The sequence below is a fragment of the Tursiops truncatus genome, chromosome 14 (assembly GCF_011762595.2).
Source record: "Tursiops truncatus isolate mTurTru1 chromosome 14, mTurTru1.mat.Y, whole genome shotgun sequence".
NCBI lineage: Eukaryota > Metazoa > Chordata > Mammalia > Artiodactyla > Delphinidae > Tursiops > Tursiops truncatus.
Window position 1 is genome coordinate 59006519 of NC_047047.1, and position 144179 is coordinate 59150697.

The following is a 144179-nucleotide window of genomic DNA, read 5'->3' on the forward strand; positions in this document are numbered from 1 at the left end:
ATGATACCAACAGATGGAGAGATATACCATGTTCTTGGGTTGAAGAATCAATATTGTGAAAATGACTACACTACCCAAAGCAATCTACAGATTCAATGCAACCCCTATCAAATTACCAGTGGCATTTTTTACAGAACTAGAACAAAAAAATCTTAAAATGTGTATGGAGACACAGAAGACTCCGAATAGCCAAAGCAGTCTTGAGGGAAAAAAACAGAGCTGGAGGAATCAGACTCCCTGACTTCAGACTATACTACAAAGCTACAGTAATCAAGACAATATGGTACTGGCACATAAACAGAAATATAGACCAATGGAACTGGATAGAAGGCCCAGAGATAAACCCACGCACCTATGGTCAACTAATCTATGATAAAGGAGGCAAGGATATACAATGGAGAAAAGACAGCCTCCTCAATAAGTGGTGCTGGGAAAACTGGACAGCTACATGTAAAAGAATGAAATTAGAACACTCCCTAACACCATACACAAAAATAAACTCAAAATGGATTAGAGACCTAAATGTAAGACCCAACACTATAAAACTCTTAGAGGAAAACACAGGAAGAACACTCTTTGACATAAATCACAGTAAGATCTTTTTTGACCCATCTGCTACAGTAATGGAAATAAAAACAAAAATAAACAAATGGAACCTATGGAAACTTAAAAGCTTTTGCACAGCAAAGGAAACCATAAACAAGACGAAAAGATAACCCTCAGAATGGGAGAAAATATTTGCAAACGAATCATCGGACAGAGGATTAATCTCCAAAATATATAAATAGCTCATGCAGCTCAATAGTAAAGAAAACAAACAACCCAATCCAAAAATGGGCAGAAGATCTAAATAGACATTTCTCCAAAGAAGACATACATTTGGCCAAGAAGCACATGAAAAGCTGCTGAACATCACTAATTATTAGAGAAATGCAAATCAAAACTACAATGAGGTATCACCTCACACCAGTCAGAATGGCCATCATCAAAAAATCTACAAACAATAAATGCTGGAGAGGGTGTGGAGAAAAGGGAACCCTCTTGCACTGTTGGTGGGAATGTAAATTGATACAGCCACTATGGAGAACAGCATGGAGGTTCCTTAAAAAACTAAAAATAGAACTACCATATGACCCAGCAATCCCACTACTGGGCATATACCTTAAGAAAACAGTGCTGGGCATCCTCATTGAAGCTGGGCTGCCTGCTTCAAAGCCAAGCTCAGTTTTCTCATCACATAAGTGGAATGACATACATATGGCCAATAAGTACATGAAAAGATATTCAACATCATTCGTCATCAGGGAAATGCAAATCAAAACCACAAGTAGATATCACCTCATACCTGTTAGGATGGCTATTATCAAAAAGACAAGAGATAACAAATGCTGGCCAGAACATGGAGAAAAGGGAACCCTTGTACACTCTTGGTAGGAATGTAGACTTGTACAGCTACTATGGAAAACAGTATGGGGTTTCCTCAAGAAACTTAAAGTAGAACTACCACATGATTCAGCAATTCTATTTCTGGATATATATCCCAAGGGAAAAAAATAATTATCCCAAAGAGATATCTGTATTCCCATGTTCATTGCAGCATTATTCCCAATAGCCAAGGTATGGAAACAAACTAAATGTTGTCAAATGAAAAATGGATGAAGAAATGTGATATATATATATATATATATATATATATATATATATATATACACACATACATATGATAGAATATTATTCAGCCTTAAATGAGACGGAAATCCTGCCATTTGTGACAACATGGATGAACCTGGACGGCATTATAGGAAGTGAAATAAGCTAGACAGAGAAAGACAAATACTGTGTGGTGTTACCTGTATGCAGAATCTAAAATAAAAGTTGAACTCATCAAAACAGAGAGTAGAATGGTGGTTGCCAGGGGCTGGGTTTGGAGGAAATAGGGAGAGGTTGGTAAAGTGCACAAACTTTTAGTGACAAGATGCAATGTAAGGATCTAGTGTATAACATGGTGACTATAGTTGATAATACTATATTGTATACTTAAAATTTGCTAAGATAAATATATGAGGTGATGGATGTGTTAAATCATTGGTGAGAATCCTTTCACAAGGTATATGTATATTAAATCATTGCATTGTACACTTTAAATATTTTAACGTTTTATTTGTCAGTTATACCTCAGTAAAGCTGAATAAAATGAATCAAGAAGGATGTGGAGGGAGGGAGAAATTGCAAAGGGAGTGGAATGTTGTATATTTTGATGACAGTGTACGGTATCTTGACTGTGTTAGTGGTTTCACGAGTATATACATCTGTCAAGACTTATCAAATTGCATATTTTAAATAAGAACAGTATATGTATGTTTTACCTCAATCAACTTGTTAATTCAATTTCAAAAATTGAATGTGAAACAGAAAAATTAAAAAGTCAAACAGTCACAAATTCTGATTCAAAAGAAATGCAATCTTGAGGCAGACCTATAGTATGAGAGAAGAGAAATATGTCAACTAGACAGTTTGGTGATGTCAAAGGGATAAGATGTTATCCCTCCTCCTCTCTCTCTCTCTCTCTCTCTCTCTCTCTCTCTCTCTCTCTCTCTCTCTCTCTCCCCTCTCAGCCAGAATTATCATTTCCCATCATCTCAGGTTTCTCATTTCGTAATTTGCTCTTCACAGTCAAGGTAGAAAAAAGGAGCCAGAAGAGAATCTACCTCAACTTCCTCTCCTTGTCTGTGGGCATTGATTTCCTATCCATTTGCTCCTGCTGTCTATGGCTGTTTCGGTTGCTGACTTTTACGTGGACATTTGACTTCCTATTTTACACAGTTTCTACAACATCCCTTGGTAGATGTTTGCAAGGATTTTGCAAACCCAGTGTCTGGGTCCACTTCTCCCTGATTCTGATTCCATTATCACCCTAACTATATTTTCTCCATCCCAGTGTTCACATGTTCTTTGCTTTCTTAGCACCTTCTAATGCTGCAGTCTATGATGCAAGATGACAGGAACTTTCAGGATAGTTAGCACATGGGTCAACAATTCTCAGATTACAAAATAAATTTTAAAACCTGAGTAATTGCTTCAAGCATCTGTTAAAATTTCAAGGTTACATAGGAAAATAAGACTTTATTTCAAACATAAACTTTACAGCTTGAAAATAAAAACAGCTAAGCTATTTCCCAGAACAGGAAAGACTGTTTTTCAAAAGTTGAAAAGCCTACCAAAATTTCAAAGGACAGTGATAATGCACTTCCAGCATCAATGCCCTCAGTCCAGAGACAAGATTGCCCACCAGAGCAGTTTATCACTACTTTGCAATTATCAGAACCAACAAATTTCCCTCTTCTTTTATTGCCCCTGCTCTTTCCTATTGTTATTTTATTCTCTTGGGTTTTCTCTGCTATAGTTTCAAATTATCATATATCTCTTCCCAACTTCCTCCATTTTAACTGCTTATGACATAGAATTTACATCTAAATCATCTGTTTTATCTGGAATATAATTTTTTAATCCTGTCTTAGCTTTAAGATTATATATTGCAATTGAATCACAATATTTCCCTTCTAAGTATCTAACAAAATCAGACAGAAAAAAAAATTAAAGCTAGAGGAAAAATTATTAACAGCCACAAAGCAAGGAAAAAGGTTAGGTTAATGTTATAAACTTCAAAAACCGGCAAATGAGGAAAGACACAAATGATTGTGAAATGAAACAGAGAGGTAGCACAGTTTTCCTTTCACCCCTGCCCAAACCCCCAGAAATTATACTGCCAAGTTGATCAAATCAAACCTGGAAAGAAACCAACCCAGTCACTATCTTTTCCCTTTTCAAACTGAGTAATGGGGGTCGGGGGTCGGGTGGGGACAGAAAGACTGTTGGGGGAAAAGGGAGTAACACAGGGACTGGCTGTACCAAAAAAAAAAAAAAACTCCACAGTTATACAGTCCAGGGGTCAAGGTGACATTCCCACAGGAAAGGAGTATGTCCATTAAGCAGATCCTGACAAAGAACTATTAACAAAATCTCAAAATAACGAACAAGGCCTAGATTATCTAACAAAGACTGAAAATATCCAAGCTGGACTCTCTCCTTCTGTTGTCATTCTCTTGGGCTACAGAAAAGAGTGTAGAACACAAGGATACAGCCATCAACGTATAGCTCGGAAAAGCAAATTGGTTTTATATAATGTGAAAAAAAAAGCAAGAAGTAAACCTCATTTCATCAGAGCAGACAAAATGCCTGAATGGAACCACCTGAACATGAGCAAGATAAAAAGAAATGGCATGGAAATTAAATAAATACGGTAAGGAAGGAAGAAAGCAAAGGAAAGACAAAGGACTAAATAATAAGAAAACATGAAGGACCAGGAGAAAAATTGCTTTACACTATGGACTAACTTAAGTACATGGTCTGGACAAAACATAGATTCAAAGGCCTGATAACAACAATGAACCAAAATGGAAAAAGTGACTGAAGACTTAAGGAAACAGAGGCCCCAAACAACAGGATTAAGGAATTAATAAATAATTTAGAAACAATAAGAAACACAGTAGTTATTGCTATCAATCAAATTACTAGCATAGAAGAAAGATAAGCCAATCCTGATGAATAAAGTTAAAGAATAGAAATCGGAACATTTAGAGATGAACTAATAGATAGGTAAGGAAACAAATATGATCCAACATGAGGATAATCAGTGTCCTTGAGGTACCAAACCCAACAAACAAACAGAAAATGAAGCAAAACATATGATGCAAGAGAATTTCCCTGAAACTAAGGGGGGAAAATAACCTGAATCTGTAGCTTAAAAGGGTCCTTTCTTTTACAGAAAAGTTTGATACAGAATCCTCTACACTGAGCATAGCCCAGTTATATCATTAAAATAAAGGATAAAGAAATAAGCCTTTAAGAGAACAGCCTGAAAAGTAAATCATGTACATTGGGGAAAAAGCAGACAATGAAATAAAGTTCCAATGTGAAAAAGAAGGTGTGATCCAAGCACATAGTACCCAGCCAAGATGCTGTTCGACTACAAGGGTGATGGGTACCTCAAACATGACAGAATTCAGGAGATACAAAGCTCATAAGCACTTCTCAGGGGGGGAAATATTAAAATATGAATCAAAATAAAGAGCATAGAAATAAAAACATCCAGATTTTAAGACTCTGATAAGCATTAAATCCATTTAAATATTGAGATAAATACTGAACTATATGAACTAAGAGAATTATCATTACAGAAAAAGAATGTAAATGTTCGATTTCCAGACAATGTAAAAATACTAACAAAATTTGGGAAGCAATGGGAGAAAGTCTGAGAATGCTATCAAAGATGACATGTGTAACTTTAAAATTGTTCTAATTATTGGGTTTTTTTATTTCCTTTTTAAAAAAATTTTTATTGGAGTATAGTTGATTTACAATGTGTTAGTTTCAGGTGTACAGCAAAGTGAATCAGTTATATGTATACATATATCCACTCTTTTTTAGATTCTTTTCCCATAGAGACCATTATGGAGTACTGAGTAAAGTTCCCTGTGCTATACAGTAGGTCCTTATTAGTATACTGGTGTGTATACGTCAATTCCAATCTCCCAATTTATCCCTCCCCCATGCCTTCCCCCCGGTAACTATAAGTTTGTTTTCTACGTCTGTGACTCTATTTCTGTTTTGTAAATAAGTTTATTTGTACTATTTTTTTAGATTCTACGATATCATATATTTGTCTTTCTCTGTCTGACTTACTTCACTCAGTATGACAATCTCTAGGTCCATCCATGCTGCTGCAAATGGCATTATTTCATTCTTTTTAATGGCTGAGTAATATTCTGTTGTATATATGTACCACATCTTCTTTATCCATTCCTCTGTTGACAGACATTTAGGTGGCTTCCATGTCCTGGCCATTGTAAATAGTGCTACAATGAACATTAGGGTGCATGTATCTTTTTTTTAAATTAATTAATTAATTTATTTATTATTTATGGCTGCGTTGGGTCCTTGTTGCTGCACGCGGGCTTTCTCTAGTTGCAGTGAGTGGGGGTTACTCTTCATCGCAGTGCGCAGGCTTCTCATTGCGGTGGCTTCTCGTTGCGGAGCACAGGCTCTAGGCACACGGGCTTCAGTAGTTGTGGCACACAGGCTCAGTAGTTGTGGCTTGCGGGCTCTAGAGTGAAGGCTCAGTAGTTGTGGAGCACAGGCTTAGTTGCTCCACAGCATGTGGGATCTTCCCAGACCAGGGATCAAACCCGTGTCCCCTGCATTGGCAGGCGGATTCTTAACCACTGCGCCACCAGGGGAGCCCCTGCATGTATCTTTTTGAATTATGGTTTTCTCCAGATATATGCCCAGGAGTGGGATTGCTGGATCATATGATAGCTCTATTTATAGTTTTAAGGAACCTCCATACAGTTCTCCATAGTGGCTGTTATCAATTTACATTCCCGCCAATGGTGTAGGAGGGTTCCCTTTCTCCACACCCTCTCCAGAATTTATTATTTGTAGATTTTTTGATGGTGGCCATTCTGACCAGTGTGAGGTGATACCTCATTGTAGTTCTGATTTGCATTTCTCTAATAATTAGTGATGTTGAGCATCTTTTCATGTGTTAATTTCCTTTTTTTCTGAGAGGAGACTTGTAGGAAATAATGTATCTTGTCTATAGAAACATTTATTTGAAGTTCAACAATTCCTTCAGCTTTTCTTCTATTAAATTCAAGTAAACTTACACTTTTTTCATTAAAGTGTCTTCTATAATAAGATTTCATCTTAATAAAAATTTTTAATTGCTCTGTCTATATATATGCATAAAAAGATAGACTCTAAAATGATGTTTATCTAATGTTAATAATGGTTTGGGGGTGTGGTAGCATTTGAGGTTATTTCATCTTCATTTTTATATTTTCTCTATTTTTGAATTCTTTATAATGAGCCCCCTTTTTTTTTTACAAAAATAACTATTTTTTAAAGCATAAGAATATACCAAGATGATAAATATTTAACACTGGGAAGTGAAAATATGAATAATTGCTATTTTTGTACATTTTAATATTTTAAATTAAAAAATACATTGACAAACCACTTTCTAGTTTTCTTTTTTATTATTATTATTATTTTTAAGTTTGAGGTTTTATTTGATATTTCCCCTACAATTTTATGGTTCTTGATAGAAAAACTGTTGCCCATCCCTGGTTTAGGAGGAAAAAGAAGCAACATCTACAAATTGCTGATTAATAATCAGCCAAGTACACACTGCTTTGCTTATGTTAACAGAAAGAAAAAATGAGCCCTGGAAAGCTGATGTCTGGAAGAGCATTTTATTATAAACTACATTGTAATTGGGCACATAAACAGAAGGAAATTCTTCTAGTGAACAGGTACACTATGTAATAAGCATCTCCCAGATACTGTGACCCAATATAGGTCAATGGAATTCTACACCATAAATCCAGTCCCTTCCCCTAAAAGGAAAATGTTTACAGGCACCAAAAATTTGCCACATCTGTGTAAAGAGAAATACCAATCACAGATGAAGTTGAAGCATATGTTTCTAGTTGATATAACTTAAACTGCTCTTTCAAAGCATTGTAAAAAATGGGGGGCGGGGGCGCGGCGCAGAGGCTGATACAATTATCCAAGGCGGGTTAAGCTGATCCTCAGAATCTAGTAAAAACTCTCAATTTAAAGAGTTAAAAAAAATACTTGGTAGCAGCCACTGGCTCATGTAAGACTATGCAATTTCCAAAACCGACTCAGTGTTGTATCTCCAGTTTATAGATTCAAATTGTGAATTTACACACACAGTGTGTGTTATAAACTTGGTCAAACTGAAAGCACACATATGTACTTTATATCATCACCCTCTAACCCTCAGTATTTGCTTTTCCATCATCCTGTAATATTGTGTTTGTTGGGGTTTTTTATTTTGTCAGAGCAATTTTAGAAGGCAGAGAGGGGAGGAGTTGGTGGTTTAGTGGTTAGACCAGTCTACAACATTGTCAAAAAAATTGTTTTCGCACAAAGCATGTTTTGGTGCCAAATGGAGCAACCAAGATGTCAGAAGTATTTCACAATGTCGAAGCTTCTCCTCATGAATCTTTGGACCCTACAACTTGTTTATTACATCCTCAGAGGAGCTCAGGAATGCAGCTCGGAGTCCAGGCAGTCACTGGATTCTTCTCTGGAGGGTGGTACATCACGTTCCTCTGCGTAACAGAGTGTTTTAAGTTTTCTCTTTCACGTACAACCACAGCTATACCACACAGACAGGGGAGACAGAACAGGGGAGACTCTGATGCCAAACAACTACTGAGATTCTGCAGGAAGAAATTTAACTACCACAAAAATGTCCTCACAGAGCCAGGCTGACTCCTGAGGTATTCTCCTTTCATCTTCCTGGGCTCCCAGCTTCCTAAACTGGATTTCTAGCTTGCCTGTCTTTTCATCAGATGACCACTGTACTTCTTGGTCACTTTTTCCAACTCTCCTCTCTCCCTCCCTGTTTCTCCATCCCTCTGTCTCTCTGTCTCTCCCTCTCTCCTTTCTCTCTCCCTTCACTTCTAGCCATGTAACTGAATCTAATTTTAATGCCCCTTGGCCCCTCATTTTTCTTTTGTTTTATTTCTTTTTTTTAATTTTAATTTTGTTTTATTTCCATTTGTTGAGCCCCTCATTTTTAAAGTGGGAACTGCTTTGGCTTTTAGTTCCTTTCCATTAATTTCTTTTAAAAAATGCAATAAAAAGGAAGCTCCACACAGAAAATAAAAAAAATTATACACATCTGAACAAATTTCAGACTCATATTAATCTGAGAAAACCAGAAGGAACACTTCCTTTAGCAAGTAACCCAAGTAATGAGATAGTTTATAGGGGAACCCAGTAATTTTATTCTTAAATCCCCTGCATTATACAGGCTCAAATATGAAATATCTTTGTGGAAACCTCCACATAGATACTCATATGGTTGTTTGGAGATAAATAAGAAACAACTCTTTCCCTCTAGATCTGTGATGAAATATCAAATGTCTCTAAGGCTGAGACATCAAAGCAGAACCCAAGCCCAAAGCAGGGGTTGGGCAGTGAGGGGACAGAAGAAGTTTTACGTTTAGAGGTGGGCAAACTTTTTCTATTAAAGGCTGGAGGGTAAATATTTTAGGTTTTGTGGGCCAGTAGGTCTCTGTCATAGCTACTTGATTCTGCCATTGTAGCATAAACATGGCCATAGTACATAGCAAATGAGCATAGCTGAGTCTCAATAAAACTGCTCACGGATTCTGAAATTTGCATCTCATACAATTTCCACGTGTCATGACATATTCTTCTTCATTTGATTTTATCTAACCAATTAACAATTTTAAAATCATTCTTAATTTGGGGGTAATACAAAAACAGGAGATGGTCTGGATTTGGTCTGTGAGTCACAGTTTGCCAACCCCGGATAAGAGGAAACTGCATACCAGAAAGAAGTCTTCCCTCCCATCTTATGCAGGGATAGTGATTCCTGTTAGCAAAGTGCATTCTTGTACCCTGTCTCTGGCAATCCTCATCGCAATCCAGGAGATACATATTATTATTTTCACATAATGGATGAGTAAGCTGAGGGTCAGAGAAGATGAAAAGAATCACTAATTCATTTAACAAATATTTGAGTCCATAACCAGGTGCTGGGCTTGTGTTAGGCCCTAGGGATATGGCAATGACTAAGGCATAGTTTCTAATTGCTTAGAGACTAGTAGGACAGACCAGTACAATACAAGTAATTACAACACAGTGTATAGGCTAAAGAGACACATACAGAAAGCATTTAATTACATTTGGGGCCCAAGGAAAGCATTCTGGAAGAAATGACATCCAGTTCAGATGAGAAAGGCATAGATAGGCAAAAAAGAAGAGGGAAAACTGTACAGGTTATAAGGAGGGGCATGAGCAGAGATGTGGAGGTGAGACAGCACAGCTCATAAAAGAACTGCAAGTTAGTAAATTTGCATCACAGAGCATATGGAGAGTATACGCTGGGGGTGGGTGGGACAAGAGCAGAAGAAACGCTGCTCAGAAAGGATGAGCAGGGACCACTTCATATCATGTTACAGAAGGTGGGCTTTATTCTTGGAACAACGTGGAGCCAACAAACAGGTGGAAGCAAAGAAGTGATATGGATCAAATTCACTTTTGAGAAAGAACGCCTGGCTACAGACTGGAAAATGGATTGCAAGAAGCAAGTCAAACCTTCTTATTTCACAGTAAAAAATATTGACTCCCTCATAAATAATCTGACTTGCTCAGGTTCACTGAGCTGGTGAGTCACAAAACCAGTCCGCCAATGCCATGGCCAATGCCCTCTGTCTACTCGGTCACACTGACTTTACCACACACTCAGGGGTGGACAGCACATGTCAAAGTCACAAACACAGCGACGTGCTCATTTTGGTGGAGAATGGTATTTAGAAACCAAGATCTAGCCATGGGTTCCATTCATTACTACAGGGATGTCATTGCTTCTAGAGAATTTCAGTTGACAAAGCTAGAAAAATAACCACACCACCACCCTCCCTTTGCATCAAGCTAATATTACATGAACAATGATCTACTGACTTCTGGTTAAGTTGTGAAAATGCCAAATTCTCTGCTAAAGGAGATAAGAAAAAAGGAGGGTTGAAGTGAGACAGTAAAGTTACTGGTGATGCCAGTTAAAATTTGTAAACTGGGTAGAACTGTAATGGGTTTAATGATTTATAGCAGAGGGCTTTAGAAAAAAGGGTAAAGCATGTCATCCTATAAAGAGAGATGAGAAGTAGATTCTAGCAGATGATTATAATAATAGATAGAAGCTGCAATTCTGTTCTTTTTAAAGCTCAGCACACAACTGTCAAGGAAGTAAGTTTTTTATGAAACGCTTAATGATCACTTAATCCAATCTCTGTATTTTACAGATTAGGACCCTGAGGCTGTAAAGCTGCACACACACGGGGCTTGGAGCCCTGACTCTCGAGTCAGATATTCCTGCATTTGTGTCCCCTCCCTGCTCATCACTTGCTATATGGCTTCGAGCAGATGACTTAACCTCTCTATTCTGGTAACCTCACCTAAACTTCTAAGGCTTGTTGTATTTAAAGGAAATAATGCATTTTATGTAATTTCGCTCAGTGCTTGGCACATGGAGCATGCCCTATAAACGATCTTTATTAATTATAATAACAAGCATTTATAGAGCACTCACTACATTACTACCATTATTGCTATTATTGTTATTGTTATGTACTCAGGGTTACAAAGGCATAAAAGTAACTAGACTCAAACCAGAATCATCTTTGCTCTAGACCTCAACTCCTACTCAAAACTTCTTTCCACGTTATAGTGACCTTCAAACTATGTCCCATAGAGTCTCAAGGTTAGAGGACGTGCTTAAAGGAGAAGTTGGACAGACAGAGCTCTAGACCTTCTATTCTCTTTATTTTATATTTCTTTGGAAGCAAGAGCTCCACTCCTAAAAATAATTTTGAAAACCATTGCAAACCATTGATTTCCACCATGCTGTCATTAAAAATGAAATCAATAGCAAGCAAAGGACAGGACTATATACCCTGACCTTAAAGAAATGAAAACTTATAAGAAATCAAGCAGTGGACTTTGCTTAATAAATTAAGCAAATCTTATCTCTCCTTTCTTTCCTATTGATATGGTTTTCTCAGGAAGCTCAGTTTAGAGGGGCAGCAGGAAACCTAACATATAGAATATATTCTCTGCAAAGGTTTCCAACCTCAACCAATACCCACTTCCATCATCCCTTCTCCACTTAAGCTTGGCCATCTTTCTTGCATCAACTGCGTCATTTCCATTCCTTGGGTGCCTACATGTGCTATAGCCAGAGAGGTCAACTGTGGAATATTTCGGGAATTTGTATCTGGAAAAGTTGAAACTCTGGGAGAGGCCAATTGTTAATCTGAAGATAGAATGTCACGTCCCTTGAAGCCTGTGACTTGTCAGTCTCCAATTTATCTCTCACATGAAGATAATCTTATTATCTAGATCCAGAGACATGGAATATGAGAAGGAGCTGTGAACTTTTTGGTCAAAATAAATAAGCAGACGATCTGTGTGAAGGCTCAACTGAACCATAGTGGCCTAATGATTTTGAAAAGCTCCTTGCAAAGCTGCATTTACCTACAGAGTGGTGTTCAGAAACTACCTTTTGGCTTGTGGTTCATTTATGCTCCTGTCCTCCCCCATTGTAATATTTTGGATCAACTGCTTCTGTGTAATCAATTCTCACATTTAAAGTGTAAAACAAGAAGAGACTAACTCTTTTCCATTGTGAAAATTAATCCTTCACCTTAGAAAAAGATTTATGCTTTTGAGTCACAAAAAAGCCAAAATTCCCCAGCACTAAAAAGCAGAACCACAAAAACAAAAAAAGAATGAAAACATCAGTGAATCAATTTCCCTTTCCATACAGATCTGAGAGATGAGATAGTTCTCATTTCTGCCAAGAGGCTTCCGTCTCTGACAAGTTGAGTCAGCATGCTGCAAGTTGTGAGAGAGATTTTGGAACGCATGTGGTAGCTGGAAGAAACTGAACTGGGTCAAGCTAACTTTTGCAAGGTGTCTTAGAATTTTAGGAGATGAAGGAAAACTCTTAGCACTGTAACTCAAGTTTGTGGTTCTTGTTAATTGTCTATGGTGGCGAGGGGGGGCGGGATAGAAGCGTGGCCAGATATCCAAGATGAGATTCACCCATCTTTGCCTTTTTTGAGTTCTGATACTAATGTGATTCATGTATATGGCAGCCGTGGAGAGGTGTTGCTCAGATCTCCCTTTAAGAGAGATTCTTTAGTGAGAACTGTACTTATCTGTCAGTCTGCGGCTTCTGAAGCTTTGGGATCCACTGCAGCTCTCACACCAAGGCTACAGTTTTCCAGAGCACCTCCTAGCCAATGACTGAGTATGGGGTGGGGGGCAGACTAGAGCCAGGTATTCCTGCCCAATGGAGGAATTTCTCTAGTGGGAATTGTTGCTTTGGGGCTCCCCATCAACCTAGCCAAGACTTTCTCAGAGCTGCCCTGCAGTCTAAAGCTCTATCTACCCAATTCTTCTTCCTTCCTGCTCCCCTTTCATGGATATTGAACTTGGATCATGACCTGAGGCCCTCCCCACTGCCTCTTGCTCTCTCTCCCCTTTCTCTTTTACAAGCATTATCCCCCACAAAAGTCTTACATTTCTAATTCCATCCTGGTGTCTGCTTCCTGGAAGACCTAAACACAGGCAATGGGGAAGGAGCAGAACATTTTTCTTCTTACCCCATCTCTAAGCTCTCCCCTACATACTGCCTTGTCTTTCTAACCAGCCCACATTTTCCCCCTTTAAGCAGCAGCTGTGGCCTTCAGCAGTGTTTGCCCTTGACAGTCATGTGGTCTTTTGCCATTTACTTTCCCAATGGAAACACCAAGCCTTAGCAGACTGGAAACAGCAAAGTATCTTTAATGAATTGAAAGTAAACATGAAAAGCCAGGGGGGTGCTGAGATGTTAGGGTAAAATCTGGAGACTTGAGGGTGAGAGTGTGTGTGTGTGTGTGTGTGTGTGTTCATTCTCACTTGGAAGATGAGCAGGAGGCAGTAAATATCTTGAACTTAGAAATAATCTTCTTCTCTTAGTTCTAATGAGAGAGAACAAATTAATACAGATGCATTATTTTACCTCTTCAACTCTCTTGCTTATCCGAAAACTATCAGATCACTTGGCAATGCAGAATGGATTCACTTCTATTTTTTGTTTTCTTGTTTGTTTCCCTCTTTATTTTCATAGCTCAGTAAAATACTCAAAAGTTGGCAGGGGGAGGAAAGCCAGGGCAAATAAATATGAATAAGTTGAATACGCCACAAACTGTTCAATCAGTGTTTAATCAAGCAATTGTTACAATTTAGAATGATCATTATCTTATTTTAACTTTTCCAAGTAATCTATCCAACTTCATTTTAATTACTAAAATGAAAAAGGTATAGGAGAGCAAAGTAAAAATCACTTTTTACTTAATAAAAAGTAAATAGCTGGTTGTGACTGAGTTATCTACTTGGAGGTAACGAGAAAGATTAAAAGTCTCTGAAAATTCCTTCCAACAACAGATTCTAAGTTCAGGAAATTAATTTTTAAAAGTTAAAACACACACAAATCCTATTTAGTTGCAACTACTAAGTGTATGGATTCTGTTCACTTTGGCTTGAAATGTAAAAATGAGTTATCCCTGTCAAATCCTATTTGTCTACCCCATAGAGATTTTATTCTCAGGTAGCCAGAAACAGATTCCATTTCTTTCTCTCTTTCTCTCTCTCTCCTGCCACATTTCCAAAGCCTATAAGGATACTCTAAGTGCAGTAATTTGCTGGGTTAGGGGTTACACTATCAGAACTAACAAATACTTTAGGATTTCTCAACATCTTTGACCTTACCACTCCCTACTCTCCACAAACAATGAGGTGGGAAATCAATATTAAATTATCTAGACTCAGTATTATGACAAATGCACACACCCTGCCTTCCCTGCTTCATTCCATCTGTGTACAGCCTAAAACAGCTGACCAGGACAGTCTTTCATCTCTAATCTCATCAACCCACTTTCCCATGAGAAACAGCCAATGAAGCCCAAAACTAGGTACCAAACTCTTTCTAGACCCAGGCAACTCACCACATCTAACAATTCAAAAAAAAAATCAGTAAAAGTGGCAGCTATGAGTCACTAAGGACAAACAGCATTCCTGAAAGAAATGAACATCAATAGTGGAAACACATTGGTGCTTGCTTTGAAACTCTATAGGTCCCTATAGACCTGAATGGTATTAAGGCCTGAATTCTCTCCATCTCTAGGATGCCTACTATTTGCTGTTCAATTTTCTATAAATATAACTATCTCCTCTCCTTTTTTTTTTGACTGTAACAAACTAGCATCAGAAATATTTCTAATAGTTAACATGTTCCTTAACACTGTCCTTTCAATTGTTAGGAGCTTAAAGGGGTGACTAACTATAATTTGCTCTCAATGGCTTTCTGTTTGGTAGACCATGACCTACATATTACATCACAACTTGGTACACACTCACACAAAAGATGACAGTGGAAGAGCAACCTAAAGAGAGAAGACATGACAACTAAATGTCATATGGGATCCAGTATGACATATCCTGGAACAAAAAGGACATTAGGTTCCAACTCAGGAAATTCAAATAAAATTTGAAATTCAGCTAACAATAATAATAATATCACTATTGATTGGTTCATTAGGGTAAAAAATGTACCATAATAATGCAAGATGCTACAATAGGGGAAATTGGGTGTGGAGTATATAGGAACTCTCTGCACTATCTTTGTAACTATTCTAAAATAAAAAGCTTATTAAGACAACATCAACAACAGAAAAGGCAGTGGCTGACACGCAGCGGATACTGCAGTAATGCCAGGCTCTTCCTTCCTAAGCCCTAGTCCCATCACCACTCGTCGCCCCCGCCGCTGTAAAATGCTGCTGCTGCTGATTCAGAGTCCCTTTCCAATCATGTAGATGGGGTAAAAAGCAATAAGATGAAGATAAAGCGCTTGCGATGTGCACCGAAAGAGCAGCTGACTAATGAAAAGTGTGGTTATTAAGCTAAGCCTAGCATCTTATTGTTCTCTAACAGGGGCCCAGAGGGAGGCAATAAAGCTCTGTGAAATTTACTCTGAAATTTGAAATATGTCCAAATCACCAGTTGCCAACTAACCTGCCTAAAAATCTGACAGGAAATTCAAACCAGAATGTTTTCCTGTTTTAAGAGAGGTGCTGTTGTGCTTCTTTTCTATCTTCTTTTCCCCATCCTGTTAAGAAGAACTATGCGTTGGTAAGGCAACATTTGAATCAGATGGAAGAAATAAAAGTCGGGATAGGGCTTCCCTGGTGGCGCAGTGGTTGAGAGTCCGCCTGCCGATGCAGGGGACACAGGTTCATGCCCCGGTCTGGGAAGATCCCACGTGCCGCAGAGCAGCTGGGCCTGTGGGCCATGGCCACTGAGCCTGCGCGTCTGGAGCCTGTGCTCCGCAACGGGAGAGGCCACAACAGTGAGAGGCCTGCATACCGAAAATAAATAAATAAATAAATAAAAGTCAGGATAAAATGGCACAAAACCAAACAAATCCCTGGAGCTGAAGAAAATCCTGGCTGTGACAAGAATTCAAGCCTTTCCAATATAAGTCTGAATGAAGCAAACCTCAAAGCCAATGTATGGGTGTGAAACTTCATAAAATGCAAGCGTTCATGAATGCAAGCTGATTAACTTTCCAAAATTGCCTTCAAGCACAGTGTTTCAGATCAGCTGAAGCTCAAGCTGGTGCTGACACAGGGCTTAAAGCAAGAATAATATGGATATTATGAAAACTCTCTCTTTTGTCCAATAGGCCAGTCCTTTTTTCCATTTCTGACATGATCCTTTCTGGCTCCTGTATCCCAATGGAAGCGGGTTCTGATCCTTAAGTAGCCTGAGTCAAGGAAGCAGCCTGTCCAAACTCAGCACTTCTCAAACCTTTTTTTCAGAAGGGAAATTCTTGTATGAAAGAATCATATATGAAACCCCAATACATAATCAACTAAATTCAGAGCTGTTCTGAATGAGGACACAGAGCCACCTCATTTAGTGACCATATTACTTTATATATTTGAGTATATAAAAATTTCATCATTTATAGGAACATGTTTAAAAATTATCCCAACATTTTGTATTGTCAACTTTAATAATATAATAGCCAGTTATTTTACCAGCAAAAACCAGTTTATTCAGGAACAGCCAGAGGAACTGCAATTTGGGATATCTGAACTACGGCAGATCATAGGCAAATCCAGAGGACAAGAATAACTAGCTTTTATAGGGAAAAGGGGATTCTTGGAAGTGGCTGTAATAATCAGAGTCCACTGGAAGAAGCTAGGAGTCCAAAGTATAGAGGCTTCTCATTGGTTGGGCTGCTACAGTCTCTGATTGACTGGACTGTTGATGGAGAGAAGTTTTCTTCTTCCTGCTGGAGAGTAAAGTACTCCTACATCTCCCTGTAGGAGATGTAGGCATAAGTCTCTTCCTATTTGGAGTAACTGATGACATGCTCTGAGACTGACCGTCTGTCCCAGCTCCAATTTTAGCTGTGGTTTCTTTAATTAATTCCACAGTATTTAGTTGATACAAGTATATATATTTTTCATTATAAATTATATTAATTTCATTATAAATTATATTAATAGATTCCTTTTTAAATTTATTACTAGAAAAGTGTTCTGTTTCATGAGGAACTGGCATGCTTTATCCAAGCAGATAAGAATTATGTCACTTATTGAAGGAGGCAAGAATATACAATGGAGAAAAGACAGTCTCTTCAATAAGTGGTGCTGGGAAAACTGGAAAGCTACATGTAGAAGAATGAAATTAGGACATTTTCTCACACCATACACAAAAATAAACTCAAAATGGATTAAAGACCTAAATGCAAGACCAGAAACCATAAAATTCCTAGAAAAAAACATAGGCAGACACACTTTGACATAAATTGTAGCAATATTTTTTCCGATCTGTCTCCTAAGGCAGAGGAAACAAAAGCAAAAATAAACAAACAGGACCTAAATAAACTTAAATGCTTTTGCACAGCAAAGGAAACCATCAACAAAATGAAAAGACAACCTACTAAATGGGAGAAAGTATTTGCAAATGATATGACCGATAAGGTGTTAATATCCAAAATACATAAACGACTCATACAACTCAATATCAAAAAAGAAAAAAAAAACAAACAACCCAATTAAAAAATGGGCAGAAGACCTGAATAGACATTTCTCCAAAGAAGACATACAGATGGCCAAAAGGCCCATGAAAAGATGCTCAACATTACTAATCATCAGAGAAATGCAAATCGAAAGGACAATGAGATATCACCTCACACCTATCAGAATGGCTATCATCAAAAAGACCATCAATAACAAGTGTCAGTGAGGATGTAGAGAAAAGGGAACCATTGTACACTGTTGGTGGGAATATAAATTGATACAGCCACTGTGGAAAACAGCATGGGGATTCCTCAAAAAACTAAAAATACAACTACCATATGATTCAGTGATTCCACTCCTGGGTGTATATCTGAAGAAAGTGAAAACACTAATTTGAAAAGATACATGCACCCCAATGTTCATAGCAGCATTATTTAACAATTGCAAAGATATGGAAGCAATCTAAGTTTCCAGCAACAGAAGAATGGATAAAGAAGATATTTTTTATATATGTGGAGAGACAGAGAGAGAGAGAGAGAGAGAGACAGAGAGACAGAGAGACAGAGAGAGAGCGAGAGAGAGAGAGCGAGAGAGAGCGAGAGAGAGAGAGCGAGAGAGCGAGAGAGCGAGAGAGCGAGAGAGAGAGAGGAATATTACTCAGGCATAAAAAAGAATGGAATTTTGCCATTTGCAACAACATGGATGGACCTGGAGGGTATTATGCTTAGTGAAAGAAGTCAGACAGAGAAAGTCAAATACTGTATATTATTATCATTTATATGTGGAATCTACAAATTACAACAAACTAGTGAATATAACAAAAAAGAGGCAGACTCACAGATATAGAGAACAAACTAGTGGTTACTGGGGGGGAGAGGGTGTGCAGGGGCAAAATGGGATAGGGGATTAAGAGGAACAAGCTACTAGGTATAAAATAAAAAAGGTACTGTATTGTACAGTATAAAGAATGTAGCCAATATTTTATAATAATTATAGAGTATAATCTATAAAATTTTTGAATCACTATGTTATACACCTGAAACTAATATAATATTGTAAATAACTATACCTCAATTTTTTCAAAGAAGAATTATGCCACACATTAACATCATCCTTTTTGCTCTTGGTACCAGAAATCTTGGGTTAGAATTCATGTTTAATCACAATAATTGGTTTAGCCCTCTTGTTTAACATATTTGTTGCTGATTCCCTTATAAGCATTTGACTTCCTATGTATTTCTTAACAGTTTGTTGTTTTTTATTATTTGAACCACTTGATCAGTTTTGGAAACAAGTAAACAAGATTTGGTGTAAACAAGTAAATCTTTCCAGAGAAATGACACTACCAAGCAAAATGGAGCAAATGTCAGGAATTTTCTTTAAAGTAACATTTCACTTGTGTGATGTTAAGCGTTTCCCATCACTGTCCATTTAAGCAGATGTTGCATCACAATTAAATAGAGATTTCTACAACACGGTGATTTACAGAGCACCCACTCTGTAGTGGAGGAACTCAGGCATGACCTTTGTCTGTGCTCTCATCAATGGAAGACCAGTTGGCCATATTATAACCACTTCCTTACTTGCTCAGATGTATGAAAAGCATGAGTGGTAAATAAATTTCTATCTTACCAAAATTAGAATTAGATTTTTAAAATAGACTTTAATTCAAATAACTTTTTTTTCTGTCAAAGCCTAATTGTTAATTTGATGCCAAGACCAACAAGGCATCTCTTTGTGGCAATCACTGCTATCGTTTTATATTTTGTAAGGCTTTCTACTGGAATGTTACTATACCCTTTCTGGTCATCAAATTAATAAAAGCTATTTTGTAGCATGTTCTGCTTCCACTCGTAGAAGAGTGGTTTCCAATAAAACCTCAGCCCCACAAACATAAGAAGGGCAACAGAGACTGTGTATAAGCATGGCTGACCTACCTGGTATGGACTATTTCACATTATGAAAGGAATCATAAATATATACTCCCCAGTAGACATGTACTTCCCATCCTCCTTCCTCTAATGCCTAGGCAGAGTTCTATTTTTTTTTTTTTTTTTTTTTTTTGCGGTACGCGGGCCTCTCACTGTTGTGGCCTCTCCCGTTTTGGAACACAGGCTCCAGACGTGCAGGCTCAGCGGCCATGGCTCACGGGCCCAGCCACTCCGCGGCATGTGGGATCTTCCCGGGCCGGGGCACGAACCCGTGTCCCCTGCATCGGCAGGTGGACTCTCAACCACTGCGCCACCAGGGAAGCCCCAGAGTTCTATTTTTAAATGTCAAGCAGTGGTTATGATGTCCTCCACCTCAAGGAGCTGCATCTGAGTTCTTATCCTAGGAAGGAGTCAAGAACAGTAAGAGTAATCCTCTGAAACTATGGCGTGGGAGCAATGTGCTGCTGCAGCAGGGGGTCAGAGGCATCTCTTCACACTGCCCATTTCAGCAGCAATAATGGACCTCCTACCATGGTGGCGGCAACTGCTGCACAATGGCTCTTTCTGGAGTATCTGGTTCCCCAAACTGAGTCTTCTAGTCTCAGAGACATTTCTGGTTCCCACTCTGATAGCAGCACAAGGTGGGAGCACCTTGTAATTGGATTAAGTAAGTTCTTCCAGTTCTTATACAGGAGGAGGGACTTCTGTACTCAAAGACATTTGTGCAATAATGGAAAGGGAGAGTCATTTTTATTTGAATATATAAGGAGATGTGACCTTCTGTATTTCCCTCAAGATGGTAAAACACACATCAAGTGCAAATGTAAAAATATACCCTTATTCCAAAGGGGAATATTTACAAAGTTTATCAATATAATCCTTCATGCTAACCAACTAACAGAGTTTATATGAGATCAATTGGATCAACTTAACATTTACTTATTAGTAATGTAAGTGCCAGGTATTATGCTATTTGCCAGGTATATAAATAATATATGACCCCTATCCATGAAAAGGTGATGGTACCTGAACCACTATCTGACCACTGGGAATGTTTACCATTGGCATCACTTGAAGAAAATATTTTGCCCAAGGCCTGTCACCATCTTATGAGCCAAAACTCTGAATGACATTGGTTCTGACACAGGTTCAACAAGTACTGTCATAATAGCAATATGATGACAACAATGGTAAGGAAAAATGGCACCAACATCATGCAAGAGATAGTTCCTAAGAATAGAACTAGGGGTAAGGAGTGAGGGGAGAGATGCTATCCATAGGAGTTCTTCTGGTAACAGGGCTCACACAGAGTAGTCCAGGGGTATCAGGGCCTCACATGAGAAAAGCTGGGTGTTTCCTTGCAGAGGTACCTAAGGAGTCTGAATGCTAGTGCTGCCGTATGGGAACTCAACACAGATGCCCGAGCAGAACCACAGGTTATCACCTGCACCTCTGAGTGAAGGACAAAACCCCCAAGAGTACTAGACTTAAGTCCCAAGCCTCTCCCCAGTATTTCCAGACCAGGTTTCCTGTATGATCTGAAGTGAATAGCTAGGAAGAACGAGAAAGACGCTCCCACAAATAACTGAACTTGTATTTCTCAACCAACTGGTGGGTGGAAGGCTGAGCCAGAGAGGACTTGGAAAAATTAAGGAGGAGACATTTCTTATACTTCCAAGACCAGGGAGCAAAGGCAAGCCAATTACATACATATGTACATTTTCTTTTAGGAAAAGTGCCCAGAACTTTCATCAGACTCTTCAAGGGATCGAAGTGTTAGGAGACATGGAGGTGTTTTTAGGTTGGGCTTCCTGAGATGAGTATTTGAGACTGAGCAAGTGATTTATTAAGAAAGTGTTTTTTGTTTTTTGTTTTTGGCTGCACCACGCGGCTTCTGGGATCTTCGTTCCCCGACCAGGGATTGAACCCAAGCCCTCAGCAGTCAGAGTGCCGAGTCCTAACCACTGGGCCACCAGGGAATTCCCAAGAAAGTGCTTCTTGAGGAGACCAGCCAGAGAGTAGGGGAGGTAGAGGGGAGATGGGAGGAAGTGAAGCAAGGCTGCAGTCTTCAGGCAAAGCCCCCGCAGAGGCTGACTTCCTAGTGGCACCAACTGAGGCAGGAGTGCTGGACTTCCATAGCCCCTTACCTGTAGGCCATTGATCAAGGGCCGTGGGGCAGGGCTGTGGAGAATAAATTCCCAGGCACTTTGGGGTGACGGCTCCCTGCATGGGCTCTGGTAGAACTAAAAGCAGATTTCCAAAGAACTTCAAATGCTGTCAATTAGAATCAAAAGCACAAGAAAGGAGTGAGGGGGTGTGCACAAAAATGGTCAAGAAAAAAAAGAGATCTTAGGAGATCTGGGCAGGAGCACCAATATTGTCCACTGCTCCCCCTGAAAGGAGGTATTCTTAAAAAGGCAACTGTAACTGAGTCCCTGAGTGCCAGGGATTTGGTGGGACTTGGTGGCCCCAAGCAGAGCCATGGCAACTCTAAGGAAAGAAGAGATCTAGCAGAGAGCTGGGGCTGAGAAAAGGGAGACTGTGTGTTAACAGGAGAGCTTCCAAAACAAACGTCTGTCAGTCCTGTAGATCTGCAACCCAGACCTTCCAGAAAATGACTCCTTGTTGAACATTTGTTGTCTCTGTTCTAAGAATTGGTTAGCCTTTCCCATCACTCACAGCTTCCATTTCTCCATCTGAGTCCCAGACTCTGGCCATTCTGCTGGGCCTACTCTACCACCCTCCTCCTCTTGCCCACTGCCCCTCTTCCAGTATCTCTTTCTTCTTAGGTCACTTCTTTCTAGGTCAATATCTTTCCCTGATCTCCGTAAAACTTGCTCCTTCACTGCCTTTAGGTTCCTTCTCAAATATGACCTTATCTGATGGCCTTTCCTGAACACCTAATATATAAAACAGAACCATATTACCCCTATACACACACATTCCCGAAGCTCTGTGTTGTTTTCTTTTTCTCCATTTTTCTCCACTTCTTTCCTAGGTCAATATCTTTCTCTTTTATAATGTAGAGAAACAATTATTTTTGTTTCACAGTGAAGCTGTGCCCAGTGGGTCTCATTTTTGTAACCAAATGTACCCATATAAGGGGTGTTCTTAAGCAGAGGCAGCTTTTAGAGAGTCTGCAGTCAGCACCTGATGTGATTTTCCCTCCCTCCCTCCCTCTCTCTCTCTCTCTCTCTCTCTCTCACACACACACACACACACACACACACACACACACGTGCGCGCGCGCGCACACACGCGCGCACAGAAACTGAGGCCCAGAGAGATGACAACTTTCCCAAGGTCATTTAACTAATCAGTGATAGAACCAGGACAAAAACTCAGTCTTAACTCTCTCTTCAGTGTTCAATACCTCCGAACACACTGCCTCCTAAGCATTCAAGCATTTTACATCAACGATAATAAATGTAAAATAGTTTCTTGGAGGAGGCAATTCAAGTTAAGTGTCAAAGGCATTCCATAAATATATGGGGTTTTTTTTCTGAATCTAGGGGGCTGAGGCACATGGCATAAATGTGGGGAAACAGAAATTAGCATACAACCCCAAATAAAGGGGCCTTTTCAAATGGTACAGGGCTGAAAGGGACTGTTTAGAGGGAAGATTCACTTGAAAACCTTGCAATGTCAATAGAAATACTTTATTGGTAAATATTTTCTTACTAATTTCACCAAAATCAAGTTAAAAGATGTTTCAATTCGAGAGTCTGATTCACTTTCCTGCCTTCAAACCGTAGTCTTGAAGGCAGGAAAGTAGTCTTATCTCCATTTCCAGAGAAATTAGGTAAGCACCAGAAGCCATAGATTTAGTATTGACGCAAGAGCAATTTAGAATCCAGGTCTTCCACTGCCTCGTTCTCTGGAGGTCACACCTAACACGGTCCTTTACAGATAACAAAGCACCTTTCACACACCGTAATTTATGTCATCCTCATGGCAACTTTGTGTGACAGGTAAATTACTACCTCATTTTACAGAGAGGGAAACTGAAGCTTGGAGAGATTAAGTACTTTGCCTAAAAGCACCCCAAAGTCACAGTTAAAACCAAATCCAAATCCTCAACTCTAAATCCCATGCGTGTTCTTTACCAGTCTGTCCAATTACTCTTAGTACTGGAGGAAGTGGGACTGTTGGGTCACTGGTTTGGATGTTAGAGACAAAAAGAAAACACCGCTAAACTGTAAGTCGCTGCAGGTGGGATCTTACCTTTATATAACGGGAGGTCTTGGCTGGACAGGAGTTGGGTCCTAACTGCTCCAGGGAGGGGGTAATGGTTACTTCATGCCAGAATCTGTTCCAGGGAGAGGGCAGTGACCAAAATGGAAAAAGTCCCTGCCCCGTAAAATTTACATTCTAGTGGGGTGAGACATAATTGAAACAAATAACAAAATATAAAATATGCAAGGGATGGTAAGTGCTATGGAGAAAAATAAAACAGAACGCAGAGCCTCGGCAATGTGTGTATAGGGGTAATGTGGTTCTGTTTTATATATTAGGTGTTCAGGAAAGGCCATCAGATAAGGTCATATTTGAGAAGGAACCTAAAGGCAGTGAAGGAGCAAGTTTTACGGAGATCAGGGAAAAACAATTCCAGATAGAAAAAACCCACAAATATAAAGGCCCCAGGGCACAAGCTTGGTGAACCTGAGGAACAGGAAGAAGGCCAGTATAAGTAGGGAGAGTTTAACAGCCGTGAACTTGCCTTTACGGAGCAAAAAAATGCATTAAGAGAAAAAGAAGTTCATATCTTTGAGACATAAAGAATGATACAAGGTAAAATTGGGTAAGTGTTATAGAGAGGCATAAATCAAGTATTATGGGATTGCAGAGAAAGTAAGGGAGGCTTAGAATCACAGCATCAGAATGTGATTCTCTAGTCCAAGATACCGATGGTTTTTTGAACAATAAATATACTCTTTTCAAATTGTGGATTGCCAATAAGAAAACAAATGGAATCGAAACACTCTGGTTGAAGTGAAGGTAGGAAGGTTTAGCCTTTCTAACTTGGCCTTTTTCTCATCTCCAGGCACTCAGGCACCTTTACGGAACCCTAGGGCTTTAAGAAACAAAGTCGGCCAATGACTGATTTAGTCAAACTAGTTCATTTTACAGAGGGATCTGAGGCCCACAGAGGGAATCTTCTTCTGGTATACAGAGGAATGAAGTGCCCCCCCCGCCCCGGGTCTTCTGTGCTGGCCCCTGTGCCTGATGACCATGGATCCCGCTTCAGCCTCCAGTCTACAAACCCCCACCTCCTTGTGCTGACCCTGGGGTGACCTAGAACTCCACTGCTCTCTGTCTTTCCCTGTATGTGATGCCACACCAGAGCAGCTGCTTCTCTCTGTTCCTACTCAAGGCTGATGCAGTGCTCTGGGGAGCTTCTCTGTGGGGCTGGCCAACTCCACAGCAATAATTCCTCCTGTGGGACCAATGCAGTCACTGTTTCTGGGGGCAATCTGAGATAATCAGAACAAAATTCATTGCTCAGATTTGCATTTCAAATTAGATTTTTGAGTCCAAAGTAAGACAATAGTCTTGAAAATTGGATTTACTGAGAGAATATACCTCTTGACACACAGAGATAATGATAATGAAACTGCCCTACACTTATACCCTGAAAATGCCAAGCACTTCATGCCTTCATACCTGATATACTTCTTCACTAAAACCTTTTTTTTTTTTGTAAATTCTATTCCTCCTTCCAGGAAGCTAAATTCTCTTCCACTCTGATAGCTTCTCAGACGTCCCCAAGTAGAATCAATTGACCCTTACCTGTGTTCCTGTAGCACCTACTCCATACATTTATTATAGCTCTCATTTTACTTCACTGGAAAAACATGTTTAGATATTCTTCTATCCCACTGACTTTGAGCTTCTCTTGTGAATAAGAACTATATCTTATTTGTATTTGATGCCTCCACTGCCACTAACACAATGCTCTTGGTGCCTGATACATTTGTTGATTGACGTTGTAATTTAGCAATGACTGGGCTTATGAGAAATGAGGGTGCTTCTCTACCATGGACTGTTTGAGAAGTTGCCAACTAGTGATAAGCTACCAGCAATTATTTTCTCAGCCAGCTTGATAATTTCTTGAAAAGTAAAATGACTACGTGAATATCCTGTTGTTGGTCATTGTAAGTTTCTGATGGACGGCCCCAGCACTCACTTTTGGTCTTTTCTGTCCAAGCCTTCTGACACATTTTTCTATTTGTTTGTCCACGCTGGATTTGCTCCGAGGCAGACATGTTGCTATGGCCAACACAGCCAGCAATGACGCATTCCCCCTCATGCCTGGTCACAGCCCCTGGTAACTGTCAGCCTTTCAGATATGACTGACAAGAGTAAAAAGCAAAATCTGTGGGAAAAAATATGAAATCAGGTCCCAGCTCTCACTCTCTCATTATGTAAAGATGATCTCATGTTTTCTGAGTGTTGTGTGGTGAATCTCACATGATCCTGAGACAGAGGGAGCTTTATCAAGAGAGTAGGGATTTTTCTGACATATAGGCCTGGTTAATGGTACCTCTAGCTGGTCAGCACTGAAAGGCAAACTTAAGTTTCATTTCCTGAATTCAAATTGCACATCAAGGTTACAGAGAAAGGCCATTGCCTTTCAACAATGGCAACATAACCAAAGCCACTTCATTTGCAGGAGTTTATAAAAACTAGATTATCCCAGATCTATTTTCTTAAGCCAAGAACAAAACAACCTCAGTAAAAGAAAAGTCAGCTCTCACGTGCCTCTTGATCTCTGCTTTGTCATCCAAGAGTTTTCAGATTTGGGGCTGAAACACAACTCCTCTGCCCCAGCAACAGGTAGCCTGCCCAATCATTTCCAGTCCTAACTTTACAGTTAACAATTCAAAACACAATATTCTTGCTCTCATTTATAAGCATTTATTTAATCACATGGGATTTGCCATGTTTACTGTCAAACAATTGATCTTTTCTTCCTAGATCCCTCCAGGATTTCCACCTAGCTAATGTGGCTTTCATGTTTCTAACAGAAACAGTAAACAAAAACACAAGACAGAAATGTTTGTATTTTGCTGAAATGTGGAGTAATCAGGGTTATCACTAAAAAGCACTTGAGACATGACCATGGAGAAAAGAGAGTCTGAGAAACTGTCTGGGAAGACAAATGACATGAAGTGTGTTTATTTGAATTTCTAAAATTTCCCTTTCTCTTGCTTTATTTACATTTCATTAATATGAAGTTATCCAACCTGAGTAACATTTTGTCTTGCATAGTTTACTGTTTTGACTTTTGCAAGCAGCCAGACAGCAAGAATGATCCTAAACAAGCTCTTGGTTGGTGTGAGACTCCATATCTACTGAATTAGAGAACTTTAAATAAAAATTTCCCTCTAAATGTAATATTTCAAAAACACCAGACTCCATTTCCCCTAGGGAAACAGATAATGTGAGAAGCAGATCAGGTTTGCTACCTATAAACTACGAAGGTGGAGGACAGCTTTCAAGGGCAGGAGCTGAACTATCGGGTTTTAATTCCTAACCTGGACCAAGTTCAATGGGCATGAGTCTTGCTTCTTTCCAATTTGTGTTAACTAAGTTCTAATTAAGCAGTGTTAATTTTAATGAAGTCAGAAACCAAGTTTCTGGCTTGGTTTCTGGCTTCCTCCACCTAGACTTTCAATATTGCAGAGCTCTTTCTTAATTAAGGTGAAGAATTCCCTTTGGTTTCCGCAGCCAACATTTTCCATTTGTTCCACTTAGGATGCCAGTTGGCTTCCACCCCCTGCAACCATGTGCCTCTGGTACAGCTGGACAATATATTAACCTCCTTGGGATTAAAAAGGTGCTATATCCTTGAGAAATATTCCTAATAATCTGAATTCTTCTTTATTCTCACCAGCAATCAATCTTTTCTAAGTAAGAACAAGCAAATGAGCAGTGGAGGCAGGCAACAATCAGATTTCAGCAGCAACCTTTCCAGAGGGTCTTCCCCATCCCTAAGTCCTGAGCCTGAATTCTCCAAAGACTGATATGAGCAGGCTTTAGCCAAGTTCTGGCTCCTATTCTGGTGTCCAGCGGCAACTTGAAGATAGAGGAGGGAGGGGTCCTGGGCTGTCCTTATGGCTGCCTAAGCTGTGTGAAGGCACAAAGGGAACAGCATCCCTTGGAGATGAGCAAGGCACGAGGCTGAAATCAGAAGACTCAGCCCTAGTTCCTGCCACCCACCGACTAATTATGAGACTTTCAAAGCACTTCACTTCTCTGAGCCTTGGTTTTCTCATCTGTTAAGATAGAGAACACGACTAGACCAGTGCTTTACAAACTATCTATGGCAAAGGAGCAAGATTTTTCCTTCCTTCACCCCATCACCCCATCCCCTGATTTGTTGGGGATCTTTCGTGAAATACAACAAAAATGAATACCATAGTAATAATACTGTATTGTACATTTGAAAGTTACTAAGACAACAGATCTTTAAAATTCTCATCACACACACGCAAAAAAATTGTGAGAAAAAAACAGTGGTTACCAGTGGGGAGAGGAAAAGGGGAGGAGCAAGATAGGGGCACAGGATTAAGAAATATAAACTACTAAGTATAAAATAAATAAACAACAAGGATATATCGTACAGCACAGGAATATAGGGCCATTATTTTGTAATAACTTTAAATGGAGTATAATCTATAAAATATTGAATCACTGTGTTGTATACCTGAAACTAATATAATATTGTAAATCAACTATACTTCAACTAAAAATAAAATTTTAATTGCAACTATGCATGGTGATGGATGTTAACCAGACTTATTGTAGTGATCATTTCACTACATATATCAAATCATTATGCTGTATGCTTGAAACTAACATTATGTTATATGTCAATTGTATCTCAGTTTTAAAAACACACACATTAGAAAATTTTTGAAAGAAAAACCTTGATATGATATATTTGAAGTTGCTATTATATTTCAGATGGGACATTATGTAATTACTGCTCTAACTTTGTTTTTAGCAAACTAAGTCTCATCCAATACTAAACATGCAGTAGGCCCTTAATAAATCTTTGAATTAATCAGTGAAAAGAAAAAAAAAGAATTACCAGATAAATGATAATGTTTGGATGTTGTAGCAATGCTAGATTGCTATCAAAATTTCTAAATGCTTACCCTTACTTGCTGTATTTAACTCCTCATGAGCAGGTAACAGTGTATGGACCAGTGGCTGTGCAGAGACCACACTCAATATCTTATATCCCTCCCTTGCACCTCCACTCAGGTTGCCCAAGTGTCCAAATGCTGGGCTTGGTGGCCAGATCAAAATTATGCTTCTGGAGCAACAAAGACCAAAATAACCACTTGAGCATATAACAGTAATTCTGTCTCTATATCTGCCTCACCTTGTCAATCTCCCAGAACAATAATCTGGAACACTGGCTCCACCACCTAGTATCACGTGGCCCAGAGCAAGTTACTAAACCTCTCTGTGCCTCACTTTTCTCATCTCTAAAATGAGAATAATAAGATCTTCTTCATGGGGGTGTTTTTGATAAATGTTTACTTTGATATAATTTCAAACCTACAGACAAGTTGCTGAAATAGTACATAGAAATCCTATTACTCTTTATTCAGATGACCCCTTTGTAATATTTTTCCCCATCTGCTTTAACATTCTCTTTATCTTTCTTTCCCTATTATTTTTCTTTCTGAAGTGTTTAAGAGTAACTTTCAGCCACCATGCCCAATGGATTGTTTTGAGGATTAAAGGAATTAATATGTGTGAAATACTCAAAATAATGCCTGGTACACATAATAAGCTCTCATAAAATATTACCTCTTATGCTTGGTTTCCAAAGACCTTTCCAGATGTTCAACGGGTATCTCATATTCCAGTGATTTGGTGGCAACCCCATGTGGAATCTCCAACAGGCTGGGGGTCCATCCCTATGACTCTGCCCTTCTCAAAGGTTTACGCCAAATTCACTTATTTTCAAGTGTGTTGAATTTGACTGACCTAAAAAAAAATTTTCTATGCCATATGTATCTGGCCTTGAACACGGGTATTGAGTGTATCTGCTCTAAATTACTGTGTGTTATTAAATCTAAAGAACTCTGGTATTCTTTTTCCTTTCTTACAAAATGGCTGTATTACTCTTAACAGAATATTAAATTGATCAGTGGTGACTAGAAGACCAAACCCTCACTCTTCATGTTCTTTAAGGAGATGATATGAACAGTGATTTCTAGGAAATTCAAGTGTGACCCTTAAAACAAAACTTCCCTATGCAGCTCAGATGGCTCTTATTTCTGTTACCCAAAATGTCTATGCTTCTGAATCAGAAACAAAATTTTGATTAGCATAATACCTTGTCTACTCCTGGTGCTGGTTTAACTTTAAACTGAACCAGAACCTTCCTTTCTCACATTCACCCTGGTTCCTTTGCTTCTTGATTTCCTGCCTCATCCAGATCCTGCTGGGCTGAATTGAATTAAGTGTGGAAAACATACTGATTCAGCTTCATCTCTGTGTGCCCAGATTCAGCTACAGAAAAGACTGTTCAGTCCACAGCAATTTTTAAAAACATTCCACGTGAGTCATACGCCAGAAAGAAATCAAATCGCAGAGGCATCTGGTGTCCAGAAAGACCCACTGTTTTCTATGGCCAGAACCTAGAAGGTTGGATGACTTGCCCAGGTGACTCATTGCTCTTCATAGAACATCGGAACAAGGTCCATATGTCTTCCAGGCCCTTTTGTTCATGATTACCATGTGACCAAAACAAATCCTATCATTGCCCCAGCAGGGTTCATGAGTCTTTGACTTTTGTGCCAGACAATGCCTGGAGGAGGAAAGGCAGGCAAAGTGGATACATCTTCCATCCCAAGATGAATTATGTATGTACAACTAGAGCCAACTTAGCCTCACATCACTCTCCCTGGGGATTCTGTGAATGTGGGGCTTCCACATATATTCACAGCCCACGCTGAAGGCTCTGTTCCCTGGAAAACCTGTCATGTGTCCCACACAATTTAATACTTGGTCAAAAATTTTTGCTTGATATGCCTTATACCTTACGTTAAGCTGTGGAGAGCCAAGGCCATGTATATGTCCATCAGAGAAACCTCACAGTGGACTGGGTACACAGTAGATGGGAAGGTATTTCTCTAGATGGTCTGCTGTAGTACAAAATAGGGAAATCAGTCACCCCAGTTGTCAAGTCATTGGCTTCATCCCCACAGCAGAAGTGCCCGTCCTCAGCCACAGAATTTTGCTTCCCTTCTAAAGAAAAACCTCTGCTGCTGTAAGAGATTTGGACATCCTGAAGGGGCAGCTCCCACTAATATTATTCCTCCAAACACCTGGCCTACACATTTCTCTATTAGCACCGCCCTCTCCCCAAAGAATTCAGGGAGTTTTACAAAGATGAGGAGATATACTGATGCTCACCTGATTCATTTAAAAGTTTAAGGTATGGTTTCTCCAAAAGTTACACATAGAGTACCATACACACAGCAATTTCTCTCCTAGGTTTACACCCAAGAAAACTGAAAACATATGTCCACACAAAAATGTGTACATGGATAACCATAACAGTATTATCCATTAATAGCCAAAAAGGAGAAACCACCCAAATTTCCATAAACTGATAAATGACTGGTATATCCATACAATGGAATATTATTTGGTCATAAAAAGAGTGAAGTATTGATATATGCTAACATAAATGAACCTCAAAAATATTACATTGAGTGAAATCCAGACACAAAAGACCACATGTATTGTATGATTCCATTTATATGAAATGTCTAAAAATAGGCAGATCCATACAGATAAAGAGAAGCAGGGGTGGAGGAAATAAGGAGTGACCACTGAGGTTTCCTTTTGGGATGATGAAAATATTCTGGAACTAGATGGTAGTGATGATTGCACATATCTGAATATACTAAAAACCACTGAACTGTACATTTTTAATGGGTGAAGTTCATGATATGTGAATTTTAAAATTGATTAAAGGATAAAACAGGACATAAAAATTAAAAAAGAAAAAGTGTGAATCAAAGTGAATCCCAGGTCCCAGGCCGGCCTGCTGATTTGACAACTTCCACAACCAAACTTGCCTTCCTTTCTCTTCTTCTTTTGCTGAGATTGGTCACTGCCAACATAGGCATTTCTAAAACATGCTGTGTGCCCTGAAGCTCCACTCAATGTCCAGCCAGATCAGGACTGTCACCCAGGCTGCTGGGCCTCATCTCAAATGCGTTTTGATCTGGCCCCACATCTTAACACAGCGTGAGCTTCAGGGCTCTGGCTTCTCCATTTCCTCATTGCCAGTGATTGTTTCCGTCGAAAATAATCATCTGTCTTTCATTGCAGTACAGATGATACCCAAATGTTACTCTTGTCCATCAAACTGTCAAGCTAATTGTTTATAAAACATCCAGAACTGGTTGTCACAGAACATCAGCAAACTCAGCCCAAGTAAAACAGACCCCTGAGGCTGGATACAGCCCTGGGCAAGGGGAGAATCTCGCTGACATATCCTTCATGAACACCTTTCCTAATCCAACAATTGTCAGAAAACTAGGGGTGTTGCTGCCATCCTGGGACACCGAAACTGATCTCAAGGAACTTAGTTTTCCTGTTACTAGAATGTTTTTTGATAATTTGAAAACTGCTCCCCATCCTAAGAGACTCCAGGACTTGGGCTTTAAATTCTTTCCATGGTCCAGCGTTAAGATGGGTGGTGCAGGAATTCCCTGCCTCTGCCCTGCCACCCCATCAGGTAATTACTTACACTGAGTGGTGCTTGAAATTTGCTGAGCATTTTCACACAGATTTCCTTTTAGCCTCAATTTCCCTGTGATGGAGCCAGAGTGCAGACAGAGTTATTTCTAGTTTTCATCTAGGAAGAAGTACAGATATTTACTCAACATCACTGGAGTTGTCGATTGCAGAGCACAGACCTCTATGTTCTCAGCTCAGCCCTGTTTCCAGAGCACACAGAGGACACAGGCCTTAACTTGGGTCAGAAGACAAGTCTTCCAAAGCAGCCTTCCCTTGGGCTTCCCTGGTGGCGCAGTGGTTGAGAGTCCGCCTTCCGATGCAGGGGACACGGGTTCGTGCCCCAGTCCGGGAAGATCCCACATGCCACGGAGCGGCTGGGCCTGTGAGCCATGGCTGCTGAGCCTGCGCGTCCGGAGCCTGTGGCCACAACAGTGAGAGGTCCACGTACCGAAAAAAAAAAAAAAAAAAAGCAGTCTTCCCTTCCAGCACTTCTCTGTTCCTCTGCTCAGCCTCATGAAGCCTTCCTCAGCCAGTTTTTCTATCATTTTCCCATCTAAAACTTATTATCGTTCATTTCAAGCCTTCTCTTTCACCCAGTCACCTGGGCCATCATTCATTTAAAGAAGAATGGTTAAGCTTCTACTAAGTACCAAATGCCGTGCTAGGCAGATACAGAAGAATACACGTCTCCCATGCTTAAGAGGCTCAGAACCTAGCAGACTCCAGCCCTACTGACTTCTGACTCCAGACTGCAGGCCCTTTGCATCTCCAGATTTTGTAGACCTTTTAGGTCTGTCTTCTGCCATCTGTCTAACCCACAGATTGATCTCCCTTTGACCCACCTTCTCAGGGTTCTAAAGCCATGAGTCTCACCTGGTAGACCAAGGAAATTTGATCAAGTAGCGATAGCATATAGCACACATAAATATACATTACATATATGACATATATAACATGCATGTGTGTCCACTACAGTGAGGGAGGAACACTGGGCTCAGTCACTTAGAGTTACTACTAATAAGACCATAGAAGCTGGAGCTGAGCGGGATGCTGACAATAACTGCTGCTCTGATTGTAAAATCAATATCCATTTGTCAGTGTCCTTCCAACGCCAGTATTTTTCAATGAAAGTTTCCAACTTAAAGAGAGATGTCTGCTTTCATAACACAACAATCCACAGTCATGTCATAAGAATAAGATATAAGAGCTGAGTGTGCTCATGCTACCTTTCCACGCACAGAGCACCATCAATGCTTTGCTTCCCAATGCCTGTAACAGAAATAGCACCTGTTAAAATATAATTTTCAAAAGGTAGAATCAAGACTCTCAGGAAGACATTAGAACTGATCTAGAAAACATCTGAGAAGCTCGGTATCTATAAAAACTAGCTGATATCTCAAAAGGTGAAAAACCTTTTGGGTTATCTCTTCCACTAGACAGGAATATTTTTGCATCTCTTTTGGAAAAGATCCACCAGTTAACCCTTGTCTCCACAGAGGGTTAAAATAGGCAACCAATAGAAAGTCAAACCCAGCACTCCACTGAAAAACAATCAGGACTCTCTTTGGGCTACTTTGGGGCTACTTTGAAGTTACTAGTAACTTTCCTTATTTTTTTATTTCTTTATTTTCTTTCTTTATTTATTTGGCTATGTTGGGTCTTCGTTGCTGCGCGTGGTCTTTATTGGCGGCGAGTGGGAGCTACTATTCGTTGCGATGCGCAGGCTTCTCATTGCGGTGGCTTCTCTTGTTGCAGAGCACGGGCTCTAGGCACACGGGCTTCAGTGGCTGCAGCACGCAGGCTCAGTAGTTGTGGCTCGCGGGCTCTAGAGCGCAGGCTCAGTAGTTGTGGCACACGGGCTTAGTTGCTCTGCGGCATGTGGGATCTTCCTGGGCCAGGGCACGAACCTGTGTCCCCTGCATTGGCAGGCGGATTCTTAGCTACTGTGCCACAAGGGAAGCCCCACTAGTAACTTTCTGACAGGTCACTGATGCTGGAACTAGGGACTGACTCAGGGAGGCTATGGGAGCAAAGTCTTTATATTATCTAGTGTTTAAAAAATAACCAGGAAAAGGCAAAACTATAGAGACAGTAAATAGATCAGTAGTCGCCAGGGGGTGAGGGTAGGGGGATGAATAGGCAAAACATAGAGGATTTTTAGGGTAGCGAAAATACTCTGTATGATACTATAATGAGGGATACATATCATTATACATTTGTCCATACCCAAAGGATGTACGACATAAAGAGTGAACTCTAATGTACACCATGGACTTTGGTGATAATGGTGTGTCAATGTATGTTTATCAATTGTAACAAACGTACCACTCGGATGGGGGATGTTCAAAATGGGGGAGACTGTGCATATGGAGGGGACGGGGGGTATGTGGGAAATCTCTGTCCCTTCCTCTCAGTTTTGATTTTTTTTTTTTTTTTTGCGGTACGCGGGCCTCTCACCGCTGTGGCCTCTCCCGTTGCGGAGCACAGGCTCCGGACGCGCAGGCTCAGCGGCCATGGCCCACAGGCCCAGCCGCTCCGCGGCACGCGGGATCCTCCCGGACCGGGGCACGAACCCGTGTCCCCCACATCGGCAGGCGGACTCTCAACCACTGGGCCACCAGGGAAGCCCCCTTCCTCTCAGTTTTGCTGAGAACTTCAAACTGCTCTGAAAAATTGTCTTTTAAAAAAATAACCAGAAATGTTTATCAATAAGCAAGTGCCCACATCTATCCTAAAAGCCAAGAGGGATGACAGCCAGTTTCCCTGCTTCCACACAGCCTTCAGACATTCTAAGGTCAAATTTCTTCACACTAAATATAATCCAGCGTTGTTTAACGGGAAAAGGAAAGAGAAAAGCACATCTGGTAAGCAAGTAGGCCAGACAAATTCAAGTCAAGAATCCCTGTCCTACAGGCCTGTAGAACTAAAGTGCCCAGAGAGGCCTTCAATTATTTGGATGTCATGACTTTTTATTTTTAATAGACAAATGAAATTTTGAGTGTAGTTCTGGGGTTGAATGGTGTTGGAATCCAACAGGAATATTTATCATCAAATAAAGAAGGCACAGACTTTTTAAAGAGATATGGACAATCCAAATCATTTCCATTTCCCCTACCTCCATCCCCTGATCACCGGCTCAAATTCAAACCTTAAGAAAGCAAGCAAAACAACAACAAAGTCGAGCTTCTGAAATTGAATCATTTCTGATGGGTAAAATTAATGACAGAAGAGTTAGTTTTTTACAGGATCAGTGCACACTGTGTAAGACTCTGACTACTTTAAGCTATAATGAAATTATGTAATTATTAGAATTATTTGCTGCTCAGTCCTCGATTAGAAATGCAACATCCAACATCACTAATCATTAGAGAAATGCAAATCAAAACTACAATGAGGTATCACCTCACACCGGTCAGAATGGCCATCATCAAAAATCTACAAACAATAAATACTGGAGAGGGTGTGGAGAAAAGGGAACCCTCTTGCACTGTTGGTGGGAACGTAAATTGATACAGCCACTATGGAGAACAGTATGGAGGTTCCTTAAAAAACTAAAACTTGAACTACCATATGACCCAGCAATTCCACTACTGGGCATATACCCTGAGAAGACCATAATTCAAAAAGAGACATGTACCACAATGTTCATTGCAGCTCTATTTACAATAGCCAGGACATGGAAGCAACCTAAGTGTCCGTGGACAGGTGAATGGATAAAGAAGATGCGGCACATATATACAACGGAATATTACTCAGCCATAAAAAGAAATGAAATTGAGTTATTTGTAGTGAGGTGGATGGACCTAGAGTCTGTCATACAGAGTGAAGTAAGTCAGAAGGAGAAAAATACCGTATGCTAACACATACATATATGGAATCTAAAAAAAAAAAAAAAAGAAGGTTCAGAAGAACCTAGGCGCAGGACAGGAATAAAGATGCAGACATAGAGAATGGACTTGAGGACATGGGGAGGGGGAAGGTTAAGCTGGGATGAAGTGAGAGAGTGGCCTGGACATATATACATTACCAAATGTAAAATAGCTAGTGGGAAGCAGCCGCATAGCACAGGGAGATCAGCTCGATGCTTTGTGACCACCTAGAGGGGTGGGATAGGGAGGGTGGGAGGGAGACGCAAGAGGGAGGAGATATGGGGATATATGTCTATGTATAGCTGACTCATTCTGTTATACAGCAGAAACTAATACACCATTGTGGAGCAATTATACTCCAATAACGATGTGGAAAAAAAAAAGAAATGCAATGTCCAATTATAATATTCCTCATCTAATGTTTTTGTGGGACTGTATTTTTTATGCTTTAGGATTGAGTTTTTAGGAACTCGTTATGTGTATTTCAGTCAGGATGGGCTTAGTTATACGGTGGACAAACAAAAAACCAGAATGTTAGTGGCTTAAAACAACAGAACTCGTATTTATCCATTCATGCTACCTGATCGCCTTGGGTGGATGGGGGCTCTGCTCTCCCTGCCTGTCATTTAGGTGGTGGTGTAGGTGCCTATCAGGTACCTTGCTAGAGGTCCTAGCAGAAGAAAAGGAAGTGTGGCACATACACATAGAGCTTCTACCCAAGAGTGGCACATGCCCCTTTCCTTCACATTTCACTGGACAAAGCAAGCCATGTGGTCATGCCTAATCCCAAGGAGGCAGAAGATGCAACCCTGAAGAAGAGAGAGTACCGATGGCTAAGCCTAGTGACTACCAAACCTTCTCTTGGAAAATAAGGTCTCCTGTTTTAAAACGTGTTTTATTTTTTTAGCTATATTGACTTAGCTATCAACCAGCAACATCATTATGAAGTTAGAATAAGTATACATTTTGACTTATCAGTGTAAACCTTAGTTCATCTGACACTTTAACCAAATACAGATTTTTTTGTATCCCTCATGTCAGGCAAAATTCCATAGAAATGAATAAGACAAAATCCTGCCCACAGATCCCAGGTTGGGTAATTTGGTCTTGTGCCGAAGACACAGCTTTCATCTTGGAAAGTTCCCAGGTTTGGGATTGGCTATAGTTCCTTTTTCCATGACGTCTGAACCTGTCAACCTTCACAACACAGAGGATTCATCTGTCACCCCACCATTCACGTGAGGGTTGAATTAACACCAGTGTTTTGAGGAAATTTCACTTAAGCAAATTTGGGTTAGTAGGTGATCTTGCGGTTTCAACTTTATTTCCTTATTATTAATTTTCTACACCCAGTTTAGAGTTGCTGAATCCAGATTTCAAAGCACAAAATTCCCCTGACAAGGTTGGGTGCACACAGAACAAAGGGAGCCACTGCCAAAGATTCTTGGGAGGTCAGAGGCCAGATTCAAGGCTTTGGTATAACGTGTGTAGCAAAGTGTCAGCTCGACAGGAGGCCAGCAAAGAGAAAAGGGCTCAGAGTCCACTCTAGTGACCAAACCTGCAAACAAGCTTCTCTAATCACAAGGTGCTGAAAGAAGGTCAAATGGGTACTTACTGTTAAATCATACAAAAAGCAAAAGGATGCAAAACTAAGCCCCCCATCAAAAGCAAATTTAGTTAAAATTAAATTAGATTTAATTAAGTAGAATTAATTATATAATTCTAAGATGTGGACAGCTGTAGAAAACAAAAATCCAACTATGTAATGTAACTTTTTTTTCACTCAGCAATCTTAGAAATCTCTCCGTGTTAGTACATGTAGATCTACTTTCTGCCCCCCCACCCCGCTTTTTTTTTTTTGGCCAGGCAGCACAGCATGCAGGATCATAGTTCCCCAATCAGGGATCGAACCTGTGCCCCCTGCATTGGGAGAACAGAGTCTTAACCACTGGACCACCAGGGAAGTCCCAAAAAATCCAACTATGAACCAGATAAAGTTCAGATAATTTCACTGGAGTTTCTGGATCTTTCAGTCATATAACTGGCTTCTACCTGTGTCAGTCAGGATCCCAGCAGGAAATGAACAGAGCATTCCACTGGGATTTTGAAAAGATTTTTAGTGGTGGGATTCTTCACAGAGGTGTGGTCAGGTGTAAGGAATCCACCATGCGTGTTGGGGAATCCCATGACTACAAGGGCAGGAAGAGGCAGGGGGAGGAGCTATTGTTACCAGAACTTGGTGAGAGCTGCAGCTGTGAAAGGGAGCAACCCGATGGGAGCTGTGGCCATGAAAGAACGTGGCCACTGTCAGAACTGTGCCAAGGCAAAGGGCAGGTGGCAAGGAGAAACATTTCAACTGGTCCCTTCCTCCAAACTCCAGTCTCCTAACACTTCTCCACACTGCAAACCAGAGGGCAAGGACCCCTGGGTGATGGAGTCCACTGAGACCACTCTTTTGCAGGCACAGAACAGGGTAGAGATGGGAGAAAATGGATTTGGCTGGCTTACCATGTCACCTAATTAAAAGATGCTGTCTGGGGCTTCCCTGGTGGCGCAGTGGTTGAGAGTCCGCCTGCCGATGCAGGGCACACAGGTTCGTGCCCAGGTCCGGGAAGATCCCACATGCCGCGGAGCGGCTGAGCCCGTGAGCCATGGCCGCTGAGCCTGCGCGTCCGGAGCCTGTGCTCCGCAACGGGAGAGGCCACAACAGTGAGGGGCCCACGTACCGCAAAAAAAAAAAAAAAAAAAGATGCTGTCTGTAACTGTGAACAAATGTTTTCTCTTTTTTCTCTATTTGGCCAGACTAGTTATGTTCTGTTTACCTTTTGCTGAGTGCACACACACTCTCTCTCTCAAGTCACTTCAATTTTCTTTACTTTCACTGTTGAATCCAAAAGAGCTCATGATGGAAGCTAACTTACAAATTAAAGCAAGTGCTTCTCTCTGTTATCTGGGGATACTACAAGTTTATTACATGTTTAGTAACTCATCACATATATAGCCAGAAAGGGAGAAATTTTAATTTAATTTTAATTTTTAAAAATAGGCTTTATTTTGTAGAGCAGTTTTAGATTCATAGCAAAATTGAGAGGAAGGTTCCAAGACTTCCGTATAACCCCGTCCCCCAAGACACAGCTTCCCCCTCTATCAAAACCTCGTACCCAAGTGGTATATTTGCTACAATTAATGAACCTACATTGACACATCATTATCACCCAAAGTCCATAGTTTACATTAGGGTTCACTCTTGGTGTTGAACATTCTGTGGGTTTGTGCAAATGTATAAATGACATGTGTCTACTGTTACTGCATCATACAGAGTATTTTCACTGCCTTAAAAATCCTCTGTGCTCTGTCTATTCATCCATATTTTAATTTTTAAACACTATAATCAAAAGTCTCAAGAGATTATATCCTGAACTTTTAAAAACCAGGCATGTTCCTGGTACATGAGTAAACAAACAATAATAATACAGTAAATCATCACCTAAAATTATTGGCAAATGGAATAACATAGGAGTATTGCTATAGACATCATAACTAATTTATCAATTTTCAAAGACTTAAAATATATTTGTAACCAGCATGTCAAACAAACACAGTGATGTATCAAAACACAACTTTACCGTAAAAATGTACTTGGTATGGGTTACCTTCCCTAGGCCCTGACTTTTCTGGCCACATTAAGTCACAAAACACAAAGCTCAACTCACAAATTGAAATTGTCCAGCCCAAAATATTAATCAATGTCTGAACTCAAATTAGAGCAAAATCTTCTTCCCTTCCCCATCTGGAACCTGTTTTAAGCAGACCACTGGCAGAGCCATGAGGGTGTGGTTGCTGCTTCCTCACTTCCTGTGCTTTTTCTGCTAGCTTGGCAACAAGGCCTCTGGGGCTGGTATGAGGGATGGAGGAAGGAAAAGAGGTCCAAGGGAAGCGTCTTCCTTGCTGATGGCTTTGCTCTCTCTGGGCCCAGTGTCACAATCCATCATTTCTCTCACTGATGTTTCTAAGGGCTTACTGGAGGCTCCTCTGCAGGGCTTTCTTGACAACAGTGATGTTTTTTGTCCCTCTGTCTGCTGCTCTCCACTCTGTCCCTGGTTATCTGTGGTCCATGTGGTCCACTCTATACAGATTCTGACTGTTGAAGCCTCCTCCTTCCCTAGGTTATCCTTTCTGGCAGGAAATTGTATTCCCTATCTATTGCTGTGTAACCAATGACTCTAAAACTAAATGGCTTAAAACTACACACATGGGGCTTCCCTGGTGGTGCAGTGGTTGAGAATCCGCCTGCCAGTGCAGGGGACATGGGTTCGAGCCCCGGTCCAGGAAGATCCCACATGCCACGGAGCAACTAAGCTCGTGCGCCACAGCTACTGAGCCTGCGCTCTAGAGCCTGCGAGCCACAACTACTGAGCCCACATGCCACAACTACTGAAACTTGCATGCCTAGAGCCTGTACTCTGCAACAAGAGAAGCCACCACAATGAGAAGCCCGTGCAACGCAACGAACAGTAGCCCTGCTCGCCGCAACTAGAGAAAGCCCGCGCGCAGCAACGAAGACCCAACACAGCCAAAAATAAATTTATCAAAAAAACCCACAAAAACTAAGCACATTTGTTATCTCACTGTTTCTTTAGGTCGGGGATCCACACCTGGCCTAGCCGAGTCCTCTGCCCCAGGGACCCTCAGAGTTATCTCAAGGCTCTGCTGGGAAGGAGCTGCTTCCTCGGTCACTCACATAGTTGTTGCCAGGACTCAGTTTCTCATGAGCTGTTGGACAGAGGGCCTTGCTCCTCACTGGTTTTGACTGGAGTTTGCCCTCACTTCTTTGCTATGTGGGCCTCTCCAACATGGCAGCTTGCTTTGTCAAAGCCTGCAACCTAATACTACTCAGCCATAAAAGAGAACAAAATAATGTCATTTGCAGCAACACGGATGAACTAGAGACTGTCATACTAAGTGAAGTAAGTCAGACAGAGAAAGACAAATATATGATACTGCTTATATGTGGAATCTAAAAAAATGGTACAAATGAACTTATTTACAAGACAGAAATAGAGTCACAGATGTAGAAAACACACTCATGGTTACTGGAGGGAAAGTATGGGAGAGGGATAAATTAGGAGATTGGGACTGACATACACACACTATTATATATAAAATAGATAACTAATAAGGACCTACTGTATAGCACAAGGAACTCTACTCAGTACTCTGTAATGGCCTATAAAGAAAAGACTCTAAAAAAGAGTGGATATATGTATACGTATAACTGATTCAGTTTGTTGAACACCTGAAACTAATGCAATGTTGTAAATCAACTATACTCCCATAAAAATAGTTTTTTTAAAAAAGCCTGCAACCTGAGAAGGCAATAAACAGAGTCCCAAAGGATAGAAGTTCAGTCTTTTGCAAACCCAGTCATGAAAGAGACATCCCATCACTTTTGTCATATTCTATTTATTAGAAAGAAGTCACCAGGTCCAGCCCACATTCAGTGGGAGGAGATTACAGAAGGGCATTGATACCAGAAGGCAGGGATCACTGAGAGCCACTTTTGAAAGCTATCACAGACATAAAACAGTTTCAGCTCCTCTCCTTCTGCCTGACCCTCTTATGGAAACAATTATGTATCCCCCACCCTGACAAATGCTGGCACAGAGTGACCATGTCTATCCAGCTGCCACCGGCCTCCTTAGCTTTCCCAGGTCTGGGCCAGGGATTAGTCCATGACCCCTCTAACTGCAGTTCCCCTCAAGGAACATCCAGCAACCTCTCCAAGTGACCCTTTGAAACTCCCCTCTCCTGAGACCTGGGATTAGAAGCAGCCCTTCCATCCTCCCCTTTCCCTGTGAGGAAGAGAGATGGGAATGGTCAAAAAGCAACACTTCTTCCCCAGGAAAATCTGATAAAACCCTCCCTCTTCTATCTCCTCTCTTTCTACCCTTTTTTATTCTCAAGGTGAAATAGGGTGCTCAAGAGTTTTAGGAGATGTGGAAATGCTTCTTGGGCTTGCTTTTGTAATGTCTGCATATGACAGTCTCTTTCATACTCACTGTGGTGTCTAATGTCTATCATACTATTGCTTGAGTTGAAACTGAGGAAGGAAGAGACCCCTTGTAACATCCTCTACACATTTATAGTCTCTCTTTGATGATTCAGAAAGCTCACAGTAATTTTATAGTACTTACCATTATGATCACCCATTTTTACTATTCTGGGGAAAAATGCATAGGCACCCTCTTTATTAATACCATAAACCAGTTTTCACAGTATGATCATAGCTGTAAACTGATTACAAATAATCCAATAAAAATATACTAATATATCCTTTATGTTTAATGCATTAATATAATTCTTAAGCTTTATTCTGAGGTAACGACATCATCTTTTTTTCTGATTTTCTCATTAGACAGAATTTATAATAAAATATACTTGTAGAAAAACAAACGGATAGCTTAGAGTGGCATATACTCGCCATAGAGTGGGGTTTTATCTGCACTCATTTACAACATTGCCTGTAGTTCACCCCTAGAAAGCACCAGTTAGCTTTCTAACTGCCCTGGTTTGTTTCCCTGAACACCATTTCCACTAACTTAAAATGCTCTATTATCAGCAGACTTGGATGTTTACTTCTAGAGTTTTAAGTGCCAGATTCTCATTTTCTGTAACTGCAGGAAGACATTCCTAGCAGGATGTTATTCTGGTTCATAAAGTGGCAATCTATTTTATTATTCCCAAGCACTTTATCATCAACGTCATAAGGTTTGGCCAGGGGCAAGGAGGTTAAGATTCCCGTTTTTTGCTATGAGTAAGAAAACAGATTAAAAGATGTGAAATGTTCACTCTAAGAGTGTGAGTCAATGAGTTCCTGGGATAAACAGTCCAAGAAACAGGTAGAGAGAGGAGAGTGTCTAGCCCAGAACTTAACATCCTGCTAATAGAGGATTAGGACAAAATACAAAACTGAGAGTTTCTGACTGAGGGGTCAAAACAACTAACATGAAAATTCCAAGAGACATTTTCCTTGAAGGCCCAGTGAAATGAAGGACATTTATCCCTTAAGAGAAAGAGTGCTGCAGTGAGGAGAGACTATTCCTCTGGGTAAGTACATCACAGAGGCTACTCAAAGTAACAGGTACTTGAAACTGTGAAAAAGGACTCACAGAACTTTGTTCCTCTCTGAAGTCTTCACCACACCTGCTGACTTAGGCGTCCTCTCCTTCAGGACCTCAGCAGAACTTGTACTTAACTCCCTACAACACTCATCATAGTGAGTCAAAAGGCTTATTTATGAGTCTTCCAATCGTTACTTTAAATATTTTGAGGCCAGGGACATTGTCTTTCCATTTGCATATCTATTGCTTAATGCGTAATGAACTTTCAACAAATTTTTGTTGAATAAATGAGTGAATAAATAAATAAATAGAAATGAGATAGAGGATAATCCAAATAGGAAAGATCAAAGAGAAAATAGGTGAGCGGAGAAAGAAGCTTCAGGGAGGTGCCTTCAGGGAGAGAAAATTCATGGGTCCTTTGTGTCTACCTAACTATGGCTGCCAGCTTGCTTTAGCAATGCCAAAGCTTAACTTTCTCCCTGGCTCTTGAAACCTAGACTTCTTGAACGTTTGTCTTCCTTTTGCATATATTCAGTTGCCTAGCTCTTAATCTGAACTGTTTCCCCTCTATTTCCCCTCACCTCCTCTCTCTCTGATCAACATTCAAATACTCTTTTTTCTCCCTAAAAACACAATGTTTGAATCTTTCTCACCACCACCACTCTGACAATTAGAACTTTGCAACAGGCTTCTTTTCCTACCAATTTTTCTGATTCAAGAGTTCCCTCTGCCACTTCAAGCTCTGTGCTAGGACAAACAATCACCTAAAGAAGGTAAGAACAGTTCATCTTGGATGGGAAAGTCTGTGCTGGATACATCAGAGCAAATGTTTCCACCACCACCACCACCGCAAACAACAATAAAAACCCACAGGATGTGAGGAACATAGCTGAATTTTCTAATATCCCATTGGTCACAGAGTGTGAAAGGTCTGTGAAGAAGAAAGAGGAGAGGGGAGGGGTAGGAAGAGAAGAGAAACAGAGGAAAAGGGAAAAAAGATGGAGGAGTTCTGAAAGAGGAAGTGGAGGAGAAGGAAGAAAGAAGGGCAGAAGAGTTGCTTTGTTACGATAGGTAGCATGACACTCTTCTTGAGCAATGGCTCACGGAAAACAGCCTGATTACTCAATTTGTTGGCTACTTCTCTGTCAACAGCCTACTTGATCCCCCCTTCCTGAATTTCTCTTTCCTCTGCCCCTACGACATCTCTAGTCCTGACTTGTCTCATGATTCTCAGTCTTCTTTGTGGAGTCCATAGCCCTTAGGCTTGTTCCTCAAGGTTCTCTTCTACATTAACCCTTGGCTTCAGCCACCTGTGGGATGAGGTTGACAATTTCAAAGCCTACATCTTCAGCCTCGATCTCTGCTCATGTATCCGTGATTCATGTATCCATTAGCCTTTTGGACATCTTAACTCGTATGTCCCACAGGCACTTGGAAATCAGCAGACCTAGCACTGAACTCATCATTTACACCACCCTCAATCCTGTTCTTCTTGTGTAATTTATAACTGAGATTGGTATCACCAGCCACCCTGGATCAAATCAAATCCCCCCTCGTCTCATACATACACACTTACCTAAGCAACTCCTATTAATTTCACTCCATAAATTTCTCTTGAATTCTTTCAACTATTGTGTCTATTCCCTCCCCTAAGCTCCTGCACCACCTCATACTTGATATTGATGTACCCAGTCTGGGCCCCTCTAATCCATTTCCACAAGGCAGCTGTGATCTTTCTAAAATACAAATATCTGTTGTGTTCATGTCTTACTCAAAGCATGTCAGTGTTTCCCCATAATACATCGTACAATGTCTAACTTCTCTAATGCAGTCTAAAAGGACTCTATCATCTGGTCCTTGCTTATCTGCAGCCCTTTATGCTTTCTATTCTCCAACAACTGCTTTCCATTGCCCAAATGTACCATGCTTTTTTCATGTTCCAGCCCTTGCCATGCTTGTCCTGTGCCTGGAAAAGAGAGTTTCTGAAAAAAAACTGTGTTGAATGAACAAACGCTTGAATATGAAAGACATCTATAGTTGTTGGTGATTGTGATTGAAAAAAAAAAACTCTGTAGTTTAATTTTTTTTCCTTTTTCCTAGGAATGTATAAATTAATATTATACAAACAAAGATAAACAGTGCCTTCATAAATATGGCTTCTGTCATTTCAGCAGCAAGAGACTATCTTAATTCTTTTAGCAGAATTTAATTTTGCCTTTTTGAAAAACTGCATTTATTATACAGAAGGGTTTTATGGTCCCTTAAATGTATGCTTGTTGTTCTCTGTGCAAATTGTATTTTCTAAATGCCTGTTCTTCCTGGAACTATTTTCCTATTAGAAGCCAGTTATTATTTTTCCAGGAAGAGCAGCATAGACCTCGATTATTTGTTTGTAGTAGAGTGGTCCTGAAGAATTTGAATTCATTTATGTTTCCCCAGATCCCTGTTCCATTATAATGCAGCATTCTGATTTTGACCAAACCTCAGGACTTTTGCCTGTGGCCCAATAAATGGGTGTGCACACACTGCTTAAATCAGTAAAATATGCTAGTAGTGTCTAACCCTGGCCTCCTGGCTAGCCGGTGAACAGCAAAGTGCCTGAAGAAGCTCTCGGCTATCTTATCATAGGAGCTAGTTTTCTCTGCTTAAAATGTTGTTACTTTCCTTTCATACTTATATCAACTAACATGACCATAGCTTCTTTTTTTCTTATTTGTAGGTTTAGTTATGTAATTCATTGGGAAGGTAATCATATATGGCTGTATCAGGGCACTTCCAATGGAACTGGCTGCAGCTGATTTAAGCAGAACAACTTTTTTAAGGATACTGGGCAGCTTAAGAATTGTCAGGAAGGCTAGAGGACAAAGTAAACGTACACAATTTTCCCACAGGTGCAATATCCTTCTTGATTTACAATTTTTGCATGGAGGAGAAGTTCCAGAGGTTTCTACTGTAGTGGTTCTTACCATAGGTCAGGGAGCCGATGGGGGAATTCTGCCAGATGCTGACTACATCTATTCCAATTATACCCTAAGGAACTGGATGCTGCCCTGCCCTGCTCCTCTGGGCCTACTAGGGGGTGGACCTGGCTGAAAATTCAATTTATTACATAACCAAATAAACTCCTACCCCTTGACTAGGAGGTCACAGGGGCATTTTAGGTCCCCAGGAATCATCAGTTAGTTCAGAGCCAGAATCTTGGGGATCCTGATACCCCACTGAAAGCAAGGAGCCACTTCAAATGCAGTGTCTTTCATTGGCATCACTAGCCTCTAGAAAGCAACCATCAAGGGGACTAAGAAGGAATAGTCAGAAAACCAGGAGATAATTCTAGGACACTAGTGTCTTTTCACTGCCTTTAGCCCCAACCAGGCCCCAATAGCTATCTTTTATCCCCCACTGCTTTTCAAAGGTGCTGGGACTGCCCTTAGCACTTTGGTAAAGGGAGTGTCTTGCAGGCTACCTCAGGGGCCACAGCTGATGGGGGGTGGCAGAATAGGCTGCCATGATAAATATTCTGCAACATTTCTATCTCCCTAGTGTTTGGGTTCCTTCACCTACATTAAATAATATAATTTCTGTCATCTCAAATACAATTAGTTTGGGTTATCCACCATACCTGGGCAGGTAGAAAGCCAAACTTATTCTCAGAAACACTGCTGCCCACAGACAGTTCTCATGCCAATGTCTGGTCCAGTCAGTGTTCACTGTTACAAGTAACAGAAACTGACTCTCATGAACTAAAGAAGATTGAGAAGTTGTTAAGGGGTATTGAGCGGGTCACAGAATTTCCAAAGTAGCTAAAAGGTTGACTCAGGAGCTACACACCTCAGAGGACCCAGGCCATCAAATCAGGCCACAAAACTGATGCTGCTACCAATGTTCCACCCTAGGTGTTTGCCCAGGACACCCCCATCAGTGCCCCTGCCCCAGTCATGGCCACTGTGAGGACTCCATTTTATAACAGCCAGTGCCACCATCAGACTGGACACCTGCAGATACTTCCCTGAGGCACTGGGCTCCAATTTAAAGTATAGAGCAGTATGTCATATACGTGAGTCCCAGCTTCAGAGGAGACTGGGGAAAAAACTGTCATGTTTAGCTGCTATAGTGGAAAAGCAGCTCAATGTTCTATTAGATATCAGAGATAGGAAATTCCCCAAATGCAGGAATCAGATTTCAGATGCTGGGCAGGAAAAATAATGACAAATGCCTACCGCAAAGTGTTTCTGGATTAAATCTTCATGAAAATATTTTGAGATAGGCATGCCACCAACACTTGTGAATTGGTCTCGCTAATTTCTTTTAACTGGCTCACTGCTAAGATGTAAGTTGATGCTGTAGTGATACCATAATTCATCAGATCTAATATGCCATCAATCACGAGTCATCAACTGTGAATGCCATTATTTTATGTACCACTAAAGAAATGCTGCCAAATAACCTATGACTTATTAAAGGATAGTTTTCAAAAGTTTAAAGAACCATACTCATATGCAAATTTAAAATAAGTACATGTCAAAAATGTTATTTAACTCATTAGTTATTGAGGAAAACAGTAAGATGTTAAAACCACTCCAAAGAGAATTTGAGAAGCTAGGCATACAGAGGTGATTTAATAGGTTTCTGGGTTAGATTTTTTTTTTTTTTTTTTTTTTTTAGTTAATGTCAGACAAGGCTATAGCCATAATCAATGAGCTTATCTGTTCTTCTGTACAAAATTATTTGCATTTCTACTGGACATAAATCTACAAACCTCTGCCCCTACAGAGTTGTAAAATAGCCAAGTAAATAGGAAATCAAACCCAGCACTGCACTGAAAGAACATCTAGTAATCTCTTTTGTCTGTTTCCAAGTTTTGGATAATATTTTTGACAGTCTCAATGATTTCATATTAGAGCTCTTCCTGACTTATTTAGAATAGTGTTTTATATATCAGTCTGGTACATACACAAAAAGGAATATGTTACTTAAATAGAGAACTCTATGCATTCACATCTGAAGTCAAAATTTTATCATTTGTTTTTCAAATGAAAGTCATCAAAGTTTGTATTTTTCCACTCATGACTGTTCCCCATGTTCCTCAAGAGCACTGGCGGTGCAGCATTTCTTTTGAGCCTTCCACTCTTTTTTCTGAAATTTTCTTCCAAGAAGTGACATACCAGTTTGCAATTTTTTACTTTCTTTTTAAAAAATTTTTATTGTGGTAAGAACACTTAGCATGAGATCTATCTTAGTAGCATATTTTTAAGTATACAGTACAGTATTGCTATTCATACCATTCTGCAATCTTTGATGCTGAAGCATTCTTGATTTTTCCTGGTGTCAGTAGAAGACTATAAATCAAAATCAATACTCGTATTCCTTCCACACATATTCATAGTGCAAATGATATGACTGATAAGGGGCTAATATCCAAAATATATAGACAGCTCATACAGCTCAACATCAAAAAAACAACACAATTTTAAAAATGGGGTGAACACCTGAATAGACATTTTTCCAAAGAGGAAAAGCAGATGGCCAACAGGAACATGAAAAAATGCTCAACATCACTAATCATCAGGGAAATGCAAATCAAAACCACAATGAGATATCACCTCACACCTGTCAGAATGGCTATCAAAAAGAACACAACAAATGTTGACGAGGGTGTGGAGAAAAGGGAAGCCTCCTACACTGTTGGTAGGAATGTAATTTGGTACAACCACTGTGGAAACAGTATGGAGGTTTCTCAAAAAACTAAAAACTGAACTACCATATGCCCCAGCAATTCCACTCCTGGGTATATATTCAAAAAAACCCCAAGAACACTAATTTTGGTTTTAAATTTGCATGTGAGTATGGTTTACATTTTAAATTTGCATGTGAGTATGGTTCTTTAAACTTTTGAAAACTATCCTTTAACAAGTCATAGGTTATTTGGCAGCATTTCTTTAGTGGTACATAAAATAATGGCATTCACAGTTGATGACTCATGATTGATGGCATATTAGATCTGATGAATTATGGTATCACTATAGATCGAAAAGGTACATGCACCCCAATATTCATAGCAGCATTATTTATAATTGCCAAGATATGGAAGCAACCTAAGTGTCCATCAACAAATGAATGGATAAAGAAGATGTGGCATATATATACAATGGAATACTACTAAGCCATAAGAAAAGAATGACATTTTGCCATGTGCAACAACATGGATGGACTTGGAGGGTACTATGCTAAGTGAAATAAGTCAGATAAAGAAAGACAAATACTGTACACTGTCACTTATATGTGGAATCTAAAAAATAAAACAAACTAGTGAATATAACACAAAGGAAGCAGACTCATAGATATTCAGAACAAACTAGAGGTTACCAATAGGAGAGGGAAGGGGGGAGGGGCAGTATAGAGGTAGGAGTTTGAGAAGTACAAACCATTATACATAAAATAAGCTATAAGGATATATTGTTCAACACAAGGAATATAACCAATATTTTATAATAACTATAAATGGAGTATATAACCTTTTAAAATTGTGAATCACTGTGCTGTACATCTGTAACATATAATATTGTAATCAAATATATTTTAATTTAAAAAAATTTTTAAGGTTAAAAAAAAGAAGCTAACTTAGATTTCTATGTCAAATTGGACCCTAAAATAAATTTCAAATGGAGTTCTAATACTATAAAAGTATTAAAAGAATGATAATTATTTTAAGTGATTTCCTGATAAAGAAAAGCTTCTGTATCCCCAAATAAAGCCAAGAGACAAAAGATTGAAATATTTGATGATTCAGAAATTCAAAGTTTCTTTATGGCAAAATGTAACATGTGCAAGTTAAAAAAGAGGCATCAGCGTATCTACCTATATCTATAGCGATATCTTAGATTAAAAAATTTTATACATAGCATGAAGAAGAGTTCTGACAAATCAGTAAGAAATAGACAAGGGTATTTGTGAAGGAAGAAATACAAATGGTCAAAAAAGACATGAAAAGACTCTCAATCTCACTAGTAATGAGGGGAATGCCAATTAAAATAATAATGACATATTTTTGCTCATCAAATGGACAAAGTTGAAAAGTTGATATTATGATGTTGTCTAGGTCAGAGCTTCTCACCCACGGTTGTGCTGGAATGGGTTACAGGTGCTAAGATAGTTCTCCCTTAATTCTTGGGGTGAGGCCTGAGGCACACACAGCTCCCAACCAATTGCATCCCACAGAGTTCCCAACCAGTTGCATCCCAGAAGATGCAGAAGCATCTTCTCTTTACACCGGGGTGTGGAACAAATACTATCACAACATATGACTATTACCTTGTGATAAAATCCAGGTGGGACTGGTCTAGGCTTTGGGGAGACAAAACCCACTTGGTGCAGCGCTCTTGAAGGACAATTTAGTAGTCTCTTAAATTTTAAAGTAGTCATGGCCTTTGTATCAGAAGTTTCACTTTGGAGAATGTACACTGCAAAAATGTTTACATGTGTTTGGAAAAAAATATATATGTACAAAAATGCACGTTTATTATAGCATAGTTATTCATTGTGAAATATTAGAAACAACCTAAATGTCAACTAATAATGCAATGGTTAAATAAATTATGTTACATGAATATCAAGGAATACTATGTAAGAAACAAAGGAAAGAAACAGAAGGAAGAAAGGAAGATGTGCTGAATGAATGTATTTTTAAGATATATTATTATAATAAATTGTATAACTATATGTATAACAATTCCATTTACCTTAAGACAGATATATATGTGTATATATATACACACACGCACAATACGCTCACGTGTGTGTGTGCATAAATATATAGACAAAGATCTAGAAAGACGGACTCCAAAATCTTAAAAATGGTTATGTTAAATTTCTGGCCAAAATAACTCTGTAAGCTACCAACTCTGCACCCGCCCCCCAAAAATTCACAAAGCATTAATAAATATTTTTAATGCACTAAAAAGACATAGCTGTGCTCATAAACAGAAGAAGCATTCCTGTGGTCCAGAAAAGGAACAGAAGTACACAGCGGTGAGAAGGCTCAGACTTACTGGGCTTCCCAACAGGAAATTGCAGAAGCTATCAGGAATTCAAGTCAGGCAGGGTAATGGGACCTTGGAAAGAGAAAGGAGCCAGGGTCACTGTGTGAAATGGGAGGTGAGAAGGACTCCCCTGGTGGTGAAAAGAGAGCAGAATAGAGCTGCAACCCCTGCTCTGAACTCCCCCAGCACCCAGCTGCTGTCCAGGTGGCAGGAGGAAGCATGGGCAGTCAGAGGACCATGCACTGAGCTAGGATGCCCACTGGCTCACAATTAGAAGTTGCAGGAGATCCTGAAGTCACTAACGGGAGACCTTATTTACAACAGGGGACCCAGGTGGGTCACATAAAGGCTATCACATCACCCAACAGGGAGACATGAGATCTGGGAAACAGGACGGACACACACACACACACACACACACAAACACACACACAAATATACACACACACCTCCAACTCAAGAAGAGCTTGCACACTCAAATTTAGAATGCAATGTGGCCACAGATAGTAACTTTGAAAATGTGATCCAACAGTTTCACTTCAAGCCATACGCCCTAGAGAAAATTTTGCACACGCGCACGAGGAGATACAGATAAATATGCTCACTGTACCTTCGTTTATAAAAATAACAAGTGCAAATGACCTAAATATCCATCAATAGGGAATGACTAAACAAAATATGGTATATTAATACAATAGATTACCACATAGAAGTTAACATGATTAAATATTTTTCTATATTAACAGAGATCTCAAAAGCATAGTAAGTATATGAGTAAAAAGAAAAGTAGTTTTCATAACAATACATATAGCATATAATTTATGTACATAAATGATATATATAGTCTGCTGATTCATTAATGTATTGTTAAAAAAAACCATGAAAGATACACACCCATTTCATGACAAAAATTGCCATTGGGAAGAGGCGTTTGATGTGCTTGGAAGTGAACAAAGAGATTTCAACTGTATAATGTTCCATTACTTTTCTTTTAAAAATTGGGAGAAAATGTGAAAATATGCTACATTTGGCAATTTTGAGGAGCAGGTAGTTGGTACACAGGTGCTTTCTATATTTGTATTTTTTAGTTCTTTCAAAACTTTTCAGAAAAAATTAAGTGGAGGGGGTAACATTGGGAAGTGTGTGAGAAAGGAATTCCAGCTTTTCCTCTGTCATTTCTGTAACAGGATGTTGAATGAATGTAACTGCTACTTTAGAATCCATAGTTTATCTTTTTTTTTTTTTTTTTTTTTTTGCGGTACGCGGGCCTCTCACTCCTGTGGCCTCACCCCCTGCAGAGCACAGGCTCCAGACGCCCAGGCTCAGCGGCCATGGCTCACGGGACCAGCCCAGCCGCTCTGCGGCATGTGGGATCTTCCCGGGCCGGGGCACGAACCCGCGTCGCCCCGTACTGGCAGGCGGACTCTCAACCACTGCGCCACCAGGGAAGCCCAGAATCCATAGTTTAGGCCTCAAGCTGAGCACTGAGAGGAGCTAACCACTTTCTAAAGCGAACACTCAACTTTGAAGAGCAAGAGGACTCCTGTAGGACACACAGGAGAGGCAGAACCAGCCCCCCCTCAATCTGCTGCTCATCTCCACCCAGCGGATGAGCAGAGAAGCTTGGGGAAGTAACGGAAAGCCTAGAAGAAGTGCTATGGCTGTCCCTTCTCTTTTCCTTCAAACCTCCTCACCCAGGCAAATGGATGGTGGCTTCAAAGAGAATCACCTTAAAGACTGGGAGAATCTATATAAAGTGGCAACTAGCATCTAAATCCAGCCTTATCACTGAACGTGCTGATTGACACTGGGCCAATCTCAAGTGTGGCTCCCCAAGGCTCAGTCATACCTCCACGAAGCCTTCTTTACAGCAAAGTAGCATTTGTCTACAATGTAGTGTTTGGCTATGTGCAAATCACTAGACTAGGTGACACGTTTTTGTGAACAAAAGTCAATTTGGTCACAACTCTTAAGTTCTTTTTGGTAAGTCACAGAAGCCATCAAAGAAGTCTGGGGTGGAGAGGGCTAACTAGTTACCACCTCACTACTAGGCTGTAATGAAACCAAGGCTCAGACCCAGTTATGCCAGATGGAGAGGGATTGGACAAACATCCAGGAGCATAGCAGGCACAAACTAATCACAGGATCTACTCTGTAACTCAGGGAAGTCTCAGCATCCTTTAGGTTCCCATCTCCATGTGATATTCCCTGAGGCACACCACAGACCTTAAGCAGGATTTTATTTCCTCTCATCAGATTGATACAGCACAGTCAATGTAGTCAATAATATTATAATAACTTTGTATGGTATGTAATCTATAAAAATATCAAATCACTGTGGTGTACACCTGAAACTAATGTAATATTGTAAGTCAACTATACTTTGATCAAAAAAAAAAAAGAATCATGCCATCAGAAATCCTCCTAACCAAGTGGTTCTCATCTGGGGCGATTTTGCCCCCTAGGGGACATTGGCAGTGTCTGGAGGCAGTTTTCTTTGTTACAAGGAGGGGAGTGCACTACTGACACCTAGTACGCAGAGGCCAGAGATGATGTTAAGTATCCTACAATACACAGGACAGCCCACAAAACAAGGAATTATCCAGCCCAAAACATTAGTAATGCTGAGGTTGAGGAACCCTGTCCCAAGTCAATGGCTGGACACAGAAACAATTAGGGATGAAGCCTCTGGTACCATCTCAAAGGGGACAAGGTATGAACCTTGCCAGATTCTGAAACTCTATTCATGCAAGAATGGAGACAGTGTCTTTAAAGTATTTTAGCCAACCTACATATATAGAATACTTTTAATTTCACCAACAGCCTCCCTCTTCCAGCATTTATCATGCTAATTAACAAGTCATTAGTTTCACCAATTAATAAAATTTTGACATCCAGTATGCTAATTAGCTATGATTAAGCTATAGATAGCAGAAGGCACAGGATAGACTTAGGAAGCAGCAAATATTTCAATTTAGCCAAGATGGCAGGCCCTAGTAGGGAGTTCTCAGTATATAAGGCTGGCAAAGCAGGCTAGAACAAGAAAAGAGACCTTTAAATGTCCTCTGGGTCACTTTTATACAAATTCTCCACGGAGGTAATGAGTGTACAGTAAGCATTAAGCATGAAGCGCTGCTAACTCGCCCTTTGCTGCTCATATGGATGGATTAGAAATGCCAGCAGTCAACAGGCACATTCTGCCCCACGCTGTCCTCCTGACTGGAAGCTGGAGATACCTCACCTACTTTTATAGAGCTGAGTGATTCATTTCCTAAGTACTTATGAGATATTCTGCTCTTCACTTACCAAATTCTGCCCAAAGGATTTCAGGGAACAGTACATTTTCTAAATCACTAAAAATTCTATACATTCTCTTACAGAGCTTCTCTACTACTGCTCAAAAGTGGGGGGGGGGGGAACCTTACAAACTTCAGCAAACATTCAGTCTTACCTATCCCCCAAAGGAAAAAGAGACAAAATACATATTTATGCATTTAGACATGTGGGATTTGCATCATAGATATGTGTGTTAAATATAATACATTTCAGCTTCTTTTCCTAAGCTGATAAAAAGGGACCAAAGCTGGTTATGAAATAAGGTTATTTAATCAGAGTGGGAAACTCAAGATAGAAGCCATGGAAGTTTGGGATGGAGAAATTTACCTAAGTATACGGTTGTCGAAGTTGGAAAAGAAATAGGCTCCATGTAAAAGTTGAAAAAATTGATTTATATTTAGTAATCATAAGAATTATCAGAACTTTCTAGCACATAAATCTGCTAATCACTGTGTAGACAAGGGCTATTAATCATATTTAATAACTTGGTAGATGAGATTTGAATCATTTTGTCTTCATTCAAACATACATCAGTGGGGAAAAACAAAAAACCTTGTACTATATTATTATTCTCTGTAAGAATGAGAAATGCTATCAGTTCTTTGTTTTTGAAAAATATATCAAAACCCAGAACACATAGAGGTCATAAAAGCCTTTTCGAAAGTCATTATTCATAAACAGTATGAAAAGTTTAGTCAGCCACCATCAAAATGATTAAGCAATTCAAAGAGTTTACTAATGAATAATACACCAAATGATCAAATACATATTATGTGCTTTATAAATATTAATCGATGAGGTTACTTTATAGTATCCACCAATGAAGAAATAAATTCTGATCATTCAATTATGATAATCTCAATGACCGAACAAAATGGATGGCATCTAAAAAAAGGGGAGAGTTTCTTCAGAGAGCACAATTTTTTTTTAAAGAATATTTATTTAACATATAGGTAGCACTGACATCCTGGGACCTTCACAAATATTGACTCATCCAGTCTTCATAATAATTTGATGACATAAATCACCATTATGATTCCCTTTTTACAGATGAAGAGACCAGGTTTAAATAATTTGCCTCAGGTCACAGCAAAAAGCTGTCACAAATCTCCAAGAAGCGCTAAGTAGCTGAGATTTATAGAAAATGTTTAAGTCAACTGTGTTTACAGTAAGAACCCAATAGGTCTTGAATCTATTAGAGAAAATGGTTTACAGATTACACAGAAAAACTATTACTTCATTCCAGTGTGGCTTTACCTTTGCCACCTGAAAAGGATAGAACTAACATCAGTCATCAGTAGGGAATCAAAGACCTACACGTAAAGTAAGCTGGAAAGGAAGCACCTAATGCTAAATGAATTTAGGTCACTGCACACAAAGTAACTACACTTCAGCAGACTAAAGTAGCATGCAGTTATGATTATGATAAACTTTGAGCAATTACGAAGAGCAAGACATGAAGAATAAAACTGGACGTAAGTAGATTTCCCGGTTTTCAAAAATGAAGAAAAAGTTCTATTGCATGTAACCCTGGCAAAATGTTAGCAGGGATTAGTAAACAGAAGTTCGTGAGCACTTGGAAAGGCCACAGTGATTGCCAGAAGTCAGCATGAGTTTACTAAGGAAAAGACATGGCAAACTAACCTCATTCCTGTTAGGATCAGGGAAAAGGTAGCAGGTCTTCGGCATCCATGATTGCTATTCATGTCTCTTTGACAGAGACAGGAATGGCTCAACAAAGAAGAGTGATTAATTCAAGGGCATGTCTTGAGCGATCAACAAGGAAACTTACTTACCTGTATTCCTGACTGGAAGACCAAGATTTCTAAACTGGGTCGGATTGCTTGAAAATTTCCTCCCCCACATGCAAGCCTCCAAACAGCCAAACCTGACATTGTAGCCAACAAAAGAGAAAAAGAAAAAAAATTCAAGATTAGGTGGGTGAGGAGAGGGACAAAAGATAATATATGGTATAGTCAGCACAAGGAAAGCTATAGGCTCCAAACACAGCTCAAGAATCTGTGGACCAACTGAGAGGGTGATATTCTGTAAAACGAAAGCTAGTAAAATCAACTTAATAAGTGACAGCAGTCATCTACAAAAGAACTTCATCCAAATTTGTTTGCAAATGTGTTTCTCAAAACTCTAAAAAGATTCCCAAACCTAAGAGGCCAAAATGTCTCAAGCATAATCAAGATTACCTGCTGATATCACTAATGGAAAGAAAGAGGTAATCAAATTGACTTCATTGTCATCTGACTGAGGAAATTATGAGTTAATGGAAGGGTGGTAAACCACCTGGCATCGAGCGAAAGCAGAGCCAAAGAACAAGAATTTGGCTGGGTTTATCCAACATGGTCCAAAATACAGTGATGGCTCTGATGGCAATTTTGGTTAATATTTTGATGAGCCTCCCTCTAGTATTTTTGTAAAGCATGTTGAAGGAATTACATACATTTATCTTTTTGCCTAGCATAATAACATTTCCCCATATTATTAAACGCTGCTCATAAACAGAATCTTAACGGCATCACAATATTCCTTAATATGGAGATAATATAATTTACTTAACTACTGCCTTATTTCTTAGTTTAACGTTTTTTTTTCATGATTTTCAATATTTTGCAAAACTGAAAAATCTTCGTTCTGCTTTGAATTATTTTCTCAAGACAGATTCTGGAAATAGAATGACAGGGCCAAAGAATATTAACATTTAAAAGCTCTTGACACATATTCGTAAATTGCTTTCCTCTGCTCTCTCATCAATATTAGTCTTCAAAACAATTAAATCTTTAATAGTTTAGAAGGTGAAATTACACCTCATTTTAATTCACATTTCTTAATGAAGCTGAACATTTTCCCATATGTTTATTTGCCATTTGATTTCCCTCTTTTGTGAATTGTGTTCATGCCTTCTGTCCCATTAGTTTTAGTAATTTTTCTTATGATTTTGAAAGAGCTCTATTTGGTAAAGAAATTAAGCTTTTCTTTGTCATATATTGCCAATTTTTTTTACCAGTTTTTCCTTTTAATTTCCTTTTAATATTATTTCTTAATGTTTTACATCTCTGAATAATCAAAATATTTCTTTCGCTCTGGTATTTCTTCTATCACTTTTTAATTTAAAAGCCTTCTTCACACTTAGATTTAAAATATTCTATTTGAATCCAGATTTCATTATGGTTTTATTAATAACACTTAACTAACATAGGATATAGTTTGAAGCATGACCTGAAATATGGATGGATAATTAAGAGGGAACTAGAAACCTGGAGCTTCTGGCTGAAGTGCGAAGGGTTCATACCCCACATGGGACACCCAACTATGAAGACCTGCACCTGGAGACTAGACCCCAAAACCTCTAGCTTTGAAGACCAACATGGCCCACACCCACGAGACCCCGCGAGGCTGGGACAAAATGAGAAACGACTCTGAACAGGGCTGGCGCTTTGACTCACCCACTCACTCCAGGGCCTTCCGCTGACGCAGTCCCTTGAAAAGTGCCTAGACTTTCTGTGAAAGAAAGTCATTTGCTAATTTTAAAGCAGTGGTCTGAAGGGCAGCAGCCAGCTGGGCTGCTCTCCGGGACCGGAGGCTGGTGGGCGCCATCTTCCCGCCCTCCAGTAGCGAGGCTCCAGCCTGCAGGCACCATCCTTTTTTTTTTTCTTTTCTCAGAGGGTAACATCTTTGAGCTCTCCTCTTTTGCGCACAGTGTGCCAGTATCTCCCGGAAGGGAGCTTCTACACATGTCTTCTGGGTGGCCCAGTTCGTACATCTCCTGACCCCGTCTTTGCAACCGCTGCCCAGGAGACGCCCCTTGAACTCCGGGCTCTGGTGGGCAGGAGTCCTGCACTCCTGGCTCCCACAGAACTGGAAGCACGGGAGACGGATCTTGGCAGCCGCCCCTCGCCCTCAGGGCACAGCCAGACAGCAACTGAAACACATCCCCATTTTTCAGAGAAAGAGGCCTATTTGTTTGTCCTGGGGCCTCGGCCGGAAAGGCCACTGAGGTCTGGCGCCGGTGCGGAGGCTTCCCAGGAGCACGCTCTCAGGGTTCTAGGAGCCGCCATCTTTGATCTCGCGCTGCGCGCCCACAGCCCGCGATATTTCGCACGCGGGAGCCTTGATGCTCGTCTGAGGCCTGATTCTTACCCCTGTGCACAGGCGTCAGCTCCGGATGGCCTGGCTCTGGGGTCTTCTGCATGTTGTCGACTGAAAAAAAATGCACAACCTAAAAGTTGAGAATTTTGTTTCATTTGCGGACTTTCTGAAGACTTAAGCCTGGGAGGCAGCCTCGCAGGTTGCTCTCACCCACTGCTCTGAAGAGGTAAGGGAGGAGCTGGGATATATTGGGGTTTTTGCAACAAAGACCAGGTAGTCTGAACATCGAAAGATTACTGTTAATTAAAGAAAACCAGATATCTCAGATTAATGATTTTAGTGCTTTTTCTCTATGGGAAGATACAAGAGTATGGGAAGATACAAGATGGGAAGATGAAAGAGTGTGGGTTCATTGAAATCATTCCTTTGATGTGCACCTTAACTATCTAGGGCGAGTACCCTGGTCTTTCCCATCCTGAGTCCCTCAGGGTGCACTACTGGAGGCGACTGCAGTGGCTGAGGGCTTGGTGGCAGGCAGCCTGTTGGTCTCCATCCTGAGTCCCCTCAGGGCTCACCATCCGGTGGCTGCAGTGGCTCAGGGCTTAGTGGCCGCAGCATCCTTTGTTTGCTGACTTGGCAAGTGGCATTCTTTGTCCACAGTGGGTCTCACAGCACTGTGCATAGGTGCACTCTTTAAAAGCTCTTGCCTGAGGCTCAGGCTTTCTGTCAGCCCAAATCCAGGTGTGGACTGAAATCCTCCCCTTTGGGACACTGCCAGGTCTCGGCACAGCCTCAACACCTGGGAGCCATTAAAAATAAAATTGGCAGCTGGGACAGTCACAAAGGTTTGAGAGACACCCAAGAGCTACTAGGGCAGGACTGAATGGTAAGGTTCATCCACGTGATGAACCACCTCTCCTTTAAGACTGGGAGAGGTGGCTGTTTCATCTAATGCACAGAAACCGACACAGAGCGGCAAGCAAAATGAGGAAACAGAAGACTATGTTCCAAATGAAAGAGCAAAATAAAAACCTGGGGGGGGGGGGGGCAGGAAATGTTAATGAAACAGAGATAAGTAATTTACCTGATAAAAAGTTCTAAACTAATCTACATTCTCAGATGAGAAGACAGAGACTGAGTCAAATTAAAGTGAAGATTCACTGTCTTCCATAGCATTGATGGCTTTATTCAAAAGATCAAAGGTATGTTTTCAAAACTTAAAAAAAAATGGTTCTGAAGAACCTAGGGGCAGGACAGGAATAAAGACGCAGACGTAGAGAATGGACTTGAGGACACGGCTGGGGGTGGGGAGGGTAAGCTGGGATGAAGTGAGAGAGCAGCATGGACATATATACACTACCAAATGTAAAATAGATGGCTAGTGGGAAGCAGCCGCATGGCACAGGGAGATCAGCTCAGTGCTTTGTGACCACCTAGAGGGGTGGGATAGGGAGGGTGGGAGGGAGGCTCAAGAGGGAGGGGATATGGGGATATATGTATACATATAGCTGATTCACTTTGTTATAAAGCAGAAACTAACACAACATTTTAAAGCAATTATACTCCAATAAAGATGTTTAAAAAAAAAGGATCTGAATTCGTTTTTTCCACTTTCTTGTATTGCTAATTAGGTGTGTGGAACTAAAATTTACTGAATAAATCTTCCCTACTGTTAAGTCATATGGACCCTGCTCAGGCCCTACCCTGGCAGAGGCTCTGTGCCTCGGTGGCAGAGTGTTCTTTTTTCATTCGGGTTCAAGCAGGCAAATAAGGAAACTGAAGCTGAGATTGACACAGCACAAGCTTTATTCAGTGGCCAAAGAATGGAGAAGCGGGAACTAACTTCACAGATCAACTTCTCGCCCACCTGGCGTGAGGGATTTAATTTTAAAGAGTGAGGACAAAGTGGGGAGGAATGAGGCTAATGCTGGGGAGGCATACGCATTAGTCTACCGGGGAAGGGGCAGGGCTTTTTTCGAGGGAGTGGCGTGCGAGCCTCTTTTTATTCTTTTTGATCATTAACATCTGGTCATGGCTGCAGGTAGGTGTGTCCTTTAATACGCTAATGTAGTAAAAGCAACGTATAATGAGACTCGAGGTCTGCTGGAGGTCAGATTCCTCGCCATCTTGGTCCCAGATGATTCCATCTGGGTTTTTGTTTGTTTGTAGCTTCCTGTCTTAACTCTGGACCCCTTACCATAAAGATTTATGTTAACTCTTGCTAAAGGTGGAGGTTGGAGGGTTTTTAGCAAAGACCTGGAGCAGCTCTGACAACACTACCTTTCTTATTTATGATGCTTCCTTTAAAATATATTAAATTATTTTATACAACAAAGTCTATTTGGGGCTAGCTACTCTTTTCCATCAAGCTATCAACCTATTTAATACCAGTATTACAGTTTTAATTATTATAGCATTTTAATAAAATATAAGTATGGCTATAATCTCTCCACTTTCAAAAATTTTGTCTATTTTCTTCAGTTTGTTCCTTTAATTAACCTTTGAAATAACTTCTTCAGGTTCAAAAAAATCCCAATGAAATTTTAATCGTAATCTGTTTCATAAAGGGTCATCACTGAAACACCAATATTCCATGACTAATACATAGAAATATAGCAATAATACTCAGTGCTCTTCCTGAAACCATCAAATAACCGTGGTTTTGAGCTTTTGCTGGATAAAAACTTTTGATTATGAATTAGTTTCATAAATGCCTTGATGTTGGTAAAATGATGCCCTAAAAAGTAGATATAAGTGTTCTTTCTAAAAACGTATCTTGCCTATTAAAATAAACACATAAACATTCTAGCATCAAAATATTGTCTTTTTAGGGGCTTCCCTGGTGGCGCAGTGGTTGGGAGTCCGCCTGCCAGTGCGGGGGACGCGGGTTCGTGCCCGGTCCGGGAGGATCCCGCATGCCGCGGAGCGGCTGGGCCTGTGGACCATGGCCGCTGGGCCTAAGCATCCGTACCCTGTGCTCCGCAACGGGAGAGGCCCACGTACCGCAAAAAAAAAAAAAAAAAAAAAATTGTCATTTTACAAAGTAACAAAGAATTGCATATATTGTGTTTTTTAACTGAAAAGCTGAAAAGCTGAGAATCAGAACCTAGATCAGTGTTGATCCCACCAATATTCTGAATCCTCATAAGTATTGACTAAAGCGGTTACCTATACTGTGTCAGTTTCTTGAGTAGAAGAACCAAAAGATTGAAAGGAATATTGAATGTCAACTCATGGTTTACAACTATTGTTGAAACCCCTTGACAATATCCCTACCAAGTAGTATTCAAATTATGCTTAAATATTTTCAATAATAGGGAGCTCACTACCTCCTGAGGTAGTCAGTTTCACCTTTGGAAAGCTCTGATTTTTCAGGAGTTATTACATAGAATGACATTAATCTCCCTGTAACATCCCAGGGGCAGAAGTCTTAATCTCTATGCTACCTGAAAATCCATATATTTAAAGACAGTTATCATATAACCCTTGAATCTTTTCTTCTCCAGGCTAAGCATATTCAGTACTCCCCCAAATGTCTCATCAATAAAGATGCCTCTAATCTCCTTACCATCAATTTATCTGGCAATCCCAAATAGTTTCTCTAATTTGAATGTGGCAGGAGAATAGGGGGTGGGGGAGTCTTGATTTTCAGAATCGCCCTTAAAATGCAGTACCAGAACTGACCACAAGAAAGCAGTTAAATTAGAGAGGCCCTTCTACTTAACTCAAAGAAAAGATTCACTAAAATAAAACAGTGCAAAAAATGTTAAATTGGACTGTTTGTTGTTGTGGCTGTGGAGTTGGTGACTAGAACTCAGATTCAGAAACAAGAGGCTTCAAGTGTCCCACATTCTAGAGTTACCAAAAATAAGTGTCTGACACCAAGCCTGACTCAACCTTTGGGGAATACAACCAAATGGGCTGCGAAAGAGCGAAAAACTCAAGCAAGAGCTGGATCTCCCTCATGAAGAAATTGTGATTGCGGGGGCCATGGTCCTCTCTGAGGAAACAATACACGGTCCCCACCAAAAAAACAGCTTGTGGAACACCTTGCACTTATACCTGGCAAAACCAATAGGGAGGAGGTCCTATAACCAATGAAGAGGCATCCTTACTAGGCAGGAAAAAAGACATTTCCCCTTCTTTCTATTCTTCTCCCTTCACCTAATACCTGAGCTTTTGTAGCCTAGAAAAGGGATACAGAGGTCTCCCTCTGTCCCTAATACAGACCACGCTTCCTGTCACCCTCCCATCTGGTGCTGGAGCGTGAGGAGGAGTGAATGAGCAGACCACACCCCATTCCCACACCAGCCTTTGGAACCATAGGTGAAGCCTGCACTGGGGGGAGGTTAGGAAGGGGAGATTTAGACAGAACTGAGGTTGAAGATTTTAATTGCAAAAGAAGACTGGAAAGTTATAGAATCTGCCTAGGATATCATCAAGTGATGGGGAAAGAGGTTCGGTGGAGCATAGATGAGGTCAATGATAGAACAAAACAAAACCAACCTGTATTTATACCCTAAAAGGGACGGGGCGGGGGGGGGGGGAACAATTTCTCAATAAGCCAGTTATAAAGCCACATCTTCCTATTTTGCTTTGATATTCTGAGGTCAATATAGGAAAATACTAAGAATGATTAGGACTATTTCCAAATGGTTACAAGAAATTCATTTTCCCCTATACAGTCCTTGAAATTAACTAGATTTCTATTGTGTTCCAAGATACCATTTAACCAGGCCCCAACCAAACACCTGAAGTTTGAAATGGCATTTGTAAAGTTCCTTAAGCCAACTACGCAGAGTTGCTTTGCTGCCAAAAACACTCACTTTAATTAACAAGAAGCAGAGTAGAGCAAACTCTTTTTACATATCAAACAACTTTGGGTTCTCCCAGTAGCAGTTGTTAACATACTGATAAAAAGTTCTGATTGTTTAATCTGAATACTAAATATTCCATGATTCACCAGTGCTAACTTCCGTATACCATGCCATTTTACACCTTCAGGCCTTTGCCCCAACTGTTCCCTTTGCCTAAAAAGCCTTTGCCCTGGCCTTCCGTGAGGAGCTCTCCTAGTCTTCTTTCAAGACTACTTCAAGTGAGACCTCTCTGGTATCCCTGCCTCAATCTTTCATCCTGTTCGTTCCACAGGTCCTTTCCAATGACTCTTTGCTAGCACTTAACCCACTGTTGGATATCTCTCTCTGTTTACACAGTGAGTTCCACAAGAACAGAAGCTGTACTTTATCTCTTCTTTGTAACTCTATCATCTGGCACGATCAAAGCACAATAATTAGTACTCAATAATTTTTTTTCTAAATAAATGAAGATATCTTCCTATTTATGCATAAAACACCTAACAAACATGCGAAGGGAGAACAACTGAATGAAGTAGGATGAGTAATTATACTATGTGATTCTGTGAATTGCTAGATCTGACCAGCTATACTGGTGTGTACTTTTTGGTTACAAATTATAGAAACTCAACTCAAACTAGCTTAAGCTAAAAAAAAAAAAAAGTTATTAACTAATTAATTGATAAAAAGGAGGAATTATTGACTCACATACCTGGGAAGGACAGTGGTGAATCTGACTTCGGGAGAATCAGAATTCACAGACTCAAGCAATCATGTCAGGTCTCTCCATCTGCCTCTCAAATTGTTTTTCTCTGCTCGGCTTTGTTCTCTGCTCTGTAAACAGGTTTCAAGGGACATAGCAACCTGCAGATTGGAAATCCCATCCTTACAGTTTATGATCTGAGAAAAGGAGAATATTTTTCTCTCTCCCGGTGTCCTTTGTAAAATCCCAGGTCAGGACTCTGCTTGGCCTGTTTAAATCACAGGCCCATCTCTGGATCACTGGGATGGAAAGTGGTCATAGCAAACAGGAAGTTAGGCCCTATTCTTAGTCAGACCTGGGTCCAAATCAAGAAGAATCACAAAGGTATGGTTGTTTTTTCTGAAGAGTGAGGGATCTGAGCTCCACATCAGGCACAGAAACCCTTAGATACTGCACAGGAGAGACGAGCCCCCAAAACACCTGGCTTTGAAAACCACAGGGAATATGCCCAAGAAAATCACAGAACTGCAGGAAATGGAAAACCTGCTCTTAAAGGACCCACACACAAACTCAATTTATCCAAAAACCGGCACAGAAACACCAGATGGAAAAACACATGAACCATAGGTGAAGGAGAGCCACGTACTAATCTTAAAGCATCTGCCAGAGAGGCAGGAACCAGTTGGGGTGTTCCACAAGGACTGAGTCACTGAGGGGAGCCATTTTTGCAATCTCAGGCTACCTTGCTAATACAACACTGGCAGGTGCCATTTTGGAAATCTCCATCTAACCTGTTAGCACCAGTGGGCACACCCCGCCAACAGCCTTGCCCACCCCTGCACCTCAGCTGGGCCTCACAGCTGGTAGAGCGATAATCCCACCCACCAGTGCCCAGCAGCTGCCAGGGCTGGGCCCTACACGCATTCCAGGGGCCAGCCGCACCCACCAGCATACGACATCAGCAACCATGCCCTGCCAAAACAGGAGGGTGCACACAGCTCACAGAGGGGACACCCCTTGAGTGCATGGCTCTGGCGGCCAGATATGATTGCACCTCTGAGCTCCATAGGACGTCTCTTACATAAGACCACTCCTTCAAGACTGGGAGAGGTAGCTTATTTACCTAATACATAGAAACAAACACCGAGAATTAGGCAAAATGAGGAGACAGAGGGATATGTTCCAATTGAAAGAAAAAGACAAAATCTCTGAAAAAGAACTAAACAAAATGGTGATAAGCAATCTACCTGATAGAGTTCAAAGTACTGGTCATAAAAATGATCATCAAACTCAGAAGAAAAATGGACAAACGCAGTGAGAACTTCAATAAAGAGACAGAAAATATAAGCAAATATGAAACAGAAGTTATAACTGAACTGAAAGATACACCAGAGGGGTTCAACAGCAGATTGGATGAGGTAGAAGAATGAATAAGTGACCTGGAAGAGAAAGCAGTGGAACTCACCCAGAGTAACAAAATGGAAAATGACTTTTGAAAAGTGAAGATACTTTAAAGGACATTTGGGACAACATGAAGCAGAATAACATTCACATTATAAGGGTGCCAGAAGAAGAAAGGGAGAAAGGGACAGAAAAATTATTTGAAAAACTGTGGCTGAAAACTTCTCTAATCTGGGGAAGGAAACAGACATCCAGTTCCAGGAAGCCCAGAGAATTCCAAATAAGATAAAGCCAAAGACACACACCAAGACACATTAGAATAAAAATGGTACAAGTTAAGGAAACAACAGCTGAGAAGCTAAACAGTTTCTAATTTCCTGAACTACAGAAACTGTGTGAAATGATAAATATTTATCGCTTTTTAAAGCCACTAAGTTTAGGAATAATTTGTTTTGTATTAACAGATAACTAATACAACTGCTAGTCATGTGCTCAGATGTCCTGGCAATGCTCAATCACTATGAAAATTTTTACTTTTCCTCTCAGTGTCAGTACTTTTCTTTTCACGTACCTGTAACAGACAGTTCATGGACTAGCACAGATTCATAGATCATGCTTCGAGTAGCTGTGCCCTTGACATCTTGTCATTTCCTCAAACACAGATGTTCATTGCTTCCTGGGTACATCTTGCATTCATATTTCCCAAACAAATGGATTGATTGTCACCTTCTTCTAAACGATTGCATTTGATTTGGGCACCAGTCTCTGACCTAGGCAGTTATGACTGGAGTTATGAAATCACCTGACATAAAGTGTGACAAATCTATGTGGAAAGAATTTCCTCAAAGGAGGATGGATCACATGGCAGACACTTAAATTTTCATGGATTCTATGGCATTTTCTTCAAATGCCACTTAGGCTTTACTTCTTCCATGAAGTCTCCTAAATCAGTCTAACCTAAATCCATAAGCATGCGTACAGGTATAGTCAGCATTCTGCCAGGTGAGGCAAAGATAGAGTGAGCCCAAATCAGCCAGAGTCATCCTCCACAAATTTCTCCACTGGCATGTTTCACTAAATAGCAAACAAGTGTCAGAAAGTTAAGGTTGCTGTGATGTAATGTTAATACAACATGGCAGCTATAATATTGCCCATGAAGAAAAATAAAAACACATAGACAGTATATTCACAGGTGATTCTGTGCCACAGTTAGGGAAATATAAGTGCTCTGTTGAAATGAATGGCTGAGGCACTTCAACTTTGAGGATGCTGCATATTTACACGGCCATAACTTTAAGAAATAATAATGGCCACTTGTGTCCCGGTGCAGGTTGCACTCATCAGATTCTTGTAGGTCACCACTCTGGCATTATAGGTTTTAAAATGTGCTGTCATGTTGCTGTGCCACATCTGTAAGGAACTGAACACAAATTGCACTGAATTTATACTTCAAGGTAGTGGTTTCCAGCTGCACATCATTTGTTTTGTCTTGTTTAAAATAGCTCTAAATCGCGTGCCAGCTATTGTAGGCTCCAGATTCTATTAATTAGGGATGGAAAACTAAAGCAGCAGCTTGTCCTCTGGAAGCCTGTGCCAGGTTGCTTCCAAAACCCTGCCTCAGGTCTCTGCCATCCCATCAGAAGCTTTCAGGTGATCGGATGGTTTTCCTAGAACAATGTTTCTCAAGGTGTGGTCCAAGGACGCCTTGCTCAAAAATCACCCGGGGAGCTTATAGAAAACGCAGTTTTCTCCACCTCACCCTGGACTCACTGAATCTGAATCTCTGGGAATGGCCCCAGAGTCTGCATTTTAAGCGTATTCTTCAGCATGGTAAAGTTTGAGAACCACTGTCATCTGGATCCTACTCTAAGATCAATCATTTCCCCTGAAGCCAAGCAGGATTTTACTCAACCAGAAACCTCAGTCTGCCTTTCCTAATTTTCTCTCAACTTCTTTACTCAAAGTCGAGTCAACTCTCACCTGCTTTATTGTTCTCCCTATCAATTCTAGTAAAACGCAGGAAAAAGGATTTTACTGACTTTCACTAGTCAGTAAAATCCAGATATAAAATATCTCACCATTTTATGTATATGGCTCTATGGGAGTCAGACTGCATCCCGCTTCATTGTGAGACAGAATGCATCTCTCCTCATAAGATAAAAAGCTCCAAGAACAGGTGTGATGGGCAAATTAGTGTTACCATGGCACCATGCTCCTCTGTGGCTCCTCGTTACAGAATTAGTTGTAAACATCATTCTTGGCTAAGGTCCTCATTTGTGTGACTCTCTTGTATTGTACCAAGTGTGAATCTATGTGATCCCTCTTTGAGTAAATTTAATGTCTTGATGTCTGTCCTGACACTAGGATAAAGGAATAACCCCCCTCACACCAACAGTTCATCATCTTGGCTGGTAGGCCCTCAATAAATACATGTGGAATGAATGACCAAATGAATCCCACTGCTCTGTTATCTCACCACATATATCAAAAGGCTGTTGAGAATCCACTCAAAGACCCCACAGGCTCTACCATAACCCATAACTGATCCCTGTGATTTTGATGCCTTAATAAATTTCTCATCACATATATCTATATCTAGCTTTCCTTTGCAAAGTGTTTCCTTATCTTCCTCTCTAGCACATCTCTTTTTTGTATTCATATTTTGCTCATTTCCATGGCACTCTGAAATGCTTTTATCTCCCAAGAACTGGCAGCTACTCTTCTCAGTTTATAGATGCCCTAATATGTGTTCTTTCTGCCTCTAGATTATGGCTGAAAGTAAATCTTCTTTAAACAATTCTGCTGCACTAAAGACCTTCCTGATCGTGAAACCTACATCAGTAATTGTTTCTTTTGTATTGTGCCTACTGGTCAACTTCTACTTCATAGTCTTAAATGGCTTAAAGTGGAATGAATCTGGAGGTTAAACATTCTGGGAGCTGATATGTTGAGTGACTTAACTCATGTTTCAGCAAAACATTCCATCACAGAAGAAAACCTAGGACCACTTCTGTGTTTCCTGGTTTGCTTGTCACTCGTTAAATACTGGCGAGTGTCATTTCTCAAATGTGGTGCCTCTCTTTCAAAGCAAGCAGGCAAGTTTTCTCTGTGAATTAACAAGGTTGTGGCTCGGGTTTGCCTGAAACAGTTCCTATTTGCACTTACTGTCCCAGTTTAATTATTCATAGCACTCCCGAAGTGGGCAATATGGTCACTGAATGATATAGTCACCCTACTTATGACCTCAAGTTTTAGGTAGAATAAGAATACTACTCTCGGGCTTCCCTGGTGGCGCAGTGGTTGAGAGTCCGCCTGCCGATGCAGGGGACACGGGTTCGTGCCCCGGTCTGGGAAGATCCCACATGCCGCGGAGCAGCTGGGCCCGTGAGCCATGGCCGCTGAGCCTGCGCATCCGGAGCCTGTGCTCCGCAACGGGAGAGGCCACAACAGTGAGAGGCCCGCATACTGAAAAAAAAAAAAAAAAAGAATACTACTCTTGCTCACTTTTTGCCCCTTTCTTCTCATCGCATCCTATCCCACCAAACTATCCCATTTGAAACAACAGAAGAGCTAAGTAATTGCTACTTTCAAAGTAGCCCTATGCCTTGGCCTCTTATCAGTGAAGCTGGGATATGGCACAAGGTAGAACAATTTCACTTACCAGTGGGAGGGGACAATGGCAACTCAAATCAGAGCCACGTTCTTACAGATCTTCAGTCATCCCTTTCCTCAGTAGCCTCGTAAGGATCCATTCAAATGTACTCTTATAACTAATGCACTAATCACTACTTACTAATTACAACTCATTCATTCATTCATTCACAAATATTTATTGAGCACTACCATGTGCCAAGCTCTGTTCTCGCCACTGGAGGTGCAGAAGTTAACATAAAATTTCTGCTCTCACATAAATTACATTTCAGTGAAGGGAGAGAGACAATAAACAAGAGATAAAGATAGTGATAACTGTTATGAAGAAAATGAAATAGACAGCTATGGCAGAAAGTGTATTGTTTAGGGTACAGCTGGATTTCAGTACCAAAGAGATCAGAAATACAGATGCTCAAAGAAAATAAAAGTATGTATATATTTTATGCTCCCAGAGGTGACCTGTCCAGCTCCATCTACAAGGGCTTCCAAGAACTAAGTTTCCTTTGATCTCCCTGTCCAGGCCCTAGGGTAGGTATCTGCATGAACATGGTTGGGGCACCTCCCCAGCACCATGTTTGCATTTCAGCCTGTGGGAAAGAAACAGAACATCCAGGGCAAGCAGCTTGTCATTAAGAAAGTTACCCAGGGCTTCCCTTCCCTGGTGGCGCAGTGGTTGAGAGTCCGCCTGCTGATGCAGGGGACACGGGTTCGTGCCCCGGTCCAGGAAGATCCCACATGCCGCGGAGTGGCTGGGCCCGTGAGCCATGGCCACTGAGCCTGTGCTCCACAACGGGAGAGGCCACAACAGTGAGAGGCCCATGTACCGCAAAAAAAAAAAAAAAAGAAAGTTACCCACATGTGATATATTTTCATTCCTCTCACTTCCCATTAACCCAAACTTAGTCACATGGCCACAGTTAATTACAAGGCCAACCGGGAAATGCAGTATCTATTTACTGCCTATCTAAAACCCAGGGAGTTCCATTATTTTAATAATAAGGGAATAAAAGGCACAAGTTGTTGTCTCTTTCATAATTGTCCTTTTGTACCATGGACTAGACAAGACTGGTGAGGGCTTTTTTAGATGGGAGTGTTTTAGATAAAGTAGTCAGGGAATGATGAGCCCCAAAAGACAACAGGAAGGCAGTCATGTAATAAACAGGGAGTTAAAAAAATCAGCAACCATGAGCTAAGATGACAACAGACATATGCATGTTTTAAACTAAAGTTTTAATTCACTTTTTAAAAAATTGTTATAATATGTGATTATTTAGGATGATGTCACTAATAAAGCACATCTCTCCCCCTCTTCTCAATCCTGTTTACATTCCATACCAGGTTGCTTTTAAGACACCTGACACATAGTCACAGTGGAGAATTTATATAGATGATTGTATGGTAGAAACTAATTTCTGAAAGTTTGATATTTCCATCTGTTTTTCCAATCCTCTCCAATTTCCAAATAGCAATTACCATCTTCTCCACACCCTTTGCCATCCCTTCCATAACCTAAGCTGCTGGGGAGCTCCATGGAGAGGCTAAGAGATTATGGAATGGGGAAATCTTGCTCCAAAGTAAATTGAGAGGAACTTCTAAATTTTAGACTCACTCATTAATCAGACGGATTGAATACAAAGCAAGACGTGTTTTGACATTGATTAAGAGGAAAGAAAATGCTTGCTGGAAAGGCATCTCATCCTTGCCTGATTCTGGTCACTTGCCAAGCATTTGATAAATTCAGGTCTAATTAAAACTGTAAGCAACACCACCCAAGGCAGACCTATCATCCATCTGGCCGATTGTTCAGGCTCAGACAGAAGCATCCAAAGATTCTGGGTGAGGGGGTCCAGTGCCCAACCTGATTCAGCCACAACTAGGTAGGAACATTGCCCTAACAGCCCCAACTTCCCTCTACCGGAATGGGGGGCTGTGCATCAGGATGTGCCGTCATCTTCCAAGTCTCTTGCTCCCTGTCAGTGAAATTGTCAGCCTCCAAGTCTATGAGCGTCCATTAGTTAAGAAACAGACCTAACTCCTGACAGTGACTGCAGGAACATGTACTTCAGGATAATGAGGCTAAGATATTGGGGATAATAATGACCGTAAGTACCTTTTTCCCAGGTAACTTACAAACTTGGCAAACACTAGGCTTATGAAGACATGACTTTCCTTCTCCTTTAGTGAAATTATATCTATTATTGTTTCTGAATAGTTAATGCTTGTTTCTGAAGAGTAAAGTTTTTTATTGGATTGCACCTGGGTCACATGCCTTTCCTTCTTCAAGTTCCCCAGATCATTGGTTTCATTAAATATTATCTTCTCTGTGAAGTTCCCCTCACAACAGCTCCCATGCCTTGATTGAACCAAAAATCCTTTAGCCTGCACGCTGATCACAAGCTTTTCAGAGAAAACTTTTACTTAAATGCATGGTAAACATAGCATGAGTAGATGGTATATGAAAGCTGAAAAATCCTCATTGCTACCCAGAACTTCATCTTCCGACAGTCCTTCACCTCACCCACAGGTGGAGTGGGGAATGTTCTGGTTGACGCCTCCATGTGGACATTTTTACAAACCTCAGAGCTGTTTAACTTCCCCTGACATATTCTTAGCTATGAGTTCAACTCCTGAATTTTTTTGAAATCTGTAACTTACACATCCCTAGCCTTTCAAATCCTTGAATATAAAGTGCACAAAGGAGAAGGATGCTGACTGAAACCCTGGTGCTTGGAAGTTTCAAGTAGCACTTTGCACTCACTAACAAGAAAACAGAAAAGTACCCACAATACCCTAGCCCCAGCAAAAAAGGCACATGAGTGTCCTTTGATCTAATAAGACCTTCCCGGCTGGAAGATGCTTTTGGAAAATAACTGAATTGCATTTTAATTCCAACCCTTCTCCATTTGAAAAATGGGGACTCTGAGCCCCCGGGGGATTCAGGACTTGCCCCAGGTCACTAGATCAGTGAAAGACAAAGTAGTCATAAGACCAAGTATACAGGGCCCTTTTCTCGCCACCACAGAGTTGTTCGTTGTAAATAGTATATTTCTGTCTTGGCATTCTTGAGTCTATAGATCCCCAGCGTAAGTTTTTGGCATAATGTAGTACGGTGTTGCGATCTTCCTCCCAACTGTAACCCTTTTCCAGTACTAAAAACCATATAAGGAATTTGAATCTCTATCATAGTCTGCAATTAGCTTTGACAAAAATTGATGTCTTGCCAACCAGTATACTACATCACACCCACTGACTCCAACAAGAAGATGATTCTATTAAATACCTAGACTTAATATCTCAGCTAAAAATCACCATCTGTTCACACTTAATTACCATATTCCCCAAACATATTGATTTAACAATTTTAAAGAAAAACTCCGCTTGTAGAGAGGGCTGAGGATTTGAATTTTCCGCCTTTCTGCTGAAGAGCTGTCAATTAAATTTAATATTATCTCAAAGCTGGCTCAAGTCCTACTGGAAATAGAAGCACACTTTTTCTTTTTCAGATGGTTCCAAAAACACATTCTTGCATTTATTTCTGAAGGAAAATTTTAAGAACAAACGGTGAAAAATAAATAAATAAAAGAGGATGCATTTCTTGCTCTTTCTTTCTTTTGCATTTCTTTCTTTTTATCTTTCTTTCTTAAATATACCTTTCTTGAAAAAAGGAATGAGATAGAAAAAATTCAGCTGCCAGGTGTACCTTTTCATTAATTGCCTTAACATGCCAGCCAAGAAGCCAGCTAGCTACATTCACCTCCCGTCATTATGCCTGTATGCCTCTCAGAAGGACTCTTCTGGGTTCAGTCACTGTATATAAGCAGTCCTTTATTCTGTGTCACTCCTGTAGAGATCTGATTCAAGGTCATTCAAAATCTCTTCTGAATGGTTTAAATAACCAGAGTCTCAATAGCTCTCAACTTGGCAGATGAGGCTCTAGCTTTAATTGTATTACGTACCAGGTACTTTTGCAAAGTTAAACAGACACTAAACTTAAAGAAATTTACAGCAGAAAAAGGAATGCCCTGCTCACTCAGAATAAACTTATAAAAACTGATAGTCACAACATTCATAACCCAGACTTTTTTGGTTTAACTGTTAGTCACCTCACAAGACAAAATATCCCTATCCAAAAAAGTATTCTATTTTGGGAGCTATTTTCTGGAATGAAGAAGAATGAGTTGGACTGCCTCTGGCCATCTGTGTATATTTTATCACTTTCATAGCCTTTGCTGATTGGAATGTATTGTGCTATACTGGCCTCTCTTGGGGAAAAACAGGCAATTAAGAAGCTTTCCAGAGACCCACAGTTGTATAGGAATGACTTGCAAGCAGTATTTACTCACTTGTTTAAGAAATAAATACTACTGCTTACTACATACCAATTTCTATACTAATATCTGGGAATGCAACCATGGGCCAGGTAGACAACTTTGCTGTCGTCATGGAGCTTACGGTCGAGAGAGAGAGACCAAAAACACTAATTTAACTGATTGCACAAATAGAAGAAAAATTGTCTGTCAAAGAAGTCTGGCCTTTTTTTAAACAATTCTCAAAAAAATGATGAATACACTGTTTCAATGTTTATATATTGACCTATGAAAATAAAGAAATTAACATTTATTTAATTGCTACTGTAAGTCTAGGACTTTACATATATTGTTCATTTAATTTTGACAAAGATCTTTATAAGCAGATACAAAGGAAACGAGCTTAAAAGGTGGAAGTGTCCAGAACAAAAGCCAATAATCAGATCCACATTCATCGGATTCAAAACCTGTGCATTTACCCCCACACCTTCTGGCTCCCTCAACGAAGTCTTCATTGGCACCTTAGTGGGAAAGTTCACATTGCTTCAGACTTCTCTTTCATCAGTTAGAAGTAGACATACAAGTTTCTCTAGCTGATATCTTTACCTCTGATAAGAATACTTGTGTAAGAGTCAAAAAACAAAAAAAGTCTCAACCTTATGTAAAATCTCCAAAGAAGACAACCTCTCCCACTTCCAATGACAACACAATCTGAGGTTTCCTAATTCCACAAGCATACTAATACTCAATAAGCTTCCACTTGCTTAGCAAGTTCTCATTGCCAGATCAAGTTCCTGTGGTAATCTGGGATTGAGATCTTACAAGAATAAAGCCCAGAATTGAAAAGTTGAATAGTTTATATATTTCAACATCCATTATTCATAAAACAATGAACTAACAACAAAAAAATCTGGCTTCCTAAGCATGTTACAGTCTGATTGCATAAAGATTGTCCTGTTCACATCCTGCAAGATAAATACAGCAAAAATTCTATGTTACACTTTGTAAGGAGAGTTTATTCTTTACCAATATTTGAGGAGATTAGCTGGAAACCGTGGCCAATCAGCAGCCCACATTCACCTACAGAATCATTTGAAAATATTTTAATTTAGAAAAAGGACACATTTTGTTTCCACATGTTCCACATAGCATCATAAGCCTACTCCAGAGCATGCCTCCCACTGAGTAAACTAAATACTCTTGAAAAAAATTTAAATAACTACCAGAAGACTCTGAAAATATATAGATTTTTAAATTCTTAACAAAATATTGGCACATTGAGTCCAAAAATACATAAACAAATGTCAAAATACATCATGATCATGTATGGTTTATCACAGGAAAGCAATGTTAGTTTAACATTTGAAAACCAATCAAACATAATTCATCATATTAATAGAATAAAGAAGAAAATCTCTATGATCAATTCAATAGATGGAGAAAAAGCATTTGACAAAATTCAACACTCATTCATGATTTAAAAAAAAAAAAGAAAAAGAAAAACTCTCAGCAAGCTAGGAATATCAGAGAACTTTCCCAAACTGATAATGGAAATCCATGCACATCCTACAGCTAACATTATACTTAATGGGGAAAGACTGCATTGTTATCATCTGAAATTAGTAACAAAGCAAGAATACCCATTTTCATTGCTTCTATTCAACATTATACTGGGGAGGGGGAGGTCCTAAGCGATTCCAGTAATTTTTAAAAAGGTAGGCAGAGAAGGTAAAAGGAAAAAGAAATAAAAAGAATAAAGATCAGTAAGGAAGAAGTAAAATTATATTGCAGATGACAGAATTGTTTATGTAGAAAATCTCAGAGAATCTACAAAATATTAGAATAAATAAATTTAGCAAGATACATAACTTATTTTTAAATCATTGTATTCCAATACACGAGAAGCAAACAACTCAAAAATGAAATTTTTAAAAATTCTATTTACTGTAGTACCAAAAAGAAAATCTAGTCAAAGATGTCCACACTGAAAACTACAGAACATTGCTGAGAGAAAGTAAATAAAATCTAAATAAATGGGAAGACATACCATATTCATAGATTGAAAGACTTGATATCATTGAAATAATAATTTTCCCCAAATTGATCTGAGGTAGTTTTAGTTCAATACCAATCAAAATTCCCGGGGAATTCCTTGGTGGTTCAGCAGTTACTTTTCAGCACTTTCACTGCCATAGGCCCAGGTTCAGTCCCTGGTCAGAGAACTAAGATCCTGCAAGCCACATGGCATGACCAAAAAAAAATAAAAACAAAAAATAAAAATAAACTAAAAGCAAAATGCAAAAGGAAACAGATGAAATAAAAAAAAATTTCTAGCAGACTTTTGTAGAAATTGACAAACTGACCTTAAAATGTATATAGAAAAGCAAAGGACCTAGACTAACCAAAACCAAAGAACTTTTTTAAAAGAAAAACAAGGTTGGAAGACTTACCCTACCTGATTTCAAAAATTTCTATAAAGCTACAGTAATCAAAGTAGTTTGGTGCTGGTGAAAAATACACATATATGGACAAGAACAGAGAATCCAGAAGTAAACCCACACATGGTCAACTGATTTTTTACAAAGATACCAAGGCAATTCTTTGAAGAAAGACAAGTCTTTTTTAACAAATGATGCTGTATACACTATACAGAAAAAGAAAAAAAAAAAACATGGACCCTTACCTCATATCCTACATAAAAATTAACTCAAAATGAATCATAGACCCAAATTTGAAACACAAAACTCTAAAAATTTTCTACTAGAAGCATAGGAGAATTGCAGTCTTGGAGTAGGCAAACATTTATTGGATAAAACATAAAAAGCCTGAGCCACAAAGAAAAAATTATAAAGTAATCTTTGACAAAACTAAAATGTTTGCTATTTGAAAGGCACCACTAAGAAAACAAAACACCAAGCCACAGACCTGGAGAAAACATTTGCCAAATACATATCAGACAAGTACTTTTATCCAGAATATATAAAGGATTCTTATCGTTCAATTGTAAGAAGATAATCTAATTTTTAAAATAAGCAAACAATCTACATAGTCACTTTACCTAGAAAGATCTGTAGTTTTCCATAAGCATATGAAAAGATGCCCAAGTTATTAGTCAACAGGGAAATGCAAATTAAAATCACAATGAGATACCACTATACACCCAATAGAATGACTAATATATATTTTTGAAACCCACGATACAAAGTGTTGATGAGGATGAGAACTGCTGTTGAGAATATAAAATACTACAACAGCTTGTCAGTTTCTTAGGTTCAATATACACCTACCATACCACCTAGCTAGTCCACTCTTAGGTTTTTACCCAAAAGAAATGAGAACATGTCCACACTAAGACTTGTACACAAATGTTCACTGCAACTTTATTTGTAATAGCCAAAACCTGGGAACAGTTCAAATGTCCATCAACAGGTAAATGGATAAACAACTTGTGGTATGTCCTTACAATGCAAACCTACTCAGCAATAAGAAGAAATAAACAACTGGTGTGCTCAACAAATTGAAATTTCAGATGAGTCTCAAAATCACTATGCTGAGTGAAAGAAGCATGAAAAAAAGGAATATATACTGTATGGTTCTAAATATTTATATGAAATTCTAAAGAATTTGAACTAATCTATAGTGACAGAAAGCAGATCAGTGGTTGCCTGTGGATCTTGGCAGAGGGAGGAATGGATTACAAAGGAGCTGCAGGACAATTTAGGGACAGAGAAATAATTGTGAATTATGGTGATGGTTTCATGGGTGTATTATGTTTGTCAAAACAGATAAAACTGCACACTCTAAATATGTGCAGTTTATTGTACTTCCATTTTACCTCAATAAAGATGTAAAATAAATTAATGCACTTTGTCTAATTGCCCCAACTTCAAGTCAGTGCAGGGGATTGCTATCTTTGCTCCACGTTTAGATGTACTCACATAGTCCCTGCTCTTAAGCCCAATTTCCAAGATTGATCCCTTTAGATTGTAGAGTAATAAAAAGTCATTTTGAAATGTGGAAAGAATGGAAGCATTAGTTAACACACACAAACCATATACGGTGGTTAAGAATAAGGATCTCAGAGGGCTTCCCTTCCCTGGTGGCGCAGTGGTTGAGAGTCCGCCTGCCGATGCAGGGGACATGGGTTCGTGCCCCGGTCAGGGAGGATCTCACATGCTGCGGAGCGGCTGGGCCCGTGAGCCATGGCCGCTGAGCCTGCGCATCCGGAGCCTGTGCTCCGCAACGGGAAAAAAAAAAAGAGAGAATAAGGATCTCAGAGCTAGACCTACCCAATCTCAGTTCTATCTCTCACTTGCAACGAGACCTTACATGAGATTAAATTTCCTGTGTCTGTTTCCTCATTCCTGTAAAATGGAGATAATACTATTCACCTCATGAAATTGTTCTGGATATTCAATAGGCTAATTCAAATACAGCACATGCCTGGCTCAGATAGGTTTCTAATAAATGAAAACCCTGCTATAACACTCAAATGTTATCCCAAATTTTTCAGTTCTTTACAATACTCCATCATGTTACTGCAAGGTCATGAAATTACCCACGTGAGCCTGAATAGTTAGTTGATGGGGGTTCTAGGAACCAATCATCAATCATACCTTGTTCAAAATCCTTGATTGCTGGGTAAGTTTTCATGAGGATTTTATAGTGGAAAGAGTACAACCAAGGCTCCACATTTTCTCTCTTCCTGCCCACCTCCCCTTCTCGTTTTTATAGTTGTATCAAAGTCCTTTTATGACATTTCTGGTCTAAAATACTGGATGTAGATGTTTGCCCAGGAAATCTGTTAACTCTTTCTTTTTACAGATGGATTAAACTTTTCTATACCTTGTCCTACAACAATGTTAGTGATCTCTTCCAATCTGGAATTCCCTCCATCTGGTATATAGTTGGAACTCCATAAATGTTAATACCTTTATCTTCCTAGTTCAGGATTTAGTCTATCAATATAGTGCTAAAGTACACACAACACAGAAATCACATGGGACTATCGGGTTCAGAGGTAGATTCTATAGCAGACTCATCAGGCTTGCACGGAAATACAAGTGTAGCAGATGCATCATTTTAATATTATAGCTGCTTCTGAGCCTAACTTGCTAGTAGCACTCTATTTTTATCATTCCAAAGTAGACTACATGTTCACTTCATGGATTGTAAAGAGACAGGGGCCTAAATAAATGGCTGCCTACTTTTTTTCTTTTTTTTTGCGGTACGCGGGCCTCTCACTGTTGTGGCCTCTCCCGTTGCGGAGCACAGGATCCGGACGCGCAGGCTCAGCGGCCATGGCTCACGGGCCCAGCCACTTCGCGGCATGTGGGATCTTCCCGGACCTGAGCACGAACCCGTGTCCCCTGCATCGGCAGGCGGACTCTCAACCACTGCGCCACCAGGGAAGCCCGCTGCCTACTTTTATATGCCAGTCACTGTATTAGAAGCTTCCTTTATCATTTCTATAAATCCTCATAATAAACCACTTCTGTTTTACATATAAGATGCTCTCACAAATCCAGAGCATCCAGTGTAAAGGGCACCCAAGTTTTCATCAGAAATCATACAAAGTTAAAACAAAAGCAGCTTGAGATGCTCTGAGATTCACTAGATTTAGTTTTTTATCAAGAAATTAATCTATTTTCAGCCAAAAAAATCCTCTGAGAGCTAGATTCCATAATAGGAAAGCATGTTAGCTGAGGAATTTTCAATGAAATGAAGCAAAGCCTAATATTCCCAAAGAAGGCCTTCCAGCTCCTGGAGCAAACCCACATAGCTGTAAGTGTACCCAGACACAGACACAAACATAAAATGAGACTAAGAAGATAACCAAATGTTGCTTCCCAATACATTCACAGCACTGTGGCCATAATTACTTGGTCTTTGTGAGAACATCTGTCCCCCCAGTCTCATCCCCAGGCCCAGAGTTGTGTGCACAGTCTGTTCCTGTGTCAGTTCTCAGGGTACTGTCCCATAACAGAAGTGAAGCCTGAATGATTACAGACACTTTGCTGTGTTATACCTACACTTCCACCTACATTTCTTCTTGGCAATAAATTTATTGTTAAGTGTCTAATGAGTCTTTAGTGAAGCAAAATTCAGGCATTAAGGTTCAGTGACTAGATTGAATCTAAAAACCCAGATCTTATTCTGTGATGAAAAGATATAGCATCAAATTCACAAACGATGTAGTCCAGAGTCAAGACAAAAAGTCAAGGTCATGAACAAGGTCATGTTCACTTTCAAACTCTGAAATAAGAACAGTCCAGAGAGGGACTTCCCTGGTGGTCCAGTGGTTAAGACTCTGTGCTTCCACTGCAGAGGGCACAGGTTCGATCCCTGGTTGGGGAACTAAGATCTCGCATGCCCCAAGGCGTGTCCCTCCCGCCGCCAAAATAGAACAGTAGAACAGTCCAGAGAAGTAAAATCAGACAGAAGGCAAGAAGAGAGCGCTCATGACTTGGCCTTCTGAACCAGGTCCAGCAATAGGTTCCTACAGATCCTTTTTTTATTTTAACATCTTTATTGGAGTATAATTGCTTTACAATGGTGTGTTAGTTTCTGCTTTATAACATAGTGAATCAGCTATACATATACATATATCCCCATATCTCCTCCCTCTTGCGTCTCCCTCCACCCACCCTATCCCACCCCTCTAGGTGGTCACAAATCACCAAGCTGATCTCCCTCCTACAGCTCCTTTTGAAGAAAAACTGGAAATTGTAAATGTCTCCAGTGTAGAGATTCCATTCTTTATGTTCTCTGCCCTTTGACATAACATATCATTACTTCTACTGCTTACTTTTTCAACACTTTTTAGTGAAAGAAAAGGACAATAAACATCTGAGTAATCATGGTTTAGATTCCACAACTATTAACTTTTTACCCTATTTGTCCTATTATTTAAATTTCTGTTAAAATTTCCAAGTGAGTTGCAGACATCACGACACTTCACTACTAAATATGTTAGCTCATTTCTCTTGAGAATAAGCTCTCATACATAACCACAATATTACTAAAACACTGAAGAAAACTGGCAAAAATAATTCCCTAATATCACGTCCTTATTGAACTTTGCCCAATTGTCCCCAAAATGTCTCTGCTCCAACATTTTATTTTGACATCTGTCAAAGAGCGAAGTTGAAAGAATTTTACAATGTACCCATATACCCACCTCCCAGATGGTGCCATTAATTTTTTACTATACTTGTTTTGCTACATCTTTACATTTATCCATCAATCCATGTTATTTTTTGACATATTTCAAGGTAAAGTGCATCCGCAGTTTACCCCTAAATATTCTGTATGCAAATTATTAGGTGGAGCCTAATACTTGTTTATAATTTTTCCTTTTGATGGAAAATTTACATACAATGAAATGCACAAATATTAAATTATATTTGCTGAGTTTCAACAAATACATACATCTACGTAACCCACATCCATACCAAGAAATAGAACATTACCAGGAGTTTCTTTCATGATCCTTCCTAGTCACTCCCCTCCCCCACACTCCACTCTGAAAGGCAAGCACTGTTCTGATGTTTTTCACCATAGATTCTTTTTACCCATTCTAGAACTTCATATAAATAGAATTATACAGTTTGTACTCTTTGGTGTTAGCTTCTGCCACTCAGAATGATGCTTTTGAGAATCATCCATGTTGTTGCATGAATCAGCCATTCATTTCTTTTATTGCTGAGAAATATTCCACCTGGATTGTTTCTAGGCTTTGGCTATTACAGATATAACTTCTATGAAAATTCTTGTACAAATGCTTTTCGTGAACGTGTGTTTTCATTTCTCTTGTATAAATACCTAGAAGAGGAATTGCTGGGCCTACAGTAGGTATATGTTTAGTTTTATAAGAAACTTCCAGACTTTTTTTCCAGAGTGAATATACCATCTTACACTCCCACCAACAGTGTATAAGATTTCCAATTGCTGTGTTTTCCTTTCTTCATTTCTGCTGTTATCTTTTTAAATTCCTTCCTTCTACTTACTCTGGATTTACTTCATTCTTCTTTTTCTATACCTTTTAAAGTAGATTCTTAATTACTGATTTTGACCTTTCTATTCTAATATAACAATTTCAAACTATGAATTTCCTTATAAGCATTGCTTTAGCTGCTTTCTTCACATTTTGATAGGTTGTACTTCTGTTTGTTTTTAGTTTAAAATATTTTCTAATTTCTTTTGTGATTTATTTCACTCATAAATTATCTGGAAGTGTTTTAATTTCCATAATGTTGGGGACCTCCTAGATATCTTATTATTATTGATTTATAATTTAATGACATTATGACCAGAGAGCACAGTCTGCATAATTTCAGTCTTTTTTGAATTATTGAGGCTTATTTTATGGCTCAAAATATGGTCAGTGTATCTTGATGAGCGTACCGTGTACACCTGAATGTTTTTTCTTCAGTATTGGAGTATAATGTCTTATAAAAATCAATTAGGTCAAGATGGTTGATAGTCCTGTTTAGATTCCCTATATTTGCTGATATTTTTTTGCCTTATTTTCCTATTAATTGCTGAGAGATGAGTCTTTAGTCTCCAACTATGACTTTAGAATCATGTTTCCCCTTTCTTCTGTCAATTTTTATCTCATATATTTTCAAGCTCCAAAATGCATTTTACAACTTTTCTTTTCCAAAATGGATATAATCAAGTATCCTTACCAAAATGTTTAACCAGGGCTTCCCTGGTGGCACAGTGGTTGGGAGTCCGCCTGCCAATGCAGGGGACACGGGTTTGTGCCCCGGTCCCAGAGGATCCCACATGCCGCAGAGCGGCTGGGCCCGTGAGCCATGGTCACTGAGCCTGCGCATCCGGAGCCTGTGCTCCGCAACGGGAGAGGCCACAACAGTGAGAGGCCCGCATACCACACACACACACACACAAATGTTTAACCAGAATCTTATCAAGTCTTTAGGCCCATTTAATTTCCCGAAGAGGAAAAAGTTAAATAATATTATGAGGAAATAATCAGGCACATCCAGAATAAGGGACAGTCTACACAAGATAACTGGCAAGTTCTCTTCAAAATGTTAATGCTAATGTCATAAAAAGGGAGAGATTAGGAGTACTGTCCTAATAAGACTTAGGAGATATATCAAGTAAACGCAATGCTTTCTTTTAAACAGCTGATCATTTTTGCATAAACAACCAAGACTTGAGAGACATAGCGTTACAAATGTTCCAGTCGGAATATCAGAGAGGAAATATAGCCACTACTACTCATAGTAGTGAGTGCACAAAGATGACAAGGCTGATTGAAGGCAAGAAGATCAACCCAATCCCAGAAAGAATCCTTCAGCAGTTTTCCTGCTAAATCTACACCATCAGGGTGTAGTGGAACTTTGTGTGATGGTGATAGAGGTAAAGAAAAGGAATTCTCACTGTACCCATTCATGCCATAATTCTGTTTCTGTCGGAAACCACCAACCACCATATAGGAAAGCAAAGTTGTTCACATAAGGTGCTCCCAACTTGGTCTTTGTCGTATATACCATGCTGTGCCGCCCAGATCCCCACTTCAAGAATGAAGGATTGGGTTCCCCACTGCTGAGAAGATTGTCAGATGACAGCTCTCTGCAAAGAGCCCTCCCTGGGAATTGCCTCAACAGAAAAGAGCCATGTCACCCAAAGTCACTGCCCCTTCATAGGTCAGGCTGTATTCAGTGCCTGGTCAACCTAGACACAGTGTCTGCTCCCTCACTCCAACTTGGTACAACTCTAAAGGACCACACCAGCCTCAGAGCTTCCCATGGGGTTGGTTGAGCCCTATTAGTTGGAACCACAGCCAATCCCTCCCTAGTACCCCTCCTGTGTGTTGATCTCCTTTTCAGAGTCGGTTTCCTGGAGAATCCAACCTGCAGTAAGGTTACACAGCCAGTTACTGTTAAAGAGCTCACAACACGTTCATTGATATTTCTATAGAAACAGAATTTACTCAGAATTTTCAGAAGGAGAAGTCAAGGCACAAAATTTCCGTGATTTTCTTGAGATTATCAGAGGTGCCAATACTGTGTGGAGCCAGTGTGCCACGGCATGCTCAAAAGCCACATAAGAATGCTGCCAAGTTTTCTTCTCTGTATAAAATTTATTTTTGCTACAATAGAGTAAAACTCACCATTCTAGCTAGCTATGTGTGCCAGATGGAATGTTAAGATTCGTGGGTTTGCAGAGTGGGGTACAGAGCAGGGAGTAACAAGTTTAGAACAAGTGTTAAGAAGCAGAGTATTCAAAGAAAGATAGTGTGTTTATTGGAAATGTGATATACTCTCCTCAAGAGTATACACAAGAATATAGGCAGGACAGTAAATCTACTGAAACAGCAACATCACGCGGAAGGGTGACAGTGACTATTGCAATAACTGTGGGATAACTTTAGAGATGCTAGGAAAAATGGTTATACAGTAGGAGTAGTTACAGGGATGTTTCTGCTGTCCAGTTTAATATTTGGAGATTTGCCATCAAAATCTCCAGCTTTCAAACATCAGCACTGAATCCAAAAATGTTGAGAACGCCGAGCTGGGGATCAGAACCCAGGAAATAAGCATGCCTCTTCCCCGACCCGCACCGGCCCCACGAGTTCTGTCTGCACCCAGAAGTTAAAGTAGAAAAATAGACATAGTTTTTATTATCCCAAATTGAGAAGCTTGTGCTGTTTCCTAATAAAATTAAGCATACTGGCATTCAAAGCCTGTTACATAAGGACTGCTAATCAGAAGAGAATGTAAAGGATAGAGGAGGTATTTACTTAAGAAGCAAAACCAGCATTTTGATGTCCCTGGATCTGTTCAGCATAAAGATGTGGCCCCACAGAGTGAATACAAACATGGCACTTCATTTTGACAATGTCTAAACTGCCTTTTTCTATTTTCTTTTCTCGTAAAGTTTGTTGGCACATTTCCTCCAGCGGAGCCTATCAGCTCAGCACACAAAGCCTTCTTTGTACTCCTGAAACCGAGGTATTGATAAGCCCAAAGAAATCAGATGAGACAGGTTTCTGGTTCTTTCTGGCATCAGCGAGGTCCAGTTTTCAAAAGGTCTGTGGCTAAGGCTCCAGAGTCACATGTGAACTACTGTATTCTATGACTTATTGGCAAATCTGCAACTGTTTCACACAAACTAAAGCCAAAAGTCTGCTCTCCACCATCAAGACTGGTTGCGGTAATGACCGTAAATTCATCACGTTAACCACACAACTCTTTATTTCATACGAGCTAGTGAAAAGTCACAGGATTCACTTATGGGTCTTGCTATTTAAAACAAAAGAAATATTTTAACTATGAAGCCAAAAGTTGAGGAGAGTTTTAAATCTCGGCAACTTCTTATCTGCAATACCTCCTGATTATTCTTCTCCCGACAGGCTGGTCATTTTCGTTAATGTAGCTGGCAGCTCCGACTTCGCCTGGAGGGGAATGTAACCCAGAGCTGCCAACCAGAACTTGAAATTCTCTGGTTTTTGTCACTTGCAGTTAGCATCGCAGCCTTTTCTAAATTTAGGATAGTGAATCATACGAAACAGTGACCTGACTGCAAAGCTTCATCGACAACACGTTGTATTGTAAAGGGCAACAAGGTGAACATTACAGAGCCTCCTACTGGTTCAACACTAACAAAAGAAAATGACATGGTGAACTAGGCTTGCTTCACTGGACAGAATACAGATGTGCTCCCTTGCATTTTTTAGCTTCCTTTTCTAATGCTTCCAGTATAGTTTATGGATTCGTGGCATATGCATATGTCAGCTTGTGGCTCTAAAGGATTAATTTCACTTTATCCAATATGTTGCTAAACCTCTCAGGGAATTCGTGGTCTAGTGTGATGGGCTGACATAGCACAAATTTAACTCAGATTCTGTTTTTCATACTGTCACAATTTATGTGCAGCATTGTTTGTGGGAATTCAGATAAGGCTATTTAATGAAAGAAAAATGACAAGTAAGACATTCTTTAGCCATCCCTGGTTTTAGCCAATTCCTCACCGTTTACATCCAACAGATTATCAAGATCTAAAGACCCTAGTTCAGTCCAGCAGCCGGCATCTCCCCTCTCCCCGTTGCTGGTACCTGAGTTCAGATCTCTCTGGTTTTCCTCAGGGCCCTCACAGTGACCTCTTACCTGGTCTCCCTTTTGCCAGTCTCTGCTCTGAAACCAGGATTCATTCTGATCTGATCATGTCACTCCCTTCCTAGAATACAAAAAAAAAAAATGTGGCTTTATGGGAGTGCAAAGAAGTTCTGGCTTCATAACCTCGTTTGAATGAATGAATTCATCAAAGTCTGCAACCTTATCCTCATATCCATAAGCGCAGAAACTCGTGCAGTATCTCAGCGATGGACCCACATTAACTAATCCTGCAAGATTCATGTAAGAACCAAAATTATCAGTATATTAATTTTCATTGAAATGTAGCTGCTAGGCAAGCCCTAATCCTCATCTTGGCCTGAGCTGCATGGGCCTCCCCCAGAAGCAGAGTTACATGAAAAGCCATATTATAATAAGGTTATTATAATACGGAGTCCCTGGAGGCCGCTCGGGAGAGTGAGTGGTTTGGCCATATGGGACCTTAAGAGCATGACGGTTCTGGCTGTGACCACGTCACCGCAAGTACGTGCACCGCACACTGGGAGCTCTCTCCCATGACTCCGCTTTCCTGGGCTTCTATCTTCCACAATCCAGGCTGAGCAGCCATTTCCTGTCAGCACAAACAGAGGATTAAGTTTCCACATTTTGCATAGAATTCATGCACTTCCCGGAGATCGCTTCTGCCTTGGAATTCTAGGAGAGATTCTGGAAATCTTCAATAATAAACTCACGGATGGACCCAACTGATTAGTGCTTCACTCTCTCAATAACCAAACACATTCCATCTATGTCTTCTCAGCTTTACTTCCAGCTTCTTTGGGGTCTCTTCCTGTCACCCCTTAAAATCTGGCCCCAAACTGCCTCATCTCCAGCTACTCCCACATATCTGTTCTCTCCAGACACACCAAACTCTTCACTCTTCTCCTTTCATGCTGGAGCAGGAGGTTCCTTAGGCTGCAAGCCCCAGAAACTGTTTCTGGTTAACTTAAGGGGCAAAGGGATTTACTAGGGTATATGGGGTAGCTTAGAGCATCAAGAAAAACAGGTTTGCAGAAAGGATGGAGACCGGGGTAGAGCTGAGGACCTAGATGGCGAGAACAGCTCTCTTCAGGGAGACCCCATGAGAAAGAATCAGCTCCAGCCACTTCCTATCCTGCCCAAGTCTCAGAGGCCCACATTCCACACTTCAGCTTGGGGAGGGCAGGGCACCTTTACTGGCAGACCTCCAAGACAGTTTAGAAAGAGATGAATAATTCTCAAAGGAAAGGCGGGTCCCAGAACTAAATACCACAGTGAGCGATGTGGGGAGCAAGGTTAATTGAGAGTGGATAAACTGGGAGACCGAAGTGTGGAGCTGGACCTAAAGACTCAGAGAGCATAAATGCAGAGGCAATTTGAAAGTTAAAGGAGGAAATGTCCAGGGAGGCAACACACTGTATAGAAAGAAAAAGGGAGAAATGGGGAGAGAGGGAAAGGAAGGAGCATTTTAGTCTATGGAAATGGTTCATGGACATCTTACATGTGATAAGAAAAGTGTAAGAATGCATAATGTGTATATACTTAATAATTAAAAACTTGCAGATTGAGTGAATTTAAAAGAATAGACGTTTACGCAAATTCAAGGAATTAATTTTTGCAGCTGTATTTAAAGTCCCAGCTCTTCAAAAAGACCTTCACAATACAAAATTCTGGCCTGGATACTCCTCCCACTCTAGCTCTCCGTGCTTCGATACTGCTCATTTTTTATTCCTTCAAACGCCAGCTCCCTCCCATCTCAGAGCCTATGCGTATGCGGTTCCCTCTTCTAAGGTCTTCTTCATCTGCTGTGTTAGCCAGTGTTCTCCAGAGAACAGAATCAATAGGAGATATATCTCTATCTGTTTATCTACCTACCTATCTATCTATCTGGACAGATTTATTTTAAGGAATTGGCTTACTTGATTATGGGGGCTGGGAAGCTCAAAATTCTAGGGCAGCCAGCAGGCTGGAAACTCCAGCAAGAGCTGGTGTTGCAGTCTTTGTCCAAAGGCTGGAAACTCGGGCAGAATTTCTATGTTGCAGTCTGAAGGCAGAATTTCAATCCCTTTCTCTTTGGGAGACCTCAGTCTTTGTTTTTAAGACCTTCAATTGATTGGATGAGGCCCACCCATGTTATGGAAGGTAATCTGCTTGAATCAAAGTCTACTAATTTAAAAGTTAACCACATCTAGGGCTTCCCTGGTGGCGCAGTGGTTGAGAGTCCGCCTGCCGATGCAGGGGACACGGGTTCGTGCCCCAGTCCGGGGAGATCCCACATGCCGCGGAGCGGCTGGGCCCGTGAGCCATGGCCGCTGAGCCTGCGAGTCCGGAGCCTGTGCTCCGCAACGGCAGAGGCCACAACAGTGAGAGGCCCGTGTACCGCAAAAAAAAAAAAAAGTTAACCACATCTAAAAATAACCTTCATGGTACCGTCTAGACTGGCGTTTGACCAAATACCTGGGCACCATTAGCCTAGCCAAGCTAACACATAAATGTTAACTATCACATTTCCTCTTCCTGTCCCCCTATGCACCCACACCTCCACCAGCCTTGATTAACACCACCTCCTTCACGCCTCAGCTCAAGGCTCAGTTCCCCGAGGAAGACTTCCTCAACCCTGTCTTACATGGACACTCTTAGAGCACTCTGGACCTTTCCTTCTTAGCACCTCCCACAGCCAGGGGTTAATATGTGTGTGCTTGGTGGGGGTGGAGGGGTAGGTATAAAACTGTGTAACTGTTTACTACTATCTGTCTGTCCACTGAAATGTAAGCCCCATGAGGTTAGACTGTTTTTCTTATCACCCTTCCCCTAGCACCAGGCCCAGTGACTCCACATCATAGTCGCTCCATACATTTTTATTGAATGGATTAATGAAGGTATTCAGAAAAATGGTACTGAGTTTGTGATCACAGCACATTTGTTGACTTTCAAAGGTTAAAACAGCCATAGACATCAGCAGAAACCTTTGCTTGCTCCCTAACTTTATTCCAACTTCCTACAAGAAGCATCACATAAAATGTTTTTCTAGACGTTTAATACAAGGTGCCTCATGGGACTGTACCCAGCCTGACAAGTAAATCCGGTCTAGTTTTCTCTTTCTTTTTATTCCTAATCCCAAGAACAGTGGAGATAAGAAGGGCCATTTGGGGTACAAAGAGCCTTCTTCCTATAGTGAGCAGACCTCACTGGGGTCAGCAGGCAGAGACGCTGTGATGAATTGAAGTGCTCAAGAAAGCATCTTCAAACATACGGAATGAAGACTGATATTACCCTGGGAATCATCTAAATACGTACAGTTTTTCATGCATGATGGATTTGTTAAGCATCGTTGGAATATTCTCCATTCTTAAATAGCTATGAATAATTGCAGTGTTTGTAAATTACTATACATTAGCACGCTATGCAGGCACACTACAAATTAATTCATTAACCCTTTTCAGAACGCTGATCTTATAGGTTGAGACCCAGGAAAACTGAATTAATATAGCCATAAATGTAAATCAAAAAACTTAATAAGATGCCTTCCTAAACAAAATACCACCAGTTTTCTTTTTGTCACGATGATTTAGTTTGATGAGACAAAAGACACGATGAAAAAGAAATGAACAAGCAAATATGTACGTATCATATAGTTGGAAAACATTTTATCCCGTTTGGTATCTTCCACATACCCTGAAGCCCATCTTTAACTTTCTTAAAACAAGCTTTTACTGCCTTTCCATTTTCCCCTCTTGTTCTTTCCCAACTTTTCCTCCAGATTTTTAGATAATGAGAAGGCAAAATAATAAGCCTAGACACTATATTGTTTTTATACTTTATTTGAAAGAGTACCTCTGAAAACTTATTTTGGACAATGCCTTCAATAATAAAATTCTGAATATGCCCTATAGCTGTCATTTGAAAACAAAGATATTGTAAAGCAATTATACTCCAATAAAGATGCTAAAAAAAAAAGATACACCAGACACAGATGAGGCAATGAACAAAACATATGTACAGATATGGATGGTGGAGTCCTTTTTCAACATGACATGAGATGCCTAAGAAATAAAAGTCTATCTTTGTCCTTACAATCCAACTGGGATGGGCTAGAGCAGGGGTGGGGGACACCATTGATCACACTGGGTGTGTTAGAAATCCAAAGCAATGTATGAGAATACTCTTCACATGCCCACAGATTGATTTCTAAACTCAAGAATGTCTAGGTCAGTGGAACTGGACATGACAAACTTCTCAGGGAGTTGAGGGGAGGGGTGATGCACTAAGTTTAAGAGAATTTTTGGAGCTAGAAATGAGAGTGCAGAGTTGGAAGGAAGGAAGGAGAACATCAGACTAAGTATGAGATCACGAGTAAGGACAACGGGCATAAGACTGGTCCTTACACACCTGGTTGCAGAGGAAAAGAAATGGTACTTAGGAAGGTCAGAGAGGTACGGATCAAAAATTCAGACGTGGAGGGTCTTGACTGCCAAGGGCTAAGAGGAGGTCTAATGAGCAAGAGCAAATCAGCCCAGGGAATAATAGAAACTGCTGTTGGGGAAGTCAACAGTGGAATCAATAAAAGATTCTTTACTGCGTCTCTTATTAGTTTTTGACTCAGAAAAAAACAAAAACAAAAAGCAACTTTAGAAGTAGCCCCTGATTCAGGACCACAGTAAACCAGTAAAAACATGTGGGTTTTACCAGCACTGGTGGAGCTCAGACCACAGCCTGGGGAAGTGGGATGTGTTCTGGTTAAACAGATATTTACCAGTAAATTATCTGTGTTTATTTTCAGGGGCAATTACATAGTTTATGCATGCTTTCAAGGGATTTAGATCATCCTCATTTGATACATGATGGTGATGAACTGTATCTAAAGATTTACCCAAGTGATTTCTAAATGCAGACATGTCAACCGAACAGCCATTTGAAAGAAACTCACCCTGGAGTTTGCATGGCACCATGGGTTTGAACACTCCTTCAAGAGCCTTCAGAACAATAAACCATGATGGTCTAATGCAAACCAGAAATTCACAAGCTCAGGCTTTCTGCAGTTTACTGACACTCCAGTCTCAGCTGGAAAACTAGCACTTCAAAAGCCAGGGTGGATAGTTCTAGCTGAAAAAGCCTCAGTTCTGAACAGCAGAAGAAAAGGGGATGGGGGCAGCAAAATGACCTTGCAAAGACAATTAAAGGAATTGGACAAGGCAGCATGAATAAAGAACAATTGATATTTAAGTTCCTCTTGCCCAGATGTGAACATCAGATTTCTGTCATTAAATTTTGGATTAGAAAGATGAGTAATCAGCAAAGCACAGCCAGAGCTAAAATTTGATTTTAATTTTCTAGGTTTCACTCCCAAAGAGGTTGAAATATCTGAAAAGACGGGCATTATTTTTTTTCATAGAATCATCGACCTAGACAGATCACTTGATTTGTCAGGAGAAAAATCAAATTTTACTTCCCAAAAGGATGGTTGATACTGTTTCAATCATTAGTATGCTGGTAAGAACTATACTTCAGGTACTTTGAGTGTGTTTCCATGCAGAATATATGCATATTTAACTACAGTGGCTGGCACTGAATGTTCACTACATGGGATGCACATGCTTTCCCCATATATTCTAATCCTCCCAACTACCCAGTGAGGCTGGTACTCCTCTTATCTATATTTTACAAAAGAGACACTGAAGCAACTTTGTCAAGGGTAACCTCTGAATAGGACAAGCTGGGATTTGAACCCAGACAGTCTAATTCTCTTCTTAACCACTGTCATAGGTGTGTTTGAAAATGTTTCAAAATAGCTTCTCTACAATGCTAATTAAAGTATTATTTCAGGAACAGGAAGGAATTACCTACACCAACTGGCAAGTAGTGTGTCAAAAAAATATCTAACTACTTGTGCACCATGAATTCAGGGTAGTTACTCTAAAGAGTTCAAGTAAGTAGAAAGTGTCAAGAAGACTCAATATGACCAAGGATTAAAATTTTTTGTCTGATGAAATCATTGCCCGTATAGCCCAAAGTTTAGTTTTTGAATTATCCAATGATGCTTTAGGGCTGGCCTCATGTAGACCACTTAAGGAAAGGTGAGCACAACTTGGTCACAGCGATGGTTGATTAACCTCTCCACCTTCACTCCGATCTCCTCTACAGTCCTTTGGTTTAATCAGACAAAAAGCTTTTAACAGAAGGTAAGGCCAGTGGTTACTCTTTTTTTAATGACAAATATTCATCAATGTCAAAACCTGGGAAAAACAATTAGATATTTATTAGTGAGGATCCTGTTTATATTTTTTTTTACCAATTATTTAAAGGGGCTCTATCTTTTAAATGCACTAACATATATGAATTTTTAAGCTTGCTAGTAGATTCCTTCTCATAGTAGGTACCTAAACTCAGGTAACACCTTCAAGTATCAGCTCAAATAATCAAGTTACTGATTTTTCCTAAATCAGGAAATAGGAAAATTTTTCCTATTTTCACAACAAAACAATTAACAGTTCTAATGTGAAATTATCTGAGTTTATTAATTGCCCCTCTGCTTTTTGAAAATAGTTTCTGTTACAATGCAAAATGAAAGGCTGGGAGTAATCAACATTTTAAAAAGGAGAGAGGGTCCATATTAACTTGAATGTATCAGCTAATATTTCAGTAGTGCAATAGACAGGCATTCTGGCCAACCAACAGAAATCTCTCTTGCCTACAAAACTGCATCCAGTAAGAGAGAACTAGGCCCAGAATGGGAAAAAATTTCTTCCTTAGGAAATAAATTCTTAGTATTCTCCATGTGGGGAAAGAAGCCCATTTCTATGTTTAGAACTCAGTGAAAAAGCTGACAAGTGCAAAGCTTGTCAAATATATCAAAATGCCAAAATCCATCATTTTAGACACACAAAACTACACACATCTCTTTGAGCTTCTTGGCTTCACACTGCCCAGCAGGATCCAATTGATCTTGGTCCAGAAAATTAACAATGATGTAAATGTAAATAATCCTATAAATCAGAAGTAAATGGAATTATGTTTTCTCCCTACAGCCAGGACTCATCCATTTTTCCAAGGTTCTATGACAACCTTAGAACAGAACTGTGATTCATATTTAGATTTCCCCTCTCTAGCTAAATTTAAAATAATTATGTGTACCCTGCCTTAAGCAAAGCTAATGCATTGACAATTATTTACAAGAATAATTTACTTTCAGAATGATAGTTTATGGTACAAGATAAGTGTCTCTAGCATACTTTCATAAACTTGTACGTAGGTTATAACAAGTTTGCTTGATCTGAGCACGTATCTCCTCCTACTCTTAGAAAATTAGAAATTCTAAAGTATAACCAAGACTGTTTTGAAATTACTCAACAGCAGAGTGGTAAGAATGCAAGCTGAGGGTCTCATTGGCCCAGGGGATATCCTGACTGGGATGGAGTTTCAGTGTCCACACAGAAACATAAGGCATTTTTTTTTTTTTGATCCCATCATAGGCCAGAGGTTAGAACAGAGTCTCCTGCAAAACAAGGACTCCAGAAGGGCAGGCTCTAAACTTGCACTGCCTATGCAATAAAGAAATAGCAAACTGAGAAATTAATTTTTTAAAACAAGTCCTGGACCATTAAAACATTGGGACTCCCAGTAGAAACAAATATAAAATACCTTGTAGAGAAATGTCCACAACATGGACACAGGAAGCCTACGTAAAAACACCCCACTGAAGACAAGCTCACAATGAAAAACACAACCAAACACTTGGAAATTATTTGCACTGGGGGAAAAATCAACAGACGTGACCAACAGGTCAATTAGGAATCCTAGAACTAGACAACAGAAGAGAGAACAATCTGAAAGAGACATAAAATAACAGTATTTAAAAAATTATAAATGGAAATAAAATTAGAAAGAAGCAACTAAAAGGCAAAAATATGCATTTGGAAATTTAAAAACATGCATCTGAATCATTCATAATCAATAAAGACACCATGCTGGAAATTTTTAATACTTGGAACTGAATAACAATGAAACATAACATAAAATCTGTGAGAAGTAGCTAAATTATTCTTTAAAAGGAAGTGTATATACTTTTAAATGCATATGTCAGGAAACAGAAAAAGACAGAATAGTTACAAACCCAGCAACTCAAGAAGTGAAAAGAACAGAGTAAGCCTGAAGGAAATAGCAAACATAAAAGCCGAACTTAATAGAAGAGAAAACAAAGAAATATTAGTATTGATAAGTAAAACAAAAACTGATTTGGGGGGAAGAATACACACACACAAAGGAAATATAAATCTCCAGAAGACTGATCAAGGAAAAAAGGAAAAGATATTAGCAATAAATATTAGGGGGGGCTTCCCTGGTGGCGCAGTGGTTGAGCGTCCACCTGCCGCTGCAGGGGACACGAGTTCGTGCCCTGGTCCGGGAAGATCCCACATGCTGCGGAGTGGCTGGGCCCATGATCCATGGCCGCTGAGCCTGTGCGTCCGGAGCCTGTGCTCCTCAATGGGAGAGGCCACAACAGTGAGAGACCCGCGTACCGCAATAAATAAATAAATAAATAAATATTAGGAACAAAGAAGTGATATAACTATAGATAGAATGGAGATGTTTTAAAGTGTAAAACTTTATGCCAATAAATGTAAACTTGAATGAAAATTCTAGAAAAATATAAATTACCAATATTGACTAATGAAAAGATGGAAAACCAGCATAACCCTATATAAAATTTAAAAGTGATCAGTAAATATCCAACTACAAAAAAAAATGCCTCCAAAGTTTTACAAGCAACCTTTACCAAATCTTCAAATAGCAGATAATTCTTATTTCATACAAATGATTCAGAGTTTAGAAAAACAGATAAAAGTTCACTATTCATTTTATGAAACTGGTATAACCTTAATACTAAAGCTAGCTAAGAACAGTATGGGAAAAAAATCACTGCCTAATGTCACTAATTATATAGATATAAAAACCCTAAATAAAATACTAGCAAAATAAATCCAGTTGTGCTATGGTTACCAAGGGGGAAGGTTGCAGGGGAGGGATAGTTAGGGAGTTTGGGTTGACATGTACACACTGCTATATTTAAAATAGATAACCAACAAGGACCTACTGTATAGGCCGGGAAACACTGCTCAGTATTCTGTAATAACCTAAATGCGAAAAGAATTTGAAAAAGAATAGATACATGTATAACTGAATCACTTTGCTGTACACCTGAAACTAACACAACATTGTTAATCAACTATGTTCCAATATAAAAGAAAAAAAATTGTTTTTAAAAAGGGAAAACAGGGCTTCCCTGGTGCCGTGGTGGTTGAGAGTCCACCTGCCAATGCAGGGGACACGGGTTCGTGCCCCGGTACAGGAAGATCCCACATGCCACAGAGCGGCTGGGCCTGTGAGCCATGGCCGCTGAGCCTGCGCATCCAGAGCCTGTGCTCCGCAACGGGAGAGGCCACGACAGTGAGAGGCCCACGTACTGCAAAAAAAAAAATAAATAAATAATAAAATAAAAAGGGAAAACATTATGCCCTTCCCCCCCAAAAAATGTTTCTCAAGGGAAAAACAAACACGATAATAAATGTAAACAAAATTTTCTTTTTCTAATCAATGTTAACATACATTTTTTTAATCTGGTAATAAATAAATAAATGAAGTTGACCAAAGCAAGTGGAAATTTCTATAAATAAATAAATCCAATTGTGTGTGTGTGCACACATGTGTGTCAAATTATGACCAAGTGGGGTTTATCCCAGATATGCAAGGATGATTCATTTATTGGTAATCTATTAATATAACTTACCCCTTAAAGACAAAAAACTATAAAATCATTCCAATATATGCCCCCCCCAAAAGACATCCAATAAACTTTAACATTGGTTCATGGTTAAAAAGAAAAACATACTCTTAGGAAACTAGGAATAGAAGGTAAAAACTTTAATCTAATGCATGTTGCTGCATTACAGTGAACATCATACTTAATTGTGAAGTATTAGAAGCAATTTATTTAAGATTGGGAACAAGCTGAGGATGTCTATTATTACACTTTCTGCTCACTATAACATTGGTGGTCTAACCAGTGCAATAAGATAAAAAAAATAAGAAATTAATGATTAGAAAGAAAAAATATAATTCTCATTATATGCCAACAATTTAATTACACAGAGAAATATAAGAAAATACACAAATAACTAGAACTTAAGCAAGTTTAGCAAAGTTGCCTGATAAAAACTTACCACATAAATATTAATATTACTTACAGGACAACAACTGAAGAGAAAATTTTAATTTTTAAAAAAGGATCCATTTACAGAAGCAACAAAAAACATTAACAGAGAATACATGTAACATAAGATGTTCAACATTTCTGAAGAAAAATTTAACATATTGTCGTATGACCAAAAAAACTAAATAAATGGAGAAATATATAATGGTAAACAGTGGGAGACTCAATATCATTAAAATATTATTTCTTCCCATACTGATCTATAAATTTTAATGCAATTCCTATCAAATTGCCACAGGGTATTTTGCAGAATTTTACAAGTTGAAAGTCATATGGAGAAGAAAAGACTATTTGATGACTAAGGAGATATGCAAGTATGAAAACAAATGAAGTTATATTAACTTTAAGAAAACATGGTATCTGTCCAAAGGAAAAGAAAAAGACCAATGACTTAGAAGAGAAAGCTCGGGGGGGAAAAACACATGTATACAAGGTGTCATTACAAATCAATGGAAAAGTATGACTAGTAAAATGCATGTCACTGCAACTAAGGTTGTCCATATGCAAAAATAAAGGAACAACTTATTCCAACCCTACTTCATGGACAGATTAAAAACCCAAATGTCAGCATTAGAAATTTGAAAGAAAAAAATAGGGAGAGAATAGTTTTGTGAACATAGGGAAATAAACTGTTTCTTGAGAGAAATGTCATGGGAGCAAATCATAAAGGAAAAGGTTGATTTCCGTTTTTGATTATACTGAATTTGATTTTATTGAAAATTAAAATTTCCATGATACAAGATACAATAAACTAAGTTAAAATACAAACCACATACTTGGGAGAAGCTATTTGTCACACATAAATTTAAAAATAAGTATAATTCTTACAAATCAGTAAGAAAAATACAAATAATACAATAATAAAATAGTCAGTGGATATGAACAGGAAATTCACAGAAAAGAAAACTGAAACACCTAAAATTTCTCAGCCTCAGTAGTGATTAAGGAAATTCAAGTTGTTGTGAGATACCACTTCAGGAAAAGAAGATGTCTAATAGTTGAGAAGGATAAATTAGTACTAATTGTTGAGGAGGAAATGGAGAAACTGGAACTTTCCTAAGTGGCAGGTACAAATACTTTGATGGGTTATTTGGCAATATCTAGCAAAGCCGAAGAGGCACATTCCTATGGCTCAGAATTTCACTTCTAGATGCAAAACCCAGAACCATCCCACATGTGCCCAAGAAAGTCCATTGAAACTTTGAACAGCAAAAAATCAGAAGCAAGCTCAGTTAGTCACTGAGGGAAGAATAATTACATACAATGGGACACTGGACAGTAACTTAAAACTTGAAAAGCAATACTATGTATTATTTAGGGATATGTACATATATAATAAACACAAAAAATACAGATGGGGAAGATATACACCGATTTCAAGATAGTGCTTAACTCTAGGAAGGAAGGTAAAGGATAGAACAAGGAGCAATCAACTGCATTGCTAATATTTTGTTTCTGAAAAAAGGGGAAAATAAGGCAAATTTTACTAGTTTTAAAATCTAGTGGTTGGTACATGGGTATCTGTTATTCTCCGTATTTTTCATTTTTATAATTTAAAAAAATTAATAATTAAAATCAACAAATCACTTATATATCCATGATTTCATTTTGATAGACCCTCCTAAATAAGGTTGTTTGGTGTCCATTTTATAGATAAGAAGTAGGTTCCTTAAGGTTAAATTCATTACCAACCACCACAGAGCCAGAAAGGGGAAGAGCTGGGATTCCAACCTAAGTCACCTAACAAATACATTCCTCCTAAGCAAATAAATTCCTTATCTTGCAAAATGATTATCCATAGAATCCTGTAAAGATCAAGTTCTATTATTGCTTTGAATATTTATTTCAATTTACCAAAATTTGACTGGCAATCAACCTTCCAGGATAACACTGATTTTTTTTCCCCATAAATTAGTGCATACCTGAATTCATGGAGGTTTACTCCGTACAGCTGACAAAAAAGAGTCTATAATAACGTCACTGTCTGATTCCAGCTGGCATGTACATTGGAGGGTCTGGGATCCTGAGCGCTGTGGCTCTAAAAGCACCCCTTTCCCCTGTCCAATACCCTTCCAAAGGGATAGAAAAGAGCCACCAAGAAACTCTTATCTGCATGGCCTGGAGCTATCTTGAGATTGCTGAAGAAAATCTGTGACTTGGCATTCATAATGACTTACAAGCTCAGTTTAAAAATATATGTTCAACAGGCAAGCAGCTGTTATTTCTCCTTCCTTTGCCAACTGATTATGTACAGCAAGTTTTGTCATTTTTCCATTATTCACGACTCTTAGGTTATCAAGTCTTCTGAACAAACGATAACAGGCTTTAGTGGAAGATAGACTGTTTGAAGATGGAGTTGGAAAATAAGTGATTCAGGGCAACTCAGAAGGAGTTTTGTGCATCAGATGGTTGTAATTAAAGGAATGATATCAAATCTGCTTCTACTTACAGAAGCGAGACACCTCCCAGGGTCTGAGATTAAAGTCTTTGTTAGTCTTTTCCACCAAAACTCTACCTGGGTCTTCTGAAGTTTTGTTTTCCTGTTAAATGCCAGAGAATCTTTGGTATATAACCATGGAAGGGAATGGGGAAAATGCTAGTGCCAGTGGCTTTCCCCAAAAAAGAAAGAGAGGGAGGGAGAGTAAGAAACTGTTACTGCTGTCATTTTTTCCTGTTTGTTTCTGATTTGTTTGTTATGTTTATGCAAAATCCTTATCTTCTAGAGTTTCGTTAGCATAGAATATGGGCGTAAAGACCGTAATCTTCCTCCAGCAATGATGGTCTCTTTTTCCAACAGAGAGTACATTTCTCAATTTCTCCTCCTTCTACTATCAGGCAATTGCTCTGAGCACCCTGCAGTTTATGATCAAGACCATCTCAATGTTCGAGAAGGCTGTTTTAGAACTCCATGTCATTGTTATAAAGATTATGGGTCTCCCACATTCACAATTTTTATCTAAGGCCCTTGACTTCACCTGTTATGCAGTTCCATGTGAATTTGTGATGCGCGCTCTACCTCCCCTGTCAAATTGCAGGCTTTTACTAAGTTCCTTTAAAATAATATTTGAAAAACATATTTCAAGATAAAATAATTCTTGTTTTTGTTTTTTTTCTTGTTTTCCAGTACGCGGGCCTGTCACTCCTGTGGCCTCTCCCGTTGCGGAGCACAGGCTCCGGACGCGCAGGCTCAGCGGCCATGGCTCACTGGCCCAGCGGCTCCGCGGCATGTGGGATCTTCCCAGACCGGGCATGAACCTGTGTCCCCTGCATCGGCAGGCGGACTCTCAACCACTGCGCCACCAGGGAAGCCCAAGATAAAATAATTCTTAATCAATCATCTTCCTGCTACCCAAAACTGCTTTGACCCAGAACTGTAGTGACAATAAAAGGTTTCTTTTAAAATTCAAATTGTGATACACCCTGGCCTGACCTATATAAAAAATACAATTCATCCATATCTCTATTATCCCAGAGACAGAGAAAAGAACTCATAAGGATACATTTACATCAAAAAGTAATCCCAAAACTTTATTTTCCTAAGTCTAGCCACCAACACAGTTGGGTGATAGTCTAATAGTAGAACTGATTTATTAAAAGTTTGTCTCTTTCTCATCTCTGATCCCCTCTAGCTCCACTAGGTAGATAGAAAAATTTCATGAAACCTAATTTCTAAAAAGTTTTCCAAAAGCACTTGACACAGTTCCTTAGATTTTCAAAAGGAAAAAATGGAAAAACTTGCCCCACAGCTTCCTAAGTAGTTCTGTCTAGGTAAACCAGCCTTGACCTCTGAGGCATATTCTGAATAAGCAGGGCCAGATCACCACATGGACTCGGAATGGAGAGAGGACAATCTTATGTTTTTCTTGTTTCCCCAGTAATGATCACACAGCCCAACATATAGCAGATTCTCAATAATGAGTATGGAATAAACAAGCACACCTCCTCCCTGTAACCCACTTATCAACTCAGGTACACTGTCCTCTGAGATTCATCCATTTACTCATTCATTCAACAAATATTTATTGAGTACAGCACAAGCATGGAGGATGCAGCAGAAACAACAATCCTGCTTCAGGGAGCTTACACTTTAGTGGATGGAGTCAGGCAATTAAAATAAATAAGTAAAATGCACAGTATTTAGGTACTAATAAGTGCCGTGGGGAAAAATTAGTCAAGGAGGGAAGATAGACGGTTTTGTGGAATGGGCTACTTCAATTATAAACATAGTAGTCAGGGAGAGGATTTCAGACAAAGGGACAATAAATACAAGGACTCTGGGGAAGGGCACGGAGGACACATGGCTAGAGCTGACTGAGGAAAGTGGAGAGTGACAGCCATGAGATCAGGGAGGAAATGAGGGGCTAGAAAATACAGGATAACATGGGTCATCTCTCAGGTGAAATAGGACAATCAAAGTAAAGGAGACTGTGGAAGTCAGGAGACCTCATGCCTTATCTAAAGGGAAGAGAACCGTTCAACCCCTGTCGAGAGTTTCCACGCAGGAATGTGGTCCAGTAAATCATCTGAGTTCTCAATAATGGAAATTCCTTTAAAAAACAAAAACAAAAACAAAACGCATACAGAAGACAAAGGCTGTCTGAGGGTCATTCCTGCCCATGGCTGCCATGGAAGCTCAGGCCTGGACACTCCCTCCAGGCACTGCTTTCTGGTCTCATGGTCTTTGCACCACCAGGAGGTACAGTGCAACCCCTCAGAGGGTTCCCAGCCCCCTCCCCAGTCCAAGGGAATCATTTCCTAAAATTGGAAACAAGTCTCACTCTCTCCTTTGCTGTTTCTAAGCCTGGGAACTCTCTCTTTTCCTGGGGCTTTAACGTCTTAGAAACAAAAGCCAGAAAGACTTGCTCTCTGTTTCTGCCTGTGCACTGCCATCCCTGTCGTCGTCCCATGTACCTCCTCTGAGGGAATGTGAATTACAGCACCTGCCTGGTATGGGATGGGGGAGCAGGAACAGGAACGCAGAGTATTGAGATAGGACAGGAAAAACATACTAGGTGGCAAAAAAATGGTTAATCACTCAAAATATTATCCAGATACACATAAATCAGGACAGTGTGAAAATCACTTTTGGGAAAACAAAACAGTCCAAGGAAGAGTATTTGCCCTCTAGAAACTTATAATTAAGATGACAAAACACATACACACACATACATACAACTGTACGTATAAAACATGAAATTTAAGACATCATGTTAATTCTAGCTGGAGTTATTAGGGAAAAGAGCTATGCAAAGTTGAATTTAAGCTTGGTCTTGAAGAGTAAATACATTTATATTTTTAAGTGAAAATTGTCACTTTTGGCAGGAGTGTAAATCGCATTTCTAGAAGACAATTTGCAACATTTACAAAAGACTTGAAAATGTGGATTCTGATTCATGCCCCAATGATTCTACTTAGAGTAATGTATGTTAAATGATATGTTCAATGATATATGAACAAAGATGTTCATAACAGGACTGTCTATAATAGCAAAAAAGAAAAAATGGAAACAACCTAAATGTCCATAAGCAGGCAGACAGGTTAAAGAAATCATGGTATATCTATAAAGTGGAATATTACATAGGCAATCAAACACACAAAAAAATAAATATTGACATAGAAAGATATCCACCAAAAAAAATGTAGACAAGTAATTTCACAGTATGAGTCATCTCATTTTTTAAAAGTAAATGTGTGTGTAGGTATACATGCCCTTGTACACTGAAAACTCTGAAAAAATGTATACAGCAAAATGTTGCTGGTGGTTATGGCAGATAACACACCCCTCCTGCCTTGGGTGGGGTATACATACCTCCTCGCAACAGTAATGTTGGGCTTGGCCACATGACTTGTGTTGAGCAATGGAATGTGAGCCTATGTGCCACCCGTCGAAGATAATGCTTTAAAAGTGAGGGTGTGGTTTGCTTCAGCCTCTCGCTCTTCCCCTCTGCGGTGAGGATGGGGACGTCGCAGGGCTGCTCCTTCAGCCTGAGATTCAGAAAAGGATGACATGTGGGGCACATCCCAGAACCTGAGCTTATCCACAGCCAAACTACAGTCCTCCTGTAACAGGAGGGAAAAATAAAGGCTTGCTGTATAAGCCACTGCTAGTGTGTGTCATTTGGTACCAGAACAAATTTGAGAAATACAGTAACTACCACTAGGTGATTTTTTTTTAATTGAAATTACAGGTAATTTTTACTTTAAAACAATTTATATATTTCTGTATTGTCTGAAATTTTAATAATGGGTATGAACTACTTTCATTATCAGAAAAAAGCAATAAAGATACAAAAAGAAAAAAATAAGTTTTTCTGTTTAAAATATCACTGAAAAAGTGTGAAAAAAAACCCTAAAAGTAACCCGTAATCCAACCACCCATAGATAATCTCTCTTGAGAGTTTTGGAATATGTATTTCTAGTGGTTTTTCCCCATTTTTTTAATTATTTGAGCTCATACTCTATAGAGAATCTTTTCTTCTCTCCTATTGGAACATAAGTATTTTCTTACATTAACAAATTCGTTATGTTATGGTAATAAATATCTTAACAAACAACATATTTAACAACAATATATTGTCTATTTTATAAATGTGCCACACTTAATTCTCCTTTGCTAAACATTTAGGTTGTAACTTTTAATTATATAAGTAACTGTAATGGCCATTTTTGTACATTAGATGTTTTTCTATATGAAGAATTATTTCCTCAATAGTAGGAAAAGTTTAAGACCCAGTACATACTACCAAACAGCTTGATGGGTAAAAATTTGACCAAGAAAAAATGATGGAAGGGTATAAGTAGAAGCTCGGGGGCCACACTAAGTTGGGCAGGAGAGGAGCAAGTATACTCATACAGCTGCATAGGATAAGGTGTTTTAAGTTGATGAGGTCAGCAGTGGGGAACCACCGCAGGTCCTTGTGAAAGGATTGACAGAATGAACATGACATTTTAGGATGATTTCTGAGCCAGCTAGACCCACTGTGAACTAGAAGATACACAGGGCTGGAGGCAAGAATCTAGCTAAGAAGTTGTTACAGCAGCTTTGGTATAAGGTGATGAGGGTCTGGATTAAGGTGAGGGCAGCAGGAATACTGAAGACATCTGAGACAGCTGTATATGACAAAATAACAGCACTGGTTCTTTGCAACTTCATTATCAGCAGATCCATTAAGTAAGTTTCTCCACAGCTAGGCTCTGATAGATGAAAGCTTTTCATGGGCTTGCTATCCATGCATTTGTTTTTTTTCATCAAAAAGCAGGGCCAGAACTATGCTTCTGCTTAACATTTGGTCACTCCAAAAGCTACCTAGGAATTTTTCCAATTACTCACAGAGTAACCTGTTTTGTTGTTGTTTTAATGACATGGGGGGCAGCAGTAATCTATATACCCTGAAATCCCACCAAATTACTGCTATATCAGAAAATCACACCAGGAAGTAACCCAGTCCTACACAGTTCACAAAACTGTCCAAAGTAGGCTCATCCTCAAGATGAATCTGGAAGAATCTGAGATCAGCTTGCTTTTTTAATGTATAATTATCATTCGTAGTTTTGGAAATTCTGGTTTTGAAGGAACACAACAAAATAAATTGATCCTTGAACAAAAAGAGAGAAATTGGAAGAATTTTACTGTATTTTGTCGTTAAAACCTATTCTACATGAAATTCTGATTTCATTCATATACAATTATTGCAAAATATGAGAGACAAGACAGATGAAGAAACAATAATGACAGCTCAGGAGGACATCGCTGGGTTTCATTGCTGAAATGTATGGCTTGAACATGAGGACAAAGCCAACAGCATTTTTCTTGAAATGTACACTGAGTTCACAGATGTTATATAATCACGTTTAAATTAGTGGAATTATCTTTTCAAAATGCTTGTCTGTAAAAGTTTTTAGAACTGCAGTATGTCAGCCAAACATATACCAACTGAAACTTCATTTTTAAGGATAAATATAAGTTCTTCTTGAGGTGTTCCATGACTGGGATATTGCAGACGCTTTCATTTGAAGCTCCAGAGGATATGGAATTGGCATGAATAAGCGATTTTCAAATTATCTAATAAAAATGTCAAAACATTGACAGCCAGAATACCCTTCATACCCATGTAAAAATAATAGCAGAAAAGCGGCAAACTAAAAGCAATGAATTCAAATCAAAGCTAATCAAAATAGACCTTAGCTATGAAATGTTTCAGCCCCCTTCCTAGAAGTCGTAACCTTCACAGAAAGAATCACAGAGATAATTCAAAGAAAGCATTTTTTGTGTCCTTCTTACCTCAAAAATTTATTCTAAAGTTTAAAAACCGCCTCAGATTTCTTTTAAATCATTCCTTTCTCAGTGGAAAAATTGTCCCACGGTTTAAAAATATCTTCCATCACATTAGCTGCCTATACATTTCATATATTACCTCAAAAGCATGAATACAATGAGTAACAGGGTCTAAGCTAAAATCATAGAAATCAGTAAATATTTCTATAGCCAGTTCAAAGTGTAAATATTTGGTTCTCAAAGAATCTCTATTATTGCCTGAAGACTAATCTTGTCTAATAAACTTCTTCAGAAAAAGCAAAACTATGCTGGGAGAAAACTTCACTTAGTCCCACCCCCTTCCAAAAAAAAGGGAGCATTCTCTCTCCCCAACTGCCCCCCTAACTAGGCACAGGGATGTATGGTTCAAAAGTTTAACATGGTATTTTTATTCCCACCACACCAAAAAATAACAACCTTTAGTGCTGTTTCAGAAATTTCGGAGCACCATTCAAACACATCAGGTTATTTGTTGAAGAACATGTGCTAAAACCCTGGAACTCAACCTCAAAGTCCATCCTAAAAAACAGACCAAATATTGGGACCTTTCCAAGCAAAATCAATTTATGATTAAAATCTCACCAAGACCAAGTCTTATATTTTGACAAGGAAAAAAACATTCTAGGTATTTTCATATGGCCAAGAGTTTCCAGAAATAGCAGCTTTGGGTGGATATCATCTGGTAGATTGGCAACAGCCTGATCCCAAACCTCCTCCAAGGAAAATCATGCAAAAACTGGAAAAGGAATCCTAAAAGTAGGTTAAGGGTCAACAGTGTAATTTCTAACAAGTATCTGCTTCCTGGCAACATGTGCAGTGGAGAAATCAAGAGTGCAGGTTTGAATCCAGCGACCCTAGATTGAAACTCTACCTCAGAATCTTCTTTCTCCCTAAATTGAAGGTGTTCTTTGACAGGAGTAAAAAACAATCTACCCTTCCCAAAAGAAAACTCATAGTGACACAACTAGGGTTAGAGACCTCTCATCAGTAAGTCCCTCTCCATGACTAACAACAGCAAGGGCCACAGCGAAACCCCTAAGCCAGTACTTCTGCCTCTCATAACAGGCATTGTTCTGTTTCCTCCTTATCCCTAAGATTGTTTGTTTCTTTAATTTTTACATCCACTTCTATTTTAAAACTTAGTCAAATTCAGCACCTCTCAAAATGAGTTTGAGAAAACCCTACTAGAGGTACATAGATGCTCACAGGTGTTCCTCCCCAAAAAACTGTTCCATGATCCAATACTTTCAGGAAACTCTGGGTAAAATGTTTCACTAAATGTTTCCTTTCTTGCAGGACTTCTCAGAGCCTTTAATATGCTAATGTGTTTTGAAGATTGCTCATTTCCTAATTTCTTTGACCATGGGTGCTCTTGTTGTGCCACACTTATTAATATCTCACTAAAGAGTTTCACTAGTGAATGAAATATTTTTTGAGTTTAGCAAGAATCTATTTGACTATTTATCTGTTTGACACAAGACCAACCCTAGAATGTTAAACAATGACACACTTGTTCTCCTTTCTCCAGGTCACCTTCTCATGGTGCTAAACTTGAGGGATGTCTATTGTCCTTCCCCACAATCCCCATTTCCCTACAATAGTGTTTAACTCAAAATCAGTGGCAGAGAAATTTCAAAAGGCTTTCAGTTGGTCCTTGAGGTCCTTTGCACAGCTCCTTTGCCCATAAGACTTAGGGGGCCTTCCTACAAGCAGTCCTGAGTGTGTAAAAAGTATCCCACATCTCCTGAGAGACAAATGTGTAAGACATAAATAGCTGAAGTTGATGTATTAAAGGAGAAAATGGATATGATAGCATTAGTTGTCATAAAATGAAAGAGATTATTTTCATTTTCACATCATTGTCAGCCCTTTTTCTATATCACCATGCACAATTAGGCACTTAACAAATACTTTTCAGTATTGTAATGATTGAGTAAACCGAATCCATACAATTTCAGTTTTGCAATTAAGTTTCTGAACCACAGAGATATGGAATGACATATAGTCAAAGTGGGGAGAGGTGGGAGCAAAGAGAAGCGTTGAAGCTAGTAATTCAGTAAATGAGTCTGCAACCCAGACCAACTGGTTTCACAAGTTGAGAGTTGCCCCCACAGGGGCCAGAGATGACATCATGGGAATACATATCAAGACCAGCTATGAGGTTTCATGGCTGAGAACCCCTAACCCATCTAAAAAGCCCAAGTACAAGTGTTCATTAGTGAGCCAGTGCTGCCAGGTATATGAAGACAAGAGAACATTCTGGATTAGCCAGAAATGTGAGCAGTGACAGGGAAAGGGGGTCAAATATGAGAAGAAAGAATAGGAGGGAGGAGTTTAAAAGGCAGAGGTTCTCCCAATTCAGTACCATCAGAATTTCTGCTCTCTGGGAAGACTAGGACATTTGCATCTGACTTTAGAGTGACAGCTTCTGTGGGTCCCATGGCTTCCTGGAAAGAGTATCCCAGGCTCTACTGGTTCAAGAAGGGGCAACAAAGCATCAGCAACCCCAAAGCATCAGTTGATGTTGCCAACTCCCAGTCTATCTGGAGACCCCACTGAAAGGAAGCAAGAATGAGGGTGACTTCAGAAGCAGCTCTCAGGCTATCCCGGGGAAGAGGAGAGACTGGAGAGGGAGTCACTTAATTCCCATTTCTACCCCCGGTCAACTTTAATTCAAGGTAGAAATTAGGATTAACATTTCCCAGATATGATAACCTTTTGAAGGATGCAGTTTTTTAGGGGAAGTAATTAATATGAAAAAGCTTCTGCTAACTGGCTCTGGGAACTTGCAACATTTTTTTCTCAGTCCTTCAATGACCATATCTGTAAGAAGGGAGGAGCAAGAGATATAATGAAGGTGAAGGTGCTTTGGAACCGGCACTATGGCACATGAAAGGCCTGTTCTAGACTAGCCATGTACAACCTTTATAATACGTCTTACTTTTAATAGGCTGCAGCCATCCTCATACAGCCTAATGGACCCAGTTCCCTCTTTCATCCCACCTAAATGCCAAAATCATCCTGGGTTTAATCAAGAGACCCATGTTTATTCAACATACTTAGCTCAAGGAGGATAATCCATGAGACGCAATGCCTTCTTTTCTCTGTGTAGCCACTTGCATTTTCTTAGTTATGTTTTTACTTTCTGTATGTGCCCAATTTTATTTTCAATGATTGACCTGGATTTTAGGTTCTAATAGCATAAATATCAAATTTTGTTAGTTCAGCTGTATAGTTAAAATGCTCTTATTCTTTTGCTCTTAATTAATGGATACCATTCAACAATGAAGGATTCTGTTTAATCGTTTTTTTAAATGAGTTTTAAATTATTCTTTGTTTGCACATGGCCCAAGAGAGGCTTTCCTGGGGGGTAGGTAGAAGAAGTGATATAAGTCCATTTCCCTTAATAGAAAAAGATTCCCTGTGACTGAAAAATAGAGAGTTTCCCCACCTGGTAGTTATTTAGGAAACTGATTTTTTACCCTAATCACAGGATTTTCACACTTATATTAAATTCCACCTTTGTTAGTTTTGACCCAGCAATTCAGCCTGGATATCCGTTTCTAAATGAAGCTTTTACTGTGTTTTTTAAATACTTTTTAAGAATTCAGAGTAATGATAGTAAAGATGATACAAAATCTTGGAAATAGAATGGATAAAATAAAAGAAACATTTAACAAGACCTAGAAGAACTAAAGAGCAAACAAGCAATGATGAACAACACAATAAATGAAATTAAAAGTTCTCTAGAAGGAATCAATAGCAGAATAACTGAGGCAGAAGAACAGATAAGTGACCTGGAAGATAAAAGAGTGGAAATAACTACCGCAGAGCAGAATAAAGAAAAAAGAAGGAAAAGAATTGAGGACAGTCTCAGAGACCTCTGGGACAACATTAAATGCACCAACATTCAAATTATAGTGGTCCCAGAAGAAGACAAGAAAAAGAAAGGGACTGAGAAAATATTTGAACAGATTATAGTTGAAAACTTCCCTAATATGGGAAAGGAAATAGTCAATCAAGGACAGGAAGTGCAGAGAGTCCCATACAGGATAAATCCAAGGAGAAACATGCCAAGACACATAATAATCAAACTATCAAAAATTAAATACAAAGATAAAATATTAAAAGCAGCAAGGGAAAAACAAGAAATAACATACAAGGGAATCCCCATAAGGTTAACAGCTGATCTTTCAGGACAAACTCTGCATGCAAGTCAAAAGGGAGTGGCAGGACATATTTAAAGTGATGAAAGGGAAAAACCTACAACCAAGGTTTTTCCACGCAGCAAGGATCTCATTCAGATTCAACAGAGAAATTAAAAACTTTACAGACAAGCAAAAGCTAAGAGAATTCAGCACCATCAAACGAGCTTTACAGCAAATGCTAAAGGAACTTCTCTAGGCAGGAAACACAAGAAAAGGAAAAGGCCTACAATAACAAACCCAAAACAATTAAGAAAATGGTAATAGGAACATACATACTGATAATCACCTTAAATGTAAATGGATTAAATGCTCCAACCAAAAGACATAGACTGGCTGAATGGATACAAAAACAAGACCCATATATATTTTGTCTACAAGATACCCACTTCAGGCCTAGGGACACATACAGACTGAAAGTGAGGGGATGGAAAAAGATATTCCATGCAAATGGAAATCAAAAGAAAGCTGGAGTAGCAATTCTCGTGTCAGACAAAATAGACTTTAAAATAAAGACTATTTCAGGAGAAAAAGAAGGACACTACATAATGATCAAGGGACAATCCAAGAAGAAGATATAACAATTGTAAATATTTATGCACCCAACATACGAGCACCTCAATATATAAGGCAAATGCTAACAGCCATACAAGGGGAAATTGACAGTAACACAATCATAGTACGGGACTTTAACACCCCACTTTCATCAATGGACAGATCATCCAAATGAAAATAAATAAGGAAAACAAGCCTTAAATGACACATTAAACAAGATGGACTTAATTGATATTTATAGGACATTTCATCCAAAAACAACAGAATACACTTTCTTCTCAAGTGCTCATGGAATATTCTCCAGGATAGATCATATCCTATGTCACAAATCAAGCCTTGGTAAATTTAAGAAAATTGAAATCGTATCCAGAATATTTTCCGACCACAACGCTATGAGACTAGATATCAATTACAGGAAAAAAAATCTGTAAAAAAAAAAACACATGGTGGCTAAACAATACACTACTGAATAATCAATACATCACTGAAGAAATAAAACAGGAAATCAAAATATACCTAGAAACAAATGAAAATGAAAACAAGACAACCCAAAACCTATGGGATGCAGCAAAAGCAGTTCTAAGAGGGAAGTGTATAGCAATACAATCCTACCTTAAGAAAGAAGAAACATCTCAAATAAACAACCTAACCTTACACCTAAAGCAATTAGAGAAAGAAGAACAAAAAAACCCCAAAGTTAGCAGAAGGAAAGAAATCATAAAGATCAGATCAGAAATAAATGAAAAAGAAATGAAGGAAACAACAGCAAAGATCAATAAAACTAAAAGCTGGTCCTTTGAGAAGATAAACAAAATTGATAAACCATTAATCAGACTCATCAAGAAAAAAAGGGAGAAGACTCAAATCAATAGAATTAGAAATGAAAAAGGAGAAGTAACAACTGACACTGCAGAAATACAAAGGCTCATGAGAGATTACTACAAGCAACTATGTGCCAATAAAATGGACAACCTGGAAGAAATGGACAAATTCTTAGAAAAGCACAGCCTTCTGAGACGGAACTAGGAAGAAATAAAAAATATAAAGAGACCAATCACAAGCACTGAAATTGAGACTGTGACTAAAAATCTGCCAACAAACAAAAGCCCAGGACCAGATGGCTTCACAGGCGAATTCTATCAAACATTTACAGAAGAGCTAACACCTATCTTTCTCAAACTCTTCTAAAGTATAGCAGAGGGAGTAATATTCCCACACTCCCAAACTCATTCTACCATCACCCTGATACCAAAACCAGACAAAGATATCACAAAGAAAGAAAACTACAGGCCAATATCACTGATGAACATAGATGCAAAAATCCTCAACAAAATACTAGCAAACAGAATCAAACAGCACAATAAAAGGATCATACACCATGACCAAGTGGGGTTTATCCCAGGAATGCAAGGATTCTTTGATATATGCAAATCGATCAATGTGATACACCATATTAACAAATTGAAGGATAAAAACCATATGATCATCTCAATAGATGCAGAAAAAGCTTTCGACAAAATTCAACACCGATTTATGATAAAAACCCTCAAGAAAGTAGGCATAGAGGGAACTTACCTCAACATAATAAAGGCCATATATGACAAACCCACAGCCAACATCATTCTCAATGGTGAATAACTGAAAGCATTTCCACTAAGATCAGGAACAAGACAAGGTAGCCCACTCTCACCACTATTATTCAGTATAGTTTTGGAAGTTTTAGCCACAGCAATCAGAGAAGGAAAAGAAATAAAAGGAATCCAAATTGGAAAAGAACAATTAAAGCTGTCACTGTGTGCAGATGGCATGATATTACATAGAGAGAATCCTAAAGACGCTACCAGAAAACTACTAGAGCTAATCAACGAATTCGGTAAAGTAGCAGGATACAAAATTAATGCACAGAAATCTCTTGCATTCCTATACACTAATGATGAAAAATCTGAAAGAGAAATTAAGGAAACACTCCCATTTACCATTGCAACAAAAAGAATAAAACACCTAGGAATAAACCTACCTAAGGAGACAAAAGCCCTGTATGCAGAAAACTATAAGACACTGATGAAAGAAATTAAAGATGACTAGAAGAATCAACATTGTCAAAATGTCTATACTACCCAAAGCAATCTACAGATTCAATGCAATCCCTATCAAACTACCACTGGCATTTTTCACAGAACTAGAACAAAAAATTTCACAATTTGTATGGAAACACAAAAGACCCCAAATAGCCAAAGCCATCTTGAGAAAGAAAACCAGAGCTGGAGGAGTCAGGCTCCTGGACTTCAGACTATACTACAAAGCTATGTTAATCAAGACAGTATGGTACTGGCACACAGACAGAAATATAGATCAATGGAACAGGATAGAAGGCCCAGAGATAAATCCGTGCACATATGGTCACCTTGTCTTTCATAAAGGAGGCAAGAATATACAATGGAGGAAAGACAGCCTCTTCAATATGTGGGGCTGGGAAAACTGGACAGCTACATGTAAAAGAATGAAATTAGAACACTCCCTAACACCATACATAAAAATAAACTCAAAATGGATTAAAGACCTAAATGTAAGGTCAGACACTATAAAACTCTTAGAGGAAAACATAGGCAGAACATTCCATAACATAAATCACAGCAATATCCTTTTTGACTCAGCTCCTAGAGTAATGGAAATAAAAATAAGCAAATGGAACCTATGGAAACTTAAAAGCTTTTGCACAGCAAAGGAAACCATAAACAAGATGAAAAGACAACCCTCAGAATGGAAGAAAATATTTGCAACGAAGCAACTGACAAAGGATTAATCTCCAAAATATACAAGCAGCTCATGCAGCTCAATATCAAAAAGCAAACAATCCAATCCAAAAATGGGCAGAAGACCTAAACAGACATTTCTCCAAAGAAGATATGCAGATTGCCAACAAATGCATGAAAGGATGCTCAACATCACTAATCATTAGAGAAATGCAAATCAAAACTGCAGTGAGGTATCACCTCACACCAGTCAGAATGGCCACTATCAAAAAATCTACAAGCAATAAATGCTGGAGAGGGTGTGAGAAAAGGGAAAAGGGAACCCTTTTGCACTGTTTTAGGGAATGTAAATTGATACCGCCACTATGGAGAACAGTATGGAGGTTCCTTAAAAAACTAAAACTAGAACTACCATTTAATGCAGCAATCCCACTACTGGACATATACCCTGAGAAAACCATAATTCAAAAAGAGTCATGTACCACATTGTTCATTGCAGCTCTATTTACAATAGCCAGGACACGGAAGCAACCTAAGTGTCCACTGACAGATGAATGGATAAAGAAGATGTGGCACATATACACAATGGAATATTACTCAGCCATAAAAAGAAACAAAATTGAGTTATTTGTAGCGAGGTGGATGGACCTAGAGTCTGTCATACAGAGTGAAGTAAGTCAGAAAGAGAAAAACAAATACCATATGCTAACACATATATATGGATCTAAAAAAAAAAAAAGGTTCTGAAGAACCAAGGGGCAGGACAGGAATAAAGACGAAGACATAGAGAATGGACTTGAGGACATGGGGAGGGGGAAGGATAAGATGAATGAAGTGAGAGAGTGGCACGGACATATATACACTACCAAATGTAAAATAGATAGCTAGTGGGAAGCAGCTGCATAGCACAGGGAGATCGGCTTGGCGGTTTGTGACCACCTAGAGGAGTGGGATAGGGAGGTTGGGAGGGAGATGCAAGAGGGAGGAGTTATGGGGATATATGTATATGTATAGCTGATTCACTCTGTTATACAGCAGAAACTAATACACCATTGTAAAGCAATTATACTCCAATAAAGATGTTTTAAAAAAAAAAAAAGTAAAGATGTAAAAAGTCAAAAGAGTGTCTAGTCTTCTCTTTCTCCAGACCCCACTGTGCCACAGTCAGAAAACAGAATTTTTGACTATCTATTCCAAACTCAATTTGGGTAGATGCATGGGAGGAATACCCTCAGAAGCCGTTTCTCAGCATTATGTATCCAGATATTATATTATTCTGAAAGTACCCCAAATGCCAGATGTTGTTTTGACCATCTACATGTTTCGGAGTTGATGGGGACATATAGCGCCCAACCCCTAAACACACACCTTGGCCTGTAGACTCTAAACATTTATTAGGTGAGCCCACTTTAGGGTATTGCTAAATTCTTTAGCTGGCAGCAATCTCGGTTTCCATCAGAGACAAGCTGCCTTAAAAAAAATCCCTTGAAAGGATTTACTCCAGACCCTCAGAGAGAGGAGCTGCCAACTAATTTCAGGGGAGAATTCAGTTGCTCTGGAAACAGGTTTTGACAACGGCTCTGTGTGCCAAAGGGCTGAGCATGCAGAGGGCACTGGGTTCCTGCCCCTTGAATGACACTTGAGGCTCTGATCTCCAAACAGATGACTTCATTCGAACAACAATGCTTTTTTTTTTTGAGAAGCTGCCAGTTCATACGCATTATAAAATAAATTCTCTCGTTGACACTGGAGTGGCAGGAACTGCAAACATTGCTTTTTAAAAAGCCTGTGAGTTGGAAAAGATAAGCTGGAAAAGGAACAGAATTTCTCCCCAAAAGAATTTGCGGTAACCATGGAAATGAATCACACAATCAGCAATCACTTTGTCAGCCCCAGTGTTAAGAAGGTATGTGGAGTTATGCACAACGACTTTATCTTAGGAAACTTTACCTCAGCCTGAATAAGGTGTTTTAAAGCATGGGTCTCAGAAATATCTAAGTCTTCTCTTCCCTTAGCCCTTCAGGAAGCCACAATACTAAAAGAAGAAAAGACCCAACACATAACCAGTCCCTATCCAACAGCTCACCAGTTTTTAACATCCCCTGTCCACCATCTTCCAAGGGGTACCAGAGAACAAGAGTACAGGCAAGGAGGAGTCTTTTACATCATTATTCTCCCATCAATGCAAACATTGAGGAGTTTAAGAGAAATCAAATTCTTCCCAGTTATGTTTAACCTGAGCCCACATACGCCATGGCTGTAAACACACCTGGATGACACAGAGAAAATGAGAGTTTGGACATGATAAAACTATTTCATTACCTACCACCTTAAACCTTTGATTCCTTTCTCTATATGAGAGGTCCTCAACTTTTGCTATAAAAGTCCAGATGGCTTATATTTTCAGCTTTGCAGGCTGCATGTAATCCTCCTCCTTTTCCTCTTCTCCTCCTTCTTTTTATAACACTTTACAGGGTAAAAACCATTCTTAGATCGCAGATTTGACCCATGGACCATAATTTGTTGACCCTGTTCTACATTATGTCACAGAAGTTGTGACATCTCAGAATGTAGGTCACTATTTAATCCTAGTTTCAGGCAACCAATCAAGCACACTGTCAGGGCCACCTCAAGCTAGTTAAGCTAACTCACTAAATCCAGTAGCTCTGGTAAATGCACCAATATCAATAAATTCAGCTTAACGTCACATTATATTCTATTCTCCTTGGTTTAATACACTTAGAATTTATTCCCACACATAGTCCATACTCCCCAGGTCTGAGCTGATATAAATTAACTAAGTCATGCAATTCTCTTGGAATATATACTATCTCTTCACAAGTCAGATTTGCATTTGTACTCCTGTACACGGTGGGATCTGACTCTACCTATACGTCCAGAGGCAATAAAAAGTGGGTCTTGATGGCCTTGGCAGAATAAAATACTCTCACAAGACAACAGGGTCAGGTGAGATTAAATAGAGTTTTCAAGGAAGGGAGAGACCGTCTCCCATCAATAATATTTGTTCCACAACTATAAGAAATATAATGGTCTTTTATAAGACAACCATAGAAATTCTCTGTCTCTCTGAGGCTTAGGCAGAGAATTTAAAACACTGAGCTTGTCATTTTCTTTTTGTTATTCTTCTAGTGAAGACTGAAAAAAGCCATCATCCAACAGCCCTTGTCCTCATTATCACTACACAACAATCGAGTGCAGCTGTCACGTTGTCCCCCAAGGAACTTACTTTAACAGGAACTTTATTCCAAGTAACCATAGTTGATAAGGTAGTGATTATGCCACTGCATGCCATAGACTAAGAGTATAGTTGACCCTTGAACAACGCAGGGGCACCGACCCTCCCCAGCAGTCGGAAATCCACATATAAATTATATTCGGCCCTCTTTTCGGCCCTCTACATCCAAGGTTCCTCCACATTGGCAGCACCACAGCCACAGATTCAACCAACCAGGGATCACGTAGTACTGTAGTACTTACTATTGAAAAAAATCCACATATAAGTGAAGCTACGCATTTCAAACCCATGTTGTTAAAGGGCCAACTACATTTTGTTTGTTTTTCTTTGGAAAGGAGCTTAGCGCTACATTCAAGGCCAACGTGATAACGGAACCAATCCAAGAATCCCATTGTTTGTAATATGTTTAATAAGACTATTCCTATTAGAAACATTCTGTTCATGGAAGGAAGGAAGGAAGGAAGAGAGGGAGGGAGGAAGGAAGGAAGGGAGGAAGGAAGGAAAAAAGAAAGGGGGAAGGAAGGAAGAAGAAAGAGAAATTACACCAAATATTTAAACATGATAACTGAAGGAAGAATCTACAACCCTTAGGATTAGGTGGAAAAAAGGGAAGTGGTTGGGATTATCAAAACCTAGAGGCTCAGAAGAGGGATACTCATTAAGCTGACTGGAGCTTAGCCCTCTGAGGAGACAATACTTCCAGCTGCTGAAAAAATCTGAAAATCTCAGAGAAGGATGTCCATGGAACTGGGAAAGGGGCAACATCTGGCTACCAGCAATATCCCTGAGCACGTAAAATACAGCTGGTTCTGACAAAGCTAAAAGAAGCCAAAGACAAGAGTAAACCTCCAAAGTCAAGGCAACACTGACAAGACTAAATAAAAATAAGAAGGAAACCTTTATTCCCCCGCTCCCACCTTTTCCAATCTAGTGATAGAAATTAACAGGACCCAACAGGAAGTCAGCTGGCAAAAGAGTATAGATTGGTGTGTTTGGGGCTCAGAGTCAATAAGTAAATGATCGCCACAGATAGTGGTAAGTTTCTCAGTTCCTTCTGTTTAAAATGGGTTGGGTGGCTTTGTGATGCCTTTTAACTTTGTATACCTTTTCCATTCAGCATTTTACAATCCCATTCTTGTCTGTCACACCTGTGTCCAGGTCTCAGGCAGAACAACTATGTCTACAAGTCTTTTCCATGCAACATTTATGAATGACCACAATTTAACTTGAATTTTCTTACCTCAGTTTTCTGCTTGGTTTTGGCTGGAAGATATTAATACTCAGGTAGATCTGTTACCTCAACCGTCAAAATGTGTATCCTAAAGTATATGCTAAATAGAGTATGCAGATAAATACCACGAAAAAGCTAAAACAAGGCCGGGGGGGGCCAAGCTCATAGCATACCCTATAGAATGAGTCTTGGGATAATCAAAAAGCAAGATTATTGCATCTATAATGTATAATAACAGTAGTAAAAAACATGTTGAGCTAAGGCACTATGTACTAGGCACTAAGTTATTTACATGTATTAATTCATCACATCCTTCTACCCTTTACAGTGGGAATTAATATTACCCCTATATTACAGATGAGGGAATTGAGAAACTAACCTCCACTAGTTTCATCTATACATTAAAACTGTAGTTATAATATATACATCTATAGCACATCTGTGTTTAGATAAATAGGTAGGTAGATAGTGTATGTATGTATATTTAACTTTCTAGGTCCACCCAGATAAAGAACCCAACAGCTTGACAAACAATGGTGCATTGTGTGATGGATGTCAGACACAGAAAGAGCCTTTGGCAGTTTCTTTGGTCCATTTCCAGTGAAAATAGAGAGCAATGAACTTGCTGTAGACTCTGATTCCACAACTTTTAGAGGCTGGAGATAGTGGTGATCTGTCTGTGAGGCCTCTGTGTTTATCATTTCTCAGAAGCCAGCTAGCAGACCAGGCCACCTGCCAGTATATGGTTAGCACATTTATGTCAACTGGTTTGTCAGCCAGGTACCATGGCACTTCCTAAGTTATGGCTTAAAACATAAAACCACAACGCAAAGCCAAGATAAGAGACCTCTCTATGTATCCCACACTAGTAGCTCTGTGAAAAGGTATGTGATGTATTTTGTGCACTGTAACTGGCATCCAGAGCAGCACTGTCCCTTCTGATCTAATGTGTCTCTCCTCCATCTGTTTTGAATTCATTTTCTGTAGACAAGAACAGAGAAGGTGAGAAAATGAAGGATATTTTGATATTTGTTAAGAGAGAATGAAGCCAAGTTTCCTTCAAAATCATTTTGGAGTCCTGTCTGGTGGGCAAAGGACACACGAAATCAATTCACCTTTAAGAGTCTAGTTTCCTTACTGGTAATTCTTAATTTCTAAAAATTGAGCTAAGAGGATTTTTTTCAGTTAACCAGTCACCAAGTAAAACTATATATGCCTACAAAGACTAATGGAAAAGGATTATACCATTACCTTAAAATTCAATTTTATACTTCAAGTACGATATAGTAACTGATACTTGCCTTTCCAATATAAACCACTTTTTAAAAAATAAATTTATTTATTTATTTATTTTTGGCTGTGTTGGGTCTTTGTTGCCGTGCACAGGCTTTCTCTACTTGCAGCAAGTGGGGGGCTACTCTTCATTGCGGTGCATGGGCTTCTCATTGCAGTGGCTGCTCTCGTTGCAGAGCATGGGATCTAGGTGCGTGGGCTTCAGTAGTTGTGGCACATGGGCTTAGCTGCTCCATGGTATATGGAATCTTCCCAGACCAGGGATCGAACCCATGTCCCCTGAACTGGGAGGCAGATTCTTAACCACTGCGCCACCAGGAAGTCCTAAACCACTTTTTTTAAGGGCAAAATATATGAAACAATTCTTTTCTAACATGGGCTGCAGACTGCACAGGACTTGACTCGAGAAAGAAAGGAAACAAATGAGATAAGTCCTAAAAATACCCCAGTTTTCTACTGAAGACTGGAGTGTATAAAAGCAAAACTCAAGTAGATCACAGGATCTCACTGAATTGAAGAGATAATATTAGAGTTTGGAGACTCTAGGGCAAAGTGTCAGAGAGGAGAGAGATATACAGAGAAAGAACTCCAGAAATCTGCATAGGTGGCCCCTTGAGTCTTTGACAAAATATCCATTTCTGTATATGTGTGGTAAGACACCACTAAAACCAGGCAAAGAATAACTATGAGTGAAAGAACAACGAACAAGGAGCCGTAAGCTGAACAATTCCCAGAACTCATACAGGGCTGGGAGTCATCCAAGTTCTAACCAGTTGTGGTGGAAAACTCTCACTGAACAAGCAGGGCATTTAGAAGAGACTCAGAAGTATTAGGTCTAAACTATACTAGAGCAAGGCCACTGCAGACCTTCACGAAAAAACCTCAAAAGGGGTTTCCCTGGTGGCACAGTGGTTGAGAGTCTGCCTACTAATGCAGGGGACACGGGTTCGAGCCCTGGTCTGGGAAGATCCCACATGCCACAGAGCAACTAGGCCCGTGAGCCACAACTGCTGAGCCTGTGCGTCTGGTGCCTGTGCTCCACAACAAGAGAAGCCGCGACAGTGAGAGGCCAGCGCACCGTGATGAAGAGTGGCCCCTGCTTGCCACAACTAGAGAAAGCCCTTGCACGGTAATGAAGACCCAACACAGCCAAAAATAAATAAATTAATTAATTAATAAAATTAAATTAAATTAAAAACCTCAAAAGGATCAAGATCATCTGCAAGTAACTTAATTCTCTGCCCCAAAATAATCCAGTAATTTTTAAAAGAAGATACCAAAATCCACTTAACAATATGACAATTACAATGTCCAGTGTCCTATCAAAAATTACTAGTCCTGCACAACATTGTAAATCAACTATACTTCAATAAAATTTTTTTTAAAAATTACTAGCCCTGCTAAGAAGCAAGAAAATGGGACCTTTAGCTGGGGGGGAATGGGGGGTAAGGGGGGGGACAGGGACAGTGGGGGGAGTTAGCCAATAGAAACACACACAGAAATTACAGAGATGACAGTATTCACGATTTTTAAAGTGATATTATACATATGTTCAAAGATTTCAAAGAAAATATAAACCAAAAAAATAGAGAAATTGAAGAAATAAAAGAGAACACAAATGGAATTTTTGGAGCTGAAAAATATATTATCTGAAATGAAAATTTACCGAATGAGATTAATGGCAGATTACACTAGAAAAGATCAGTGAACTTGGAGACATAAAAATAGAAACTATATGAAATAATGGCCAAAATTTTTCAAAGTTTAATGAAAAATATAAGCTTACAGGTCCAAGAATAGCGATACAGCTTACACAGCGTAAACACAAAGAAAAACACATTAAGGCACATCATATTTAAATTTCTGAAAACTAGAAACAGAGAGGAAATATTAAACGTAACCAGAGGAAAAAAGACACACACTTGATATAGAATAACAAAAATAAGAAAATCACTGACTTCATATCAGAAACAAAATAAGCCAAAGACAACTGAATGACATTTTTTTAAAGTACCAAAAGGAAGGAAAAAAAAAAGTAAATCTAGAATTCTATATCCATCAAAAATATCGTTCAAAATAAAATGAAGACATTTTCAACAAAGATTGAGAGAATTTATGATCAGCAGACCTAAACTACAATAAATGTAAAAGGGAGTTTTTCAGGTTGAAGGAAAATGATAACAGAAGGAAATTCAGATCTACAAAAGGAACAAAAAAAGTCCAAAAATGCTAAGTATACAAATAAATACAAAAGAAGTTTATTTCATTTTTAGGGCTTCCCTGGTGGCGCAGTGGTTGAGAGTCTGCCTGCCAATGCAGGGGACATGGGTTCGTGCCCCGGTCTGGGAAGATCCCACATGCCGTGGAGCGGCTGAGCCTGTGAGCCATGGCCGCTGAGCCTGTGTGTCCGGAGCCTGTGCTCCGCAACGGGAGAGGCCACAACAGTGAGAGGCCCGCGTACCGCAAAAAAAAAAAAAAAAAAAAGAAGTTTATTTCATTTTAAAATTTCTTCAAAAGTTAACATACACTTTAAAACAAAAATGATAACAGTGTACTGTGAGATCTATAATACATGTAGAAGTTTTATAGTTTTAGCTTCTATATCTAGTTTTCAGCACCTATTCTAGGTCCTTTGCTTTATAGCACTATAAGATTTTTAAATATCCATCAATTTCTTTTAAAAAGCTTCCCAAGATTTTGAATCTATAGATTCATTTTAAAATCTTATAGATAATTCAGGGAAAAGTGATCTATTTACAAAAATTAAGTTTTTTGATCCATGAACCCGTATATCTCTCTATTTATTTAGGGCTTTAAAAATTTGTCTCTGAAATAGTAATTTTTATTGTAGAGGTCTTAGATATTTTTCTTAAATTTATGGGTATTTTATGTTTTTTGATACTATTTGAGTGGCACTGCTTTAGAGTTTTATTTTGCAATTCTTCATTGTCCTAGTATACAGAATAGCAAATGGTTTTTTAAATATTAATCTTGTATCTTGTAATCTTGCTATATTCATCTATTAGTTATAATGGTTTTTATCATAGATTCTTTAAGATTTTCAATATGTACAATCATGTCATCTGTGAATAAAGTAACTTTATTTTTTCCTTTCCAATCTGTAGGCCTTTAATTATCTTTTTATTGCCTTATTGAGCTGGCAAGGATCTCCATTACAACACTGAATGGAAGTGATGAGATCATACATCCTTGCCTTATCCCCAGTATTAGGGTGAAAACATTCAGTCTGGCATTAAACATAACATTAGCTGTAGTTTTTTTTTTTGTAGATGCCTTTTATTGTGTTGAGGAAGTTCCCTCTACTCCTAGTTTGCTGAGGAACTTAAAAAATACATGTGTATGGTTGCTGAATTTCTCCAATACTTTTTCACTGTCTATCAGGATGGTTATACAGTTTTTCTCCTTGACTTCATTGATACGCTGTATTGCATTCATTATTTTCTAAGGGTAAACCAACTTGCATTCCTGAGATAATTCCCATTTAGTTATGATGTATTATCTTTTTCTATATTGCTGGATTCTATTTTGTAATATTTTATTGTTTATTGCATATATGTTAATGAAGGCTATCAGTATGTATTATCTTTGTCTGATTTTAGTATCAGGGTAATACTTCTCTCTTCACCTGTTTTCGGAAATACTTTGTGTAAAGTTGATATTATGTCTTCCTTAAACATATGCTAGAATTTACCATTGACACCAGCCAGGCCTGGAGATTTCTTTGGGAAAAGTTTATAAATTCCAAATTTAGTGTCTTTAAAAGAATGAGAGGTATTCAGATTTTAAATTTTTTTCTATGCCAGTTTGTGTCATTTATGCCTTTCAAAATATTTTTCTATTTCACTTAGGTTGTTCAATTTATTGGTATAAAGTAATATATAACAGCATATAATATTCTTTTATCTTTTTAATTTCTGTGGGATCTGTAGTGATGTCATATCATTCCTCATGTTGATAATTTGCAATTTTTTTCTTGATAACTCTAGCTAGATGATCATAAATCTTTTCCAAAAAAACAGCTTTGATTCCATTAATGTTCTCTATTTTTTTTCAACATCTTTATTGGAGTATAATTGCTTTACAATGATGTGTTAGTTTCTGCTTTATAACAAAGTGAACCAGCTATACATACACATACATCCACATATCTCCTCCCTCTTTCGTCTCCCTCCCACCTTCCCTATCCCACCCCCCTTGGTGGTCACAAAGCACCAAACCAATTTCCCTGTGCTATGTGGCTGCTTCCCACTAGCTAGCTATTTTACATTTGGTACTGTATATATGTCCATGCCACTCTCTCACTTCATCCCAGCTGACCCTTCCCCCTCCTCGTGTCCTCAAGTCCATTCTCTACATCTGCGTCATTATTCCTGTCCTGCCCCTAGGTTCTTCACAACCATTTCTTTCTTTTATTTTTTAGATTCCATATATATGTGCTAACATACTGTATTTGTTTTTCTCTTTCTGACTTACTTCACTCAGTATGTCAGGCTCTAGGTCCATCCACCTCACTACAAATAACTCAATTTTGTTTCTTTTTATGGTTGAGTAATATTCCATTGTATATATGTGCCACATCTTCTTTATCCATTCATCTGTCGATGGACACTTAGGTTGCTTCCATGTCCTGGCTATTGTAAATAGAGCTGCAATGAACAATGTGGTACATGACTCTTTTTGAATTATGGTTTTCTCAGGCTATACGCCCAGTAGTGGGATTGCTGGGTCATATGGTAGTTCTAGTTTTAGTTTTTTAAGCAACATCCATACTGTTCTTCATAGTGGTGGTATCAGTTTACATTCCCACCAACAATGCAGAAGGGTTCCCTATTCTCCACACCCTCTCCAGCATTTATTGTTTGTAGATTTTTTGATGACGGTCATTCTGACCAGAGTGAGGTGATACCTCATTGTAGTTTTGATTTGCATTTCTCTAATGATTAATGATGTTGCGCATCCTTTCATGTGTTTGCTGGCAATCTGTATCTCTTCTTTGGAGAAATGTCTGTTTAGGTCTTCTGCCCATTTTTGGATTGGGATTTTTGTTTTTTTGATATTGAGCTGCATGAACTGCTTGTATATTTTGGAGATTAATCCTTTGTCAGTTGCTTCGTTTGCAAATATTTTCTCCCATTCTGAGGGTTGTCTTTTTGTCTTGTTCATAGTTTCCTTTGCTGTGCAAAAGCTTTTGAGTTTCATTAGGTCCCATTTGTTTATTTTTGTTTTTATTTCCATTCCTCTAGGAGGTGGGTCAAAAAGGATCTTGCTAAATCATCTTAAAACAACAAATATTTATTATCTCACACAGTCACTGTGGATTAGGAATCTAGGAATAGCTTAGCAGTGGTTTTGGCTCAGGCTCTAGTATGAGGTTGCAGTAAAGACACGGGCTAGGGCTTCAGCCATCTGAAAGTGTACCTTCAGTTCCTCACCACCTGGGCCTCTTCTTAACAATGTGACAGCTGAACTCCCCCAGAGTGAGTGACACAATTGGGAGTGAGGGGGACTTCTCTATTGCTTTTCTGTTTTCTATTTCACTGATATCCACTCTTTGTTTTTGATTTCTTCTATTCACTTAGGGCTTAATTTAGCTTCTTGAGTAGGATCTTATATTATTTATTTTAAAGCTTATTCTACCTTATGTAAGCATATAAAGCTGTATCCCTTTAAGCACTGCTGTGGCCACATTCTATACATTTTGACATGTGTGTTTTATCATTCAGTTTAAAACATTTGCAAATTTCCCTTGTGATTTCTTCTTTGACCCAGGGCATATATGGATATGTTTTACAAAATTTCAAAAAAATGTGGGGATCCTCAAGCGATATTTTTGTTATTTATCTACAATTTATTTCCATTGTGATCAGAGAATATGCTTAATATGCTTTCAATTCTTCAAAATGCGTTGTACATAGGTCAACTTTCCCTGAATTGATCTATATATTCTATGCAATTCCAATCAAAATCCCAGGAAGTTTTTTTAAAGAAATTAATAGGCTATTATTAAAACATAGTGATGTAATGCAAAAGACCTAGAATAGTCAAACAAATTTTGAAAGGGAATCACAAACTTGGAAAACTTAAACTATCTGAATTTGAGACTGTCTATAAAGTTATAGAAATGGAGACAGTGTGGCATTTACATAAAAGGCATATAAATAAATGGAACAGAATAGACAGTTCAGAAACAGAACCAGACATAATCAAATGATTTTCAACAGAGGTAATTCAATAAGTAAAGGATAGTGTTTCCAACATAGTTCTAGAAAAATCAGATATCATATTTTAAAAATAAACCTTGACCCTTACCTCATGTAATACACAAAAATTAATTCAAAATTGATCATAGATAGAAGCTAAAACTAAAGACTTCTAGAAAAATACATGAGAGAAAATCTTTGTGACCATGGGATAGGTAAAAATATATTTAGATAGAGAAATTAGAAGCACAAAACATAAAAGAAAAATTATAAATTAAACTTATCAAGATTGAAGACTTCTAGTCCAAAAATACCATTAAAGAATAAAAAGACAATCCCCTAAAGATGCTACCAGAAAACTGCTAGAGCTAATCAATGAATTTGGTAGAGTAGCAGGATACAAAATTGGTGTACAGAAATCTCTTGCATTCGTATACACTAATGATGAAAAATCTAAAAGAGAAATTAAGGAAACACTCCCATTTACCATTGCAACGAAAAGAATAAAATATCTAGGAATAAACCTACGTAAGGAGAAAAAAATCCTGTATGCAGAAAACTATAACACTGATGAAAGAAATTAAAGATGATGTAAACAGATGGAGAGATATACCATGTTCTTGGATTGGAAGAATCAACATTGTGAAAATGAGTATACTACCCAAAGGGATCTACAGATTCAATGCAATCCCTATCAAACTACCAATGGCATTTGTCACAGAACTAGAACAAAAAATTTCACAATTTGTATGGAAACACAAAAGACCCCAAATAGCCAAATCAATCTTGAGAACGAAAAACGGAGCTGGAGAATCAGGCTCCCTGACTTCAGACTATACTACAAAGCTACATTAATCACGACAGTATGGTACTGGCACACAAACAGAAAGATAGATCAATGGAACAGGATAGAAGGCCCAGAGATAAATCCACGCACATATGGTCACCTTATCTTTCATAAAGGATGCAAGAATATACAATGGAGAAAAGACAGCCTCTTCAATAAGTGGTGCTGGGAAAACTGGACAGCTACATGTAAAAGAATGAAATTAGAACACTTCCTAACACCATACACAAAAATAAACTCAAAATGGATTAAAGACCTAAATGTAAGACCAGACACTATCAAACTCTTAGAGGAAAACATAGGCACAACACTCTATGACATAAATCACGGCAAGATCCTTTTTGACCCACCTCCTAGAGAAATGGAAATAAAAACAAAAATAAACAAATGAGACCTAATGAAACTTAAAAGCTTTTGCACAGAAAAGGAAGCCATAAACAAGATGAAAAAACAACCCTCAGAATGGGAGAAAATATTTGCAAACGAAGCAATTGACAAAGGACTAACCTCCAAAACATACAAGCAGCTCATGCAGCTCAATACCAAATAAACAAAAAACCCAATCCAAAAATGGGCAGAAGACCTAAACAGACATTTTTCCAAAGAAGATATACAGATTGCCAACAAACACATGAAAGGATGCTCAACATCACTAATCATTAGAGAAATGCAAATCAAAACTACAATGAGGTATCACCTCACACCAGTCAGAATGACCATAATCAAAAAATCTACAAACAATAAATGCTGGAGAGGGTGTGGAGAAAAGGGAACCCTTCTGCGTTGTTGGTGGGAATGTAAACTGATACTGCCACTATGAAGAACAGTATGGAGGTTCCTTAAAGCACTAAATATAGAACTACCATATGACCCAGCAATCCCACTACTGCGCGTATACCCTGAGAAAACCATAATTCAAAAAGAGTCATGTACCACTATTTACAACAGCCAGGACATGGAAGCAACCTAAGTGTCCATCGACAGATGAATGGATAAAGAAGATGTGGCACATATATGCAATGGAATATTATTCAGCCATATGAAGAAATGAAATTATTTGTGAGTTATTTGTAGTGAGGTAGAATTGAGTTATTTGCAGTGAGTTATTTGTAGTGAGTACAAGAGATATTCACTCTGTCATACAGAGTGAAGTCAGAAAGAGAAAAACAAATACCATATGCTAACACATATATATGGAATCTAAAAAACAAAAAAAAATGGTTCTGATGAACCTAGGGCAGGACAGGAATAAACACACAGACATAGAGAATGGACGTGAGGACTCAGGGAGGGGGAAGGGTAAGCTGGGACGTAGTGAGAGAGTAGCATTGACGTATGCACACTACCTAATGTAAAATGGATAGCTAGTGTGAAGCAGCCTCATAGCACAGGGAGATCAGCTCAGTGCTTTGTAACCACCTAGAGGGGTGGGATAGGGAGGGTGGGAGGGAGATGCAAGAGGGAGGGGATATGGGGATATATGTATGCATATAGCTGATTCACTTTGTTATACAGCAAAAACTAACACAACACTGTAAAGCAAATATATTCCAATAAAGATGTTTAAAAAAATAAAATAGGGCTTCCCTGGTGGCGCAGTGGTTGAGAGTCCGCCTGCCGATGCAGGGGACACAGGTTTGTGCCCCGGTCCGGGAAGATCCCACATGCCGCGGAGCGGCTGGGCCCGTGAGCCATGGCCGCTGAGCCTGCACGTCCAGAGCCTGTGCTCCGCAACAGGAGACGCCACAACAGTGAAAGGCCCGTGTACCGCAAAAACAAAAAAAAAACACAAAAAAAGGTCTTTCTAAATCTTAAAGAAAAAAAAGGCAATCCACAGACTTTTAGAAAATATTCCTAATACACACACCTAATAAAGGTCTTTTGTCGAGAATATTTAAAGAACTCTTACAATTAGACAGGAAGAAGACCAAAAAAATATTAATGGGCAGAAGATGTGAACAGACACTTCACAAAAGAAGATATACAAATGTCCAGTAAGTGCATGAAATAATGCTCAACATCTTTGATCATCAGGAAAATGCACTTTAAACCTCTACACACCATTGAATTATCTAAAAATAAAGACGGACACCTTCAAGTTTGGTGAGAATTTGAGGCTACCAGAACTCTCATATATTATTGCTGGGAATGCAGAATGGAACAGCCACTCTGGAAAACAGAATAACAGTTATAAAGTTCAACATATGAATGTCCTTTATGACCCAGCAATCCCACTCCTAGATATTTATCTAAGAGAAATGAAAATGTATGAGTCCACAAAAATTTGTACATGAATGGTTATAGCAACTTTAGTCATAATAGCCAGAAACTGTAAACAACCCAAATGTCTACAAACTGGAAAATGGATAAACAAATTGTAGTATATACATACAGTGGAATTCTGCTCAACAATAACGTTGATACATACAACAATGGATGAATCTCAAAAATATGCCAACGAAAGAGTACACACTGTAAGATTCCATGAAAATCTAGATCAGGGAAAACTAATCAATAATAACTGAAAGCAGATCAATGGTTGCCAGAGGTCAAGAATGACAGGGATTTAGTGCAAAGGAGCACCGAATTTGGAGAGTAATAGAAATATTCTGTGTCTTGATTGGAGTGGTTGTCGCAGTTGCCTACATTTGTCAAAGTTTATTGAGCTGTACACTTTAAATGTGTGCATTTTATTGATATAAATTATACCTCAATGAGGCATTTTATATACAAAAGAAATCAGATTTCACAGAATGACCAATGTATATTTTACCATTCAAACTGATACACAAGATTTCAAGACCACAGAGCTTCCTAAAAGGCCTATTTCCACTTGGACTGTCCTTCTTGTGATCCTTTTGTCTTGAGCAGCGCTGTACCTATGACAAATTGTATTTTCCAAAAACAGCAGCATCCCACAGGCTATACTACAATATGACCTTGATATTCTTCCCATCAAAAAATGGGGTCTGTGTTCCCTCCCCTTACTTCTAAGTACACTTAGATGTGCTTAGAACCAACGGAAATGCAGCAGAAGTGACACTGCATGCCTTTCAAAGCTTAGTTGGTAAGGGTGACATAACCTCCCCCTGACTCACTGGAGCAAAATAGTATTAGAACCCTGGTCGACCATGTAACATTCCAACTCCCTGAGGCCACCATGCTGTGAGGAAGTCCAACTTATCCCAAGTGGAGAGACCATATGGAGAAGCTCTGAGACTACATGGAGCGAGAGAGAAAGATCCCCAGCCAGACCCTAGCTCCTACAGGCACCTGCTGTTCCAGCTCCAGCCATCACTTAACTACACCCCTGGAGAGACCCCATGCCAGAACAACCTATCATAGCTCTTCCTAAATTTCTGACCCACAGAAACTGTGGTGTGATTTGATATGCAGAATAAGTAACTGGTACAATACCCCCAGCAACACCACACTTGACACAGTGCTCAAAATCAATGGAAGGAGGAGGTGTGGTATCATCATTCTTTTTAATAAACCTAGAACTATTCCCCTCCCTTCAGACTCACTGCTCCAATATAGAAATCAGCACATCTTTTACTTCAGAGCCTGGCAAAACATATGCAGTAAATGATGCCCTGTTACCCGAGAAGAGTGGCATTGAATTAATCACCAGTGAGACAGCCTGGCTCTTTTATAGGAGTGGTGACAGATAAACTGCTAAACCCACAAGCACAACACATTTCTCTTTTCTGCACCCCGGACTCCCTTGGAGGCTACTGGAAAAAGAATTTTACCAAAAGTAAATGGGCAAGCAGGATTGCCCTAGGCTGAAGGGCCCTTCAGAAACATGGGCCTGTTGTTTCTTTCTCAGTGAAGGTTCATTATATACAGTATTATGTAAGACCTGGCACTAGACCAGGAACTGGCCTAAACAGACTTTGAAAAATAATTCCACCTCAAAACACATCCATCTTGCTGCATCGGCATGTTGACAAACAAGCTGAACTTCAGGGAGGCCTACGCACTGGTAGGCATAAGTCCCATCATGGCAGGTTATGGGCAAACTGCCTTTGTGCTGATCAAAATCCATCCATTCATGTCTGCTTGGCAGCCACAGTGAAAGAACTTGAAGCAAACCAAAAATGTAGCCACAGACAGACAGATAGACACACACACACACACACACACACGCACACACATCTTTCTTCCTCACTAGTTGAGGAAAAGGTACAAATAGAAATTAAGTATGTGCATGTGTTTATTTTAAACTGGGTGTTTATTTTCCAGTTTCCATAGGAAATAAGCGAGCTAATATTATCTTCCAAAAGTAAGTAACTTTATGCAAAACTCCCTAAAATTGATTTCAGGCCAAGATTCCTGCTGCAGCCTCCTCCTGCCCTCACGCCTCCAAATTCTCACACTGTGGTCTAAGCACAGAGGATTGTTAACAGAGAGGCATGGCCTTGCTTCTTCCCTCAGCTCTTCCGAAAGTTGAATCACAGGGTCTTTTCTATCCCTCTTGCCAGATCCTACTGCTTGAGACAAGAGATAAAATCTGATGGGAAAACAAAAATGTGAAGACCCATGGAGGTTTGACCCTGTCAGCTCCTCTTGGCTCTAGACACTTCATGCAGCCAATTAATATCCTTACTGCATCTTTTCTGGAATTATGTAAACCAGGAGGGCTGCAGTTTGTTTTTGTTTGCGTTTTTGTGAAGCCCTGTGGATTTTGTGTTGCTGTGCTTTTAATAGTACATATATTGCGTTTGGGGGTTTTGTTTGCTTGCCTCAGTAAAGGACACTTACTAAGATCCTTCTCACAAAGCACTCTCTTCTTCATCAACACCAGCAACAACCTTTTAATATCTGCCTAATTTTAAAAGAACCAGATACTTCAAATGTGTACGTAATGACCACTATGCTTTGTTTTGTTTTTTTTATCACCAAAGGCTACATTTTCTAGGCACCATCCTTTTTAGGAAATGCAGTAAACTCCTGAGATTTTGAGGGGACAGGTCCAAAGACCTTCTCCAACCCCAAAATCTCAGACACAGGAATGTTTATTCAGGCCTCTGGCGCTGGGTCAAGAGTCCTGAATTTCCTCTGTATGTCATCACTCTAACCACATCTTGACCTGGATAAATGCATATAAATGGAGAAAACATAACCAACTACAGGCTGATACTCAGAAAAAGATTAAATTATTGAAGATAAGTATGAATGGAGACCTGAAAGGAATCCAAGCTTTCTGCTCTTAATAGGAATTAAGCTCATGTATACTAAAGATCAGTTGTTGAGAGGGGCGGAGTCAAGGTGGCATACGAGGAGGACGTGGAATTCGCGTCTCCTCACAACTAGGGCACCTACCAGGTACTGGTGGGGGACCACGGACACCTAAGGAAACTGGAGGACCCCCCAGAAACCGGGAAGGATGTGGGGCGTGGGGGGAGTGAAGGGGGAGAAGTGGAGGCAGGACGGGACTGGAGCCCCTGAGAGGAGGCTGGGGGAGGGAAAGGGATCCCACGCCAAAGGGGAAAATTGGGGAACCACTGGGAGTGCAAAGGATCTAAAGGGAGAATGGCCAGGTTTCCCCTGCCCACTTGGGCCCCCAGGAACCTTCTGAGATCCCGGGCCTGATCCTCTGCCCCCTGAGACCCCCTCCAGCCACACGGGTCCTGAGGAGTGGGAGGGAGGGAAGGGGGAGCAAAAGTAAAGTCTGGACCTCTGGGACCGGCACCCCTGAGGGGTGGCTGAGGGAAGGGAGGAGTTCCTATGCCCAGCGGGACCCAGCCACGGTTAGGAGTCCAGCAGTGACAGGGGAGACCCTGGGGGAGACGGTGGGGGAGGAGCGAGAAGGAACGGAAGAGGATGCGGCCAGTGCCTTCCCTGTCCACTTAGGCACCAGGGAGCCTGCTGGGCTCGGACCTAATCCTCTGCTCTCGGAGCCTCCCTCCTGCCACTCAGAACCCGAGCCCTGCCCCTACACCCCCACCCAGGGCCCCACCTCTACACTCGGAGACCCCTCCAATGCACTGGGACTAAACCCCACCCACACACCCTCACTCAGGGTCCTACCTCCAAACTCCGGAACCCCACACTCCAGAGGCCCTCCTTTCCACCTGCTGCCTCTCCCCTTCCACGCAGGTCCTAAGCAGAGGCCCCACCCCATGCCTGAACGTCACCCCACCTAGGTCCTAACCCATGTTCAAATGTCACCCCCCCACCTGCCTAGGTCCCATCCCAATCTAAACCCCACCCCTGCCTAAGTTCCACACCCCACCTAAACTCCACCACCATGGCCAAGGCTTTTCTTTTTTTTCTTGTCTTTTTTCCTCTCTTAGATTGGGGTTCTGTCTTACCTTGTTGATTCATCGTTGCTGATCCTTTTGTATTTTTATTTTTCCTAAAAAATCTTTTAGTTTTCTAATTTTATTTTATTCTTTATACTTTGTTAGTGATCTCTCCTTTGGCTTGTTTCCCACCCCCCTTTACTTTTCTTTTTTCTGTTGTGGTTCTATTTTACCTTGTTGCAGTTGTTTCAATTATACTTTCATTTTTCCTAATATATTTTTTATCTTTCTAATTTTATTTTGTTTTTTATTTTTTGATATTGTACTGCTCCTTTTTTCTTTCTTTCTTCCTTTTTTTTTTTTTTTTTTTAACCATGCCATAAAGCTTGCAGGATCTTGGTTCCCAGGCCAAAGGTCAGGCCTGAGCTCCTGTGGTGGGAGCTTCAAGTCCAAACTGCTGGACTAACAGAGAACCTCAAACCCCAGGGAATATCAATCAGAGTGAGGCCTCCCGGAGGTCCTCATTTCAGCATCAAGACCAAGCTCTATCCAACTGCCTGCAAACTCCAGTGCTGGATATCTGAGGCCAAACAACCAGTAAGACAAGAATACAGCACCACCCAGCAAAAAAAAAAGAAACAACAAAAAAATTTGTTACAGATGAAGGAGCAAGGTAAAAACCTAAAAGACCAAATAAATGAAGACAAAATAGGCAACCGACCTGAAAAAGAATTCAGAGTAATGATAGTAAAGATGATCCAAAATCTTGGAAACAGAATGGAGAAACATTTAACAAGAATCTAGAAGAACTAAAGAGCAAACAAACAGTGATGAACAACACAATTACTGAAATTAAAAATACTCTAGAAGGAATCAATAACAGAATAACTGAGGAAGAAGAACGGATAAGTTACCTGGAAGATAAAATGGTGGAAATAACAGCCAGGGAGCAGAATAAATAAAAAAGAATGAAAAGAATTGAGGACAGTTTCAGAGACCTCTGGGACAACGTTAAATGCACCAACATTTGAATTATAGGGGTCCCAGAAAAAGAAGACAGAAAGAAAGGGTCAGAGAAAATATTTGAAGAGATTATAGTGGAAAACTTCCCTAACATGGGAAAGGAAATAGTCAATCAAGTCCAGGAAGCACAGAGAGCACCATATAGGGTAAACCCAAAGAGAAACACACGGAGACACATATTAATCAAACTATCAAAAATTAAATACAAAGAAAAAAATATTAAAAGCAGCAAGGGAAAAACAACTAATAACATACAAGGGAATCCCCATAAGGTTTACAGCTGATTTTTCAGCAGAAACTCTGCAAAACAGAAGGGAATGGCAGGACATATTTGAAGTGCTGAAAGGGAAGAACCTACAACCAAGATTACTCTACCCAGCAAGGATCTCACTCAGATTGGATGGAGAAAATAAAACCTTTACAGATAAGCAAAAGTTAAGATAATTCAGCACCACCAAACCAACTTTACAACAAATTATAAAGGAACTCCTTTAGACAGGAAACACAAGAGGAGGAAAAGACCTACACAAACAAACCCAAAACAGCTAAGAAAATGGTAATAGGGGCATACATATCGATAATTAACTTAATTGTAAATGGATTAGATGCTCCAACCAGAAGACATAGACTGGCTGAATGGATACAGAAACAAGACCCGTACATACAGTGTCTACAAGAGACCCACTTCAGACCTAGGGACACATACAGACTGAAAGTGAGGGGATGGAGAAAGATATTCCATGCAAATGGAAATCAAAAGGAAGCTGGAGTAGCAATTCTCATATCAAACAAAACAGACTTTAAAATAAAGACTGTTACAAGAGACAAAGAAGCACACTACATAATGATCAAGGGATCAATCCAACAAGAAGATATAACAATTGTAAATATGTCTGCACCCAACATAGGAGCACCTCAATACATAAGGCGACAGCTATATGCTGTCAGCTGCATGCTAACAGCCATAAAAGGGAAATCAACACTAACACAATAATGGGGGGGACTTTATCACCACAGTTTCACCAATGGACAGATCATCCAAAATGAAAATAAATAAGGAAACACAAGCTTTAAATGCCACGTTAAACAGACGGACTTAATTGACATTTACAGAACATTCCATCCAAAAACAACAGAATAAATTTTCTTCTCAAGTGTTCATGGAACTTTCTCCAGGATAGATCATATCTTGAGTCACAAATCAAGCCTTGGTATATTTAACAAAATTGAAAGCATATCAAGTATCTTTTCTGACCACAATGCTATGAAACTAGATATCAACTACAGGAAAAAAACTGTAAAAAAATACAGACATATGGAGGCTAAACAATATGCTACTAAATAACCAAGAGATCACTGAAGAAATCAAAGAGGAAATTAAAAAATACCTAGAAACAAATGACAATGAAAACACAAAGACCCAAAACCTATGGGATGCAGCAAAAGCAGTTCTAAGAGGGAAGTGTATAGCAATACAATCCTACCTCAAGAAAGAAGAAACATCTCAAATAAACAACCTAACCTTACACCTAAACAATTAGAGAAAGAAGAACAAAAATACCCCAAAGTGGGAGGAGGAAAGAAATCATAAAGATCAGATCAGAAATAAATGAAAAAGAAATAAAGGAAACAATAGCAAAGATCAATAAAACTAAAAGCTGGTCCTTTGAGAAGATAAACAAAATTGATAAACCATTAGCCAGACTCATCAAGAAAAAAAGGGAGAAGACTCAATTCAAGAGAATTAGAAATGAAAAAGGAGAAGTAACAACTGACACTGCAGAAATACAAAGGATCATGAGCGATTACTACAAGCAACTCTATGCCAATAAAATGGACAACCTGGAAGAAATGGACAAATACTTAGAAATGCACAACCTTCCAAGACTGAATCAGGAAGAAATAGAAAATATAAAGAGACCAATCACAAGCACTGAAATTGAGACTGTGATTAAAAATCTTCTAACAAACAAAAGCCCAGGACCAGACGGCTACACAGGTGAATTCTATCAAACATTTAGAGAAGAGCTAACACCTATCCTCCTCAAACTCTTCCAAAATATAGCACAGGGAGGAACACTCCCAAACTCATTCTACAAGGCCACCATCACCCTGATACCAAAACCAGACAAAGATGTCACAGAGAAAGAAAACTACAGGCCAATATCACTGATGAATATAGATGCAAAAATCCTCAAAAAAATACTAGCAAACAGAATCCAACAGCACATTAAAAGGATCATACACCATGATCAAGTGGGGTTTATCCAAGGAATGCAAGAATTCTTCAATATATGCAAATCAATCAATGTGATACACCATATTGACAACTTGAAGGATAAAAACCATGTGATCATCTCAATAGATGCAGGAAAAGCTTTTGACAAAATTCAACACCTATTTATGATAAAAACTCTCCAGAAAGTAGGCAAAGAGGGAACCTACCTCAACGTAATAAAGGTCATATATAACAAACCCACAGCCAACATTGTTCTCAATGGTGAAAAACTGATACCATTTCCTCTAAGATCAGGAATAGGACAAGGTTGCCCACTCTCACCACTATTATTCAACATAATTCTGGAAGTTATAGCCACAGCAATCAGAGAAGAAAAAGAAATAAAAGGAATCCAAATCAGAAAAGAAAAAGTAAAACGGTCACTGTTTGCAGATGACATGATGCTATACATAAAGAATCCTAAAGATGCTACCAGAAAACTACTAGAGCTAATCAATGAATTTGGTAAAGTACCAGGATACAAAATTAATGCACAGAAATCTCTGGCATTCCTATACACTAATGATGAAAAATTTGAAAGAGAAATTAAGGAAACACTCCCATTTACCATTGCAACAAAAAGAATAGAATACCTAGGAAAAAACCTACCTAAGGAGACAAAAGACCTTTATTCAGAAAACTATAAGACACTGATGAAAGAAATTAAAGATGATACAAACAGATGGAGAGATATACCATGTTCTTGGATTGGAAGAATGAACACTGTGAAAATGACTCTACTACTCAAAGCAATCTACAGATTCAATGCAATCCCTGTCAAACTACCACTGGCATTTTTCACAGAACTAGAACAAAACATTTCACATTTTGTATGGAAACACAAAAGACCCCGAATAGCCAAAGCAATCTTGAGAAAGAAAAACAGAGCTGGAGGAATCAGGCTCCCTGACTTCAGACTATACTACAAAGCTACAGTAATCTAGACAGAATGGTACTGGCACAAAAACAGAAATATAGATCAATGGAACAGGATAGAAAGCATAGAGATAAACCCACACACATATGGTCACCTTATCTTTGAAAAAGGAGGCAAGAATATACAATGGAGAAAAACAGCCTCTTCAATAAGTGGTGCTGAGAAAACTGGACAGGTACATGTAAAAGTATGAAATTAGAACACTCCCTAACACCATACATAAAAATAAACTCAAAATGGATTAAAGACCTAAATGTAAGGCCAGACACTATCAAACTCTTAGAGGAAAACATAGGCAGAACACTCTATGACATAAATCACAGCAAGATCCTTTTTGACCCACCTCCTAGAGAAATGGAAATAAAAACAAAAATAAACAAATGGGACCTAATTAAACTTTAAAGCTTTTGCACAGCTAAGGAAACTATAAACAAGGTGAAAAGACAACCTTCAGAATGGGACAAAATATTTGCAAATGAAGCAACTGACAAAGGATTAATCTCCAAAATATACAAGCAGCTCATGCAGCTCAATATCAAAAAAACAAACAACCCAATCCAAAAATGGGCCAAAGACCTAAATAGACATTTCTCCAAAGAAGATATACAGATTGCCAACAAACACTTGAAAGGATGCTCAACATCACTAATTATTAGAGAAATGCAAATCAAAACTACAATGAGGTATCACCTCACACTGGTCAGAACGGCCATCATCAAAAAATCTAGAAACAATAAATGCTGGAGAGGGTGTGGAGAAAAGGGAGCCCTCTTGCACTGTTGGAGGGAATGTAAATTGATACTGTCACTATGGAGAACAGCATGGAGGTTCCTTAAAAAACTAAAAATAGAACTACCATACGACCCAACAATCCCACTACTGGGCATATACCCTGAGAAAACCATAATTCAAAAAGAGTCGTGTACCACAATGTTCATTGCACCTCTATTTACAATAGCCAGTGCATGGAAGCAACTTAATTGTCCATCGACAGGTGAATGGATAAAGAAGATGTGGCACAAATATACAATGGAGTATTACTCAGCCATAAAAAGAAATGAAATCGAGTTATTTGTAGTGAGGTGGGTGGACCTAGAGACTGTCATACAGAGTGAATAAGTCAGAAAGAGAAAAACAAATACCATATGCTAACACATATATATGGAATCTAAAAAGAAAAAATGGTTCTGATGAACCTAGGAGCATGACAGGAGTAAGGACACAGACGTAGAGAATGGAGTTGAGGACACGGGGAGGGGGAAGGGTAAGCTGGGACAAAGTAAGAGAGTGGCATGGACATATATACACTACCAAATGTAAAACAGATAGCTAGTGGGAAGCAGCTGCATGGCACAGGGAGATCAGCTCAGTGCTTTGCGACCACCTAGAGGGGTGGGAGGGAAACGTATGAGGGAGGGGATATGGGGATATACGTATGCATATAGTTGACTCACTTTGTTATACAGCAGAAACTAATACAATATTGTAAAGCAATTATACTCCAATAAAGATGTTAAAAAAAAAAAATCAGTTGTTGGGACTTCCTCGACAGTCCAGTGGTTAAGACTCCCTGCTTCCAATGCAGGGGCACAGGTTTGATCCCTCGCTGAGGAACTAGGATCCCATATGCTGCACAGCACAGCCAAAAAAAAAAAGTTTAAGTAAATAAATAAATACATTATGTTTGTAAAATAAATAAATAAAGATCGGTTGTTGAAATCCTTATGCTGACTACAGAAATATCATTAAGACTTTTTATCATTACAAAGTGTGTATTCTGTTGTTACTCAATATATTCGCTGGATGAATTCTAGGCTTACTATAAATCTTAAAGCCTTTTTGTGTCATTATAACATAAATGTCAAAACACTGTAACATCACCCAAAACACACACTTGTAAAGACTATTAAACAAGTCAAAATAAGTATTCAGGAAAACATTCAAAAGAGTCCATTGATGATACAGAAAATTTGCATTCAACCAAAATGTCCAACAAAGGAAAACAATTAAGGAAATCATTGTTCATCCGGTCAATCAACTATAAGGCAAATATTAAGATTATTAGTGTGTGATCATTACATTGTAAATGCCACCAGCCCAAAGAGCCCTGGGCTCTTTAGAGAAAATTATTCCATTCATTCAGCTTAAGCCCTCATTCAGTAATAATCATCTTGGACAACTAAGCATTCCCTACTTGCAGGCACTGATTCTATTTTTCATTTATTCAGCAAGTTCCAGGATATTGATACTGGAAAGTTAGCCTCATGATTGAGTTTAGTCAAAAAATAATGCTATTGATAATAACAGCCAGCATCTTCAATGATTTACTTCAATGATTCCAACCCTTGGCTTGGAATCCCAACTCTGCCACTGGGTGTGTGACTTGGGGAACGACAATGAACCTGTCGATTCTTTAGTTTCCTTATTTGTAAATAGAGTAGATAACACTTCCTGTTGTGAGGATAAAGTAAGATAACATATGTAAAGTGCCTAGCATGTATATAAGGCTCTCTTGACAGGTATTATTGTTTTTCTTCTTACTTCAACATACGCCATTGTGTCTGCCTACCATTCAACAATTCACAAACATACAAAATCAAATGTAATTTACACACATAAGAAACATGCTGTTTATCTTCCTTAGATATTTATAATTCATGGTAGAAATTAAGTGGTCTCCTTTTCCAAGGTGGAATGTCAGCTAAGACCTGTATGCTCTACCTCTCCTCAAAACTGAGCCCTAAGGTTGTGTAAATCAATATATCGTGTCATCACAAAAGAAGAAAGGATTATTCGTAAAAGCCAATTACATTCTAGGCACTATTTGAGGCATATATATACTTTATCACATTGCTATCCCCATTTTAAAGATGAAGAAACAGAGGTTCAAAATGGTTGAATAACTTGTCCTAGATTCCAAAGAAGTAAATGACAGAGTCAGGATTCATATTTGGATCTGTTCAATTTCAAAGACCGTACACTTTCCCTTATGTTCAGCTTCAAAGTTTTAGTTTCTTACCACAATGTCATGAACTATTGTTAGAAGAAAATGAGACCACTGTTTACTATCTGTCATGGCTAGGTTTTAAATCAAGCCTAAGGATATAAAACTTATGACCTCTACATCTTAAGTAAAAGCCCACTTGAATTAAAACAAAACAATGGGAAATGCCTTAGTAATAATATTTGAAAAATCTTCAGAATGTGAGCTATCAACTTGCTTTGTTCAGTGGAATGTCCCTGCACAGAGCTGGATGGATGTCTGTGGGTGTCAGAGCGGTCAGTTTCGCCGGAGTAGAATACGTGAGTCTAAAGCTATGTGTTCTCTGTTCCTGATCAGCATGCCATAAGTTCAACTCTGCCATAATTATCCTTTTCTACAGTTTGTAAACCTTCATCCCAACAGGATTATAGATTCTAACTAGGCTTAGTTTTAAATGGAAAAACAAATTTGTTTCATTCTTTCAGTATATGTCATGTAGGCAAAGAAAACTGTGGCTGGTATTACCTTTTCTAGTTCTACAACGCTCTGACAATGCACACTTCTCCAAGGAGCCACTACCCAAGGCTGGGCCCTGGAGGTGGTAGCCCTCTCCCTGTGCCACCATCGCCAGCCCCTGCCACAAGCCATGGGTAGTTCTTAACCCAGTACCTGGTACAGCATCTGGTACATAGTGGATGTTCAGTAAATATTTGTTCAATGAATAAATGAATGCAACTGTGTCTGCCCAAGCCAGGAAAGGAACTTAAAATCAGTCCTTCCTTATTCCTCATACTAAGATTGGTCTTTCTGTCTGTGCCTCCTGGCTACCAACTAAAACTTCCCAACTCACAGGCCAAAGGCAGTCTCAGGTTTTCACCTGCAAGGTCACGATACCTGTCTACCTCCCAGATCTTAAGAGGATCAAAATGGATGAGGTTGTCAGAAGCTTGGGAACCAAAGTATATGCCCCATACCCTTCAGAACAGGACAGAAGGAATGTGTCTGATTTTCATCCTTGGCCGCACATTAAGATCATTTGAGAAGCTTTCAAATGACAGAAACCCACTGCAGTGAAATCAGAATCTCTGAAGATGGGCCATGACTACAAAGATTATTTACATGTCCCCCTGGTAATTTGAAGGTGTAGCCAAGATTGAAGATCGCAAGGCTGGAGAAGACCAAAAGGGGCAACATCAGCCCCACACAAGTAGGAAGAAGCATCTTGGTCTCTTCGAAGGGGAAGGTAAGAGGACGGGAAATGCAACATGGAGCAGCAGCTACCGATGTTGACAAAATGCCCGTTCCCAGCCCTGTAGTCCTCACTGCTGCCCTTGGCCCACCTGCACCACCACCTCCTACTCCTCCAAATTGTCCTGGAGCAGGCTATAGTCTCATCTTGGACTGAGCAATGGGAACCTGCTCAAGCAACCTCCTCTTGTAAAAGAGAATTCGCCTCTAGGTCCTGCTCTCTACCCACCATCCCAGCCCCAGTCCTCACAAACCCTGTTCTGTCTCCACCCTAGCCCCACCCCTTCCTTAAAACTAGAGGCTCCTAGTTGACAAGCCCCAAATGAGTATGGATGGACTGTGCATAATCCCAGGGCACTGTAGAAAGGACCATATCTCAGTAAGACCTAAAGGCAAGCTGGAGGAGGGAGCATAAACAAAGACCCAAAACGTCAGAGCTCCTAATTTCCAAAATATTCAAACAGTTCATATGGTTCAGTATCAAAAAAATAATCCAATCAAAAACTTGGCACAGGGCTTCCCTGGTGGCGCAGTGGTTGAGAGTCTGCCTGCCAATGCAGGGGACATGGGTTCATGCCCCAGTCTGGGAAGATCCCGTATGCTGCGGAGCGGCTGGGCCTGTGAGCCATGGCCGCTGAGCCTGCGCGTCCAGAGCCTATGCTCCGCAACGGGAGAGGCCACAACAGTGAGAGGCACGCGTACCACAAAAAAAAAAAAAAAAGAAATCTTGGCAGAAAACCTAAATAGGCATTTCTCCAAAGAAGACATACAGATGGCCAACAGGCACATGAAAAGATGCTCAACATCACAAAGTATTAAAGAAATACAAATCAAAACTATAATGAGGTATCACCTCACACCAGTCAGAATAGCCATCATCAAAAAAATCTACAAACAACAAATGCTGGAGTGGGTGTGGAGAAAAGGGAACCCTCCTGCACTGTTGGTGGGAATGTAAATTGGTGCAGCCACTATGGAGAACAGTATGGAGCTTCCTTAAAAAACTAAAAATAGAGTCACTATATTATCCAGCAATCCCACTGCTGGGTATATATCCAGAAAAGACAAAAATTAATTTAAAAAGATACATGCATCCCAGTGTTCATAGCAGCACTATTTACAATAGCCAAGACATGGGAACAATCTAAGTGTCCATCAACAGATGAATCAGTAAAGAAGATGTGGTGTGTATATATATGTGTGTGTGTGTGTGTATATATATATATATATATATATATATACACACATATATACACACACACATATATAATGAAATATTACTCAGCCATAAAAAAGAATGAAATAATGCCATTTGCAGCCACACGAATGGACCTAGAAATTATCATACTAAGTGAAGTCAGACAAAGACAAATATTATATGATATCACTTATATGCAGAATATTTAAAAAACGATACAAATGAACTTATTTCCAAACAGAAACAGACTCACAGACATAGAAAACAAAGTTATGGTTACCAAAGAGAGAGGTGGGGGTGAGGGATAAATTAGGAGCTTACTAACAGATACACACTACTGTATATAAAATAAACAACAAAGTCCTACTAGTAGAGCACAGGGAACTATATTCAATATCTTGTAATAAACTGTAATTTAAAAGAATCTGAAAAAGAAAAAAATGTATACATATATGTGTGTATGTATATATGTATATCTGAATCACTCTTCTGTACACCAGAAACTAACACAACATTGTAAATCAGCTACAGTTCAATTAAAAAGAAAAGTGTCAGAGCTCCTTCTGTCCCCTGTGTCATGTGAGTCACTGATGCATCGTGCTGGAAAAAAATGCCTCTAGTGTTGTGTGGAAAATATAAACGTACACACACACACCCACAATTTGGAGGCTAAAGCCCTAAGTTCACAGCCCAAATGTCTGCAGACTAAATGTGTCTCCCAAAATTCATATGTTGAAGCACTAAAGCCCAGTGTGACTATATTTGGAGATGGGTCCTCTAAAGAAGTAATTAAGATTAAATGAGGTCATAGGAGTGGTGCCTTGGTCCAACAGGATTAGCGTCCTTATAAGAAGAAACACCAAAAAGCTCAATTCCTTTCTCTGCCTTGCGGGGACACAGCGAGAAGACTGCATGCCAGAAAGAGGGTTCTCATCAGGAACTGACACTACCAGACCTTAATCTGGGACTTCTGGCCTCCAGACCCATGAGAAAATAAATGTCTGTTGTTTAAGCCACTCAGTCAATGGTATTTTGTTGCTAATACACCAACCTTAGACAAGTCACAACATCTCCAAACCTCAGTTTCCTCATCAATAAAAGAGAGATAAATCCTACCTCTTCATAAACATCAAATGAGGTAATGTATATTTTTAAGGGCTCTGCAAACAGTAGAGTATTAAATAGGCATTAATCATCATTAATCTCCACCTCTGTGCTCTCATACTTTAATCCTTGTGCTAGCCAAGCATATACCACATTGCATTAGATTGAATTTTTTCCTGTCTCCCTTGTAGACGGTGAAATCCTTTTGGCCAGGAGCCACGTCTCATTCGTCTTTGTACATCCAATGCCAAGGCACACAATCACTGCTCAAGAAATGACTGTGGAATGACCCCCAGGTGGCCTTAGATACCCTTTCTCTGTGTCCCATAATTTCTCCACACATTCTTCCATCACTTAACATCAGGTGTTGAAGTTATTAATTTTTGTGTTTTTTTTCCCCACTGGAGTATGAGCTTCCAGATGGTAGAGACCACATAGAATAATTATTGTATCCCTAATGACTAGCACAATGCCTGGCACCTAGTAGGAAATCAGTAAATACTGATGGATAGAAGGGAAATAATGCATTTTTTGAGGGATTTGCACTCTTGAATTTCAGAGCTCAAAGTTGCCCTGTATTCAATCCACAATCTGCAATGAAACCAACTAAATGTCCTTCATCCCACTCAGTCTTTGTTCAAAAGGCTCCTAAAAGGTCCCAGCTCATGCAGCTCTTTTATCCTAGTATAACCAGCAAAGGATCTGAATGCACTGTTTTATTGTACAAATCAATATCATCCCCCAGAGAACCAACACTAGTCATTACATCAGCAGTTGCTATGCAACCACCCTCCAAAGTTCAGGCTGAAAGATCCAGGGCTAAGGTAGTGATTTTTTCCCACCTGGAAGGGACCATAAATTCTAAGGAAAACCACATCATTATGCAGAGTCACTCAATCTTCTTACAAAAGGGAATTTAACCACATTGGAAAAGTATACTCTCTAGGTTTCCTAAGCTATGCATGTATAGCATTTTATAAAGAAATGTGTACATTTGCTACTGGATCCCAAACACACACACCATATAAACACATATTATGTATAAATGTATATCATTTATAAATATTCCTATATTTATAAATATTTATATATGTACATTAGAAAGAGAGTAAATACCATTTTTTTATGCCAAAGTAGTTTCAGGGAGTCAAATCACCCCATTTCTTTTTACAGAGTAAATATTTTAAATAAATTTCTATTTTCTAGGGGCCAAAAAAAAACTTTCAGAAAATATAGAAATATTTAAAGAGAAAATAAAGAAGCCATATCGAACAGCCTAGTTAAAACCACTGTTAGTATTTGCTTGTAACATTCCAGATGTTTATATATAAGAATATTAAAAAGCATTATATATATATGTATATATGTTATCATTATATATAATGTTCTTATGTATGTAGAAACATCTGGAATATATATATTATATATTTAGTTAGAATATATATTTTCTTTCTAAAATGGGAACATATTCTATGCATAGTTTGGATACCTCTTTTCTTTAAAACTTCACACCATTCCATGGATGTCTTTCCAAGTTAGCATATAGTTATAGCATTATTTTTAACGCTGCATAATATGTCAATATCTAGTTTAACTATATCAAAGTTTATATAATTATTTTCCTGTGGCGTCCATTTTTCACTATTATAAATAATGTTGTGAAAAAGTCCTCATGCTCACATCTTTGAAAACTCATCTGATTGTTTCAGTAAGTTCAATTCATGGATTAGATCAAAGATTATGCATTTATTTTAAGGCGTTTAGGTTATTTACAAGTACATTACCTAATCCTAGGCATTTATCCCCCAAACCAGGATTTTAGGTCAATATAAATTTAGTCACAACTTTGAAGAATTTTAAATATTTTAAAAACAATAATTCAAGATTTTCAAGGACATATTATGATAAAGATAACTTTGTCTCTCCTCTCATTTGACTGTACAACAATCCACTCTATGTCCTGCTGCCCTTTGCAAAACAAAGCTGTCTTTGTTCACTAAGTTGGTATTTCTTACCTTCACTTCCTATAGCTCCTCCTCTTGATCATAATTGTTGTTGTCACCAGCTGCATTTTAGGATTGGCTGTTGATTGCTTTACCTAGGCTCACAGCTGAGCCTGAAGAATAGCTTCAGAAACCCCATGTAAGATCTGGAACAAGTTCATGATTCACGTGGCTATGAAAGTTGGTCCTAAAAACATTTCATTTGGAGTATATTGACACTTGCCTTCCAAAAGACATGTTGA